Source organism: Jaculus jaculus, chromosome 14 (assembly GCF_020740685.1).
Source record: "Jaculus jaculus isolate mJacJac1 chromosome 14, mJacJac1.mat.Y.cur, whole genome shotgun sequence".
NCBI classification, from domain to species: Eukaryota; Metazoa; Chordata; class Mammalia; order Rodentia; family Dipodidae; genus Jaculus; species Jaculus jaculus.
Genome location: NC_059115.1, coordinates 63,031,571 through 63,159,966, shown reverse-complemented (window position 1 = coordinate 63,159,966; position 128,396 = coordinate 63,031,571). Strand labels below are relative to the sequence as shown.

General features: G+C 40.3%; 2 protein-coding genes and 1 pseudogene across 4 annotated transcripts; 1 reads left to right on the top strand and 2 right to left on the bottom strand.

Moving 5' to 3' along the window:
- Nucleotides 1-41,732: 41,732 nt before the first annotated feature.
- On the bottom strand, nt 41,733-75,816 carry Pggt1b (protein geranylgeranyltransferase type I subunit beta). Of its 2 annotated transcripts, XM_045133795.1 has the most exons (10): nt 75,677-75,771; nt 70,429-70,486; nt 69,850-69,968; nt 65,927-65,994; nt 61,556-61,707; nt 58,880-59,012; nt 57,173-57,218; nt 50,141-50,325; nt 48,877-48,985; nt 41,733-45,349 (listed from the first exon to the last, which is right to left on the bottom strand). In XM_045133795.1, exons 3-10 carry the CDS (start codon nt 69,929-69,931, stop codon nt 45,168-45,170), a joined length of 957 nt encoding a protein of 318 aa, XP_044989730.1. In that variant the 5' UTR covers nt 69,932-69,968; nt 70,429-70,486; nt 75,677-75,771; the 3' UTR covers nt 41,733-45,167. The 2 variants fall into 2 exon arrangements, with proteins under 2 accessions (XP_044989730.1, XP_004651625.2); XM_004651568.3 differs by lacking the exon at nt 70,429-70,486 and having other exon boundaries at nt 75,677-75,816.
- Nucleotides 75,817-77,013: 1,197 nt separating this feature from the next.
- On the top strand, nt 77,014-77,614 carry LOC123454662 (annotated as a pseudogene).
- Nucleotides 77,615-82,905: 5,291 nt separating this feature from the next.
- Nucleotides 82,906-115,527, bottom strand: Ccdc112 (coiled-coil domain containing 112). 2 transcript variants are annotated; one of them, XM_045133833.1, is made up of 10 exons: nt 115,266-115,524; nt 108,332-108,453; nt 95,625-95,746; nt 93,721-93,810; nt 91,563-91,638; nt 90,576-90,975; nt 87,031-87,441; nt 86,227-86,322; nt 84,033-84,151; nt 82,906-83,680 (listed from the first exon to the last, which is right to left on the bottom strand). In XM_045133833.1, the coding sequence occupies exons 1-10, from the start codon at nt 115,383-115,385 to the stop codon at nt 83,650-83,652; spliced, it is 1,587 nt and encodes a 528-aa protein (XP_044989768.1). In that variant the 5' UTR covers nt 115,386-115,524; the 3' UTR covers nt 82,906-83,649. The 2 variants fall into 2 exon arrangements, with proteins under 2 accessions (XP_044989768.1, XP_044989769.1); XM_045133834.1 differs by lacking the exon at nt 86,227-86,322 and having other exon boundaries at nt 115,266-115,527.
- Nucleotides 115,528-128,396: the final 12,869 nt, after the last annotated feature.

Here is a 128,396-nt window from a genome sequence, read left to right as displayed (position 1 = left end):
TTCTTTTGGGCCATTTTGTAACTTCTCCTCTCACACAGAAATCTGGAACTATACACATCACCCCTTTCCCCTCCTCCCTCTCACCTCCCCTAAAAGCCCCAGTAATTGCTTGGTAACTGTTCTGCCACAGTTCTGCTTCTTCAGGGTGTTACTCCCCATGAGCTGATAAGCCCCATATCCTGAAGCAAGAGTCTTGGGCTGGCTGTTCACAGCTGGCTCTCTCAGAGTGCCTGTTCTTTTGTTTCCATAAGGAAAAGCAGAATCCAAAGAAATCCGACTAGGGATGGATTCCTTTCCAATATTAACAATACTTGAGGGATTATCAGAAACAGATAGCGCCCTGAAAGTTTTTCATATCCAGCATGGATTGTCTCCACTTGATAAAAACCACTGTGTTAGAACTGAAAAGCTAATCTTAAGTCTGTATTACAAGCAGGAGAGAGGAAGAGAAAATAAAAGGACACTCAAACCAAGCGCTTTGTCTTCAAAAGCTTCCCCCGCAGCCCCCTCCAGTGCCTCAGCTTACATTGCCTTTGTGAGAACTGGGTCACATGTCCACTTCCAGCTGTAAGGAGGACTGGTGATAATTTTACTCAGGATATTAGCACTTCACACAAAGCCAAAGGCTCATCAGTGAGGAAGAAGAGACAGACACTGAGTAGGAAACCTTGGGTTTCAACTACACGTTGGGCCAAGTCCATTCAACTTTCTGAGTTGCACTTTTCTGTAAAAGGACTGATTCTGATCAAATGGTCTCTAACTTCTTCCTGCTATTGATGCCAAGATCTCTGATCCTAGGATCCCTCTGCCATCCGGCACACTGGCCACTGCTCCTTCCTGAAGAAGTATTACAGAGAACTGTCAGCTTGTCCCCTTGCTCCCACGAAGGTATCCCTCTGTGTTCTCTGGACTCCTTCAGAAGGTCATGAAAGAGGGAAGTTAGGTAAGGGTTTTAGAACCAAGTCCATGCCCACAAGTTAGAATGTAGGGTTAGTCTTAAGCACTCATTCTACTGCTTGGTGGCATTTCTTTCTGATCAGTGTGTGAAGAACACTGTTAAGCATTAAAGAATGATGACAGGCATACAAGACAAGATTAAAATCTTTGCTTTAAAGAAACACCTCTGGAGGCATCACCATGCCTGAACTAAAGCTCTATTACATAGCCATAGTAACAAAATCAGCTTGGTACTGGCATAAACACAGGAATATAGACCAATGGAACAGAATTGAGGATCTGGATATTATCCGTACATTAGGTCAAGTAAGTACAGCTACCTGAGCTCCTACAGAGGCCCTAATAATATAGACTGAAAAAAAAGACAGAATCCTCAACAAATGGTGCTAGACAAACTGGAAAATCATATGCAGGAAAATGAAACTAGACCCATATATCTTGCCATGCACAAAAATAAACCAGATGGATCAAAGACCTCAATGTAAGACCTGAAACTCTTCTACTACTGGAAGAAAAAAATAGGGGGAACTTTCCATGATTTAGAAGTGAAGAAGGACTTCCTGAGCAAAACCCCAGCAGCTAAGGAACTTAAACAACCATTCAACCATTGGGATCTCATGAAGCTGAAAAGTTTTTTCACAGGCAAGCATACTATAGGCAAGTTATACACTGACAGAGGCCTAATTTCTAGAGTCTACAAAGAACTCAAAAATCTAAACAATAAAAAAATCACACAACCCACTCACAACGTGGGGCAGAGGACTGGACAGGGAGTTCTCAGAGGAAGAAATACAAAGGGCAAACACACACTCAAGAAAATATTCAACAACCCTAACCACCAGGGACATGCAAATTAAAACAACCATTACATTCCACCTTACCCCAGTAAGGACAGTAAACATTTAAAAAATCCAAATGCAAACAAATGTTGGCAAGGATATTGGTGGGAATATAAGCTAGTACAACCACTGTGGAAAGCAATACAGAGACTCCTTAAAAGGTTAACTATAGAGTTACCAATAGACCCAGTTATTCCCTTACTGGGCATTTACCCTAAAAGCTCTATGCCTCAGTTCAGAGATATTTGCTTAACCATATTTATAGCTGCTCAATTCATAATAAATAGCTAAGAACTAGAATCACCCAGGTGCCCATCATTGGACGAATGGGTCACCAAGATATGGTATAGCTACATGATGGAATTCTACTCAGCAGTTAGCAAAAAAATGATGCAATGAAATTTGTAGAAAAACGGTCGACCTTGGAACAGATCATACTCAGCAAACTTACACAAGCACAGAAAGACAATTGGAGCATGGTCTCACACATTTGTGGCTCCTAATCTGGATCAGCCAGAAATGCTGACATCCCTAACAGGCATCCCCAGGCCTGGAGAATAGGGAGAATAGGGCTTGAGGGGAAGGAAAGGGAGGGGGATACAAAACTGAACCCAAATGTAACTGGTAACATAAAATCCTATATCCTGGAATACAGACTAAAAGGTTGGACCATCAACAGAACCTCAGAGGAAGCACCTGAGCTGAAGGATCCTGGAAAGGGTGAGATGAAACCTAATCTTAATTTGTCCTGTTTCCTTTTTTTTTTCTTTCTATTTTTTTCTCTCTCTCTTTTTCTTGTTTTCTTCTTTCTTTTCCTTTGTAGCTGGACTGTTATTACCAGTACCAGGATGTAGTTAACACCCATTAACACCCACAATGTGCTATTGATCAGAGAGACCTACAAGGTTTCCCAAAAGAAGACAGACTTCTGTCAGAGCACTTGATTACCCACCAGAGGATAATAGTAAGACCCTACAGCTTAAGACACCATATGCTGTCAGTAGAGAACATGGAGAGACCTGACTGTAATCTGGAAGAGAGTCAGTCCCCAGACACTTAGCCCATCTAGTGCTGGAAGGTGCTAGATGAGTTACTGGGGGAAAGTGGCCAACATCTGTCCAAGCAACTCGAGGTCTAAGCTACTCAGAAGCAAACAACCTGATGTGATGCTCACACAAGTGCAATAGTAGCACACAGCCATGGTGGGTAACCATCTGCTCTTGGACTGTCTAACAGATCTGCTCAGTGGAAAGGAACCCATATCTGGAACTGGGAAACAAGTCAGAATCAAATCTAGAAAATAAATTTTCTTTGCAATATCAAGCTCCCACTTACCTTGGTCTACAAGAGTGTTTACACCCATCAAATTTTCTCTAAACGAATAATGGTTATCCCATTTAACCTGTGATGACTTTACTCTCCGATGGAGAATCACTTCTCTTTTTCAGTCAGAAGTGGGACATGAGGAGAGAATCAGCCCATTGCACTTCACTAGGGCTCCAGCTAAAACCATAGAGTAATTGGGGAAATAAGCATGAGTGCTACTTTCTCGGTGAACCTGATATCAGCCTAAGGGTGAAGGAGATAGACATTGAGGACAATCAACACCTACCAAAGGAGATCCGGAGGCTCCTAAGAGCCCATCACTGAAGTAGACTTAGAACGAACCCAGCATGGCTCAGGGAATTTCATGGAAGAGGGGCAGGAAAGATTGTTAGAGCCACATGTTGGGACATTATGCCCAGAGACATTGCCTCTTCCCCATAACTGATGGCTACCCCCACAGTGCACGACCCACAATCCCCATGAGGATGATTGGCATCCCAATGAGGAGGGTCCCTTTGGCGGGGGGGGGGGGCAAGGATGAGGGAAAAGATGGAACCAACATGTGCTCTTTACATACTGAGTATGTCCATAACTAATAATAACAAAAATCTTTGCTGAAATACTGTGCAAGGACATATAGTCAGATTGTCAACAGGTACTACTCAAAGTTGTTTTATTTTTTCTACTAAATAAATCCATGTAAATTAGTATCAGACTTCACACTCTCAAAATTAATTTGCATTTCTCAAAAAATAATGAAATTAGCATGGCAGATAATACTTCTCAGGAAACTTCCCCCACCAAAGAGGAAAATACCTGATAGAGGGATTATGTAATATACAAATTTTTCACCATGAGAAGACAAGCAATGTTAGAGGGTCTTTTGCTGTGAAAATTTGTTGCTTTCCAATGTCTATCAAATGAAGAAAATTCTTGAAGTCATGTCCTACTAATTATTGAAACAAGGATAACTTACTATGGTTTCATTTCCATCTATGACATCCTATTCTTTTGTTTCCTTTAAAAAATTTTTTTATCTTACTTTTTTTTCTATTTATTTGCATTGGGTGGCAAGTGGCAGGGCCTCTTACCACTTCAAATAAATCCCAGATGCTTGTGCAGCTTTTTTATGTCCAGTTTATGTGGGTGGCTTAGGAATGGATCCCCAAGCTTGTAGACTTTGCAAGAAACTGCTTTAACCACTGAGCAATCTTTCCAGCCCCTGATTGTTTTTCTAACCACACCTGGTTTATGTAGTGCTGTGAATCAAACCCAGGGTTTTCATGCATGGTAGGCAAGCATTCTCCCAACTGAGCTAACCCCCAGACCCTAGAATTCTGATGGTAACCCATATCATATGTAATAGTTTTCACAAACAACACAACAAAATTCACATCTAAACTTTTTATTTTAAAGATGGGCACAAGGTATACAAATTAAAAATCTGGGGCTGGAGAGATGGCTTAGCAGTTAAGGTGTTTGCCTACAAAGCCAAAGGACCCTAGTTCAATTCCCCAGGATCCACGTTAGCCAGATGCACAAGGGAGCACACGCGTCTGGAGTTTGTTTGCAGTGGCTGGAGGCCCTGGTGTGCCCATTCTTTCTCTCCCCATCTCTCTCTGTCAAATAAATAAATTAAATTAATTTTTCTAAAGTACAAAATTTATTTAATTCTACCAAAATGTGTTTATAAGTGCTTATATCACCTATAAGCAAAGAAAATTTGAGATTTCCCCTTCTAATCTGTATGCCTTTAATTTGTATGTCTTGCCTGATGGCTCTGGTCAGAATCTGTAGAAGTAAGGCTGAGTGAATGCGGCACGGATGCAGATGCTTTCCTTACTCCAAAAGCTGAGTAAAGGGGCTGCGGAGATGGCTAGGCGGGTAATAATTCCTGCTGTTCAACTGTGAGCACCGAGTTCACTCCCCAGCTTATAGCAAAACACTAGGCGTGGCTATGCCTACCTGTAAACTCAGCACTCAGAGAGGGGGAGACAGGAAGGTCTCTGGAATTTGCTAGTTGCCTGAGAAATGGCAAGTTCCAAATTCAGTGAGAGACTCTTATCTTAGGACAAGGAAGTGTAAGAACAATATAGGAAGACGCCTGATGTTCTACCCCAGCTTCCACATGCACACACGCAGGGCACGCACATCCACACACGCATGTGGATATCACACACAAGTCCCCCCCACACACACATACACACACACCAAAAGAAAAGTTGAGTTTAAAAAGTTTTTTTTTTGTTTTTTTTTTTTCACCAGGCTTGGTGGTACATGCCTTTAATAATCCCATCACTTGGGAGGCAGTGTTCAAGGCCACCCTGATACTGCATAGTGAATTCCAGGTCAGCTTGGCTACCTTGGCTAGAGTGAAACCCTACCTCAAAAAAAAAAAAATAAAATAAAATAAAAAAGTTTTTTTTTCTTTCTCTATATGTAGAGAGGTTGCCAGTAAATTTCTTTTTAAAGTTCATCCTTTATTTTTACATATTGATGCTTAAGATACATTCTATTTATTTAAAATATTTTAACATATTTTTTTCTTTATTTCATTTTGAGAGAGAAAGAGGCAGATATACAGAGAGAATGGACACACCAGGGCCTCTAGCCACTGCAAATGAACTCCAGATACATGCACCACCTTGAGCATTCGGCTTATGTGGGTACTGGGTAATTAAATATGGGTCCTTATGCTTCACAGGCAAGTGCCCTAACCACCAAGCCATCTCTCCAGCCCTAAAAACTATTGTTATTTACTTATTGAGAGACATAGAGTAGGGGCGCACCAGGGGTTCCTACCACTGCAAATGAACTCCAGACACATGGACCACTTTGTGAATCTGGTTTTACATGGATACTGGGGAATCAAACCTGGGCCATCAGGTTTTACAAGCAAGTAACATTAACTATCAAGCAATCTTTCCAGCCCTCTATTCAGTTTTTCAAAAAAATAAATTCCATCAGAAATTTTTTTTTTTCTTAAAAGGTCAAGATGCTACAGGCACTCAGGAAGGAAGGAAGAGGAAGGAAGAGGATTGCTGTGAGTTCAAGGTCAATTGATACTACATAGTGAATTCCATGTCAGCTTGGGCTGGAGCAAGATCCCACCTTAAAAAAAAAAAAAAAAAAAAAAGGTTAAGATATTAACTATTTAGACTTGCAGCCAAACAATTTGTGCCATCACTCAACTCTGAAGTTACAGGAAGAAAGCTACTATAACACACCAGGTAAGCAAATCACTGTGTTCATGCTTAATAAATACACAAGAGAAGGTGTGGTGGTGAATCTTCACTTCAACTTGACTGGATTTAGAGTCACCTGTGAGATATATCAATGATGGGAAAATGTTTTCAGAGTAATTTTTTTTGAGCAGGGAAGACCCGCCCTGAATGAGGGTGGTACCATCTTTGATGGTCTATGTTGACCTAGAATCACCTGTGAGGGACTATGCCACTGAGGGTAGCCTCTGGCCATACCTATAAGGAATTAGGCTACTCTCAACTAGGCTAATTGAGGTAGGAAGGCACAGTTTAAAAGCGGGTGGCACTGTTCCATGTGCTGGGGTCTTGGGCTGTGGAAAAGGCGAGAGCTTCCTGAGCGTGAGTGTTCATCTCTCTCTGCTTCCTCCCTGTGGACTGGACATGACCAGCGTTGGCACAAGCGCCTGCCACTTCACTTTCCCCACCACGATGAGCCGACTGTGACCTATAAGCGGAAGCAAATTCTTTCTCCCTTAAACTGATTTTTGTCAGGTATTTTGTCCCAGAAATGAGAAGATAACTAATATACCATTCCATGGACCACCATCCTCAACTGAATAAAAAGGATAAGGTGAGCTGATGCTGGCACTTTTCTCTCTCTGCTTCCTGATGGCCGGGAGACTAGGTGCCTCACACTCCTGCGACCATGCCTCCCCCACAGCGATGAACTGTAGCCCCTCAAACCATGAGCCAAAACAAACTCTTCCTTCCTTAAGTTGTTTCTGTCAGGTATTTTGTCACAGCAATGAGAACATTACTAAAATAACTGCTGCTGCTGAGCATGGTGGTGCATGCCTTTAATCCCAGCACTTGGGAGGCAGAGGCAGGAGGATCGCCATGAGTTTGAGGCCACCCTGAGACTACATAGTGAATTCCAGGTCAGCCTGAGCTAGAGTGAGACCCTACCAAAAACAAAACAAAACAAAAAAAAAAACCTGCTGCCAAGAGTGGTGCTGTTAAGACAAACCTGACCATTTTCTGGAACTGGTCCTAGAGTTCTACAAGCAGAATTAATGAGACCACTTAATAGGTTGTAGTTTGAAAGACCAGAATGACAAAAGGTATATGGACAGTGGACAGTGGAAGCCCAGCTCTTGATGTTTTAGAGAGCAACAAGGACTCTACTGGGGACTGGGGTAGGAGTCATTCATATGAAAATATGGCAAAGAATCAGCCTATACCCTGTCTGTGTTCTGGAAATTTGAGTGAGGCTGAATTCAAAAGTAATGAATTAAGTTATCTGGTAAGAGAAACCTCAAGACAACATCCAATGGCACAGCTACTGCTCACTGCCTATCTCTACAGTGAAGGAGAGAAGAAAGCTGTGAGAATGTGCCATTTTAACCAGAAAAGGAATTGCAAACAAGGCAGATATAAGCATTTTGTAACTGGTTAAAATACTTGTGCTGGGCTGGAGAGATGGCTTAGCGGTTAAGCGCTTGCCTGTGAAGCCTAAGGACCTCGGTCCGAGGCTCGGTTCCCCAGGACCCACGTTAGCCAGATGCACAAGGGGGTGCACGCGTCTGGAGTTTGTTTGCAGAGGCTGGAAGCCCTGGCGCGCCCATTCTTTCTCTCTCTCCCTCTTGCTCTCAAATAAATAAGTAAACAAAAAAATACTAGTGCCATTATAAAAAACAAACAAACAACAACAAAAAAAAAAACAAAGAAAAAACCCTCACGGTCTTCACTGGACAATAGAAAAGGTGCCCTGGGGAAAAGGCACTGTGGTAGATTGAATGGATGTTCCCCGTTAGATTCAGGTGTTTAGTAAAGCTTGTATCTTAGATCTCCAGCCCCATGGCTGGAGCCAGCATCACTGTGGGCAGATCCTGGGGTCCAGCCCTCAGATGTTTCTGGGGGTGTATCTGAATCCCAGCCTAAGGTATGCAGAGTGCTGGAGCTCTGCCTGGGTTTCCTGGAGTGTGTTTGCTTATGGTGCTGGTGGTGGTCGTTCTCGCTGTGTGGACCTGTGAAAGGGGGACAGCTTCTTCCGCCCGTCATCATGGAACTTCCCCTGGATCCGTAAGCTGCAATAAATCTTGTTCCTCCCAGAAACTGTGCTTGGTTTGGAAGTTCATCACAGCAATGTTAAGCTAACTGTGAAAGGCTCTACCTTCTGAAAATACAGACTCACTTGAAAGAAGAGGACTTGAAGTATGAACGTCACTGTCTGGGTTCTCTCCTTGAAACAACACCTAGGGCTCCACCACTGTGGTGACTGAATGAAACATCCCCCATAGGCTCATGTGCTTTGATCATTTTGTTCCTCAGATGGTAGCAATTTGGGAAAGTTGTAGAGTTGTAGAGCCTTTTGGAGGTGAATCTTTGCTGAAAGAGTTATGTCACTGTGGGTGAGCCTTCAGGTTTTAATCTAGCCCACTGGGTGTTCACTATTAGCTCAGCCTGGTTGTTTCCTCCCAGCTGATGTGAAACTCTGGCTACCTGCTCAAGCCATGCTTCTCTTGAGGTAGGGTCTCACTCTGGCCCAGGCTGACCTGGAATTAACTATGTAGTGTCAGGGTTGCCTCAAACTCACAGCGATCCTCCTACCTCTCTCCCTCCCAAGTGCTGGGATTAAAGCCATGCTTTTTCCACCATGATGAAACTTCCCCACAATAAGTTAAACCAAAATAAACCCGTTCTGTCATAAGCTACTTCTGGTCAGGTAACAAGAGGGTAACTGCAACAGCCACCAAGTCCTACAGAGGCCATGGATGAAGTTTGGAAGGTGAAGCCTGAGCTGCAATTGAGACCCCAGGATACTGGAGATTCCAGCACTGTGGGATGCCCACACAGACAAAAAAAAAAAATGGAGGTGTGGCTACCCAAGGCCCTTGGAGCACAGATGATTCCACTAAGAGCCCCAGATGCTAGACATGGAGCTGTAGGATTTTATTTAATTATATAACGTATGTCCTAAATGGAAGAAAGTAATAACTGCTTGGAATGGAGATGTGTGGTGGTTTTCCAATAACAATTTACTAAAAATTCTTAGATTATTTTCTCTTGAAATAAAACAGCTTAGTCAATTACCAATATTCTCTTCTATGAACAGGAGATGTCCCATACCACACCACAGCAAATAGAGTGCTGGAAACCACAGTGGTTTTCTTTTCATGTTCCTTTTCCCTTGTGGTGTAAAGGACACTGTATCTTGTAACAGTTTCTTTTCTCCCGAAGTTTATCACACAACATCTTTGGCCCAAAGATGAGAGTAACTGCCTTGGGATCTTTCAGTAAGGACAAAGGATCAATCCTTTTCTTAGATTTTCCCCAAGGCAAAGCTGAAACTATATGCCCAAAGCCAAAATGCATTCTCAGTCTAGAGGAATGAAAAGTTATTCCCCTGGCAAGCAAGGCTTTACCTAGAAGAAGCCCAGATCAGCTAGTTCAGGCTATCCTGGGAGCCAGTGGCAGTGTGGCTCGTGATGTAGAGCGTATGGCTTCCAGTGCCTGGATCCCAGTATAACGGCATTCATAAGAAAATCTACTCACTGTGACTGACCACCTACAATGTGCCAGGCAGCATGCTGCCAGTGGAGATGTGGCAGTGAATAATATAAATAAATTCTTAAGACAGAAATGGCTTTTGAATACCACACCGTGCTTTAAAAGCTTCAATTTTGTATTGGGCTTTATGATGCTGAGGTAATAAGATCTTGGCAGGTAGGTCAAAACCTTTCTCTCCTTCAGGGTACGGAGTGAAATGATACACCATTTCCTTACTGGGAAGTGCGATATGCAGATAGTTTGTTGTCAGTAGATATGGTAGAGTGATACTGGATAACCAGTTGTCATTTAACTATGGTCCTGACTAGCTCCCTGCTCCTGTCTCACATTGGGGTAGAATTCTTTGGGTGATGACACCTTTTACAGGTATCCAGAGGTAGGAGAAAACAGCCTCTGATCAATACTGCTGCAGCATCATAAATAATTTAACCACATGCACCGTTTTTAGTTTCTTTGATCTGCTGCTCTCATCACGTTTGGTTGTGTTAGTACCACAGATGTTCGCTTCTGTACACTAGGGGTTTAATGCCTGCTCTTTCTGGCTAAATGCATATATTATGCTCACAAAACTGTCTGTGGGCTGGAGAGATGGCTTAGTGGTTAAGCGCTTGCCTGTGAAGCCTAAGGACCCCGGTTCAAGGCTCGATTCCCCAGGACCCATGTTAGCCAGATGCACAAGGGGGCGCACGCATCTGGAATTCATCTGCAGTGTGGCTAGAAGCCCTGGCGCACCCATTCTCTCTCTCTCTCTGCCTCGTTCTCTGTCGCTCTCAAATAAATAAATACAAATAAACCAAAAAAAAAAAAACTGTCTGGTAAGCACTTTTCTTAATATTCCTACCCATATATTAATACTATTCTCACTTTTGGTTAGAGAAGCTTCTCTTTTCATATGGTGGTGACCTCTGGTATGACTCAAAATGCACCATAGTGCTGAGAAGAAGTGACAGAGTGCGCTCAGCACTGAAACATCTCCATCCCACCTTTCAAAGCTCAGGGTCCATTGTGGAAGAGGTGGTAGGAAGAACTTAAGAGCCCAAGGAAGGATAAGACTCCTTACAATGCACTCTTCCAGCCACAAAATGGCCTGGATATCCATGATCTCACAGTGCCTGACACTATCTACACAAGACCCTCATGATAGGAGGAAAAGGTGATGACATCAAAATAAAAGAGAGACTGATTGAGAGGGGGAGTGGATATAATGGAGAGTGGAGTTGTGAAGGGGAAAGTGTAGGGGGAATTATCATGGTTTATTGTCTATAATTATGAAAGTTGTCAATCATAAAAAATTAAAAGTTTGCATCTGTGAAGGATGAAGAACCTTCTAGTAGTACTTCTACTATCTTTGGGGGCAAAAGTCCACCTTTGTCTCGGGCCACCTGCCACATAGTTAAGCATTAAGGTGTGTTTGCTTGTTTGTAATAATTCTGAAGTATGTTGGCTGGGCTGGAGAGATGGCTTAGCAGTTAAGCACTTGCCTGTGAGGCCTATGGACCCCGGTTCAAGGCTCAATTCCCCAGGACCCACGTTAGCCAGATACACAAAGGGGTGCACGTGTCTGGAGTTCATTTGCAGTGGCTGGAAGCCCTGGCGTGCCCATTCTCTCTCTATCTCTCTAACTGCCTCTTTCTCTGTCACTCTCAAGTAAATATAAAAATAAACAAAATTTTGAAGTATGTTGGCATTACTTTGAGAATGATAAGCCAGAAATAAAGGAAGTTGCTTATTGTCATGGAAAATAAAATAAATGGTTTAACTCTAGTATCCTTCTTTGTTCTTTATATATTTTACAAGATTGTTTTGTGGGTGTTGGCTAAGCGAAGCTAGGAAAAGGCTTACTTTATTGAACTTGAGATTTGGTTCTAATGTTGCTGTTAGTAGCCAGTGAGTGAGACAATGGAGAAATTCAGAGAATGCTGATTTGTAAAGGTTTTGTTAATGTCTGATTATTGAAAACGGAGTTCACTAGCTCTGGAAAAATGGTAAAACCTGACTATTATCCAATTTTCTTACCAATATATGTTTTAGATTTTCCTTCTTCTTGTGCCAGTGGTTCCCAGAAAAGGGCACAGTTTATCTTTCCACTAAATGGAAATTAAAAATATGAATAATGTTATTATAAGCTATTGATTTATTGATCAGACTGAGGAGTTGGTTGGGCTTAACCACTGTTGTTCCATTACAGAGGAGGGAAATACTTGGGGAAAATATTTACAAAGTGCCAAGACAGGGTTTCTATATAAATCATCTTATAAAAATAACATTAACTTTGAGGAGCAGGAAGGACAAGCATTTAGTTAAGACACACTGTCACCTGCTCCTAAAGCTGCACATGTCACTCACAGCAGGATGAAGAGATATGGTGTTTTTTAAAAACCACTATATTTTTTTCTGAATATAAAGGGCATGAAAGAGAAAGATGTTGAGATATATTTATTTATTAATTTTTTTCTGCTTTAAAAAAATGAGTACATTGATTCACTGTACACAGAATACTCTTCCTTTGAGTCTTCCCAGTCTTGATTCTTCTTTTCCCATGGTCTCCGCTTCGCCTGAACTTTGCACATCGTAAGGCCTTTTACATGGCCCTGCCTATCAGTGCCCACACTATCTGCACAGGGTTAGACTGCTGCAGTCCCAGGAGCCCTGAGCACCTCTCACAGGCACTGTGAGCCATGCACTATGCAAATGAAAGATGAATCCATCATTTGCTTGGCCTGCCTACTGTCAGAAGATAATCAGAAGTAGTAAGAAACAAAAGTATCCACAACAACCCAGCATAGCCTCGGGCTCTGATTCTAAAGTTATATCCCTTCATTTATTGTGACATACATAGTTTTGAATTTTATTGGGGGAAGCATTTTTTATTAAATTTTCCATTGTATACAGCCCTCCTAAGGTTTTTTCCCTACTATATTTCTGGAACACAGTAGCAATATTTATAAATATTTTCTTAGAGGAGCAATATGGCTACATTAATATAAATGAGAAGGATATTTTCTGCAAAGGCATCTATTTTAGAGTTGCATCAGCTTGTTGGGGGAGAGCTTTGTGTTTCATAAAGGCATTTCACAGTGTGTTGTTTCCTGTAAAAGGAAAATTGTTAATATTCATCTAATATGTAAAGATTTATAATATAAAATATTTTATTCTGTATAGTATGTATTATGTATTTAGTTAAAATATTTGTGTTTCATGTAATTCTAAAAAGAGTTTAAAGTTTTTTTTTCAATATACTGCTAGACACAAATTTAGTTCACCTGAAAAAAAAAAAACCTGTATATTTAACTGTTGCAGATTTTTATACTGTCAAATTCTTTGTCTTGTGACCATAAAACAAGACTATAAGGTGCATAAAAGGACACTCATTGAGAAAAATGTGGAAAAGCCCAAAAGTGTGAGGACAAGTTGCTTAGGATTTCAGCCATCATTTATAGAAGAGAAAGAAAGAAAAGACAAGAGAAAGAAACATTTATGTTTTTTGAGTTAGAATTCAGAAATGCAAGCAGGCAGGCTCCATGAAGATCTGTAAGCTACTGCACAGAGGAAGGGGTTTCTGTAGATCTAAGCACATCACTTCATTACAGGGATAACTATTCCGCCCACCTCTTAGCACCTCTGTAGTTGAGGGATGGTCTCTTGACCAGGTGAGTGATTGACAGACTCCTCCTAGGGTCAGAGCCAGAAGACTTTCTTCTGGTCAGGGAGAAGTGGCTCTTCCCTTTCTCTCTTTCTTTCCTTTTCTTTTTTTGTTTTTGTTTTTCAAGACTGGGTCTCACTCTAGTCCAGTCTAACCTGGAACTCACTCTGTAGTCTCAGGGTGGCCTTGAACTCATGGCGATCCACCAACCTCTGCCTCCCAAGTGCTGGGATTAAAGGCATGCACCACCATGCCTCTTCCCTTTCTAATGTTACCAGGGAAAGAGAAGGTGGCGTTAACTTTTCAGTGACCTCCAAGCCTAATCCCTACCTACCTATAGCATAACCATGAAAGTACTTCTCAAGTAACAAACTTAATTATTCATCAAACATTCTCACTATTTTAACAAAGAAATAAAATGATTACCAAATATAATGGACCCAACATCTATTAACTCCCAAACAAATATTTATTCAATGATTAAGTGATAGAACAATAAATGAATGAATGAATGAATATATCTACACTGGGAGATACTGGGGTCAAAAAGTTTTAGCTATAACTGAGTATAGTATAAGCAATTTTTAATTCAAATATTCTCTTCCTTTCTTTTTTTCCTTAAAATACATGCAAAGGTTTGATAATACTAAACATTTACTCCTTGAAAGAAAAGTCGAAGAATAATACATTGGAGGAAAAACTTCAGATTAACATAAAGGTGAGGAAAATTACTACTTCTATCTTTTAATCTTGAATATAAGGCTCTAAAATAACCACTTAAGCACTATGAAGTAAAATAATTTCCTTAACTAAATTGTAAACAAGTAAACATGACTATTTTCGTAATTGCACATCCTACCTTATTTATATTTTCCAAATGACTACTGAAACTGGGTAATAAAAACAGAATCACAGGTTGAGGAGGTGGCTCAGCAGTTAAAGGCACTTGCTACCAAAGCCTAACATCCCAGGATTGATTCCCCAGTGTCCATGTAAGGTCAGATGCACAAAGTAGCACGTGTCTGGAGTTACTTGCAATGGTAAGAGGACCTGGTGTGCCCATGCCTCCTCCCTCCTTCCCTCCCTCCCCCCGCCCTGTGTCTCTCCTTGCAAGTAAATGAAACATTAAAACACACACACACACACATACACAATAATGCATCTTTCTCTTCACCTGAAAACTAGCAACACACTTTCCATTTGAGAAGTTGCTTTTCCTGATGCATGGGTCCTCCATCTTTGTAACAGAACCCAGAGAAATATGACAGATTTTAAAAGAAAACGTTTATGATAGAGAAGAAAAAGAGGAAAAACAGAAAGGTCAAGTCAGTAACTTTTAGTTACTTACCTCCTGCCTTTTTCACTCAAGGGTAAATCAAACTTGTTTAAACCATGTTTTTTCCCCCCTGTTATGTACAAGTAAACCTAAACCCAAATGATATAGCCACACTGTAGCCATTGGCCTTTTAACAACTTATTAAACTTCCACTCTATCAATTACCTTCTCATTGCTGAGAGAAAATACCCAACCAAAAGCAGTTTAGGGAAGAAGAGGGTTTATTTTCACCTTACGATTTTGATGGGGAGTTTACCATGGCAGGGAAAGGAAACAGGAGTCACAGCATCACATCAGCCAAGAGGAATTAGAAAGATAAATGCTCAATACTCAGCTATCTTTCTCCTTTTCATAAAGTCTGGAAACCCAACCCATGGAATGCTGCCTCCCACAGTTAGAGCAGATTCTCCCACCACAGCTAATCTAACCTAGAAAACCTCTCATTTAAGTGACCAGAGATCTGTTTCCATGGTGGTTCTAAATCCTGTTAAGTGACAACCAGAGATGAACCATCACATTCACTTACTCATTTTGAAAAATGGAACAGTATATAGAACTCAAAGATAATTATTACAAAGATTGGGTTAATACAAGTAAAGAACTTAGAATTGTAACCAACACAGACTGAGGGTTCAGTGAATCCTCTCTGATATTGCTGTTCACTCCTGTCACCTATAAAGCAATGGTTGGAATGTAAAATGCAGAAGGTGTATATGGTGTTTTTTTTTTTTTTTTCAAGGTAGGGTCTCACTCTGGCCCAGGCTGACCTAGAATTCAATATGTAGTCTTGGGCTACCCTTGAATTCACAGCATGTGCCACCATGTCCAGCTAAGTGTGTGTGTGTGTGTGTGTGTGTGTGTGTGTGTGTGTGTGTAGTGGCTTGAATGTGAATGTATGTCTCCCATAGCTTCAGGTGTTTTTTTTTTTTTCTGGGGAGGGGCCAAGCCCAACAGACTGCCATTTTTATGTAAGAGTGAGAGATAGAATTGGTGCACCAGGGCCTTTAGCCACCGCAATTTAACTGCAGACACTTGCGCCCCTTGTCCACACGTCTAACTTAGGGTCCTTGCATCACTGTGCGTCTGGCTTATGTGGGGCCTGAAGAGTGAAACATGAGTCCTTAGGCTTCACAGGCAAATGCCTTAGCTGCTAAGCCATCTCTCCAGCCCTCTTCAGGTATTTTTGATTAATGTTAAGCTTCCTGCTTAAGCCTGCTGGAGATGTTGTTACTGGGGGTGGATCCTGGAGGCCAGCCCTAAGGTATGTTTGGGGGTGGGTATTGATTCCAGCTCAAATGTGTGGAGAGAACAGTTTGTGCTCTGGCTGTCAGTATTTGTAGCGCTGGCTGTTGGGGATTTCTCTCTGCTTGGATATGTGAAAAGGACCCAGCTTCTTCCCCCACCGATGGAACATCCCCTGGGTCTGTACACTGGAAATAAACCCCTTCCTTCCATAAACCATGTCTGGCTGGTTGTTAGTCCCAGGTATGAGGAGCAGGGCTGACTGCAATGGTGCATGAAGAGGAAAAGACACTGCAGTTGCTCTTCATCACCTTCTCAGAGCCACAGACCTGGAGGCAGAGCTGACCAGAACGCATGCTACTTCTCAACCAAGAATAAGGTACAGACTGCAAAGCAGTTTCACACACCTGAGTTCTTCTAATCCTTACCAGTGCTTCAAGTCGAGGAAATGTTTGAACTTACTTCAGTGGCAGGTCATCATAGCTCCAGGCTGGCTAGCTCAACTTTTACAGGAGTCCAAGTTCACTGTTCCAATAAAGGTCAGGTTCTCTTGGATCTGTTTCATGACTCTGGACACTGCAACATACTTATCCCTGGCTAACTGCCCTCTGAATGCGTTTCTAAATTTAAACTGTGTGGGAGGGCTCACAGGGAATATTGATGGTGTTTGGGTTCACCTGTCAGCACGTGTATGAGGGCTGTGCTTCGCTTTTCAAAATTCAGTTTCTTGATTTTTTTTTCCAGAAAATTGATTTTATATTTATTTAGGTTTTTAAAAAAGTTTTCATTGAAAATTCTCATACATGACCATAATGTCATTTGATATAATACTTTCCCATTACCCTTTTTGCCCCCCTCCTCACCTCAATGCCATAGTATCACTCGGGCCTGGAACTTTCCATGTGGACCACAGTAACTTCACTCGTGCCAAGATCCTCCTGACTCTAGCTCCCGAGACTGAGACTATGGGTATGCAACACCACGCCTGGCTGTTGTCTGTTTGTCTGTCTATGTTTCCAGTGTTGAGGATTGAACCAAGGGCCTCACACACGCTGGGCAATCACTCTACCACTTATCCAGCTATGTCCCCAACACCTTTCCTTTATTTCCTTCCTTCCTTTCCTTTTTCTCTCCTCCCTCCCTTGCTTCTTTTCCTTTCTTTCCCTCTTCCTTTCCTTTCCACCTTCTTTCTTCTTTCTTTTACTGTATTTTTGTTTTAAGACAGTGTCTCACGCTCTAACCAGGGCTAGCTTTGAACTTCGTTTTTTTCTTTTTTTTATGAACAACTTCCATGATTATAAAAAAAAAAAAATCCCATGGTAATACCCTCCCTCCCCCACACTTTCCCCTTTGAAACTCCACTCTCCATCATATCCCCTCCCCCTCTCAATCAGTCTCCTTTTTATTTGATGTCATGATCTTTTTCTCCTATTATGATGGTCTTGTGTAGGTAGTGTCAGGTACTGTGAGGTCATGGATATCCAGGCCATTTTGTGTTTGGGGAGAGCACGTCATAAGGAGTCCTACCCTTCCTTTGGCTCTTACATTCTTTCTGGCACCTCTTCAGCAACAGACCCTGAGCCTTGGAAGGTATGATAGAGATAAGGCAGTATTGAGCTTTTTTGTTTCAAGGTAGTATCTTGCTCTACTCCAGGCTGCCTGGAATTCATTGTGTAGTCTCAGGGTAGGCTCAAATTCACAGCAATTCTCCGATCTCTGCCTCCCGAGTGCTGGGATTAAAGGTGTGCACCACCACGCCGGCTTAGCTTTCAACTTTTGATCCTACTGCATCAGCCTCCTAAGTAGCTGGGAGCACAGGCAGGCATCATTAGGCCTGGCTAATGTCTAAACATTTTCCCCAGCTAGTTTATTTAAAATGCCTTATGATGCTTAGATCTTGATGGTAGTATGCTTCTCAGGTAAGTCCCACTTGGGTCCCCTAGACGTTTAGCATTTACTTTCTCATTGCTGGGACAAAATACTGCACCAGTTTATGGAATAAAAGGGTTTATTTCAGCCTATAGTTGCAGAGGGCAGAGCTGGTCATGGTGGGAAAATCATGGCAGGAGCAGGAAGCTGGGTCGAATTATCACGACAGCAGAGAGGAAGTAGAGAAAGCAGTGACTGCTGGTGTTCAGCTAGCTTTCTCCTCTTTTTACAGTCCAAGACTCCCAGCCCAGGGAGTGGCACCACCCTAATCTAGAAAATCCCTAATAGACATGCCAAGAGAATTGTTTCCATGGTGGTTCCAATTCCAGAATCCAGTCAGGTTGACAATCAGAGATTAACCATCACAATAGTCATTATGACAATAACTAATATGTACTGGCACTGTGGGTGGGGTACCATGTCAGCTCTTATTCAACTCATCCCATTTGATCTACAAAATTGTACAAGGCAGGCGCTGGGGTATCTACTGTTTCTAGATGGCCACTCCGAGGTTCCTGCAGACTTCACTAACCCAGAGCTACCAGCTGAAGCAGGGACAGGGCAGACACAGACCAGTCTTAGACAAGGCCTGCTTCCCTGTGCTGTAAACACTCCATTTCCTGCCATTGATCATCATGCCACACTACTCACCTGGGTATGGGTGTGCTTCTTTGCCCAGGTGCCACTGACGAAGGTCCATTTCACTCACTGTCACTCCGCCTTCCAGCCTCCCAGCGCTCACAGAGGGTTGTCCTCGACCAGTCAGCTCCACGGACTGCTCTATCTTCTGTGGGGGGGCTTGTTGCTCTGGTTGGTCCTTTCTCCGTTTCTTCAAGTCTTAGAGTGCCTCTGGCCAGGTGATTTGTTGCAATCAGGTTCACATTGCTGATAGAAATCACCTGACCAAGTGAAGCTTTTGGGGAAAAGAGGTTTATTTTGGCTTGCAGGCTCAAAGGGAAAGCTCCATGATGGCAGGGGAAAATGATGGCATGAGCAGAGGGTGGACATCACCCCTGACCAACATCAGGCGGACAACAGTAACAGGAGAGTGTGCCAAACACTGGCAAGGGGAAAACTGGCTATAATACCCATAAGCCCACCCCAACACTCCTCCAGGAGGCATTCATTTCCAAATCTCAGCTGGAAACCTACTATTCAGAACACCTAGGTTTATGGGGGTTACCTGAATCAAACCACCCTATTCCTCCCCTGGCCCCCATAAACTGATAACCATACATGATATAAAATGCAATGCATTCACCCAACTTTAAAATTCCCCATAGTTTTTATCAATTCCCATGATATTCATACACCCCCACAGTCCAAGGCCTTTTAACTGAGCCATAATACCAGAAAATTACCAAAAACCCATAATGGCACAGAACAAACATTCACACTGCAAAAGATGGCATTGGGCATACCAAAGAAACATTCAGCCAATAGAAGATTTAAAACAGGGCAAACACCAAACTCTGTAGCTCCAAATCCAACAACTCTAGCCAATGACAAGTCTCCAAGTCCAATAACTCTGACCAGCAACAACTCTCTGGAGTTCCAATTCTGTCCCTCCAGCTAGGCTACTCACAGTCCTGGAAAACTTCATCCCGGGCCGGCAGCTTTGCTAAGCAGCCACCTCATGGTCCTGGCATTTCCACTGCAATCCACGGTTCATCTTCATGGCTCCACTGGGTCTCCATACAGGCAATATGCTTCACACTGCCCATGGCCATTTCCAAAACACAAGACCACATTGCAAATTTAATGACCCTCTCTTTCCTGCATGTCTTATACTCCACAATACCAGGTAGGGTGCCAATTTGTTAATGGGGGGGGGGAGGGACACAAAGCAGACATTAAAGAACAGGACACATGTTGAGCACTCAGACCCTCTGAAAAGAGTCTACATTCTTTCTGTTGCTCCAGTGCAGGTCAACTGGCCCAATCTCACAGGTTGTAATCTCTCAATTGCCGCTGAACAGGCAGCAGCTCACCCAAAGATTTTTGTTTTCCCTGTACCATTCCTTTTACTCATACCAGTTCATTTCTACGCAAAGCAACCCTGCACAATTTTTCAGCACACAGGCATAACAGCAAGCTTTTCACCCAAATTGCCTCTAGCCCAGTCCAAGCAAAGGTCTTTCTCACCTTCATAAGCCAACCCTCACTCTCCATAGTTCTCACTGCATGCAGGTCTTTCAACTCTGACTAGAATAGTCCATCAGGTTGAGTCCTTAGAGCACTGCAAAACATATCTCAGGCCAATGTTTCAAATCCCTCCACATTCCTCTTGAAAGTCAGCTCCAAAAGGCCAAAGCCACATAGTCAGGTGTCTAGCAGCTATCTTACTCCTTGGTACCACTTTACTATTGCAGTCAGGTTCACATTGCTGGCAGAAATCACCGAACCAAGAGAAGCTTTTGGGGGGAAAAAAGGTGTATTTTGTCTTACAGGCTCGAGGGGGAAGCTCCATGATGGCAGGGAAAATGATGACATGAGCAGAGGCTGGACATCACCCCCTGGCCAACAGCAGGTGGACAACAGGGACAGAAAAGTGTGCCAAACACTGGCAAGGGGAAACTGGCTATAACACCCATAAGCCGACCTCCAACAATACTCTGCCTCCAGGGCGGTTAATTCCCAAATCTCCACCAGCTGGGAACCTAGCATTCAGAACACCTAGGTTTATTGGGGACACCTGAATCAAACCACCACATAGTCCAAGGTCGTACCTCCATGGGGATTTCTGAGGATTCCATTGCTGCTCATGATATCAATTGTATAAGACAGGTTTCCCCGATAGGTATGGTGATTCACGCCTTTAAGAACTTGGAAGGCTAAAGTAGTAAAATCGCTGTGAGTTCTAGGTCAGCCTGGACTAGGGTTTGAGACTCTGCCTCAAACAAAGCAACAAACAGAAAGGGATAAAGTTCTGTCATGTATACTGATAATGACTCCTTTTCTTGAGCTGGATGGGCTCTATCAATGTACCAACAGCTCTTAGAGAGATAAAGAGGTGAAGAGATGAGAGGAATTGACACAGGTTTTTTTTTTTTTTTTTTTTTTTTAAGAACTAAAAGGAAGTCATTTATGTTATCTTCTTCCCTCAAGCTCACAATAACATGAGAAAGCCGACAGATTCTAGTTGAGGAACATTCTACAAAATGCATGACCAGCATACTTTGAAACTGTCAAAGAAAGCCGGGTGTGGTGGTGCACGCCTTTAATCCCAACACTCAGGTGGCAGAGGTAGGAGGATCACTGAGAGTTCAAGGCCACTCTGAGACTACAGAGTGAATTCCAGGTCAGCCTGAGCTAGAGTGAGACCCTACCTCAAAAAACCAAAAACAACCAACCAACCAACCATCCCTGTCAAAGACATCAAGAACAAGAAGGGGCTGGAACAATGGCTCAGCTGTTAAAGGTGCTTGCTTGCAAAGCCTGATGGACTATGTTCCATTCCCCAGTACCCACATAAAGCCAGATGTACAAAGTGACACATGCCAGTGGCAAGAGGCCCTGGCGTACCATTCTCCCTCCTTTCTCTCTTTTCCTCTACTTTTTTTTTTAACTTTTATTAACATTTTCCATGATTATAAAATATATCCTATGGTAATTCCCTCCCTCCCCACCCCCACACTTTCCCATTTGAAATTCCATTCTCCATCATATTGCCTCCCCATTACAATCATTGTAATTACATATATACAATATCAACCTTTTAAGTATCCTCCTCCCTTCCTTTCTCCACCCTTTATGTCTCCTTTTCAACTTACTGGCCTCTGCTACTAAGTATTTTCATTCTCACACAGAAGCCCAGTCATCTGTAGCTAGGATCCACATATGAGTCCTCTCTCTACTTTCTACTCTTTCTCTCTCTTTCACCCTCTCTACTTGAAAAATATTAAATTAGGGGCTGGAGAGATGGCTTTGCAGTTAAGCGCTTGCCTGTGAAGCCTAAGGACCCCGGTTCGAGGCTCAGTTCCCCAGGTCCCACGTTAGCCAGATGCACAAGGGGGCGCATGCGTCTGGAGTTCGTTTGCAGAGGCTGGAGGCCCTGGCGCACCCATTCTCTCTCTCTCCCTCTATCTGTCTTTCTCTCTGTGTCTGTCGCTCTCAAATAAATAAATAAAAAATTATAAAAAAAGAAAAATATTAAATTAAAAGAACAAGGCAACAAGACCTGTATGACACTGGACCAATCAACATTTCATTATGGATGATGGAGGAGGGTATGAGGCCCCTGCCACTCCCTGAGAAGTTATTGGCAAGTCAGTGGTTGTTAGGTGAGTAGGAGACATTTTCTGCAATGCTGTAACCACTGAAGTTGAACTTGCCCATGTTCCTGCAGGTGATCCCAATTAAATTTCGTGAGTCACACAAATATACACGAGGGACTAGTTAGGAAGAAGGAGGGGCTCAGTGAAAGGAGCGCAGGGAGGGGGCACAAGAAAATGTCATGGAAGGACATTATGATCAAAAAGCATGCATTTATAAAAATTATCAATGCAAAAACAACAAGGCAAGTGTCAGAAACTGTCCTAGCCCAGAAGAGACATGACAACTAAATGTGACATTCTGGATGGGCATCTGGAACGGGAGTCACAAAGTAAAAGTTTAAGGAAATTCAAATAAGGATCATCATGAGGTACAAATACCAATCCATTGATTGTAGCAAATATTAATGTGAGATGTCAATAATGGAGACACTGGGTGCAGAGTATTCAGGGCTTGACTGTATGTGCAATTTTTCCATACAGCTAAATTTTTCCATAAAACTGTTCAGATGATTTATATTGATTGTCAACTTGACAGGACCTAGGCTCACCTGTGAGGATTATTGTAGATTAGGTTCGCCTTTTGGCGTATCTGTAAGGGACTATCTTGATTAGGTTAAATAAGGTGGGAAAGATCACCTTCACTGTGGCTGGCACCATGGATTGTGGTCCTAGAATGTATAAAAAGGAGAGGGCTGGCCAAGCACCTGCATTCATCAGAACCCACTTCTGCACTATGGCCCGAATGCAACCAGCTGCCTCAAGCTCTTGCTACTATGGTGCTTGCCTGCAAAGCCAAAGGACTTGGGTTCGATTCCCCAGGACCCATGTAAGCCAAATGCACAAGGTGGCAAATGCATCTGGAGTTCATTTGTAGTGGCTGGAGGCCCCTGGCATGCCCATTCTCTCTCTCAAAAGAACAATTTTTAAAAAAATACACTAAACTGGAACTGTAAGCCAAAACAAACTCTTCTTCCCCAAAACTACATTTTTAAGGGTATTTTTTCTCCCAGCAATGAGAAGGTAACTAACACAGGAAACTGGTACCAAGAGAGGAGCTGTTGCTGAGATAATTCTGCTCATGTGGTTTTTGGACCTTTACAATTGGTTTTCAGGAGTAATGCTGAAAAATTTAGAACTCTGAGCTATAAAAGCTCTTGAAACTGTAAGCAGAGCTTAATGGGATGTTGTGGCAGGAGCTCCAATGGTAAGAGTGTTGAAAGAAATACAGACAGCGGAGGCCCAGCTTGTGAGACTTCAGAGATCAAATACTCGCAGGAACAGGGCCAGCAGCAGTTCAGGTCAAACAAACTAGCTACGTTCTGCTTGTGTCCTGAGAACTTGAGTGGTGCCAAACTTAAATATAATGGACTAGTTTGTTTGGTGAAGGAAAGCCCAGACAAGGTAACAGTATAACATTCAGGCTGGGACTGAGAAGGTAGATGTAACTGTCAAGGAAATCAGCATCATTGAAGAGACACCTGTGATGCACTGGGAGACTTATGCCAAACTCATTTGAAGGGAGAAATGTGTTAAACTGAGAGTATTCCCTGATCAGGCACAACTGCCTGGAAAAATATTTCACCAAGGTCAGCCCAGAAAGCATGCAGACTTCTACTGCTGTGGTTTATGGGACCCAGGCTTCATCCCAAGCTGGCAGTAGAAATTGACAAAGTTGTCCACATAATGACATTGGAGGCACAGAAGATGCAAGATTGAGAGGGTCATTAAAGATACTAAGGCCAGGGCTGGAGAGATGGCTTAGCGGTTAAGCACTTGCCTGTGAAGCCTAAGGACCCTGGTTCGAGGCTCGGTTCCCCAGGTCCCACGTTAGCCAGATGCACAAGGGGGCGCATGCGTCTGGAGTTCGTTTGCAGTGGCTGGAAGCCCTGGCGCGCCCATTCTCTCTCTCTCCCTCTATCTGTCTTTCTCCCTGTGTCTGTCACTCTCAAATAAATAAATAAATAAATGAACAAAAAATATTTAAAAAATGTTTTAAAAAAAAAAAAGATACTAAGGCCAGGCAATGTGTGGCAGGGTGGAGTGCATACGAGAAGTGAACCATAAGGTGCAGTGGAGAGCCCAGGATGCTAGATACCTGAACCACAGGATGTCTGCCAAAGAAAGCCTCAGGCTCACAGTATAGCTACCCAAAGAGAGACACAGCTAAGGGAGGGAGCTGCCCAAGCCTGCCGGTGCTTAAATGATTCTGTCATGAGTCCCAGATCCAGGCATGATTCTGCAGAATTTGAATTTGTCCTGTAGGGTTTTAGGCTTGCCATTCTTCCCTTTTTGATTGGGAATGCTTATTTTGTGCCAATGCATATTGGGAGTATGCAATTCCTTTTTTTAAAAAAAATATTTGAAAGGCAGTGGCAGAGTGTGTGTGTTTGGGCATGCCAGGGCCTCCTACCACTGCAAATGAACTCCAGACACATGTGCCACTTTGTACATTTGGCTTTACATGGGTACTAAGGAATTAAACCCAGACCGTCAAGCTTTGTATGCAAGCACCTTTAACCACTGAGCCCTCTCTCCAGCCCCCACAACTTTTTTTTAAATGTTATAGTTTACCCAAATCTCAGAAGAGACTCTACACTTGCATTTTTAAATAGTATTGGAACTGTTAAAAGACTATGAGAACTTTTGAAGCTGGACTGAATGAATTTTGCATTATGAAAATGGTCATGAGCCTGTGTGGACAAGGAGCGGAAGGTTACACCTTCAATGTAATGTGATTGTCAAGTGACAAGGAGTGGACTTGTGATGGTGTATGCCAACTTGATAGGACTGAGAATCACCTGTGAGGGATTATCTAGGTTTAGCCTCTAAGCATGCTTGTGGAGGACTATCTTGATCAGGTTAACTGAGGTGGGAACTTAGTTTAACGGTGGGGTGGAAACATTCCACAGATTGTAGAAAAAGGAGCTAGCCAGTTACCAGCTTTCAGTGCAGATTGTGACCATCTGTCTCAAGCTCCTGCCACGCCTTCCCACCTTGAGGGACTGTCACTTGGGACTGTATGGCGAAATAACCCATCTTTCCTTAAGCTTATTTTTGTCAGGTACTTTGTCCCAGAATTGAGGAGGTCATAAATACACAATTCTACAGTAATTTGTTTGTAAGCATTGGCAGTGGGTAAAGAATGTACTGGGCGGGCTGGCTTTTTTTTTGTTTGTTTTTGTTTTTAAGAGGTAGGGTCTCATTCTAGCCCAGACTTACCTGAACTCACTGTGTACTCCCAAGGCTGGCCTCAACCTCCCAGCGATCCTCCTACCTCTGCCTCCCAAGTGTGGGATTCAAGGCATGCACTACCATGCCCGGTCTCTTTTCTTTTTCTAGTTATTTTTATTTATTTATTTGAGAATGGCAGAGAGAAAGAGGCAGAGAGGGAGAGCAAATGGGTGCACCAGGGACTCCAGCCACTGCAAATGAATTCCAGACACATGCACCCCTTTGTTTATTTGGCTAATGTGGGTCCTGGGGAGTTGAGCCTTGAACCGGGGTCCTTTGGCTTCACAGGCAAGCGCTTAACCGCTAAGCCATCTCTCTAGCCCCTTTTCTATTTAGAAACCTTAAACTGAACATGCCCTCCACTCCCCTGACCTCCAGGCACTTTGCAGACAAATGTACATTTTTTAAATCATTCCTGTTGATCCAGGTGGCAATGAATTTATGATTCCCGAGTTACACAGTAATGAGATCTGGCACAAGGAACAGCTGGTGAAGGTCATCAGTATGGGATGTTGTTGGGAGAAGAGCTGTTTGCCTCTCCCAGTTTCTTTGGAGGCTGGGCAGAGATACCAGCTTGGATTAATTCTGATTCCATCCAACAAATACTTATTAGCGCCTATTACATATTATTTAAGTCCTAGGACTTTTTTTTTTTTTTTTTTTTTTTTTTTTTTTTTTTTTTTTTTTGGTTTTTCGAGGTAGTCTCACTCTGGTCCAGGCTGACCTGGAATTAACTCTGTCATCTCAGGGTGGCCTTGAACTCATGGCAATCCTCCTACCTCTACCTCCCGAGTGCTGGGATTAAAGGCGTGCGCCACCACGCCCGACAGTCCTAGGGCTTTAAAAGAAAAAGGATTCAGTGTTTTGCTCAAATTGAGACCATGCTGTACTGTTGGGGAGAGACAAATGTATCGACAATTTCAGTACCAGAAGCAAAATGTCACGGCCAGTGTGTTGAGGGGCTGGGGAGGAAAGGCAGCTCACCAGAGAGGAGTGCGCTACCAGCTGCAGGGGAAAGTCTGAGCCTGAAGAACAGGACAATTCCAGTTGGGGGAACCGGCCTCCGTTCTGTAGGCGTTTGCTGTTAAGAGTCTCCCAGCCTGAAGGACTCTTCTGAAGAGCTACTTGGTACCAGTAGTAGGGCTCTCGAAACCCAATTTTCTTGGAAGGGCATAAATCTTAAACTCAGTGGCCCAGTTTCTGTGAGAACACAAAAGGGCTTGGATATGCCCAGGTAGCAAAATTACAGCCCAAGTAACTGGGCTTCCCCTCGTGGGTCTGAGAGATCAATGGCAAAGGGTGACCTGGGCAGGCTTTTCTGGGCTGAAAAATGGGTTGGCACTGTTAGTAGAATAGGTTCCGTCCTGAGTTTTCTGATTGTAGCCTTAGGACTGATTAACAAATGGAGGCTATGGAGACCAATGGGACTTTCTACTCTTTGATAGTAAGACCAAGGCATTTCCTTCCTTCCTCCCCTCCCCCAGGGAGACACTCTCTGAGCCCCTTTGCTCTTTGACAGATTTAGCAATACACTTTCTCTTCAGGCTTGTGGGCTTCATTTCAAGGAAAAGCTCGTATTGCCAATGGGAGAGATCTTTCTTACTTCAGTATTAGGTGGTCTTATCAGACAAAAAATTTTGAATGTGTAGGATCTAAATGAGTTATCTGTACCTTGTAAATTCTATCCTGCAGTTTGGAGTTATTTGTTGTTTTTCCATGTTATTTTCTGAGGAGAACAGCAAACTATCAGGTTCCCTTCACCCTAGGCTGGCCACCATTACCTCTTCTCCCAAAGATGTGCTTGCTACATTTCCTGAGCCTGAAGTTTCAGGTTTTGGGGACATTATGCTAGTAACTTTTAGTTATAAAAGAATTAATGTTTAATAATATTTCTCCTGAGTCCCTCTCACATGGCATAAAGACCTCCAGAAGCCAGGTGAAGATTTGAAAAGGGGTTTGTACATCACGAAAGCATGTGCAGTCAGTCTAGCAGGGGAGACAGCTACTCATATACTCTTGACCAAAGATTGGTCCTCCTCCATTTGGGGAGGGTTGTTCTCTTCAACAGAGCACACAGTGCCAAGAGGAACTGGAGAGACATACATGAGTGGTGAGGGAAGGGGACACCCACCTAACCAGCCAGATCAGCTAAATTAATCCTGGTGATGGAGTGGCAGTGATGTGTAGATCTAAGTTTACAATGTATGAATTACAATAATGTCTTTATATTTAAAATAATTAAATCTCAAATAGACTGTAATTTAACATTTGGTCTGAGGTTTAGGGAAGGATTTATGGGGCTGGAGAGATGGCTCAGGGGTTAAGGTACTTACGTGCAAAGCCTAAGGATCCAGGTTCAATTCCCCAATACTGACATAAAGCCACATGCATAAAGTTGTACATGTGTCTGGGATTTGTTTGCAGTGGCTACAGGCCCCGGCATGCCCATTCTCTCTCTCTCATATAAATAAATAAATAAATATAAAAATTAAAAAAGGATTTATGTTATCCTGAATGTTCTGAGTGGCTACTAATCACAGTGATAGTATCAGAATTATTTTTGAAATGATTTATAAATATATATATGGATGTTTTTAAGGGGAAATTTTTTGTAGAAATTTACAGTTAAGATTCACTGAATGACTTATTAAAGGAACATTTATTACATATTTGCCATGTAACCTCTTAGAAATTTAAAAATGTTACTGGAGAGAAGGCTTAGCCATTAAGGCCAAAAACCCAGGTTCAACCCCCCAGGACCCATGTAAGCCAGATGCACAAGGGGACACATGTATCTGGAGTTCATATGCAGTGGTTGAAAGCCCTGGCACACCCATTCTCTCTTCCTCTCAAATAAATAAAAATAAAATAAAAAATGCTGCATCAAAGATGCTAATATTAAGATCTTCCAATCTGCTTGAGAAAGGAGACAGTAAGCTGAGAATGACATACTAAGTACTGGAAGGGGCACTAGTGAGAAGGCACAACAGGGTGGAAGTATGACTTTAAAATGGAGTAGTCTCCTTTGGTCTCCAGCTTCAGGGCTCGGCAAAGTTATACTTTTTTAAAAAAATTATTTGAGAGCGACAGACACAGAGAGAAAGACAGATAGAGGGAGAGAGAGAGAGAATGGGCGCGCCAGGGCTTCCAGCCTCTGCAAACGAACTCCAGATGCGTGTGCCCCCTTGTGCATCTGGCTAACGTGGGACCTGGGAAACCGAGCCTCGAACCGGGGTCCTTAGGCTTCACAGGCAAGTGCTCAACCGCTAAGCCATCTCTCCAGCCCAGCAAAGTTATACTTTTGAGAGTTGGGAGCCAGGAGCTCAGATGGGCTCGTAAAGAGAATTAATGTCAGGCTGAGAACCACCTGTGCAAAGAAATGAGGGACCAAGACTAGAGGACAGCCCCTCTGGTGGTCTACTTCACTGAGTGGGCTGCAGAGAGGGAAAGACCAAAGGCGAGACCAGAAATCTAGATGGAGCTCACATCTCCATGATACATGGAAGAGAGGCAATCATTACCCTGCAGATGAAGCACTTCAGCTTTAATGTTCCTGCTTCTCGTCTGAGGGTCTTATGGAAGCACAGATGTTGACTGCAGAGGTCCAAGGTGGGGCCCACGAGTCAGCATTACTAAAATGCTTTAGGTGCTGCTGCATTAAGTATGGTCTGTTGACTTGTTTAAAAAATCACTGGCAATTTTTAGACATATGTCTATTTTGATCATATCCTCCTCCTCTTACCTTCACATCTCCTTCCCCTCCTACTGAATACCTTTTCTTCTGGGTGAAAACCTGGGTTTAATTAGGGTTGGCTGCATGAACATGGGTGGATAATTATTACCCAAAGTCAACTGTCAGTGGCTAAACCACTGAAGAAAATGTACCTCCTTCCCCCAGCAACTGTCAACTGCCAGTACCACCACATGGAGGAGTGAGGGCCTCATGAGCTCCTCTACCATCCATGACAGAATGTTGAGAGGCTCAATCTTGCACAAGTCATGACAGCCCATAGCCACTGGGAACTCATGAATCTAAGGGCCATGTCCTGTCCTGAAGACTGTATTGAACAGCATTCCATCCTCTGGCTCTCATATTCTTTTCACCTCCCTCTTCCACTGCAATGTTCCCTGGGCTTTGGGAGAGGTAGTAGAGATGCCTCATTTAGCTTTGTGTAGTGTCAGCACTTTGATAAGCTTCTAGTGTTCCCAGCAGTCACCACCCACTGCAAAAAGAAGCATATATGACCAAAGCTAAGAATAACACTAATCTATGGGAATTAACATAACTATTTCGAGGGCAATTTGATGAGCACAATATATTCATTTAGCCAAACAGTAGTAGCTTTTTTCCTAAGCCCTATGCCTTCCATAGCCCTAAGTTTTTGACTAAGGTTTCTAGTACCAGGCATGAATTTCTTCCTGTAGAGTGGGTTTCAAATCCAATTAGAAAATTGATGACTTTTCTTCCCCAGCAGCCTGCACAGCACCTTGCAGCATAATGAAGGCTAGCCAGCAGGGAGGAAGCTTCCAGCTCAGGGTCCAGGGAACATTACAAAGAAAGTGGTAGACTAAATATGAGTGCTGCTTTCATGGCTAGCAAGTGAACCTTCTCCAGGGAGATGGCAGCAGACAACGAGACTCAAAAATCATCAGAACAGAAAAGCAGACTGCTGAGAGCTCAACACTAAATGAGACTTCTAACACATCCTCCAAGGCTCAGGGAACACTGCAGAAGAGGGGGTAGAAAGAATATGCAACACATGGTGGGAAGGTATTCTGTAAGGCACTGTTCTCCCCACAGGAACTGACTGGTGAATTCATGACCCCACAGTGATCATGGATATATTCCACTGAGGTGGGCCCTCCATGTAATGGAAGCTAGGGAGAGGAAACATAAGATAACCTGATGGGGATATGACAAATTTGCAGTATGTTCATAAAGTTTTCTGTCAAAAGTTGAAACAGTTAAAATTTGCCTTTGAATCCTTCAGTTCCACTGGTTTGGGTAACCATCTCTTCTCCTAGGTCATCCAGTACTCATCTCTTGTATTATGTGTTAAAAGGGAAAAGATGAATGTTTTCGTCTTCTGCAGTTTAAATCTAGGTGTCCAAATTATCTAGAATCTGTTAGTAAGGAAAGCTTTGAAATAAAAAATTCCCCATTAAATCAGCTTTTATTGAAAGTCGTTTCCTTCCAGTTGGAAGACTGCTTGACTAGCAAGCATGCAGCCCTGGGTCCTATGCGCAGCACAACCTAGCTAGCACAGTACTGCACGCCTATAATCCCAGCACACAGGAGGCAGAGGCAGGAGGAGCAGAAGTTCAAGGCCATCCTCAGCTACATAGTTTGAGGCCAGAATGAGGTACATGAAGCTGTCTTTAAAAAAAGGTTTCCTCAGTTGGTACTTTTTGTCCTCTCTTCAAACAATAGTGAAATGGGAATCAGATGCAGCATTACCAAAAAAAAAAAAAGGAATATGAAGGACGACATTTTGAACACAGTGACACATCTTCATTGATACTCATCTCTCTACTATTCCTCTCACCCAAGTACATCACAGAACTTTGGGGGAAAGCACATTTCAGATTTGTATTACTTGGACAAGTAACAGTTAATGGAGAGCTTCCATCATACTGTTACATATTTATAAGTACAGAAGCATTATTGCCTCCCATAAATTCTATTAAGTATTAAATATTTAACAGCTGTAACCCAGTCTCCAAAGTCCTATGACTTACATGAAAACTCACTTGAATAAACTGAAGTGAGCTCTCTGAGCTTATTTATACTGTGAAGTGCATCGGTACTTTTTTTCTTTTTTCTTTTTTTTTTTTTGGTTTTTTGAGGTAGGGTCTCAATCTAGTCCAGACTAACCTGGAATTCACTATGGAGTCTCAGGTTGGCCTCAAACTCACGGCGATCCTCCTACCTCTGCCTCCCGAGTGCTGGGATTAAAGGCGTGTGCCATTGTGCCCGGCAGGCATTGGTACATTTCTGTTGACTAAGTGAGAGCTGTAGTAATTTGGACTGGGGCTTTGCCATACTATAGTGTTTTGTCTCCAAGTATGCTTAAAATAACAGCAGTGCTTCTAGAAATATTTGTCTACTTGCATCTAAATTTAGAAACCCTTACTTTTTATGCTCTCATCTATGAGGAATGTTGAGATAAAAATGTTTTCAACACACACTCGTAACTGTTTCCAATAAAGGTATCTTTCTTCTCTGGTGTTAGACATGGCCTGAAGTGGCTAAACTCAAAGCAGAAAGTCAACAGCTATCATCTATATCTATCTGTCTGTCTCTATCATCTTTGTTCTACTGATAATTTTCCTAAGAAAATTGTATTTTTCTTGAAACTAAACTTCCTTTGAAAGACAGTGCCCTAAACCACTAAGAGACAAAGTACATGTATTAGTGTGAAGATCTTAAGATCCCATACTCTCAATGTTTTAAAAAAAAAAATCCCTTGAGTTACCTATTACAGTCATTTCTAAACTTGGTTTTTCATCACAATGACACGTGAAAAACACAGCCTTCTCTGTCACAGACTTCCAAATACAAACAAAACTTTGAGGTAAGACTGTAGGATTAACATGTTTTATAGGTTTACTAAATTTTTAGAATAATGTGTGGCTATATTAAAATAAACAGTTCAGCTGGGCGTGGTGGCAAACATCTTTAATCCCAGCACTTGGGAGGCAGAGGTAGGAGGATTGCCGTGAGTTCAAGGTCAGCCTGCACTAGAGTGAGACCCTACCTCAAATAAATAAATAAATAAATAAATAAACAAACAGTTCAAAACTGTCTTAAGTATGACACAAATGCCTTCAAGGACCAGCTGGATACCAGAAGTGACACAGTCCATGTAAGTCCAGAGAAGTGGTATAAACTGGGAATAATGAAAACCTGTAGTCTGAAGTATTCAAATTAGCATTAAGTTCTGTAGTATTAAAGTTTTCAACCAAAGACCATAATGGTTGTCCCTTAACCTAGACCTCAGCAAGAGCACTACTGACTATGCCTGCTTCACCTGTCCCCCTTTCTTTCATTCCATTGCATTTTAAGAGAAGTTTTCATTGAATATGGAATTCTAGGTTGTTGATTCTGTACTATTAAGATACAGTTCCACTGTCCACGTGTTTCCATTGTTTCTGACAAAAACTCTGCTGTCACTTACCTTTGATCTATAGTAAGCTATTGTTTCCCATTGCTGCCTTGAGCTTTTTATTTCTTGTTTGACATCTGAGATATACATACATACATATATACATATACATATATATATATTTTTTTTCATCAAATTTGAGTCAGGGCTGGAGAGATTAGTAAGGTTAAGGCACTTGCCTACAAAGACAAAGAACCCAGGTTCAATTCCCCAGATGTACAAGGTGGTGCATGTATCTGGAGTTTGTATGCAGTAGCTGAAGGCTGTGGCGTACCCATGCTCCCTGTCTAAAATAAATAATAACAAAATAAATTTGGTACTTATTTTAGAATTTCAAATGTTCTTTCCTGAATGCTTTTCTACACTTTTGAAGCTCCAGTTACTTCTATATTAAGCTCTCTGAAGTCCGAAAGTCCACTGACGTCCTTTTCATTTCCAAAAATAACTTCCTCTTCATTGCATATTAAGTTTCTACTGCTGTCTTCCAGCTCACTAATCTGTCTGTAATGTCCAAGTTACCGTCATCTCTTATTTATTTAATTTCTTATTTAAAAGCTGACTTGAGTCGTTATTTTCCCACGTATATTTAACGTTTAATCCTTCTTTTAGCTTTTTTAAAACATCTAGAATGTAACACCTATCTATGACCTTGTCTTCTAATCCTGTCACTTATATAAATTTTTACTGCTATTTGCTATTGAATGATTTCTCTCAATTGTGGCATGTTTTTCTTCTTAGCATGCCTGATAATTTTTGTCATTCTGAGTTTTCACTTGTTGAGTCCTAGATGTTTTTGTAGTTCTGTAACCATTCATGAGCTTTGTTCTGGGAGTTACTTGGAAATAGTTTGATCTTTTGGGGTTGTAATTTTATAGTTAGGAGGAATTAAGCCAGCATTTGCTGAAGGGCTAGTCACTGACATCAAGTAGTCCCTTCAATGCTCTGCGAGTTTGGAAGTTTCCGAGGCACTATTTCTGGACCAGATAAGCTACAGGCAGTGTTTCTTTTCCCTGAAGAGTCTCCTTCACACCAATGCTGTCAAGAAAGTTCCCCCTTCAAAATGTCTGGATATATTCTGTATACATGTATTCTCTCCTCACAATTACAACCTATGAACTCTTGCCCGGTTGATCTAGACACTTTCTTCACCTGAGTTTGTTCTCTTTATGTACTGGTCTAGGAATCCTCAAGAAGCCAGCTAGGAGAACAGATCACCTTCTTTGTTTGCTTTTTCTTTTTTCTTTTTTTTTGGGGGGGGGCGTTGAGGTAGGGTTTCACTGTAGCTCAGGCTGACCTGGAATTCAATATGTAGTCTCCGAGTGGCCTCAAACTCACGGTGGTCCTCCTACCTCTGCCTCCTGAGTGCTGGGATTAAAGGCATGCACAACTATGCCTGGCTTAAAAAAGACAAAATATATATATATTTTTTTTTTCACTTCAATACTTACAGACAATAAATCATGATTTTCCTTCCCCTCTCCCACTTTCCCCTTCATAACTCTGCTCTCCATCATATTCCCTCCCTCCCTCCATTAGTCTCTCTTTTAATTTGATGTCATCATCTTTTTCTCCTATTATGAGGGTCTTGTAGGTATTGCAAGGCACTGTGAGGTCATGGATATCAAGGCCAATTTCTGTCTGGACAGTTGCACTGTAAGGAGTGGTATACTTCCTTTGGCTCTTACATTCTTCCTGCTTCTTCTGCAATGTATCCTGAGCCTTGGAGGGTGTGAGATGTTTCAGTGCTGGACATTCCTCCTTCCCTTCTTCTTAGCAGTATGTTGTTGTTTGGGTCATTCCAGTGGTCCTTGCCATCTGAAAAAGCAAAGCTTCTCTAACCAGAAGTGATAGTAGCATTAACATATGAACATTAAATATAGTGATTTCAGGGGAATTTGGTGAGCATAATACATGCATTTATTCAGATAAGAGCAGGCTTTATACCCCTCAGGCTCATGACCTCCCCTGCCACAGGCTTTTGATTAGGTTTTCAGTACCAAGCATGTATTCCCTCCCACAGAGTGGGCCTTCAGTCCAATTAGAAAGCAGTTGGTTTCCCCCAAAGCAGACATACCACTACTGTACTCATTTGGTCATTTGGCCTGTCTGGCTAAACTTGAGGTTTCCAGTGTCCACTGTTTTCACCGCTGATGACTTTTTGTCTCCCACAAGGCTATATACAGTACAGCTTTTCCAGCTTTCTGTTGGCTGGTCTACAGGGAGGTTTTCTGTTCAGCACCAGTTTGATTTCTCAGTGACTCTGTTGCTCAGGCATGTGAAGTCTTCAGCAACAGGGTCTTACCATCTGTTTCTCAAGGGAAACCAAGGGCCTTGGCAATAGCTTGTAATGTTTTGGAGGCAACAGGGACCTCTCTGGTCAACAACTAACTACCTTTCTTGTTTTTGATCTCATGTGGATCACTCTCCATTGCCCAATACTCAATGTCTTCAGAACTATGCTCCATGTATTTCATCCAGGTTTTAGTTTTGTCAGGAAGAACATAAATTCAGTTGCTGCTGCTCTGTATCTGAACATATAAAATAATATGTCTAATAGTTATCCAACTTTCATAATTATCTCAAAGTGTCCCTAATGTTAGTTTAGATTAAAACCCAAATTTCACATGCTACATTTGACTGCCGTTCTGTACACTCTTTTAATTTAGAACAGACTATATCCTTCTCCATTTTCTGTATGTCAAAACCTTGCTGAAGAGCTGGGCATGGTGGCACACATCGTTAATTCTAGCACTGAGGAGGCAGAGAATCTCTATGAGTTTGAGGGCAGCCTGAGACTACATAGTGAATTCCAGGTCAGCCTGGGTTACAGTGAGACTCTACCTAAAAAAGAGAAAAAGAGAGAAAAGAAGAACCTTGGTGAAGACTGGTGTGCAGGATGTCTCCCTTTCTGGATACAGCTGGCTGCTCCCTTGTGGTGGTGCTGTGCTTGTTCCCATTTCACTTGTTAGGTCTCACGTTAAACCTGGCACACTGACTACATTCAGTCCCAACACTTAGCAAAGATACTTCACAGATGCTATTTTGTCTGTTTTCGGCACCTTCTAGAGATGCTAGTATCAGTGGATTCCAATGGCAACTGGAGGCTTCCACTTTCTAGTTCTCTATCAGTGCTTCTCTTACTGGGATACCAATGACTGTTAGATGGAATATATTAGTTTTATTGTTTGTTTTCACAGAGAAAAAAGGGGGGGGGGGACAGAATGGGTACAACAGGGCCTCCAGCCACTGCAAATGAACTCTAGACACCTGCACTTCCTTGTGCATCTGGCTAACATGGGTCCTGGGGAATCGAACCTGGGTCCTTTGGCTTTGCAGGCAAATACCTTAATCGCTAAGCCATCCCTCCAGCCCTATATCAGCTTTTTTAAAAAGTTTTTTTTTTCCCCCCCAGGGAAGGTTCTCACTCTAGGCCAGGCTGACCTGGAATTCACTCTGTAGTCCTAAACTGACCTCAACTCACAGCAATCCTCCTACCTCTGCCTCCCAAGTGCTGGAATTAAAGGCATGCACCACCATGCCTGGCTCTGTAAGCCTTTTTTGAAGAAAACTTTTCCTCTGAAGATGCAGTTGGTTCACAGAAGGCAATACATGCTATTGTGGAGAAATGGATTCTCAAAAATGTCTTTCTATTTGAACACTGTCCTGTACAAACTAAATGCCACCTGAAGGTGAGTCTAGCTTAGCAGCTACCGGCCTGCACTTCTGGTGATCGTACCTGCTCTGAGCCTTGAGTCTAGCCTCCAGCACCTGCAGGAACCTAAAGGCTATCCCACTCCACGCAGTTCTAATGTTGTAGTTCTTTATAGTTCTCAAATATGCTTTCATACACTAACTCACTCAGTCAACACATCGTATTTGCTGTGAATACTAGTTTTTTGTAGTACAATTACTGGTGGAGTCAAGTATTAACCAGCAAGGACATGCAATTAGGATTTACTTGTAGTCACCTTTTCTCTTGAAAGCCACCTCAAATAAACCATAAATAAATAGTGAAGTGACAGCATAAACACTCTACACCTCACCTTCTTACTGAGGATACAACTGAACAGAACAGCTAGAGTTGTTACTGAATTTAAACCTTCAAAGAACAGCTTTTTACATGTCTACTACTCCTTGCCCACTATAAGTCTTTTCTTTCTATCTGCTTTAATGCTTGACACCTTGAGCCTGTTATGACATCCTAAAAATACAGACAATGGTATCATCTCATTATACCTACATCTGTTGATTTCATAGGGACACTGACTTTGAAAATTGTATAGCTACTAGTTTTTGCTGTGTGCATGTGTGCTGGCTAGAGGTTGACTTCTGATGTCATACTCTATTGCTTTCCATCTTATTCTTTGAGACAGGTTTCTGCCTGAACCTTAGAGCTCAGCAATTCAGCTAAACTAGCTAGCCATTGTGCCTGTCTTCCTGTCTCAGCTGCCTCAGCATTAGGATCACAGGTACCACAAGCATTATACATGTTCTGAGGGTCTTAGCTCAGGTCCTCATGCTTGCACAAGCAAGCACTTTATTCACTGAGCCATCTCTCCAGCCCTTGAAAAGCTTTCTTTTCTTTTCGTTGTCTTTTTTTTTTTTTCCTGCTTTTACATTTTCTACTCCACCAGAGGCAGTAATTTCACTTCGAAAGGTTTAGAACATTCAAACAAATATGCAGAGTAAGAAAATATGCGACATTTGCATGTGTAGCAAAAAAGCACAGATTCTGTCACAAGAGGAGTTTTACATTTTCTTAAGCTCTAATTAATATAAAACTCAGCAGTAGAGTTCAGCAAACAAAGAAATTAAGATAAAGTTAAGTCCCTGCCACAGATGATGAGGATCCAACTGGGTCCAGTTCTGAGAAGTGTGGAAGGGATGAAAGATGGGCCAGAGAGGTTTACATTAGTAGTGGTCTACACAGCCATGAAACAAACTAAGTACGTAAGGGCAGTTGGCCTGCTAGTACTGCCTTTAGATCCAGGAAGGACAAACCTCTGCACTCTAGAGGACTAGAGTTCTTACAGCCCTATCAAATTTCCCTGGCTTGTTTATGTAGCATTAAATGAGACAGAAATTAGCTTTTAGCTTAAGCCACAGTTAATCTGTTTCACTTCTGTCTTACTGGTGAATTTTACATGCTTTTCTTACTCCTCACATACTTTGAGGGTGGTGGTGCTGGGGATTAAATCTGGGGTCTGGTGCATGCTAAGCACATGTTCTCTACCTCTGAATTACATCTCTAGTCACCATACACTTTGAAAACTGTATTTTGAGGGCTGGATAGATGGTTCAGTGGTTAAGGCACTTGCCTAAAAACTACATTTTGAAATACCGACCCACAGATGCTGCAAACACACTTCACCACCCTCTCCTATGAAAACATCATATTAACTGCAATACATTATCAATTACTGTGCAAAATTCCACAAATACCCTCAACAGTAATTAACTCATTTACAGCTTTATAAAGGAAAGAGGCAAGAGGATGGGAGATAAACACCTTAGTCAAAGAAATGTAGCATGAAAAAAACAAATGTGTCCGATTTACTAATGATGTAAATATCCAATTGTGAGTAACTATGTATTGGGGCTGAAGATAAAGATGCTTAAGCTTAAGATGAGGAACTAAGCCCCAGTTTTCCAATGCCACATTTGAGCTACAAAAGCATATATACTATACTGTCACCTCCTGTGATTATATTTAAAACGTGTGTCAGAGTAGACGCTCTATTAGCTAAACTTCCTGAGAAAGCAGTTTGGCAAAAGTCATTATCATTTGAAATGTTGAAACTGTATCCCAGGAATTCTGCTATTTATAACTATTGCTTAAAGAAATAAATGGGCAATGATACACAGACTAACAACTGAAGGCATTTATAACCTATCACTGGATAGAGAAGCAACACTGCAGATTAGAGTGATGAATTTGTGCATTCTTTAAAAGTATAAATATGCTGAGCATGGTGATACACATCTTTAATCCCAGCATTTGGGAGTCAGAGGTAGGAGGATCACCATGAATTCGAGGCCACCCTGAGACTGCAGAGTGAATTCCAGGTCAGCCTGTGCTAGAGGGAGACCCTACCTCACCCTCCTCCAGAAGTATAAAATATCTGATTATTTAAGCATAGAACATCCCAATAACACTTAAGTTTTTCACTGATTTCAAATGCTTTTATTATATTCTAATACACCATTAAAGACTATTTCTAAAATTTCTGTCTCATTGGACTATTTGTGTGTCAATATCAAACTTAGTTTAAGACATCACTTGTGTTCAACTTTACTTTTCACACTTATAGGGTAGTACACTACATAAATGTGTCATAGTCAGTGTTTTTCTCATCAGCTTACAAAAATATTGCTATGCGATCCCTGAAACGTGCCCCTGACTATATGTTTTGAAAGCTTTGGTCAAAGAGGTTTTAGAGTATATGTTAAAGTCTAGTAGGGCTTCTTTTCCAGTTTTTTTAACTTTAAAAAAATTGTTATTTACTTGAGACAGAGACAGAAAGAATGGGTGCAACAGGGCCTCTAGCCACTGGAAATGAAATCCAGGTATCTGTGTCACTTGTGCATCTGGCTTTGTAGGCAAACGCCTTATCTGCTAAGCCATCCCGCCAGCCCCCTTTTCCAGTTTTTATAGTTATTCTAATATTCACTCCGTCAATGGAAAACAAACACAATTGTTAGAGTAGCATTAAATGTACAAGTTAACCTGAGGAGAAGGCTGTTTTGATGTTGGTCTTCCAATTAACAGTAAGCATTTTCATTCAAGTCTATTGTATCTTCTAAGAGTTTTATTCTTTTTGAAAAATGGAATCTTCTCATATAGGATTTGGGTATGTCTTAGTAAGTTTCTATATAAAATTTTCTGGTTTTGCAGCCACAAAAGGGGGTTTCCCAAGGCACATCTTCTAGATTGTTTAGGTGTGTGTGTGTGTGTGTGTGTGTATATATATATAAAGTCTTTTTTTACTAAATATCTTTATTGAACTATAGTTACACATACAGAACAGTGCACAAAAACATGAGTGTACAGCTGATAGATATTCATAAAATGAATGCACCTGTGTAGTCAGCACCAAGATCATGAAAGAGCACTATCTATCAGCACCACGGAGCCCCCTGTATTATCTCCTACAGCCAAAGAAGCCAGATAAAAACAATGCACACAATACAGTCCCACTTACATAAAGCTCAAAACCAGGCAAACCTAATGGATGATGAATTAGGTCACGGCACTGACTTTTGGGAAGGGAGGTAGTGACTGAAAAGGAGTGGTTTCAGACAGCACACATGCACCCTGCTTGACCTGAACCTCAGCTAGGTGGAATCAGGATACACTATGTCTGGCGCAGGCTAATGATAGCCATACATTTACTATATCAATTGCTACTCAACTAAGTTCTTTCAAGTCTAGCTTTTCAACAAATTCCTTTGGATTTTTCAGGTATCTAATTACATCTACAAATAGATTTACTTTTTCCTAATTCACATCTTTGTTTGGTCTAACTTCCTTGGCTAAAACTTCCAGCACTGTGTTAAGGAGTAGAGGAGACAGTAAGAGCATGCTTTATTCTGATTTTAGCTGGTCAGGTTCTTTGGTTTTCATGTCAAGATGCTTGGCTTTGGGGCAGAGGTACAATGTTAATGAATTATTCATTAGTTTCTAATTGCTTAACATAAGCATTTAAAAAAGGTGTTTAATTCTATCAAATGAATATTAAGATTGGCTAATATTGAATTATCTTTGCATTCTAAAAATAGGCTTATTGGAGCCATGAACCATTAAGTACTAATTCACTATTCCTAACAAATCGCTGAATCTTTTGTTGTGATATTTATAGCTGTGACTGACCTATGCTTTTTGGTATAGTCTCTGTCAGGATTTTGAACCAATGTTGTTACATTTATTTGCAAAATTAATTTGGATTTTTTTTCCTTTTTGTGGCAATTTAAGGCTCAAGATTCTAGTCTCTGACATTGTTTAAGCAATAATGAAAGTATTTATCTTAAAAATTTGGTAAGAGATTTTGTATTTGTATCTTCTGTGGTAATTAAGTCTGTCTTGATCATATCCAATTTTGGCAATTTACATTTTTATTTAACAAGTTTACATTTGACTATATAAAACTTCTCAATTAAAAAGCATTCTTGTTTATGGCAATTTTGTCCTTGTCACTTTTAAGTTTTCCTGTTTGTGCTTCCTCCTTTTTTCTGAACTAGGTTAGCTGGTGGCTTGTACCACTGGGCTTCCCTATCATGCAACCTTTCAGAGTCAGCTTTTGGGTTTCTTGGCTCCACTGCTTTGGTTTTCTGCTTTTACCTTTTACTTTTAGCTTTACTAATTCTGTCCTCTGCTTTCTCCTGGGCTGCTCCTTACTACAAATCTGCTGTCAGACTTGCTTTGTGCCTTGAAGTATAAGGTTTCCTGCTGTCTTGCAGTCGTGTCCCTCAGGTTTGTTTTCTGTCTGGGAGTGGGTGGCATGGGGAGCAGGGTATGGATCTGCTTATCTCCTTCTTGGGAACTGACTGCAACCTTGCTCAGGTTTTTGTTTTGTTTTGTTTTCTTTAAGTGAAATAGGTTTTTAGGAAGAAAGAGGCTGCACAGACTTTTTCACTTTCCCATGACTGAAATGATTATGTGTACCCATTCTCAGGCACCTGTATCTACTGGCCTTCTTTCCTAACCACTGTTTTGGCTGTCTCTTTCTGTGCTTCTTTCTGGCAGTTCCTCCATAGTGCTAGGCTCTGTCCCATTAATTTCAAAAGGTGTAGTAACAGGTTGGGCTGTCCAAGCACACCCATCACGCCTTCTGTTCTTTGAACACTTACCTGCATCTTGATGTACTCTGTTCAGTTCTTCCCTGCTTCAGCATCTACTTTCAAATAGGCCCTTTGCAGTGAGAAACTGTGGATGTCAAAGTTCTGCACTTTGTAGGCTTCAGAAACCAGATGCTTTCCTTCTATTTCTTTCAAACAGATGCTCACACTATGTGGGTCATGACTATTATCATTTATTACATTTGGAGGGTCTTGGGGTACCTTGTATTTTTACTGCTTCAGACAGTGTCTGTGGCCATTCTCATACTCTCTCTTCTTAAGGAAAGTTCACATACAACACAGCTGCTCTCACCTTCTGTGAAGACCTCCATTGCAAAAGAAACTTTAAAAGTCATTTCAAAATGATATGACAGAAATGTTAAATAGAAACTTATGTATTCTAGGCACTATGTTAAGTGCTTTACACATATTGTCTCAGTTATTCCCAAATCAATCCCATGAGTTAAATTTTCTTGTTTTCCTAATTCTACCAAGGGGAAAACTAGGGTCCAAAACCATGCTGCTAAGCTAGAATGTTTCAGATTTAAATCCAAATCAATGTACTTCAGATGGCCTCATTACAGTCTACCAAATATTATCAGGCCCAACACTTTCCAAATTATGATTACTGACAGCAACATTTCTACCTGAATTTTGATTACTTATAAGTATTTAAAAACTAATAAAAACAAAATGTATATCAAATCTAGAGCCGGGTGTAGTGGCACACGCCTTTAATCCCAGCACTCGGGAGGCAGAGGTAGGAGGATCGCTGTGAGTTCAAGGCCACCCTGAGACTACATAGTGAATTCCAGGTCAGCCTGAGCTACAGTGAGACCCTACCTCAAAAAACAAAACAAACAAACAAAATCTAAAAATCACTGTAGATGATAAATATGTTAAATTTTTAATACTATTCTATAAAAATACTGCAAGAAAAAAATATTGCAAGAGTAGAAGAGGACAGATTTGGAGTAAAGAATGGTGGTGAGAACAGAACTTCCTATTTCTCCTCTCACTGTACCAGTGCTGAAGAACAGATTACATGTGAATTACTGCTTATAATTTACTTTATTAATAAATACTTTTCTTGACTAGAACTATTTAGAAAAAGATAGGAATAGTATTTCATAATGGCCCAATATTTTTTTGGCCAATGTTTCTCTGAAACATGAACATTCACTGGTCTATAGAGTCTCACAAGAAACCTTGCTTCTTACAGTGTGCAACTACAACCGCACACTCATTAATATTCCTTTGCCATTTGATTATTGATGGAGTTGGAAAATAGAAATACTTTTATTTAACATTCACTTTCTAATCTTTATTTATGAATACAGATACTACTCTTCCTACCTTCTAACAACTAATAAAAATTCCTGAAAAATAACTGTAGGCTTTTTATATATTCCTAGAGCTATTTCATATATGCCATTTCAACTCTTAATATCTAATTCAGTTTGAGATAGGAATGTTGTAATTTGCTAGGATTTAAATAGAAGAAACTGAAATCCCTCAAAGAAGGATAAAACTTGGTGGTAAGTTTACATTTTTCCTACCACTAGAAGACTTATTTCTAACTAGTTCTTCTTCTTTTCATTTTTTTTGGATGATATTTTGCTCAGTGCCAGGGATTAAACCCTGAGAAACCCCAGGGCCTTCTGCATACTAGACATTGACCTACATGCGCAGCACTATTTTATTTTATTTTAAAAAGGGTTGGCTCTGCAACTCAGATTTAAAACTAAGCGAGCCAATAATAAATAAATAAATAGAAGCCTTATTTTAGGACGTTTCCCTCCAATTTAGGAAAAATAAAATTCAAATACCTAACCAGTAATCTTAAAAGCTTATAATGATCTTTGTCAAACTAGTAATTAAATTTTATAACTACCAAAGCTAACTTAGGCCCAACTGTAGAATTTTCCCTCTCCATTGCAGTACTAGATTCTTAACTTTGACTGCCACTATGATATATGAATTTATTAAGAACTTGGTTACTACCAAATTTTACCCCATCTTTTATGGTTAGCTAGTTCATAAAACTAAGACAACAAAACAAAGATATAAGCTTAGTTTTTACCCTCAAATAATCACACCCCCCTTAGTTGAAAATATAAAATGTAAATGACCACTACTGAACTGACTTCAGTGGTTCTGTTTTTGTATGTTATTTTTTCCTCCCAAAGTAGGGTCTCACTCCAGCCTAGGCTGACCTAGCACTCACTGTAGTCTCAGGCTGGCCTCAAACTCACAGAAATCCTACTTCTGCCTCTAGAGTGGCAGGATTAAGGGCATGTGCCACTATACACAGTCATATTTAAATTTTTACTGAACTTTAAAGAATAAGAAAACAATTACAGGTTGAGCATCCCTTGTCCAAAATTCTTGGGACCAGAATTGGTACAGATTTTGGAGTGCTTGCACATACATAGAACTTGTGGACCCAAGTCTAAACACAAAGTGAGGTTATGCTTCACACACACTGCAAATAAATAGATGAAAGTAATTTTATACAATAACTGTCATGTGCCTGTGGATTGCCTGTCATTTACATGTGAGGTCAGGTGTGGGATGTACCACATGTCATGTTGGCACTCATAAAGTTTACATTCTGGAACATTTCAGATTTTGGATTTGTAGATGCTCAACCTGGAAGTTTAAAAATAAAATAGCTAACATTTGTAATGGCTGTAACATGCTAAAAAAAAAAAAATCCAAATAGCTAAAACTGTTATAAAATATTAAGCATAATTGACACTATCACAAATTTCAGAAAAATAAAAAACACTCAATGTCTTTCTTTCCTAAGAAAATTGTTTTTTCCTTTGTCTCCCCAAAAGGGCAGCCAATGATTTGAGATAAAAAACAAACAAAACAAAACAAAACTATAACTGGTATTTACCCCAGGATTATCTAAATAAAGACTAATACTGCACAAAACTTTCTCATTCATAATTACAGTTAAATTGCATTTCTCCCAGTTACATATAGTCTCCTTTAAACAATCTTCCTTTAGAAAACTATAGTATTAGTGAAGCCTATTTATTCTCATTATGAAGTTATTAATTTCATTTATATAGGTTACATAAGTCTAGTTGGCACACCTTACTTAAGAATAAGACAAAATAAGCCATTAAAAAAATTATGGGACCAAAAATTAATCCCGGATACTTAATTCATTAAAGCAATTTTTTTTACCATCAGCAAAATTTCTAAATGCTCACTAAGTGCTCACCTGAAGATTATCAAGGCTATATGAATGTAAACTTGTTTTGAAAACTTTTTGTCCTTTTTATAAGACACCACTTGTACTGAAAAGTTTTAAAAAAGATAACCTACATACATAACAGTTAATTTGCCTCAAAGAACTTCTAGAAACACGATATAAACATTTAAGAACCACAACAGAGTCACTGTTATAGTTCAAACTTCAACAAAAATTTTCTTGAAACCTAGTACAAAGGTTACTGGCTCAAGACTGTATCCCAAAGTGTTAGCAGCAGAACAAGCTTGGATTGTGAGACTATCCCTTAAAAAAAGAGCACACGTGGTTATACATGGCTTTTAACCTTGAGCTACAGGTATGCTACAAATCCCCTACCCCAGTCTGTCAAGTGGAGATATGCACATTCTCTGGGCACTGCTTAGAGTCCTTGGTTTTCCAGCTCTGATGGAGATCTCGAAGGCGTTCAGAAGTCCTTGTGCTTACATTCAGAGCAGGATGAACTTTACAAATTCCACTTTCCTCCATTAGTGACAGGCCACAGATCCCAAAGTACGCATGCAAAGCATCTGAAAAGAAGGAATTTAAACAAGCATATATTCATTTTTACTTATACGATATAAAATATCTCAGGTACCTATCTACAAACACTAAATTTCTTAAGGAAAATGCTTGTTTTTGAAATATTTAATATCTCTTGTCTCAAACAGCATTAAAAAGATGATCAAAATCTTTTGTTTAATATAAATGCAGAAACACGTGGCTTTAACTTTACCTTATAAAACATAACTTTTTTTTCTTTTTCAAAAAAGTACTTTAGGGGTGTTGATGATTGAATCCAGGCTTTCTGGATGCTAGGCAAATGCTCTACCACTCAGCTATAACCACAGCTCCAGAAAAAGTTATCACCGAATGAAAACTCTGAGACTGTGGGCCCTCCTAGCCCCAAGTTTTGTTTCTGAGTTCCTGAATCAGATACCAACACTGTTAAGTGAGAAGAGCAAAATTAATCCATACTGTACACCAAATTTACTTTTCACATTTAGCATAATGTCTAAAAATATCTGCCCTCACAATAAGCACACTTTGTATTTGGTTTTAACAATTCCTCTGTCCTGGCCTCACTACAGTGTCCATCTTCCAGGGAGTAGCAACCCTCTTCTATTAAAGTGGTCACTAAAATCACATGGCTCCTGCCTGCCCAAGAGCCTTATATAGACTTTTGGTGAGCTCTGAATTCTGCAGTTATGGGAACACAACAAAAAACAGTTTATGGCCATCAAGATTTTTTTCTATTTTTGAACCACCCAGAATTTATGACCTCAAAAGTTATTAAAAGTTCAAAATACTTTAGCAAGTCAAATCTTGTCAAGAGTTAAATGGTTCCCTTTCCTGTTCAAACATTTTTGACCTCCCTCCCCTGAACCCATTATGTTATTCCTTGTAGGTATTTGAAAATTACAAAGTGAACAAAGCCACATTAACTTGCTATTTAGAAACTAGGACCTTTTCCAGGGAAAATGGAACAAAAAGAAGTATACTAAAAATCGAAAGTAATATAAGATAGAACCTTGTACAAAATTTAACATCTTTCCAGATGAAATTATTTATTCCCTCAATTATTTTTTGTAAAAAAAGTCAAGGAAACCAGGGCTTATTTCCAACCTCTAATCATTTTAAATCCCTACCATCACCTCATTTTATCTGTAAACAAAGCATCACTCTTTAAAAGTTCCTTCCATAAATGCATATAAAAATCTTTGTGCTAATTTTGCTACTACTTTTACTAGAACCAAGTTAATAAGCCAACTTAAAAAAAATCTTATTAAAATGATTTCTCTATGGGCTGGAGAGATGGCTTAGCGGTTAAGCGCTTGCCTGTGAAGTCTAAGGACCCCAGTTCGAGGCTCGGTTCCCCAGGTCCCACGTTAGCCAGATGCACAAGGGAGCGCATGCGTCTGGAGTTAGTTTGCAGAGGCTGGAAGCCCTGGCGCGCCCATTCTCTCTCTCTCCCTCTATCTGTCTTTCTCTCTTTGTCTGTCGCTCTCAAATAAATAAATTTAAAAAAAAAAATGAAAAAAATAAAATAAAATGATTTCCCTACTATATCTGTAAACAGGCCTTGCCTGTTATTATTTACTATTATTACTGTAACAGGCTTACTATGTTCTCTAATATATATGCTCCAGAGGCACTGTAATGTGTCTATAAAAAAATATTATACACAGGGGCTGGGAAGATGGCCCAGCAATTAAGGTGCTTACCTGCAAAGCCTAAAGACCCAGGTTCTATTCCCTAGTACCCACGTAAAGCTACAGAGACAGATGGCAAATGCGTTTGGAATTTGTTTGCAGTGAGGTCTTGGCATGCTCATTCTCTCTCTCTCTCTCTGCCTCATTCTTTCTCTTGCTCAAATCGATCAGTCAATACAGAAAATATATGCAAATATCTACAAAGATCAAAGTTATAATATGATCTTTCTAGAAAGCATGGTATGGGGCAGTACATACCTGTAATTCCAGTATTTGGAAGGTGAAGGCAGGAGGATCAGGTGTTCAAGGTTATCTCCAGCTACACAATGAGCTTGAGGGTGATCATGGCTACAAGAAACCCTGAATCAAAATCTGAAAACAAAACAAAACAAAACAACAAAAAAAAAAAAACCCACAACCAAGCAACCAAAACTATAGAAAATTAAAAACACATAGTATTGAAAATACCGGAACATCTTATTTATGACTTTAAAAGCTTTCAACATGTTTTCTTTTTAAAATTTAATATTTTTTTGTATTGGAATTTTGATGGAGACTGCACTGAATCTATCCATTACTTTTGTTTATAGGCATTTTCACAATGTTAATTTGGCCAGTTCACATTGAGAGGTCCTTTCATCTTCTAGTGAGTTCTTCAATTTCATTGTTTTAAAACTTTCACTATAGAAGCCTTTCACTTTCTTGGTTAAATTTATTCTTTTTGTTGTTGCTTGGTTTCTGTGGCTATCATGAAGAGACTGTTTTTGTGATTTCGTTCTCAGCTTGTTATTGGTATATTGGAAAACTACTGATTTTAGCATGTTGGTTATGCATCCTGCTAGTTGACTAAAAACAGCTCTAATAGTTTTCTGGTGGTACGTTGTGGGATCTTACGTAACAGATCATACTGCCTGCAAACCAGAAAATTTTGACTTTATTTGTATCCCTTTTCTCTCTTTCTCTGTCTTGTTTTGTAATGAGTAAGCTTCAGGGCTTTTATCATGAAGGGATAGTGGATAGTGTCTAAGTCCTTTTCTTCATCTATGAAGATGATCATGTGATTTTCTGGCCTTGAGTATTTATGTGCTATACTGCATGTATTGGTATGTGTATGTAGACCTATTCTTTCATCCCCGGAATGAAGCCCACTTGGTAATGGGGAATATTTTTTTTTTTTTTTTTTTGATACAGAATCTCATGATCCCAGGCTGGTCTCAACCTCATTACGTAGCTGAGGATAACTCTGAACTTCTGATTTTCATACCTCCACCTCCTGAATGCTGGGATTACAAGCACTGTGTCACCATGGCGGTGCTGGGGATCAAGCCTTGGGCTTTGTGCATGGTATGCAAGTATTCTAACAGCTGAGTTATAACTCCAGTCCTTGAATGATCTTTTTAATATGACACTACATTCAGTTTTGCAATTTTTTTAATTTAATGACTTCTGAAGAATTTTGTTCCTTTCTGGACAGATATTATTTTATCTTACTTGGCTCAAGTCACAGATAATAATCCTGATGATTTTTGATGAGCCAATGATTATTTTGATAGGACCCATTCACAGCATCTGCCTTGCTATCACAAGTGAAATAAAACATCACCAACTATTTGGGAAAAACTACATGCTTTGCAGATTCACCTTGACAATACAGCACTTCCCTGATACTACCCAGTACCCTGAATCTGTCTCAAATGTAAGCAATCTTTAAAAAAAGAAAAGAAAAAAAAATTACCTAAGATAGCTCTACAAAATGGCAACATTTTGTATAATATAACATTGCTAATAAAGGTGTTTCAAGATCTATCTACATGAGAAGAAAAAGAAATGGCAACAATAATTACCTGGATGACTGTCTGGCCATTTGGCAAATCCCCCTACAAGACGATCTTGAGTTGATAAGATGTAATTTCTATTTTTCTCAAAGTTAGTGTATTGAAAAATATTCAGAAGCTGCAATAAGATGATAGAAATCAACAGACAGAAACTTTTTGTCCTTTGGCTCACATTTCAGGTATGTATCATTAAGAAAGGTTTTTTCCTTGCTCAGGCTTTCAGAGCAAATCTCTGAAGACTTAGGCACTTAAAACTAGTCAGCTATATTATCTGATTTTCCTCGTCAAATTTATTTTCCATTGTTTGGCCCATTATTTTCTCCTTCTAAACAAGGTCAAACTAAGTTTTTTGCATATTAGTTAAGATTCAAAACACAATTTTCAAAGCCAGACATGGTGGCGCACGCCTTTAATCCCAGCACTCGGGAGGCAGAGGTAGGAGGATCGCCATGAGTTCAAGGCCACTCTGAGACTACATAGTGAATTCCAGGTCAGCCAGGACTAGTGTGAGACCCTACCTCAAAAAACAAAAAACAAAACAAAACAAAAAAACCAAACCAACAAACAAAAACCACAATTTTCCAATCTATTTAACATATCATTTAGGATAGTGCTATCTTACCTAAGTCTTACTTTAACTTTTATGATATCAACTGGTAGTAAACAGACAAGGAGGCTAATGCCTTCATTTTAAGCTATTCTCTTCATGGATTTCAGGTGAAAAAAAAACCAAAAACTAGATAGTCCAGAATATATATGCACTAGGCTGTAGTTCTTAAAAGGTGAAAAGATGTCTTCTAGGTAAAGAAAATATGCATTTATTGGTTCAGTGACTTCCTGAATTTGTACATGAAAAAGCAATAAACATGGGGGGGGGGAGTGTGTATGTTGAGTCAAGTTTTGGAAGGTTCAGATAAAACATGCAAACAGAAAATCTTAAATGGGTTTTCAGTAAATGATCTATAGTTATCTTTAAAAAATAATAACTACCCATAAAACATTTACTGGTATAGCTTCCAGACAGATACTGTTGTACATGGGCTACTAGTTTCATTAACATGATTTCTGTACTTACACACAGAAAAAGCAGTGCTATATAAGTTGTAAGGAAGTATAAAATTCAAGTTCTAAGTCACTTGAGTTTTGTAAGAATGGAAATTTTCAACTAGTACAATAGAAAACTAAGTAACCTGAATTTAACAATACAAAACTAAACGTATCACAGTTCATATTAACATGGATTATAGTGTCTCATTTTTATTATTTTTCTTACCTTTAGAGTTGCTCCTACCCAGAAAGAGTAACAGGTGTCTACAGGCTTATTGGGCCTTCCATGATAACCATTTTGCTGCCTCATTATGCACCACCTCTTTATCCTGTCCAGTTCCTTCTCAGAAAAAACTTCTTCAAGTTTACCCATCAGACACAGTGATGCAATACCACAAAAAGTAGATCCTCCTGTTAATCAAAACCACATAATACTGTAAAAACTTGTTAGATGTCTATGAATGCAGCAGAAAATGATTGCAGGGAAAAAGTTGCTACATAATTTTACAAAACAGTGAAATTAAAATTTGAGTAACTGTGAAATGTTCAACAATGAAGTCTTTCATGCTAGTATGATAAAAAATAATATAATTTAGTTGGGCGTGGTGACGCATACCTTTAATCCCAGCACTCGGGAGGCAGAGGTAGGAGGATCGCAGAGAGTTCGAGGCCACCCTGAGAATACATAGTGAATTCCAGGTCAGCCTGAGCTAGAGTGAGACGCTACCTTAGAAAACCAAAAAAAATAAAAAAATAATAATAATATAATTTAAAATTATAAGAAACATGCTCACAAAACAATACAACTTTGGGTGCTGGGGAGATAGCTTAGCAGTTAAGGTGCTTGCTTGCAAAGGCTAATGCTGGGTTCAACTCCCCAATACCCACATAAGCCAGATGCACAAAGTGGCATATACATCTGGAGTTCGACTGCAGTGGCTAGAGGCCCTGAAGTGCCCATTCTCATTCTCACAGTCTCTCTCTCTGATTGCAAATAAATAAATTAAAAAATACAACTTTGAATAAGATTAAGGAATTTGTTCAAAATTACATGATTTTGTTTTTTTCGAGGTAGGGTCTCACTCTATCCCAGGTTGACTTGGCACTCACTATGTACTCCCAGGCTGGCCTCAAACTCACAGCAATCCTCCTACTTCTGCCACCCAAGTACTGGAATTAATGGTGCGCACTACCATGCCCAGCCAAAATTACATAATAGCAAATTTGGAACTAACATCTAGACTTAGTACTTAAGTCCTCAACCACAACTTAATCATTTGGGTCTGATTTTAAAATACAATAATAGTATAAATTTTTCTATTGTTCAAAAACAAGTAGACGTTTCCCCCCTTATTGCTATTCCCTATAAAGTGTAGGAAAACAAGTATTTACCCAGTACTAGGTATTATAACCCAGGGTGATCTAAAACACATAGGAAGAAGTGCATAGGCTACTTGCAAATTAAATTTATTCTTCCAGTAAGTTTTGATCACCAAGTTTTACAAACCTCTTAGCATTTGTATATACCAAGTTATCTGAAAGAATCCTTGTCCTCTGGGGCTGGAGAGATGGCTTAGCAGTTAAGGTGTTTGCCTGTGAAGCCTAAGGACTCCAGATCCCATGTTAGCCAGTCACACAAAGGTGAGACAAGCACAAGGTTGCACATGCCCACTAGGAAGCGCAAGCGTCTGGAGTTCAATTGCAGTGGTTAAGATCCTGGCATGACAATTGTCTGTCCCTCCCCTCCTACCTCTCTCTCAAGTAAAAAAATAAAAAAATGAAGAATTCTTGTCCTTTGAAATATGTAATTTAAGCTAGTCAGCAATTACATGACTAGAGATAAAGTAGAAAATTAAATACATAGGTACTTAAGTATATCATTCTGTACTTAAATATCACATGAAAAAGATAAAGTAAAATAAATTCAAAGCAACAGAATTTTTAGGGGAAAGTAAGACCAGTGGATCTAACATTTCTCTTTGGAATTAAATGGTGAAATTTTAAAATAATGAAATTAAATTAATTTATCTGAACTTGCTATTATAAAATCTTGAGAGAAAAAGTAATTTTATTCTTAGCCAAGTTAGAAAGCCCAATTATTCCAGGCACACTAACAAGGTATACCTGGAGACTTCCTGGAGAAAGTGAAGCATAAATCTAGTGATCATGGCCTAGAAGATCATCACTTGCTTCTTTTTCTAAGTATAGACTAGGCAAACAACGGGGGAAAGCCACTGAATTAGAAAGAGGAGGAAAAATGGCCAGGCATGGTTCCACACACCTTTAATCCCAGCACTTGGAAGGCAGAGGCAGGAGGACCTCTGTGAGTTTGAGGCCACTCTGAGAACACATAGTGAATTCCAGGTCAGCCTGGGCTAGAGTGAGACTCTACTTCAAAAAACAACCACAACAACAAAAAATAGAAAGAGGAGGGAGGAAAAATAAAAAAAGACAATACATCAAGTATTTGGATTATAGAGTTAAGAAAAACATGCAAAAACTAGATTGTCATAAACTGGAGCAGACACATTTCATTTTCAGTTTTCCAGACAAGGGATAAAAAGTGGAATACAGAGTGGTCACTCATCAAATATTAACTAAGGAGTAGAGGGTAGGTGGACATGTGCAGACAAGACAGGAATATCACATAATCATGTGGCCAACTAGCAGAGAAGAGACAGGATAAAAAGAGATAAGTAGAAATAGCATGTGTCAGGGAGAAAGGCTGCTTGGGGCTGGGTGTGGAAAAGACTCATCTCAGCTTTACAAGAAGGTAACACTAGAACATGTGTAGGTAAAGCTAAAAGGAAAGTAAAACAAGAAGCAGATGAAAAGGAAGCGTTTTGGGTAAAGGAAAAAGAAAAGTGACAAGGTTGAGGTTAAAAGACACAAGTAAATGTCAGAGTCTATCTTCTCTCTCTACAAGCCAGAGTGCAGAGGAACAACCAAGGGACCTGAACACACAGGCTTTGAGTGAGAACACTCCTTGACCTGAGACTACTAAGCAAGTGACAACTTCCCTAGGCAAAAGGACACTAATCATTTTAGAAGTTTCACAGTGTCAACTTGTATTTCCTTTTTGTTGCAAATGTATTCCTCCTGCTCAGATGCATGATCAATAAAGTAATTAAGTATCCCTAAAATTAGAGACTGGACTCACCTAGATATAAATTCCTTAAATAATAAAGTGCTTAGGATGGATGCCAGTAAAAGCCTCCAAAATTCACAAAGGGAAGGTTTCAGAGGAGCTTATTTGGGGTGAGTGGGATTTCAAGGTAGGGTCTCACTCTAGCCCAGGGTGACCTGAAATTCACTATGCAGTCACAGGGTGGCCTTGAACTCAGAGCGATCCTACCTCTGCCTCCCAAGTGTTGGGATTAAAGGTGTATGCCACCACACACAGCTTCAGAGGAGCTTTTAAACAACAGATATATATACACAAGCCAGCTACTAGCCATCAATATTTTGATATTACAAGGTTAAAATTCCCCATGCAGAATACAATTCTCCATCCCCACAAAGAAGCATGTGGTCTATAAAGAGGCAGGACTGACTGTCTATAACCATAAAAAGAACCCTAAAACATCTCTTTCTCACCACTACCATATCCAATCAATAAACAGCTTCTTCCTTCTCTCTTCCTAAAAATTCCCTGTACAGACTAATCAAGGAGGCACACTTGAGTAACCTAACCACTTTATTGACTGACCGTGCAATAAAGCTCTTTTTTCTTTGTTTTCAAAACTCAGTTCCATAGTGTTGGTTTTGGGGAAGTGAGTCTTGTTTGGTATCTATTACTAGCTACATCCAAATTTCTGGAGCTCAGGCATACACAGGTGTTATGGTATCATAATTATAGTATGGTTTCAAAAGAAAATTTGAGAGTCTTCTGTACACAGGTTCCTTGATCACTTCTTAAAAATTTCTACTCTAGAAGTCAGCCTGGGCTACAGTGAGATCCTACCAAAAAAAAAAAAAAAAAAAAAAAAACAAGGACTTCCAGTTAAGATAGCAGAATAGCAGAGAAGGAACCCCTGCCAAAAGGAGTCTAGGGGAGAAAAAGCCAAAAAACCAAAAAAAAAACAAAAAAAAAAACAAACAACAATCCCAGCAAAATACACTCTTCTACTAAAAAGTGAGGAGTATAAAGAATTACAAACTGTAGCAGAGAAGTAAGGGAGATCCAGAGCATCTAGAGCCCACACAAGCAGGCAGCAGCAGCTCCAGCAGCGGCACCAGCAGGTCTGTGGGGTCACAGCGGCCAGGCTCAGCTTGAGCCACAGGAAAAGCCAGGTGTGGTGATTTTCCACTCAAACAGGAGCTTCTCGCAAACTCAAAAAGAACGTGAAGATAGGGGCTGGTGAGATGGCTTAGCAGTTAAGAACTTGCCTGTGAAGCCTAAGGACCTCGGTTCAAGACTCAATTCCCTAGGACCCATGTTAGCCAGATGCACAAGGGGGCACACGCGTCTGGAATTTGTTTGCAGTGGCTGGGAGCCCTGGCGCACCCATTCTCTCTCTTGCTCCTACCTCTTTCTCTCTCTCTGTCACTCTCAAATAAATAAAATTTTTTTAAAAAAAACGTGAAAATAGGACCACAAGGACCAACGGAGGACCAGATCACAAGGCAGAGGATCACATGAACCAGTGGGAGAACTAGACACACCATCCACAGCCTTCCCTTCCCCCACCACCAGTGCAAGCTCCAGCAAACACCAGAGACCTAGGGAAGGGAGATTATGCCACCCAGCACCAGCGTCCAGGGCAGCGATCCAGTGACCCAGCCAGCCCATTTGAACCCACAGTGCACCTGAGGGACCCAAGCAGAAGCGCAACACACCTGAGGCCAAAATCATCCCAAAAGGTAACTGGGATTACACCAGGTCAGTACCCACCAACTGCAATACCTCTATCACATCTTCCAAGGCTCAGGGCCCATTGCAGAAGAGGTGGTGGAAAGAATGTAAGAGTCAAAGGAAGGGCAGGATTCCTTACAACGTGCTCCTCCAGACACAAAATGGCCTGGATATCCATGACCTCACAGTGCCTGACCCTACCTACACAAGACCATCATAAAAGAAGGAAAAGATCATGACATCAAAATAAAAGAGAGACTGATTGAGGAGGAGAGGATATAATGGAGTGGAGTTTCAAACGGGAAAGTGGAGGAAGGGAGGGTATTACCATGGCATATTGTTTATAATCATGGAAGTTGTTAATAAAATAAATAAATTAAGTTAAATTAAAAAAAAAATCTGTTGATAAGGAAAACTCTTACAGAAATTAAGTGAGGAGACACGATCACATTGCTGCTGATTGATGTCAGAGCCAAAGTCCTATTCTAATCATGTGAGAAGGAAGGAGACAATGAAAGAACACATAAAAATTACTGTAAGCTCCAGAGGCTACCAAAACAATACAGGCCATTACCTTTGGTCGACTACTAGAAATAGATGACAAGTCTCTGCTGTTGAAGGCACTAGCACTTTAGGTTCAGGACACAAGAGACAATAAGGTGGAACTGAAGTGGAAGCCTAGCTTTCATAATATATAAAGATGCTATACAGACTCCTAAGGCAGAAAAGTCATCAACAGTCTTATCCAAGCTGTGGACCCTGGGTGCTAAATACTGACCTCATAGCCAAGATGTGCCCACTTGTACAAAAGTGGCATTACTGTTATAGGTGTAACCCATCAACCACTTTCTAGTTGGCTATGGGACCCACTCTACAGGAGGTAATTAATTCAGGCCTATTACTATAAACCTGGTAAAAAGCCCATGGCTGGGGAGGTCATAGCTAGGCCCTTGGGGTGAACCTACTATTACTGTTTTGCTCAAAGAATATGTCAAACCTGACTTCTAAATACTTATGTTTATAGCCATAGTTTAGGGGTATTCTCAGCCTTGGTCCAAGAAACTTCTTTTCACAATGGGCAATGGTTAATACAGACTCATACCTGGTCAGAGTGCTGAGAAAGTAACTGCTGAATGCTCAGCTCTACCTAGAACATCTAAATCACCTGCTCAAAATATTAGGAAACATTGCTGAAGAGGTATTAGAAAGAATTTAAGATCTGGAGGATGAGAAGTGCTATGAAACACTGTCTTCTGATGCAGCACAGCCATTACACTCATAACTGACAGCAGCTATGGTTATCTGCGTAAGCTGTGCACAAGACTGGCCCCTTGGCATACCATCATGGGTGGTAGGAACTCCTAAGGCTCTAGTGCTCTGATGAGCGACTTGCAGCTAATGGTTACTAAAGGGGGTACATAATTTTCTTCAGTGGTGCCACTGATGAGCTGCCTATGCTCCAGTAAATAATCCCTAACCCATGCTCATGCAAGTAATCCTAATTAAACTCAAGGGGCCACAATGAAGTTGGAAATTATAAGTGGTTCTTCCGGATTAGGAAGGGGATACAAGTGTAATGGGAGGGAGGTGAATATGATAAAAATACATTATGTACACATATGAAATTGCCAAAAGATACATAAAAATACTTTTATAAACCCTGCTGTGATGAAGAAACTGAAGTTTGCTCAGAAAGTCTTCATGACCTGTGCTTTCTCTTTAAAAAGGGAAGATAAGCTTGATTACTTCTGAATGACAACTTTCAACTTGAGACTACTGGTGTACTGACAAACTTAATGCCTCTACCTCCTTTTCTGCTTTTGCCAAAAGTGAAGGGAAATATGTAAGAAAAAACTATGCTCATGTTTTTACTGAACATACACGTTAAATTGCAAAATGGCTTGTGATTATCACTAAGGATACTTATACTATGGAAGGGAAATAAAACTTGTCAAATATTTATCTTGTATCTTTTACTGCCTTTTAGGGTCAGGTCTTCAAACAATAACCTAATAAACAATTCTAAGACATTTCTACACAGCTACCACTTGGAGAAATTATTAGAAAATACTCTATGAACATTCTGGTTGGAATATGTTTTTTGTTTTGTTTTTCAAGGTAGGGTCTCACTCTAGCTTAGCCTGACCTGGAATTCAGTATGTGGTCTCAGGGTGGCCTTGAAGTTACATTGATCTACCTACCTCTGACTCTTGAGTGCTGGGATTAAAAGTGTACACCACCATGCCTGGCTTGAAACACTCTTTTAATGGTTAATAACCAAGTAGGTAGGTGCAACAACGTAAAAGACAAAAAAGTAGAGTGGCAAAGAAAATCATTTTATATTAAGGGTTGAAACAATTTGAGAAGTCTTCCAAGCCTATGTAATCATTTATGACATCTTACCATGAGATTCAAGTCCAGCTCCCTGTGCCAGCCCATTGTCATAGGACTGAAAAAGAAAAACATTTTAGTTTAATAGAGAAAAAGTAACTGTAACAAATAAGTTGCCACTGAGTTAACTTTTTGGTCTCCTTTATTTCTCCTTTCTGCCTTCTCTAATACTCACTTTTCTCCACAGAAGAAGAACCAGGCATTTTAAAGTCAGCAACCTTATCTTTTTCATCAAAGCAAATCAGTAAACGTACACACTAAAGGCACACCCTGAGAACAAAGGGTAGAGACAGCACCTACATATTCAGCTCCTATCTAATAAAAACTCCAACCCTTATACTTCTCGCAGACCCAAGTGAATACAAGTTGAACAAAAATGCAAATATTTTACAGTCATAACTTTATAGACATAAATTTGTTTCAAGACACTTTTGGCTTACTAAGGATAACATGACTGCCTAAATTTCAATTACCTCACATATTCTCCAAAACCAAAGCAGAGCAAGAACAGACCTTTGCAAAGACATACTCAAGCTTCAGATTACATGCCTACAGAAAAATTAACAGCAGACGCCAGTCAGCCTACAGAAAAATTAACACCAGACCCCAGTCAGCCTTCTTTGACACAAAGATGCAGAAAGTAATGGTGCTTTGTAAGGAACTGAGGGAGAAAGAGGTACTGCTATGCTTGAACTTGATCTAAAAATCACTGCCTAAGAGAAAGTCCACTCGAAGATTGAAAATACAGGACTGCTTTATGCAGTGCTAGTATGTATTAATTCCAGTTATCAAGGTATAAGTAATAAAAAAAGATAGTTAAATCTTAGTAATAATAGTATACTAACTGTGAATGATTGCCTAAAGCATAATGTCCAAAAATTACTATATACATAACAAATGAGCATCATGATCAATAACCAATTAGGTCACCTTTCTCAGACCTTTCAGTTACTGTTAAACATAAATAGAACAAACAAAATGAAAACATCTCATTGCATGAAAATCAGCCCTATCACCAAGAAACAGCCAAAAAAAAAAAAAAACCCCAAAACAAAACAAAACAAGAAAAAAACCAGAAGAAAATACCAATTTAATTTCTCTAAGAACCTGAAGAAATTTGCACTTTGAAATGTTAAATACTAACTAAAGGTAGAATTAGCAGTGTTAAAAGTTCTATCTGTAAAGCTAAGACATTCACATTTGGGAAGTAGTAATGTGGAAAAGAGCACTTCTAGTTCTCCAGTTTAACATGAGATGAAGCAGACTCTGCCTAAGACTAAACTTTTCTTACCACTGGCAATAAAACCGGTAAACTATATGTAACAATAATATTTCTATTGTTATTGTCCTTAAAATAAGCTTTAGATTAAAAAACACAAGTATTAAATTTTAATGGCTAAAGAATTTGCTCTTTAATATTACTTCTAGCCAGACATGGTTGTACACACCTTTCATCCCAGCACTCAGGAGGCAGAGGCAGGAGAAACATGAGTTGAGGACAGTCTGAGACTACATAGTGAATTCCAAGGCTAGACTGAGACCCTACCTCAAAAAAACCCAAAATGTATTTTATATTATTTCTCTATGTGTTATGGTATACAATCCACCAATAAAGCAACCGTATTTCCAAATCTGGTGGAAAAGATGAGGCACACATTACACTGTAGCCCTCATATGCCAGCAATAATAAACTAGCTCATTTTAACCAACATAACTCACCATACTCCTTCTAATATAGCTGATAGCTTTTTTCATATCCATGCCTGACCAGTTGTTGAGCATATAGCAAATGCACGAAGCACAATACACAAATCTCATGTCATTTTCACTGCCTTCAGGTACTGCACAAAAACTGAAAATAACAAAGACATAGTTTTGTATTAATACTGGATTATTACGTTCCCAAGGGGGTCATGAACACCTGTTTTTACTCCCAGAAACATCTGTCACTAGTTTTAAAACTATATTCTACTTATACCACATATGAGGATTAATAACTTGAATAATATAAAGTGATATCTAAATTATCACTCAACTTCCATTTAGCTTTCTGGATAATATTTCATACTAACATGTTATCCTTAACATATACTACTAACCACAGGAAATTAGTTATTTCCAACAAGGAAAGTTATGATACAATAGTTTAAGAATTAATGGCAGCAATAACAAAGTAGCAAGTCAAGCCTTGAACCTATTCTTAGATAGTGAGAAACTCCTACGCCCATGTGAAATTTCTTCTAAGTGTATATATAACTACTAATTACTTATACTGTTTTGTTACATATTTAATTGGTTTTCAAGATGTAATACTGTGTTCTTTTTTTCTTGCTTGTATTATATATAGTGAGTATGTGTGATCTATACCCACATGTACATATGTGCATGCACACATGTGCAGAGGCCACAGGAAGATGTCCGGTATCTTCCTCTACTGCTGTTCTGCCTTATTCTCTGCAATTCTTGCTGAACCTGCAGCTCCCTGTTTTTCAGTTAAACTAGGTGACCAAAACAGGGAGTCCCAGTGACCCAGCCTTTGCCCTCTTCAGCACCACTGCTACAGGCAGGCAATGCCATGCCTAGCTTTTCAGGTGGGTGCTGGAGGTCGAACTTAGGTCCTCATGCTTGTACAGCAAGTGCTCCTCCCCACTGAGTCATCTCTCTAGCTCCTATTTTGTCTTTACAAACAAAGATAAAGTAGCAGCAATCAAGGCAATACTGAGAGATTAGTCACTTGTGAAGGCTGAGGTAAATAGATAGTTTTTGTAATACTTCCACATGTGAGTTTATTCTTTATGCCTACATTAATATCATAAACAGAGTACTGTTTTGAAAACACTGACAGGAAAACAGACATTAGTATATGGAGAAAAGATCACAACAGCAAGACACATTTTAAAGTCTTTTCTTGCCGGGCGTGGTGGCGCACGCCTTAAGCATGAGGACTTCTTTGACTGGAGATCACCAGGTTCAACTCCCAAGGAACCACATAAAAAACTGGGTGTGCTTATGTATATTTGTAGCCCCAGTCTGTATCCCTAGTCTGTATCCCAGCACTCGGGAGGCAGAGGTAGGAGGATCGCCATGAGTTCGAGGCCACCCTGAGATGACAAGAGTTAATTCCAGGTCAGCCTGAACCAGAGTGAGACCCTACCCCGAAAAACAAAACAAACAAACAAAAAAAACATTCAATTTAAAGTCTTTTCTTTAGATAGTGTCACTACTGCTTTACCGTCTTGACAGATTGACAACTGTTTCTAACTAAACTTGCACTATTCTTTGGACATTAACAACAAACCACCAAACAGTATTTTATATGAACAGAAAGGATAAAACTGGGGCTGGAGAGATGGCTTAGCGGTTAAGTGCTTGCCTGTGAAGCCTAAGGACCCTGGTTCGAGGCTCGGTTCCCCAGGTCCCACGTTAGCCAGATGCACAAGGGGGCGCACACATCTGGAGTTCGTTTGCAGAGGCTGGAAGCCCTGGCGTGCCCATTCTCTCTCTCTCCCTCTATCTGTCTTTCTCTGTGTGTCTGTCACTCTCAAATAAATAAATAAATTATAAAAAAAATATTTAAAGAAAGGATAAAACTGCCTGTATACTTTGAACTTAATATTCGATTTTCATTCCTTTCTTCCCAATTATTAAGGACTAAAAGTTCGAACTAAATGAATGCTTACTTCAAAATATCTTTCTCTCCATCTAGAAGGTAAGTTAAAAATAAAGAGAGCCGAGCATGCTAGTGCATACCTTTAATCCTAGCCCTCAGGAACCAAGGTAGGAGGGTTGCCCCGGTTTGAGGGCACCCTGAAACTAATTCCAGGTCAGCCTGAGATAGAGTGAGATCCTACCTCAAAGAGAAAGGGGGGAGGGGGGCTGGAGAGATGGCTCTGAGATTAAGGTACTTGCCTGCAAAGTCTAAGGACCCAGTTCGATTCCCAGTACCCATGTAAAGCCAGATGCACAAAGTGGTGCACATATCTGGAGTTCATTTGCAGTGGCAAGAGGCCCTGGCACGCCCATTCTCTGTCTGTCTCTCTTCTCTATCTTTCTGCTTGCAAATAAATAAATAAAAATAAAAATAAAGAAAAAGGAGTTCTGTCATTGTAAAATTATTTTATTTTCATTCATACCAAAACCAAGCATTACTTTTTTTGATTAAACACAACTATATACAAAGTCAACTTTACTTTCTTTCCCCTCCCTCTCTCCTTTTCATTACTGAGAATCAAACCCAGGGCCTTGTGCATGCAGGAGAGGACTACTCTTGAGCGACATTCCCATCCCCACGTGGTTCTAATCAAGAACATATGATCCTCTAAAAACCTAGTATAGCATTATATCCAGTTTTAATTTAAATAATAAAGTAACAATGAATGAATGAATGAGTCATACCTTCCGTCTTCTAGCTGAAGAGCTCTCAAGCCTGCTAAGCAAGCTTCTTTATTTACTCGGCTTAGGTCATCTCCAAGGATAACTAAACATGAAAGGCCAGTGTAGGTCATCGCTATGTGTCCACTATCATAAGGATGAGCTGTCCCAGGACTCTAAATTAAAAATTAATATATTAATGAACTAAAATATTAAAATTTAAAATGTTTCATGAACTAGTTTGGCATGAGGTTTTAGCAAATAGTAAATGTTACACCAATTTGTACAGATTGCCAATTGAGAAAAACAATTCTGTTTTTTAAAAGTATTTATTTGATAGAGACAGACAGGTTGAGAGAGAATGAGTGTGCCTGGGCCTCCAGCCACTGAATACCAACTCCACATGCATGCACCACCTTGTGCTTCTGTGGGTACTGGGGAATCACACCTGTGTTTTTAGGCTTTGCAGGCAAGTGCCCTAACTGCTGAGCCATCTCTCCAGCCCCTAAATTCTATTTTTATATATACCTTAGTATAAGTATGACTGCATACATTGCAAGCTACATAATTTTACCTTACATACCTCCAATTTTTCAAAATTGATACTGAACAAACTTTTATTTGAGCTTCCTAGTCAATCCTATCACTTACAAATTAAGACTTAGAAAGTTAGAAAAGCATTTAATATTTTACAGACACACACAAAAAGATTTATAAAATAAATATTTAGGTCTAGGAAGACAGCTCTGCAGTTAAAGATGCTTGCAAAGCCTGCTGCCCAGGTTTAATTCCTGTGCCACTCATGTACAGCTGGACGGGCACTCATTTGTACCAGCAACAGTCTCTGGCATTCCCACACATACCGACATACAAATAAATTTTTAAAAAAGCAAGATTTGTACTGGGAATTCAGCTAAGTTTGGTTAGTATGCCTTAAGTTGTAGATTCAATTCCCAGCACTGTGGACAAAAAAAAAAAAAAAAAAAAAAAAAACTACTGGAAAGGGTAGCTGCAAGTATAGTTGGACTGTCTCTCTTCATTCATTCATTCATCATTCATTTGAGAGAGAGAGAGAGGTGAGCACACCAGGGCCTCTCGATGCTGAGGCTACACTCTAAGTAGTTGTGTCACTTTGCATCTAGCTTTCCGAGGTACTAGGGAACTGAACATGGGCAAGCAAGTGCTTTTAACTGTTGAGCTATATCCCCAGCCCTAAGCCTGTGTTTCAAGGGAACAAGTATAAGCACAATGGTGGTACCAGAACTTCTCCTTTGGCAACTGCATGGGGCATATGCATCTGCACGAACATGGGTAAATACTGCACACACATATACCAATTATACACACATACACAAATAATTTCATTTAAATGTAACATTTCATATTCTCCTAACTGATTTCTCAATTTAAGAAACTTCTGACAAAATAGAGTATATTTTTTAATTCATCATCTCATAGGTTTTCCTGTTTCAGTTCAGGTACCTCAATACCTGTATCAACACTATAAAAACAAATAGGAATTAACACATTAAAAAAACAAATAGAAATTGGAATCACAATGTCCAAGGGTCTAAGAAAATTAGCAACTTAATCACATACTGGCCTTCTATGTTTCTTCATAGCCTATTTCCATGACATTTAATACATGTTAAATTTGAACCTACATCCTCTCATCCATTCTTAGATACCACTGATTTATAGTCTCACAAAAATAACCAATCAGCTTTTAACTTGGTATGTTTCATTCTAAGTCCATCCTTAGAACTCAAGCTCATTTCATATTTATCATGGGCTTCTTGGAACTCCTATAGCACATTTCAATTTCTGGTATGAACGGTAGGGAATCCAAACAAACCAAATGTGAACCATAACATTTAAAGGCAGAAGAGAGACCTGATGATACAAGTGCAACACAGAGACTATTCAAGTGATCATAAAGGAGATATGGTAAATAGATTTAAACAGGGATTTCTGCAGCAGAGTAGAAGCTTGGGAAGGTATAGATGGAGAGAAGGCAGAAGAAAATGAAAATGAAATCGGGAAGGAAAATTCTGGGGCTATAAAGTAAAGACAGTGTTAACAACACAATGCATAGGATTTATGATACAAAGTGAAAAAAGAGGATTGGGAGGATCCATCAGTGTCTATAGCCAGTTAAGGCCCTAAGTGTCAATCAAGTAAGTCCAGATTCACAGGTAAAATTTGGTGGCTTCTGAGGAAAAATATCAGTGAGGCTGCTTTATTTATATACTGAGATGAATAATCTTGTGTCTCTTCACTTTTTTGGCTCATCTCTTTTCTAGACTCTATGCTTCCAACCTCAATGACAATTCCTTGCAGGCCTGTGAGGTTCCACTTGGAGTCTTGATTTTCTACTACTAAGGAAGTCAGATGAAGGCAGCAAATGGAGTGAGACTATCAAGAACAAGGTCCAGGTGAAATCAAGGGCCAAGAATGGGTTTCATGAGAAACTGTAAGCCAAGGGCAAAAGTTTAGTTAAATGTAATTTTACTTCTTGTTACTTTTAAAGTTTTCATAGGGAGTCAGGTACAGTGATACATTCATGCAGTGCCAACCATATGGGAACTGAAGGCCAACAGTATGGTGACACCCTATCTCAAATAATAATGAAAAAAATAACACACACACAGTGTTTTTCTTTTAAAGGTAATATTATTAAGGCAGTTTGTTATATATGTCTCTGTGACCTTGTACTATACTACAGTTATCATTACTTATGTCATGATACTTCAGACATCCTATTCACTACAAACTGGAAAGACTCTACACAGGATTGGCTTAAAGTTGGAAAGCATCACATATATGAAAAACTGTGTTTTATGAGTCTACCGTTTTTACATTGCCTACTAAGAAAAAGCACACATTATTAGAAACATCTTGATAAATTGATTGGCCCTAACTCGAAGTTTGTGTCTAGCTTAAGGCAGAGGAATAAAGTGCAAACATTCTCTCTCAAATCATGTCATCTCCACAATCACTGAAGGAGAATATGGGAAAACGAGGACCTTTTTATTCACAATCATATACTGGCTTGGAACCTTCTACAAGAGGCTGAATCCAACCCATGAAGGACAAAGTTTCCATTTGCAAGGCTTCTTTTTTCTTTTCTTTCCTGTTTCCCCCCTTTTAAAACAGGGTCATGTTCTTTAACCCAGATTGGCCTGGAAGTCACTGGCCTTAAATCCATGGCAACTCTCTTGCCTCAGGCTTCTGAGGGCTTCGGACTATAGGTGTGAGCTACTATATGTCTAGCTTGTGAGTTGTTTTTTTAGGAGCTAGGGATATGCTCAGTAGTAGATCATTTGCCTAGCATGCTTGAGGCCCTGAGTTTGATCTCCAGCACCAAAAAGAAAGGGAAAAATAAATAAATCAAGCTTTCCTTCACTTTCTTTTTTTAATATTTTATTTATTTATTTGATAGAGAAAGAGGGGGAGAGAGAGAGAGAAAGAAAGAGATGCAGAGAGGGCCTCTAGCCACTACAAATGAGCTCCAGATGTGTGCACCTCTGGTGCATCCTGGGGAATCAAACCTGGGTCCTTTGGCTTTGAGGCAAATACCTTAACCTCTAAGCCATCTCTCCAACCCTCCTTCACTTTCTATTATAGAAAAATACTGATAGCCGGGCTTGGTGACGCACGCCTTTAATCCCAGCACTCGGGAGGCAGAGGTAAGAGGAGGATCACTGTGAGTTCGAGGACACCCTGAGACACCATAGTGAATTCCAGATCAGCCTGGGCTAGAGTGAGACCCTACCTCAAAAAAAGAAAAAAAGATAAACACTGCTGATTTTGTGTTTAAATGTAACGTCTACAAAACTTGTACTGAGTTTGACTCTTTGAAGAAAAAAGAGCTCTTCACCTTGCTAGGCCATGTGATTCTGGCATGAGCTGGTTGAACAGCCCTGTCCAAAATACCAAGGAAGTTCTGCCTAGTGCCACATACATCATTAAACAGATCATTCCCTGAGTCTTCTGTCACTGCCTGGAGAATAGCTGCTAAGAAATGAGAGCTTAACATAAAGTCTTATAACATACAGAGGCTGCTGACTTCTGGGAGGACAAGCATCTGAGCACATTGAGTGCCAATTTCTGTTTTCCCAGGAAATCAATAAGAACTTTTACACATACACATAGGAAATAATAAGAGACATTAAGGTTTTGTAAGAAGAGAAAAATTTGCATATATAAGTAACATAAACTTCCAACAAGGAGGCTAGAAGTTTCCTTCAGGGCATTTCAGTTTAGAGTCCATATTACCAGATAGCATTTAGCATAGTAAAACCTGAAACCTTGGTTCTTTTTGAGTAATATCGTCATCTTCTTCCTTACTGAAATCTCCCTACTTTTTTCTACATTTTGGCTCACAGAACTAACCTTGGATGGATTGAATGGAATACCCAGGTATGAAGAGCCTCGAAAACCGCATCGACTTAGATTTGATCCTAGAAAACAAAATATGTGCTTAATTAAATTGTACTTTATTTTTTTTATTAACTTTGAGGCAGAAGCAGTTTAGTTATATAGTCTTTCAGAAATAAGTATTTGAGTACCAAAGCTGTTAGTGTCTCTTTTTTTTTTAAGGTAGGGTCTCACTCTAGCCCAGGCTTATCTAGAACTCGCTCTGCAGTCCCAGGCTGGCCTTCTGCCTCTGCCTACAAAGTGTTGGAATCACAAGTATAGCCCAAAGTTTCTTGTACTTTTGAACTAGAACAGTAATATACTGGAAGTGGACAATAAGGGTTAAAGGACATATTTAAATTGTACTTGAGCATGGTTACCAAGGCTACTGATTATAACTATTTAAAATCTGTCCATTATATAGTGCTGAAAGTGAAACAGAAAAGTAACAGCTTTTCTTTCAAAAGTTCAAGAATGTCTTCTCTTCTCTTTTTTTTTTATAAAGGAGTACACACTGTCATCATGAAAAAGACATGTGAATTTCACAAGCCAGTCACAATATAAGGAAAACAATGCAATAACTCTTGCCCTTACTGAAATACTTGTGAACACTGAAGCTGAATTTAAAAATTGTTTATGGGGCTAGAGAGATGACCTAGCAGTTAAGACGCTTGTCTATGAAGACTATGAAGCCCCAAGTTCGATTCCCCAGTACCCACATAAACCATACGCATAAGTACCACATATGTCTGGAGTTCATTTGCAGTGGCTACAGGCCCTGGCATACCTATTCTATCTGCTTCCCTGTCTCTCTCTCCCTCAACTAACTAAATAAATATATTAAGATCTTAGTATTTCCTATGGCAAGTTAAATAACATTAAACCCAGGACCCAAGAACTATTTATTCATTAAACTGATTCATCAGCCATACACTGAAGTAGCTATCTTTTAAAAAAAATGATTTTCATTCAGTAAGAGATAACACTATTACTACTCTTAACTTCATTAGACTTGTCTTTCTGGTTCCTGGCAAGAATTGTCTGTTATTGTCATTTCCTTTATAACCCTAGAAAGCTTACCTTTCCATCATATACAGGTAAAAGCATAACTCATTCTAAGTCAGTAACTACATGTATATTCCAGGTACAATTTAAACATTTTTGGAGGTTAATAAATAGCACCATCTAGTGTTTCTCAGCAGCAGCAGCACAAAGTTCTTGCATGATCTACCCATCAGAATCAACTGTAGAACTTGATAAAATTGAAGTTATTAAGAAAAATAAAAAGCCAGGCGTGGTGGCACACACCTTTAATCCCAGCACTCAGGAGGCAGAGGTAGGAGGATCACCATGAGTTCAAGGCCACCCTGAGATGACAGAGTTAATTCTAGGTCAGCCTGGACCAGAGTGAGACCCTACCTCAAAAAAACCAAAAGTTACTCACATTTTGCAAATTACCAGGACTTTGACCTACCTTCAGTCATAGTTTCTTAGAATTTATACCTTGCCAAAGAACCTTCCCACAGGTTTGGCAAAGTACTCTTGGCAAGAAATTTAATAAATGCTACTCACCAACATGTTAGAATCTTTAATTACTAATCAAATTATCATGCTTCCCAGCTGATAGAAAGTAATGAGCTACTTATCTGTATTAGGTAAGAGAATGAAAGTGCCTAATAAAACTTATAAAATATGCATATTTAGTTGACCATGTAACTTATGAATTCTAGAAATTTATTGTTTTAATTTTTCATTGACAATTTTAATACATGCATATAATATACTTAGATCATAATCCCCTCCCATTATCTTCTGTGGTGATTTGAATATAAAATGCTCCTGACAGCCTTGTGTGTGTATATAATTAACCCTCATACTTTATCCCTAGCTGGTGCCACTGTTTAAGAAGTTTGTGGACCTTTAAAGTGTGGAACTTGCTGGAGGAGGTGTATTGCTGGGGTGGGCCTTAAGGGGTTATAGCCCAAGCCTACTTCTGCACTCAGTTCACTCCTCCCTCCGTGCTGCTGTGGAGATATGACATCCAGCTGTCTGCTCCTGCCATACTCTCCCCACCATGATGAAGCTTTCCCTCCAAACTGTAAGATGGAGAGGGGCTAGGTCACGGATGAGCCTAATAATGGTACCAAACTGACTGTATTTGCTGAATACAAAACTAATTAATAAAAAAATAAACAAGTAAAAGAAAAAACAAAGACATTAACAAACAATACAAACTCAGGAGCAGTTCACCCTTATTTCAAAAAGCATTTTCATCATGTCAGAGCTACAAATACCAAACAGTAAGTTCACAGAAGGATGCAGAGATCTTACAGAGATGCACAAGTTAAGACTTTTAAGAAGCTATAGATTGCACTTGCAGCTACAGATAATAGATGAGCCTGCATATATAAAACAACAGGAAAGGTCCAAATAGAGAGAGCTAAGTCAGTAATAATGCTAACAACAAATGTCTCTTATTATTACTAGTAGTACAAAGCAATGGCCACCAGAATGTACTGAACATTGACCACTCCAGTCACTTTTTAGAAGATTTTGCATGTTATACTATTTAGTTCTCAAAATCTCTAAGAACTAGTTGCTATAGCTTTATTTTTTACATAAGGAAACTGAAAATCTAAGCAGTTCATTAATTTGTCAAGTCAAACTAATCATATAATCATACTAGTATTGGAAGTGTTAAACTTTTCACCAGGCTCAAATCTGCTGCAGAGAATTTGAACTTCAGCTAGTCTTAGGTGATGAATGGTATATATGATTTCCACAAGAAAATCCACTGGATAAAATTTAAGTAGCATTTTATAAGAAATTATAATACATGGCTGTGTTATTTGAATACAAACTACATTGTAATCTTAGTAATGCAGCAATCCTCTCGCTGTTTGTAAAGAACTTATATTTCTTTTAGTAATATTTTATTTTACAACGCTCTGAAAAACTGTATAGGTCTCTACCATACTATATCTTGATTAATTTTATTTTTAAATATGGAACTGTTAAGAGTTTTCTGTCCCCTGTGAATCATTTAACTTGAAATCTAAGAATGCCATAACCTTTCTAGAAGTGTTTCTAATTGATTAGCAATTATAAGTAATTCAATTAAATGAGCTCATTTTTATTCTTAAAAAAATAATAAATCCTTTCCTTCCATAAGTTCCTTTTGGTCAAGTGCTTTTCCCAGCAATGAAAAGGTAACTACTATAGTTTCTGTTAAAAACTGTTAAGTTTCAAGAAGTTTAAAAATGACTGAAGATAAGCCAGGCGTGGTGGCACACACTTTTAATCCCAGCACTCGGGAGGCAGAGGTAGGAGGATTGCTGAGAGTTTAAGGTCACCCTGAGACTACATAGTGAATTCCAGGTTTGCCTGAGCTAGAGTAAGACCCTAACTTGGAAAACCAAGAGAAAAAAAAAAAAAAAAGACTGAAAAGTTCTAAGAAACCATTAAAAAATATTAATTAAACGTGAGCAGGAGAAAGATGATCAACAGACTGAAGTTAAATTTCTTTATGTTAAAGAATTTTTCATTGAAGAGAGAAACAATGACTGAGAATGAAAAATAGTGACTGTTATAAGATTAGTCATAGATAAATATCAATATAAATAATTAATAAACAGTCATCAATGCAGGAGTATACAACATAATGTAGTACTTCAATGAAAACATAACTCCTAATGACTATGAGTTGTGTACTCAAGAGATGAGTGATCATACTTGTTAAGTGTTGTATCTGGGCAGAATGGGGAAACTGAACTATAATGAAAACACAGACATATCAATATCTTAATAGTCTGAATAAACACTGAGACTTGCTTCTGTAACACATGTTATGCCAAGAACTGTTAGTCATACTGAAAATAAAATGTTAAAAACTCACTCACTGTCTTCTGTGGGCAGGACCTGCAAGGAGTAAATCCACTCAATTATATCATCTTTGTTCACAACATCTAAGGAGTCCAACATATCCAGCCCGGAAAGTGCAAAAAACGCAATTGTCAGCCTAGAAGACAAAAATGTAAAAACACTTTTAACTGTCAAACTACTGAACTGTTTCTGTCTCAGACAAAGTAAAAATCCATTCCACTTTTAGAATAATTTAAACAACATTCCCACCTTGCCATAGCTAAAACACATACAACACACATTTAAATTTTTCTTAATACATCGAGTTTGATTTCCAGAACCCACATAAAAAGACCTTGTGATCCCAGCTTGGGGAGATGGAGACAGGCAGATCCCTGGGGCTCACTGGCCAGCCAGTCTAGTATAATTGGCAAGCTCCAAGTTAGAGACCCTGCATTAAAAATAGGTGAACAACACTTGGAAGAATGACACTCCACCGAGGTTGTCCTCTGGCCACCACATGGACGCACACCAACATACACATAAACACACACACACACACACACACACACACACACACACACAGAGGAGTACACTGAGGGACCAAAAAAACCAACCTTACTCAACTGAAGGGTAGACGAATCCACTGAAGCTGGTACATAAGCAACTTGAAGGCTAAAAGTGGATTTAAAAGAAAGAATTCCCTGTACCTTATCAATACAAATAAGCCAAGAAGGATGGGAAGTACATAAAAATCACTATTACTAATTGGTCAAGAACAATTGTGCTTACAGGTTGTTTACTTCCTAGCGAATCTTAAAGTCAATTTATTTTCACTCAAGGTCTACTTACAAATAATGTAACTCTTTGCAAAAAAATTAATAAATTTTAGGATTCAAGATAAAATGCATTTTGATTCCATTTTTCCAGAGCATATTCTTTGATGAAATAAAAAAATTACAAAATAATGACCACCCTCTCAAGACTATACACTAAATCTGAAGTCTAGCCCCGTGCTTTCATATAAATACCAACATCCTACCATTTGCTTTTATGATGAAAAGCATTCTGAATGTACAGTGTTACTTCATTTCTAGAGTCTAGTAATTATTATGTGTAACAGTGATAAATACTTCAAATTATTCTAAACCTTTTTGTCATTATTGTTTTTGAAGAGGGTCTCACTCCAGCCCAGGCTGACTTGAGAACTCAGTGATACTCTTACCTCAGCTTCCTGAGGGCTGGGATTAAAGGTGCACCCCATCATACCAGGCTTTAACTGTTATAAACTCTCACGGCAGAGACACCTGATATATGTTATAATGTGTTCAAGAAGGTTCCAGGGGAAAAAAAACAAGCCCTGATGACCTAAGGCAGCTATGGTATATAATACTTTAACCGTGCTTCTGCATATTCAATGGTATCACCAGCTTTAGGAAAAATACAAAAATAGTCATTGTTTTTTATAATGGCATAATCCTCTCTGTAATTCCTGGTGGAAAAGACTGACATACATAAGACAGATCAGTAGGTAATTTAATTCCAACTTAAGGAGATATTGATATAAATAATGATATTCATGAAACTTACACTGTTGAGAGACTATGACCATGTACTGGACATTGAACTAGGGAACTGTTCATATATGATCACAATTTAATTCTAACAACCCACTGACATCTAGCTTATTAAGGGCAGTGGGAAGCACTGTTGCAGAGCAATTCAGCACTCAATCTGTAACCAAATGAGCTGCATTGAAATTCTGCTTTGGACAATTTCTAGACATGTGACCCTGAGCAGGATATTTAACCTTTTCTAACTAAGTCTTATCTTTCAATAATGAAGTAAATATGACATAATTTACTTGCTTACAACAAGCACTACTATTTGTGTCTGCTTTGATTTGCAAGGACAGGAATAACAATGACCTTAAGCTTTAATTACACTACAGGTCTTTTCTCCAGATACTTGGTTACCCATGTTTCCCCTGCTTCCAAAGGAATATTTGTTCTTTGAAACAATGTGTGTGTGTGTGTTTTGAGGTAGCTCAGGCTGACCTAGATTTCATAGTCTCAGGGTGGCCTCAAACTCTCGGCAATCCTCCTACCACTGCCTCCCAAGTGCTGGGATTAAAGATGGGCAACACCATGCTCAGCTCAACAATATGCTTTCAACACTGGAAAAATCTCAGTAGTGCAGCAGCCAAATGTGAAAATCACTGTCCTCAGCAATAACTATGCCTCAAGAAAGTTGACTTTGTTCATGGTATGCACTCAAAAATTCAATGAATTAAGTAACAAAGATGTGGGTACACTTAACCTTGGAGTGTTCTAAGAACTGGTTTATAGTTTTATGTTTTTCAATACAACTAGTTTTTCTGTTCTCATGCCCTTGCATTCTTCTCTATGTACACTATGTTGCAATCTTTCGAATGCCTATCATTCTAACACTAATGTGTTCTTCCCTTCTTTCTATTGTATCAGAGTCTAGCAGTGGAGGTTTTAGAGAGACTGTGGGAGGCTTGTTTTGTTTTGTTTTTTGTTTTTCTAGGTAGGGTTTTCTAGCGCAGGATGACCTAGAATTCACTATGTAGTCTCAGGGTGGCCTCGAACTCAAGGTGATCCTCCCAAGTACTGGGATTAAAGGCGGTGCTGTGGAGACTCTTAATAACTGCCAAATGTGCTTATAAAGGTACACATTCCTGCAGCCTCCCAAAATCCACACCATGAGTTTAAAAGTCTATAGCAAGAGCAGTATCCCAGGTGGTTTAGTGCATGCTAAAATTTGTGACTGCCCAACAGGAGAAATAACTGTGCCAAGAGATTATTACAACTCTAAAGTAAAAATGACTTGTCTTAGATTTTATAAGATGCAGATTCTGATTGTGAAGGTCTAGGTGCCACATTTATAACAAGCTCCCAGGCAATGCTAAGACCTCCTGACCACAGTTCCAGTGGGTACATACAATGATGGTGACATTCCCTGGGTGACATTCACTATGAAAGTGTCCAATTAACTCAACTTGAAGTGAAATGGATTCAGAGAAGGCTTCTTAGTAACCTCAGAAATAAATATTATTAAGGCTGGAGAGATGGCTTAGTGGCTAAATGCTTGCCTGTGAAGCCTAAGGACCCTGGTTCGAGGCTTGGTTCCCCAGGACCCACGTTAGCCAGATGCACAAGGGGGCGTGCACATCCGGAGTTCGCTTGCAGTGGCTGGAGGCCCTGGCGCAATCCATTCTCTCTCTCTTTATCTGCCTCTTTTTCTGTTGCTCTCAAATAAATAAATAATTAAAAATAAACAAAAAAATTTTTAAAAGAAATATTATTAGAGGATGTTTCAGTACTCTGTTGCAAATAGTATACTGTAAGTGAACAATAAGGAATGAAAGTGGATAAGTGGCTGTGAGGTAAAGAACCTTAATTAGTTCTCTAACTTTGGTTCAAAATAGAAGAGAAGTGTAGTAGAAATCAAGTATACGGATGAAACATGGGCCAGATCATAGAAGCCATTGTATCCTGTCAAGAACTTCAAATATGTGTGATGGCAAGTCACCAGACAGTGGATATTCATGGTTAACTCACACATATCAATGTTTCCAAACTGTTAAACACTACCGTGACCTGACAGTACACTACACATTCATGCCATATCAGTTTAACTAAACTCATTTAACACACTGCTCAAAATTGTTTTAATTCCTTTTTTAATATAAAAAATCCCAGATGACTCAATACACAATATTCTTATTTTTATGAAGTCCATATCACTTGAAAAGTAAAAATCATTTCTAATTGTCAGACTATAAAAAAATGGGAACACGGAATTAATTCTGCCAAAGCAGGACAGAAGATATCAGGTACCTCCTAAGTATCCAATTCAACATGAGACCAAGAATTGGGGTATTTTGCCCAATGTGGTGAAATAACTGTAACCTCGGCATTTAGGATAGAGAAACAAAAGAACTGTGAGTTTGAGGTCACACAGTGAGACCTTGTGAATGAATGAATATATAGCTATTTTTTGTCTATCCTTAAAAAGAACACAGCACCTACAGCAACTTAGGGTCAATCATGAATCAAACATATCACAAAAAGATAATGCAAAATAAAACCCTACAAAATCTGATATAGCTATGTTTTAATGTGGTTTATTAGTGAGCCACAAGAAATCTAAAAATTAATTTTTTAAATTTTATACAAGTGAAACCCTGTAGACATAGGTGACTATAACATCTCAACCAATAAACCGAGGTTGGTGTACATCCTATGGTTACACTGAAGTTTTTGAATGAATCATCCAGTAAGTCGGATAGTTTTTACTGTTAAGACTGTGAGTAGACATGATGTGTTGCTAACACGCACCAGTCTAAACTGTTCTGCATAAGGCAGGATTTTACAGGTCAAATATTTGGCATTTTGAAGATGCAACCATAGATCTTTCAATGACAGCTTATTCAAGTGTGTAATTAACACAATTCAATGAAAGGACAGATGACTTCATAAAATCATATGCAATTAGTCCCCCTAAAATATTAATTGCCATTTTTTTTAAACATCCCACCATGATATCCACATCCATGGTTTAAGATTTGGATCTCCCCCTTGTCCACTGTAAGGGGTGGAACCTAGGGCCCTCAGCACTGAACCACATTCCCTACCCCTGGAAATCTTCCTTTAAAGTTTAAGTATAGGCTCTGCATACCAATTACCAGGAGCTATGAATGGAAGAAAGAGTATAAATAACATTTCACTTTTTCTTTTTACATAATCTGTTCATGCTTCAGGGCTCAGCTCACATTATTCAATAAATATTTCTTTAATTTGTTTTTATATGCTAGACACCAACCGGTTATTATTCAAGGTCTTTATGCAGTGGTGTCTTCCAGGACTTGGTGAGATGCTGCAAAACATTGAAATACTGGCCAGTTACTAAATATGGGGACTGAGCACTTAAAATGTGGTAGGTATTCCAACAGAGAAATTGAATTTTATATCGGATTTAATTCAAATTGAGGCAAATGTGACTAGTGGCTACCAAACCGGACACGGCAGACCCACTGTGGCAAATAATAACAAGTTATTAAATAAGCCAAGAAGTATGTCAGGTGGTGATGAAGGAAGGCCTCAAAAGAAATCTGGATTAGGTACACGTGCCTGCCGTCCACTCCCACGAGCCCTATTCTAACACACAGCCTACTGAAAACTCTTGCCTTTCAGCGCCTATCACGGTAAATGCCACCTCTGGACTGCGGTGTTGCAGAAGCGACCTGCGAAACTCTCCAAGCCGAGCCAGCCGTGCAGTGTTCAAATGACACCGGAGAGAAGCTCGAGAGTTCGGAGGGCGTGGGGCGACCACAGCGCAAAAACGCAACGTCCCGTGCTAGCCGGGCCGGGAGCCGTCTTTGAAAGCACGGCACTGCGGAGCGCACGGCACCCCGGAGGGTGGCTGGCTGGCTGGCTGGCTGGCTGGCTGGGTGGGCCCGCCGCGACGGTGAGTCACACGCCCGGCCAGGCCGCGGCCCGCAGCGCCGGCCGACACGGAGGAGCCTCGAGGGGCCCCCGCGGGATGCGCCACCGTGCGAGGCGCGTGGCTCCCTCGGGCTGGGAGTTCGAGACTGCAGAGGGAAGGCAGGCAGGGGCGACGAGCGACGGACGCTGGGCGTTGTGCCCTTTCCTGCTCGTCAGCACGGAAGCCCGGTGAGCACAGGCTGTGCGGGGAAGGCTGAAGACGCGCACGGCGCGGAGAGGGGACTGGCTGGGCAAAGGCGGCTAGGGGAGACGCGAGACGCTCCCGCCGCCCGCCCAGGCTCCGGGGGACGAGCGGGCGGCTCCATGCAGGCCCCGCGGCGCCGACCCGAGTTACCTGCTGGTCTCCAGCGACGAGTAGCGCTCGGGCAGGACCTGGAGGCAGCGCTGGAAGAACCGCACGTGCCGGTCCCGCAGGAAATCCAGCCGCTCGCCCTCGCCGCTCCCCGCCGGCCGCTCGTCCTCCGCGGCCGCCATGTTGCTCCCGGAAGCGACTCCCGCCGCGACCCGGAAGTACTTGGCGAAGGCCACGCTGGAACGCTTCCCCTGCGCACGCGCGCGGCCCGGGCGTGCGTGACGCTAACCGCGCTGACCGTGGGAACTGTGCACGGTCAACCGGAAAAAAAAAAAAATCTCATTATAGTACCTTCCCCTCTCCCTGTTTATACCCCAGACGATGCACGACCCGATCTCCTACCCCAAGTCGTAAAAGGTTGGAAGATGCTTCACAAGTCTTAATAAGTTGAGTCCATAAATCCCTTCATGAGAACTTCTGTGCTTGTCCCACGTTTGGTAGTAATGAAGTAACAAGGTGCATGGGAGGGTGGTAACAAAGTAGAAAGATGTATGTGCGTGAAAATTTTACAGTGAATACAGTGAAACATATTTCTTTGTATGCTAACAAAAAATAAGGGATCTAACGGTGGTAAAGCTGACACTGGGAATGAATCACTATAAATTTGCAAAGACACATTTTGAGAGGATCACAATTTTAAGCTAAAGGATAGGGAAACTAAACCTACAGATTAAAACTGTAGAGATAAGTTCTAAATAATTAACACTACAAAAGTGCAGAAATGTTTCTGATGTTTATAATATTATGAACCACTTAATGTACAGATGATCCTCAATTTATGATGATTTCAGTAGACAACATGAATTTTCATCTTTCTCCATGCTAGTGATATGCAGTAGGATACTCTCTCTAGATGGTGGGCTTGGGGCCTGAAGTCAGCCAGGACCCCTTACATGTGACTATAGTTTTGCCAACCTATGTTTGGTAGGTGTTAATTTTACTAAATGCTTCTTTAAATATTTTTAACTCAACTATGGGGTTTGAGAAGACATGACTCCATTCCTAGGTGTAGGAGCCTCTGCATACATACAATATACACGTCTTACAGACATAGCTTACAAGTTCATGTGTGTGATGATGCTTGCATCATTTTCTTTTAAAAATTCATGTTGTTGGAATCATTTTGGAACAACAAGGAAAGCTCAACCTATTATCCATTACTTGAACACACACAAAAAAAAGAAATAATAGACTTCTAGTTATTTTTAAAGTGCAATTTAAGGAGTTTGATTTGCCATTTTTGCAGCATATTCTCATCCTTCCAAGCATGTATGCAAGTTGTGATACTGAGCCTATCCCAGGAAGCCAAACCCTTTAACATGTACACCGTGAGAATGAGTTGGACTAATTGTACTATATTAGAATTGTTTGCAGATATTGCTCCTAAGACTGAAAGAAATTCTCATGCATTGTGTACAGGGCAGAAAAGACATTGGATACACAACTGAGAAACTCCATTTTAACAGATATCTTTTCCTCGGAACTAAGAAATTTTATAATTTAAAGTTCAGACTTTTCAAATCAGAATGGGACACGTGAAAAAGGTATCTGTTGAGAAATCCGATGATGAAAATTTCTGAGATATAAGCATGATCAGATGGGTTTGCTAAGCACGGTAAATGCAGGCCAATGCAAATGGTTACCAATTCTTTATCACAACAGTTTGAACCCATTTGGATAGGAAATATGGTGTTTGATCAATTAATTAAAGAAATAGATGTGGCAAAGATACGTGAAAATGTGTAAGTGAATGGTGAAAAACCTACCAAATTGTGAGTTAATGCAGAATGTAAAGAGTTGAAAGGGGGTAATTGGAGAGTGGTTCCAAAAGATGGCTTTGGTGATGGTCTAGATTTCCCTCAGGGTGCAGATAGGGTATTTAAAAATGTAGGTAAAACTTTATTAATAACTGAGACTTAAAATATTGGACCTTTGGGCTGAAGAAATGGCTTAGCGCTTAAGACACTTACCTGTAAAGCCAAAGAACTCAGGTTTGAGTCCCCAGGACCCATGTAAAGCCAGATGCACAAGGTGGCACATGAGTCTGGAGTTTGTTTGCAGTGGCTAGAGGCCCATTCTCTCCCCACCCCCTTCCTCTTTCTCACAGATAAATACATAAGTAAGTAAGTAAAATATTGGGCTTTTTTCAAATTCCAGAGCTGAGAGATGATTTCTAAAGATTTTCAAAGGTTTTTAAGTTATAGTGAATAGTTCAGAGACTGTTACTGAGAAAGCAGATATACCAGACTGGGACCTATAAATTCACGATATATTCTGAATATTGGTACTTGTAACTAACAATATCAAATGTGCAGGAGACAATCGACAGTTGTTCGAAGGCTCTCAAAGAGGAGCCCTCGAATACCAAAGCACTGTACTGAGGAGCTCAAGGATGGTAAGGATTAGAAGAGTAAGATGAAGCATTGGCTGATCTCAAGAAGCTGAGGTAACAGCCCCAGAAAACAAAGTGCCAAAAAATACAGTGTGGAATTGCTAAAAGCCAAACAATCAAAGCACAGAATGAGGAACAGGAGGCACTGCATGCAAACATGTCTGCCTAGCAAGAATTAAACTTTACCTAAAGGTAATTAATTAGACAATGTAAGAGTCTACATATAATTCCTAATGTATTTCCTTTAATGCTTCATTATTTTATAGTTTAAAATACTGATATAGCTTCCTGCTTAGTAAAGTTATAAAATGGTAATATATTTAAACAGTGCTGTTCTCATTTTCTCAAAAAATCTGTATATTGTTAGCTTCTTTCAGTCCTTAACTGATCTATAGTAGGTGTAGGTGCTCTATACTTACTGATAACATATCTCCCAGGTTTTTGGGTTTTTTTTTAAATTTTTTTTGGTTTATTTTTATTTATTTATTTAAAAGTGACAGAGAGAGAAAGAGGCAAATAGAGAGAGAGAGAGAATGGGTGCGCCAGGGCTTCCAGCCTCTGCAAACGAACTCCAGACGCATGCGCCCCCTTGTGCTTCTGGCTAACGTGGGTCCTGGGGAATCGAGCCTCAAACCGGAGTCCTTAGGCTTCACAGGCAAGTGCTTAACCACTAAGCCATCTCTCCAGCCCGGCTTTTGTTTTTCTTTTAAGCAAGCCAATCAGTAAAATGTTTAGGCTTTGTGGATCATACAGTCTGCCACAGATACTCAGGCCTGCAGTTGTAACTCAATGATAACTCAAAATAGCCATAGACAATGTCTAACCAAGAGTCATGGCTGTTTCAATAAAACTTGATTCACAAGATGAGTTTTAAGTTGCCTTGTTCATACACTATTCTCCAAGAATCTATGAGACAGTCACAGGGAGGAAGATGAATCTAAGGATCAGGTCCAAACTAAGTTTTTAAAAGTCAACTGAGTTAACAGAAATTAGGGTATACTTTTAATTTTTAGTTTTCATAGAAAAATAATTCTTTAAGGAACCATGAGAGAAGGGGAAGTTTTGAGAAAGGAGGGGAGAACAGTAGAATATATCTACATGAAAAGTGGAAAGGAGGCTAGTGAGGTGGAAGACCCTAAGAGGAAGGCAGGGAGCAAGCAGATAGAGAAGAGGGGGAACAGGGTAAAGACAAATTATGGAGCTGGGCATGGTGATGCGCGCCTTTAATCCCAGCACTCAGGGGGCAGAGGTAGGAGGACCACAGGCCACCCTCAGATTACATAGTGAATTCCAGGTCAGCCTGGACTAGAGTGAGACCCTACCTCGAAAAACCAAAAAGAAAAAAAAAGAGAAAGATAAATTATGTTTGAAAATGCCATAATGAAACCTAACACTTTGTATGGTAAGTAAAAATAGAAAATTACAAAAAATGCATTTGCTTAAAAAAAGTGATCTGAGGGCTGATGTTACAATTTTTCAATAAACCAAGGCAACTTAAAACAAACAATATATCTTAAGCAAAGCAAAACCAACCAACCAAAAACAGTGCCATAAACAAATAGCTTGTAGGTCAGAGCTTTCTTTGGTATACTGCTAACAGTTTTTCCCCTCAGATACACCCACTCTAGTTTTCATTAGTACTACAAGATGTCTTATCTCCTTCCTCTCTTTTTCCTCTTCCTTTCTGAATGCACACACACACCTTCAACAAATGAATGTAATCAAAATGGAGTTGTATCATACTCATTAAATTTGCTGGAATCAACTACTAACACTCCACATATGGATAGAAAATTCTTATCAACATAGTCCTTAAATTAGGGAAGACAAATATTTCCTGATTCTCTTCTCAAGGAACAATTTGATCCAAAACTGGAAGAAGAAAAAAAATACTATGTAGAATTTGTTTGGAGACATACCACCTAGGTAAGGAAATATTGTGACCATGTATGATGTCTGGCTTGTTCATGAGAGAATATAATCCCATGTAAAATGTCACTCTATAGTATTAGCTAAGAAGCATCAATTGCTCAAGTCTTTGAGGTATATGACATACCAAACTGATAAAAAAATATTATTTTAGCTATTAAATGGTGTTTGGATTATATAAAAACAAAGGAAACATGCAATGTAATAATAAATGACTATGACATACTAGCATGCATTTTATACCTATTTTAAAATACGTATGAATATTTTTTTAAAAAACATATTGGACTTACAGGTGGTTTGTAACATTTCATCTGTGTTTATTTTTTAACTTCTTATGGTAGCTTTTGTACCAGTATAAGAAATGTTTGACATCATTTTTCTATATCTAACTAAAAATATTGTTTATCTTAAATCTTTTAATAAGTGCCATGTTCAAAAAGTCCTCATTTATTCCACATTCAGTTAGACTGATATTTTTCAGAGAAATTTTTACACTTATTTGCATTATTTGTGATGTGCGTGCATGTGTATGCATGTTCACATGTATGTGGGCATATGCATATGTAAGTGTGTGTAGAGGCCAGAAATTCAACACCCCTAACCATTAGAGAAATGCAAATTAAAACAACTATGAGATTCCACCTTACCCCAGTAAGGATAGCAAACATTTAAAAAAATCAAATAAAAACAAATGTTGGTGAGTATGTAGAGAAATAGGAACACTCATTCACTGTTGGTGGGAATGTAAGCTGGCACAGTCACTATGGAAATGAATATGGAGACTCCTGAAAAGGATGAATATAGAGTTACCAAAACAGACCCTGTAATTGTCTTACTGGACATTTACCCTAAAAGCTCCACATTTCAGTTCAGAGACATTTGCTCAACTATGTTTTATTAGCTGCTGAATTCATAATAGCTAAGAACTGGATTCAACCCAGGTGCCCATTATTGGATGAATGGGTAACCAAGATGTGGTATATCTACATGATGGAATTCTACTCAGCAGTAAGAAAAAAAAAATGATACAATGAAATTTGTAGAAAAATGGTTGAACTTGGAACAGATCATTCTAAGTGAACTCACACAAGCACAGAAAGACAATAATCGCATGGTCTCATTAACCAATGGCATCTTGAGGCTGGGACAATAGGGAAAGCAGGGCTTGGGGGAAGGAGAAGGCTGTGTGTGAGGGGGGGACACACAAAACAGAGCCCAAATTGAACTGGTAACATAGAATCCTATATCCCGGAAGTGAGACTAAAAGGTGGAAACTTAAAGAGGACCTTAGGGGAAGCACCTGAGGTGAAGGGCCCTGCAGAGGGTGAGACAAAGCCTAACCTTAAATTTCTCCTTCTCTTTTTCCTTTTCCCTTGGCACTGGCCTGTAATTCCCTGTACCAGGATGTGGTTTACATCCACAGTGAGCTGTTGATCAGAGAGACCTACTTGATCTTCCAAAACGAACAAGACAGACTTCTGTCAGAGCACTTGATTACCCACCAGAGGTTAATGGTAAGACCTCACTACTGAAGACACCATATACTTTTGACATGGACCATGGGGAGAACTGGTTGGAATTCAGAAGAGAGCTAGTCCCCAGAAAATTAGCCCATCTAGTGCTAGAAGGTGCTACATGAGCTACTGGGGGAAAGTGGCCAACATTTGTCAGAGCAACTCAAAGCCTAAATGACTCAAAAGCAAACAACCTGGCAGGGTACTCACAGAAGTGCAATACTGGCGCACAGCCTTGGTGGGTAACCAGCTGCTCTTGGATTGGCTAACAGATCTGCTCAGTGGAAAGGAAACCATATCTGGAACTGGGAAACAAGTCACAATCATATCCAGATAACAATTCTGCTTTCCACTGTCATGCTCCTACTAATCTTGGGCTATAAGAGGGTCTATGCCCTTTAAATTCTCTCTAAATTAATAATGGTCATCCCATTTAACTAGTGCTGACTCCACTCTCTGTTGGAGAATCTGCTTCTCTTTCTCAGATGGGAGTGGGACCTGAAGAGAGAAACAATCCAGCACATTCCACCCCAGCCCCAGCTGAAACCACAGAGGAATTGGGGAAATAAGCAAGAGTGCTGTTTTCTTGGTGAATTCGATATCAGCATGAGGGTGATGGAGAGAGACAATGAGGACACTCAACACCTACCAACATGCACCCAACATGGCTCAGGGAATTTTGTGGAAGAGAGGGCAGAAAGATTGTTAGAGTCACAAGTTGGGACATTTGGCACAGAGACATTGCCTCTTCCCCATGACTGCTAGCCCACAATGCACACCTATAATCCCCATGGGGTTGACCTGCATCCCTAGCAAGGAAGGCCACTTCAGAAAAGGGGCAGGGATTAGGGAAAGGATGGTACCAACATGTGTTGTTTACATAACTAAATATGCCCATATCTAATCAAAATAAATTATAGATAGATAGATAGATATAGATATCTATATATCTCCACTTGAAAAAATGGGCATTTCCAAATAAGGATCATTTTGGTAAATTTTCTCATTTACATAAGTATAGAATCAGAATTTACTTCCAAAAACTTAGGCCCTACATACTTTAAATATTAACTGTTACATAAGGAAAGATTTACAGAGTACTCATCCTAGCAATTTTTTGAGTCATTTAGCCTATAGGGATTAATTATAATTAAAGATATTTTAAGATCAAATTTTGAGAAATAAATTTCCTATATTTTTATGTACATGGTACCTTCCATATAAGATGAGAACCAATTAACGTTAGGACCCAAGATTTTATATGAAAAGCTGAATTAGTTTGTGTTTTCATGTGTAAAAAAACCTTTCACTTTTCATGTCAAATGTTTGTCAAGAAATTCATCAAGAAAAAAATGTACTCTAAATCTAGCCTGTTTCAGAACGAAGAATTTTCCCATTTTGAAATAAATTGAAGCAGACAAGAAAAGTCCACCAGCCAGTAAGAAGTAAAAGACACAAAGATTTTATAAATCTGTGATGCATAGAAAGGCTGAGAGGAAATTTAGAACAGCTGAAGGCAACCAAAAAGATGTAACATAATTAATACAGTATATGAGGTGAAAGGTATTTCTAAAATATTCTCTATATAAAACAAAGCATGCTTTAAACAGATAAAAATATTTATTGCACAAAAATTCAATAACAACAACTACCAGTTTGTTAAACTTAGAAAAAGTACTACGATATCACATAACACTTTAAAAAACACAACTCACTTTTTTTTTTTACTCAAGCTTATGTCCAAGTTATAAAAAGTTACAAAATTTTGGCTTAAAAAAGTCTGATTGTCTTAAGTTATCTTGGTATGCTTTGACAAAAACAAAATGTCTTTGAAATGTTTAGAGTATTTAAATGGAGTAATGTTTTAACATATACTTATTTAAATACCTTTTATACCAATACTATGCAACACAGACCTTAAACACCCTCTTAGTATAAACGAGAAATCCAGACAATGCCACAGACACTTCAGACCTCTTGATCCACATACAGCACATTGACCAACCTGACTAAGCTAGTGCTATTTACAGAACACGGGTAATCACTCTCTCCAGCTAGAACAGTGCTCTGAACATGCTCATCAAATGAACAGCTTTTCCACTGTCTCATATTCTTCCCTACATTCCTTGTCTCCAGCTTGGAATAGCCCTAAAGAGAAAAAGAGAAAAGCAATTATGAATATGTAGGAAAATTAAAACAATCTATCTGATTAAACAACTTTAAAAATATTCAAATTTCCCTTATCTGCTATTGTAAACCACAAATGGAAATGGCATAAAATGTGTCTGGGCTTGGTGGTGCACACCTTTAGTCCCAGCATTTGGGAGGCAGAAGTGACAGCGTCATTGTGAGTTTGAGACCAGCCCGGGAAACAGAGTGAGTTCTAGGTCAGCTTGGACTACAGTAATAACCAACCTCAAAAAAACAAACAAACAAAAGTGGCATAAGATATTGAACATACAGTTATCAACTTTCTATAAATGAATCACCTTCTTTTTACCTGTGTGGGATATGAAGAAGTGGCCCAGAGCCTGTTGGTCCTATCTTTTTGGTTCGTTCTTCCCAACCTTTGGTAGGTTTATAAAGCCTAGTGGGATCTCTACTAACATTATTTTCAACCTATAATCAGGAATAAAACAGTGCCAGTTAATTTACATAATAAGTGAATAAAAGTCCTTAGTAACAGAAAGCAGTTTAAAAAGTTTTAAAAATATACTTGACATCAGCAAAATATTAACTGCATCTTTTTTACAACAAATTCCTAGTTGTACTTAAATAGCTAAAAAATACCAATGATATTAAACTATTCATAAACTACTAAGCAATTTTCTTCTGGCTTTACTGAGAAATGTAATGTAAGGGTAACAATGATATAGCCAATAAAAACCCAAGGATAAACAACAGTGGTGAGGCATTTACCTATTCTATGAGGACACCATTTTCATTGTTGTTTTTGAGGCAGGGTCTCACTCTAGCCCAGGATGACCTGGTACTCACTCTGTAGTCCCAGACTGGCCTCAAACTCACAGTGATCCTCCTACCTCTGTCCCTCGAGTGTTGAGATTAAACACATGCACCATCACATCTAGCCGAGGACACCATCTTTTAAATTATTTTATTAATTTATTTTGAGAGAGAGAATGGGCACAGCAGGACTTCAGGCCACTGCAAATGAACTCCAGATAAATGGGCCACCTTGTGCATCGCAGGTATGCACCGAGGATCTCCAGCCCTGAGACAACCATCTTTAATTTTGAGTATTATCAATAAGATGCTCACAGCTACCACAGAAACAAAACAGGCTCTGAAGTAATAGTAAGAAGAAAGAAAAGGAATTCAGGGTGAAAGAAAAGACTGCACATAAAAATGATAGGGGTTGGGCTGGAGAGATGGCTTAGCGGTTAAGCGCTTGCCTGTGAAGCCTAAGGACCCTGGTTCAAGGCTCAATTTCCCAGGACCCACGTTAGCCAGATGCACAAGGGGGCGCACGCGTCTGGAGTTCATTTACAGTGGCTAGAAGCCCTGGCACGCCCACTCTCTCCTCTCTCTCTCTGTCTCTCTCTCTCTCCCTCTTTCTGTCTGTCACTCTCAAATAAATAAATAAAAACAAAAAAAATAAAAAAAAAATGATAGGGGTTGAAGAGATGGCTTGGTGGTTGAAAGTGCTTGCCTGCAAAGTCAAAGGACCCAGTTCACTTCCCCAGTACCCATATAAAGCCAGATGCACAAGGTGGTGCATGTGTCTGGAGTTCGTTTGTAGTGGCTAAAGGCCCTAATGTGGCCATTTCTCTTTCTTTCTCTGAAATAAAAAAAAATATATATTTTTAAGGATAGGACTAGAAAGATGGCTTTGCAGTTAAGAAGACTTGATTGCAAAGCCTGTAGGCCCAGGTTCAATTCCCTCGTACCCACATAAAGCCAGATGCACAAAGTAGCACATGCATCTGGAATTTATTTGCAGTGGCCAGAGGCCCTGGTGTGTCTATATACATACACACTATAAAACTTTAAAAAAAAACCTAAAAAACATAAATTCAAATAAAAGTATGAAATTTAAAGTAAATATAATAATGAGATATAAGGAAAATATATTTTATGCCAATCTCCTTAAATTCCAGGAATTTGGATAATTAGTAGCAGGGAGATAGGCATAGAGTTAGGTCAAAGTGAGAAATTCAGACATGCCACCACACAGTAACATCACACACGGAACATTTCAGAAAGACAGAAGAAAGGATTTTGGGTGTCTCTGCAATTCAGAAAAGATAAATATTTGAGGAAATGCTATGTGTAATCTGATTCAAACATCACACAACATATGCATGCAGTCAATGAATATCACATGGCACCCCATTAATGTGTATACTTTTTATTTTTCTAAATAGCAGTTGAGAAAATAAATTTTAAAAATAAGGATAAATTAAAGCAGGACCTGGGGCTGGAGAGATTCCTTAGTGGTTAAGGCACTTGCCTGCAAAGCTTAAGGACCTAGGTTTGTCTCCCCAGAAACCACATATGCCAGGAAAAAGTGGCTAGAGGCCCTGGCATGCCCATTCATTCTCTCTCTCAAATAAATAAACACATAAATATTTTAAAAAGTGGGCATGGTGGCACATGCCTAGTAAGTTCAAAATTAGCTTGTGCTACACAGCAAAATGTCGTCTCAACAACAAACCAGCCACAGCACAGTGCACCTTTTCTTTGAATTTTGCGAGTCGTCTTTGCTTCTCTGCCTTTTCCTCTTCTTTTGCCTGTCTGTCTAGAATTTTCAATTCAAGTTTATGCAAATCCTAAGAAAACAGACAACAGAAATGATTTAAGAAAACAGATGAGATACTGAAGTGTTGATAGTTTCCCCGCAAACCACACTGCTGGCGCTCTTCCCAAGCCCCTAGCTACGCTGTCCCTGCTAAGGGACAAGCTTTTCCTTCCCTTCCCCTTCTTCAAGTCTCACTCGAGCACCATCATCTCTTCATTTTATTTATTACTCATGTCCAAGGAAAGAGTGAGAGAGACAGAGAGCGGGGGTGAGAGAATGGGCACACCAGGGCTTCTAGCCACTGCAAATAAACTCCAAAGGCATGCGCCACTTTGTGCATCTGGTTTTATGTGGGTACTGGGGAATTGAACCAAGGTCATTAGGTTTTCTAGGTCAGCGCCTTAAATTCTGAGCCATATTTCCAGCCCACATCACCTTCTCTTGAACACACAGCTCTGGTAAGAATCCCTCCCTTTATATCTACCTCCTAAAGTACCCTGTCCACCTCAATCACTACCCTATTTATGGCTCTATACTGAAATCTCCTTCTTACACACACCTTTCTCACTGGATAGGACTTATCAGAAGTCAGAGCATAAAGCTTTCTTACTTTGGCATTGTGATGCCATGCACAGGCCTCATGTATACAATAAACTCAATGATTTCTGTTGAAATGAATCTGAGAAGTAGTATCTTCAGAAATAATACTTAAAATCACTTAGAAAATCCATTTACTCACTCTTTCTTGAAACCTGGAAATTTCATTAGCAGCCGTCTTCCTTTTTTCTGCCCTTTCTGCCTTTTCCTTGATCTCCTTTTCAAGCCTCAGAAATTCTTCCTGTTCTCTCTTCTGTTGCGTGTAGCTTTCCAGGAGTAATTTAAGCTTAGACTGGCGCTGGCGTTCTTTCTGCTGCCTTTTCTCCTTCGCTTCCTCTTCTTTTAACTGGGATGCAAATTTCATTGACATTTCTATACTTTTCTGTTTTTTCCAAGCTTCAACTGCCAATTTCTGTTTCTTTCTTTGTTCCTCTTTTTGCTTTTGATTATCTGGTTTGTTATGAAAAAGCATAGATGTATGGTCTGCCTTTTCTTTCAACTTGAAAATTTCCTCCTTCTTTTGCTGCTTTTTAGTTTTCCAATTCTGAATGGACTAAAATTATTAAAAATATATTTTAAATAGCTTGCAGTATTTAAAATACAACTTAAAGGCTGGGGAGATGGCCCAGCAATTAAAGGTACTTGCTTCCAAAGCCAACCAGCCCAGGTTTGAATCCCCAGTACCCACATAATTTGTCACATGCAGTGGCAAGAGACCCTACCATATATGCACACATGCACATGGCATGTGCTCTCTCAAATAAATATTAAAATAAAACAGCTTCATTTCCGTCTTTCTAAAAAGATCATGATTGGTAGGGTATGGATGCCTAGGATTTTGGGTTTCATTTTGAACCAATACTTTTTTAAAAAAACTTACATTTAAACAAGTTACTGCATCTTCTAAAACTCTTCATGCGTATGCTCCTCCAGCTTTGTTGGCAGGGGTAACCTCGCTCTCCTGCCATTCACTCCATTTCTACATTAGCTTCTGGGGCTTAGACTACTTCCAAGTGATTCTTCTTGTGTCCGGTATCAGAGGAGGAAGTAAAAAAACTTATAGTGGGTCTGGAGAGATGGCTTAGCAGTTAAGCGCTTGCCTGTGAAGCCTAAGGACTCTGGTTCGAGGCTCGATTCCCCAGGACCCACGTTAGCCAGATGCACAAGGGGGTGCACCCATTCTCTCTGTCTTTCTCTCTCTCTCTCTGCCTCTTTCTCTCTGTGTCTGTTGCTCTCAAATAAATAAATAAATAAATAAAAATAAACAACAAAAAAAACTTAATAGTGCAGAGCATGAGCCTTGAGGCCAGATTATGATTATTTGAAACCAAATTTTGATTTTGTCATTAGGTATCACCTGTTCTCTTCTTGCTCATCTATAAAGTGGCAGAGAGTAAATTTTACACAGGTTTGTTATAAAAGTTAAATGAGTTAGTGCCTGGTACACAGTGTTTTATAACTGTGCAAAAAATAAAGAATAGAGCTATATATAAGGATATGTGAAGATAATTTAAAATTCTAGCAACCTTCTCTATGCCACATAGAATGCATCTCTGCATTACTTTTTCTCCCATCAGTAAACTATTTCTCCAACTTTATTTACAGTGTATCACTCATTCACTCAATACAACCAGTGGAATGGATATTATATACAAAGCAATACAATAGAATTCATACATAATTAAACCATTCCAAATGTCATATAGATAATGTTACTGCAAGTGCCAGTCCTCAAAAATATTAGGAATTCATGCCAGAATGTGCATCAATGTGCTTCTTTCTTCAGTGAACACTAAATGGTGTTTACTGGGTGGCTGATTTTCAAGCAACTTTATCTCACTGTAAAGGAATACTGGTTTGCCAGCCAGTATCAGTCCATGGACCAACTTTGAGCAGCATAGCATTAGGTGGGCTATGACATGGGCATGCATAGCACATCACGGGAAATACAAAGGACATGTTACTGAAAGCCTGAGGGAGACCACTCATGCTTAGACGGGCAAGAAGGTAGCATCTGATTGGGATAGAGTTTGAAAAGCAGGCAACGGAGGAGGAAAGCAAGAGCAGAGGTATACCCCATGGGAAGAAGAGTTAGAAAGGTCACAGCATGTCTGAAAACAACACATTACCATCATTTACGCAAAAGACAGGCTATAGTAAAGGAACTGGGAAAGAGAAATGGCAAATTCCCTGTTCAACATCTTGAGCTCAGTAGATACAAACTGAACTCTAGTATCTTTCCCACAGTTCCCTATCTTCCTTGAATATGTCCTCCTTCAGTACATGGCACCTCCCCTTTCATACCATTCCACCAGCCTGACAGCCAATCAATTCTCAAACATCAGGAAACAGACTAGTTAGAAGTAATAGTAAACCTGGAACTGGGGTGGTTTATAAGGAACACTATCCCTTTTTCTAGAAAGAGGGGCCCCAAATGCTTGCTCATAGCAAATAACACAGAGAAGTTTGTAAAGCACAGACTGTAGAATCTATCCCTGAGTTCTGCTTAGGTCTGAGGCTCAGTATGTGATAACTGATATCTTGGTAACTTCTTACACATTTCCAAGTGGTGATAATTTTGTTGGCATAGGTAACCCTTTAAACATTACATATTTTCAGTATTGTTGAAGAAAAGCCACATGATTCTTAATGGCTTGTGACTAAGTCTTTAAAAATGACATATTTGAAAATATTTCTTAAGACTCACCAAATCAATCTCCCAATTTCAGCTTATTTCAGATCGGATTTAAAAAAAAAAAGCCACAACTACTTTCTCTACAACTTTAACTATGCATGGATATTTTCTTTAACACTCCTTAGGTATATCATCCGTCAAACAGACAAGTGCTTCTTGTTAAACCAAGCATGTAAAGTCCATCATAATCTAACAAAAGCAAAACAAACAAAAAATATACACAACAAAACACCTCAAAATTTTAGCTAATCCCTTCTACCTAAACCATGGTTCTCCAAGGGAAATTTGGTAATGTCTCGAAACATTTTTGCTGATCACAGTGAAGGAGTGTTGCAGCGTGCAGTGCCTGGAGGCCACGGGAGATGTTCACCACGTGTCATGCACAGGACAACCCACTACAACAGCGACATTCAGTATGAAATGGCAACAAGGCCAGCGTTGAGAGACATCCTGACCTAATCAATGCCAGGCTAACATTTTTGCAAAAATGGACCTTTTGGGATATTTGCAATATTGAGAGTTAACTTTTTTCTCTCGGATAGCTAGGTAGCTAAAACTTGAATTTCTTAAAGCAATGAGGCTAAAGTTCAAAAATATCAAAGAAACTTTTAATAGTCCAAAGTGGTGTTTTTTTTTCCCCTACTGCCTCTTGATTTCCTAGAGAAAATAGGAGCTTTGCTGGTAAAGTCTTGAGTGGCTCCAAATTACCAGTTCTAGAAAGCTGACACGGGAGGTTTTGCTCCGAGTCGGGATTGTTACGGTCCATTGTATAATTTCTTATGGTAGCAATATATGACCTTTAGGAAATCTAATTGTAGTTCTACTATTTGGGTAAAATTACATAACTTTTCAGTGCCTCAGTTTCTTCTTGGAATGGGTGACTGAACTTTATGAAACTGTTGCAAAGTTAAGAGCACTGTTAACAAGTTTAACCTAGTGCCTGGAACACAGACACATACGATAAACAATCAATACATGATGATTATTATTACCTCTTTTTTCCTTTCTTCTAGGGCCAGAAACTTCTGATACCATTGTTCATGTTGGCGAACTTCATCCTGGGTTCTTCCTGGGAGGTGCTGCAGTACTTCTCCCAGAAATGCGGGCTTCCCTTTATATTTGTTTCTCACCTTCACAAAGTTCTGGTGATCAAAATCGTCCCACCCACCCTGTCGCCCTCCTGTTTGCTGAAGGAACTTTTCAAAGTCTACCACTTCTTCTGGAAGGGCGCTCCACGTCACTTTATCTATGGGAACCTGGCTAACTTTGCTTGAGATTGCCTTGAATGCTTTCTCTGTTTCTGAATTACCCAGAGCCCATGTGTCGATTTTTCTTGATATGGTACTCAACTCATTACTAGTTGTTTTCTCTTCTTTTATAAGCTCTTCATATCTAAAATTAATAAAAATGAAGTTTAAATAAGAATATACTAACCAATTCCCATTAGCCCTTCTCTTTCCCGTAAATTTGCCCCTGACTCCTCACGTCATCTCTTTCATTTCTAACATCTATAAATCTAAATCTTATTTTTTTATTACTTATTTATTTGAGAGTGACAGAGAGAGAGAGAGAGAGAGAGAGAATGGGCGCGCCAGGGCCTCCAGCCACTGCAAACGAAGTCCAGATGCATGCACCACCTTATGCATCTGGCTTACATGGGTCCTGGGGAATTGAGCCTTGATCCAGGGTCCTTAGGCTTCACAGGCAAGCACTTAACCACTAAGCCATCTCTCCAGCCCCTATAAATCTAAATTTTAAAAGGTATTTGTCTCCTCAAAAAAATCCAATCTTTCAAATTCTTCCTTGCAATTTTCTAGTTTCCAAATATGAATGAAAATTCACTTCAAACATTAAAACCCATCTAAACTCAAGAAAACAATATTATTTGCTTCTGTATAAAACTCTTAGTATACTTATTGCAACATGTGCTACTGGAAAATAAAGGTAAGACTTTATATTAAAATGAGTTTAAAACATACATCAGCCTCTGCTCTTCTTTAAAAGTGTTAATTGCATTTTCAATTTCTTCCATCATTTCTCTGAGCTTTTCAACAACTGTAAAGAAAAACCCATGCTAAAATTATTTTGCATCAAATTTCAGAATAGCTGAGTTAAAAAATTAAGGAAAAAAACATGGAAAGTGTTTTCCTAATCGAAAAACATTTCTCAGACTAAGGAATTAAGAAAATTGTGCTCAAAAGTAAAATTTTATGATTTCATTTTTTCTGATTACAGATTTTTCCTATGCACCCATATCATTGTATTATTTTATTTACAAATTCATATTATACATACTATTATTTGACTTAAATTCTTTTTTTAAAAGTACATTAAAAAATATTGTGGTTAATTTTTCATATGTTTTACATATCTCACTTTTTCTATGGATACATGTGGTATTGTACTGTTCACAATGATCCTAATTCATTTAATGAATTCTACTGATGAATCATCTTCATATACACACAATGACATAGTAAAAATCCTTGCATTTAGCTGGGCATGGTGGCACACGTCTTTAATCCCAGCACTCGGAAGGCAGAGGTAGGAGGATCACCGTTAGCTGAGTTCAAGGCCACCCTGAGACTCCATAGTGAATTCCAGGTCAGCCTGGGATAGAGTGAGACCCTACCTTGAAAAAAAAAAAAAAATCCTTGCATTTATATTTTAGTGTACTCAAGTAAATATTTTAGGAAATAGCTAATACAACTTGAAATGGTAAGAATAGTATATTGACTGTACAGCTTTCTACAATATTGTTCTGGTAGAGGTTCTATCAACTTATAGTTCTCACAATGTCCCTTCTATGTACTTTAAACCAATTCCAAAATGAGGCAGTAGTTGTTATCAATTTGACCTTTTTGTGATCATTAATAAGCTTAAGCATTTTTTTAAATATTTTTTATTCATTTATTTGAGAGAGTGAGGCAGATAGAGAGAATGGGTATGCCAGGGCCTCTAGCCACTGCAAATGACCTCCAGATGCATGCACCACCTTGTGCATCTGGCTTATGTGGGTACTGGGGAATTGAACCTGGGTCCTTTGGCTTAGCAGGCAAGAGCCTTAATGGTTAAGCCATCTCTCCAGCCCAGCTTAAGCATTTTTTATGTGTTTTGTATTTCTTTTGATATATTGTGTACCCTACAACCTTTGCCCATTTTTCTGTTAAGATTGTTTATTTGGTTACTCTAATTTATAGGCATTCTCCCCATAAATTATGGACATTCAAATTTTAATTATGTATAGTCAATCCTTTTCTAATTTGCTTTTCAACATCATTTAGGGGTTTACATTTTTTTGAGTAGTCAGCTAGGTTCACTTTTTTCTTCCGTTGTCTGATCTTACATTATAAAGTTGTTGCAGGTTCTCGCCTAGGATTTTATGGCTTTGTTTAACTTCCTGAGTACTGATCATAAGGTTCCTATGTGCAGCCACAGCGCATGCGTGCTCCATGTACTGGCTACGTGTTCCCTGCGCTGCCTCCCCTGACCCCGAGTCCCGGGAGCAGGCCCTGGGATCACTCGCCACTGCACAGCTGAAGACACAAGAGCTCAGAAAGATCAAGCAGTTTGTCTAAAATCTTACACCAAACCAAAGATCAAAGTTTTGACCCATGACCCGGCTGAGTCCTCACATCCTGACCACTGGACTTGTGCTCTGAACCTTCAGGAATGAATGTTCGTGTAAGCAAGGATGTGGAGATAGCTTTTTGTTCTTTTCCCCCCAAAACTAACATTTGTCCCAGTACAATGCAACCTTTCTTTATGTAACTTGAAATTTGAAAGGTAATTTTTTTTTTTGAAAAGTACTGATTTAGCAGTCAAGAAATCAGTCTCATGTGTCCTTAAGTAGTGGAAACTTTCCATACCACAGATTTTTTATTTTATGATTAATATCTATTCTGCCTGCCTTATGGTTTTTAAGAATTTGATGACAGGTTAAAGGTTTTTTTTTTTTAAAAGAAGCCTTTACATAAATACCACGTATTACACTTCCCCAATATACCTTATTAATTCTTTAATTAATACGGTAATGTCCAGCCTCACTAATGCCCAATAGAAAATAAAACATAATTCTTAGAAAATTTCTAACAGTAAACCACAGCATAAAAGAATCTAATATTGATATTTACTTACAATCAGGTGTAGGGTTCACATCTTGCAACTGATGCTGAAGTTTCTTTACATTGTTATGTATTTTGGCCAACTGTTGTTGGATCTTTGCTCCTATAAGGCAGAAGTGCATACTTTAAAATAATTCCTTGGGTGCTGGAGAGATGGCTTAGCAGTTAAGTGCTTTCCTATGAAGCCTGAGGACCCCGGTTGGAGGCTCGATTTCCCAGGACCCACAGTAGCCAGATGCACAAGGGGGCGCACACGTCTAGAGTTTGTTTGCAGTGGCTGGAGACCCTGGTGCACCCATTCTCTCTTTCTATCTGCCTCTTTCTCTGTCTGTCACTCTCAAATAAATAAAATAAACAAAAAAATTAAAAAAAAAAAGAATTCCCTGACCATGTGGTCACCATTAGAATTCCACACACAAGACTGATCACAAACACTTAATAAAATACAGTCAAAAATAATTAAACAACAAAAGCTGGTCATTTATATCAAAATATTTTCACTTTTCCCCAACATTTGAAGAGACCTTTGGTTGGATTTTACTATAAACCCATGAAAAGAAAACGTCCCTTTTTTCTCTCTCTAGAGATTAAGTCATTGAACACTGTCTTAAATACATGATTAGTAACTGAAGCTTAACATGTTTTTTTCTTTAAGAACATTTTTCTTAATTAGTTTGTTATAATTAAACAAGCTAAAAGCAAAAGTAAAGTTGCCTTTAAAAAGGGAAAATCAGGGCTGGAGAGATGGCTTAGCGGTTAAGCGCTTGCCTGTGAAGCCTAAGGACCCGGGTTCGAGGCTCAGTTCCCCAGGTCCCACATTAGCCAGATGCACAAGGGGGCGCACACGTCTGGAGTTCATTTGCAGAGGCTGGAAGCCCTGGCGCGCCCATTCCCTCTCTCTCCCTCTATCTGTCTTTCTCTGTGTGTCTGTCGCTCTCAAATAAATAAATAAATAAATAATTTTTTTTAAAAAAGGGAAAATCAGGGCTGGAGAGATGGCTTAGCAGTTAAGGCACTTGCCTACAAAGCCTAAGGACTCATGTTCAAATCTCCAGGTCCCAAGTAGCCAGACGCACAGTGACACACATGCACCCCAAGAAGCACACATGCCTGGAGTTCCTTCGCAACAGGTCGAATGTCCTGGCAAACCCATTCTCTCTCTCTCTGCCTTTTTCTCAAAAATTAAATAATAATAATAATAAAAGGGGAAATCAGCTGGGTGTGCTGATACACATCTGTAATCCCAGCATTCAAGACATGGAGATGAAAGATCATCTTCTCAGTGTCTGTGAATGGACCACAGAAATTAACAATTATTAAGTCAACACTGTCTGGATTTCACTATGAATCAAAGAAAAGAGAAAATTTATATGTAGTATTTCTTTTAGGTCCTGTTGTCATTCCAACAGAAGACCAAGTCTTGCCAAATGACTGACATATTATATTCTGAAGAAAAATATGTACTAGCAATTTCTCTTAGTTGGTGATAAGGCAGTACCATAAACAGTGTGATAAGTTATGGCATGATGATCTCATGCCATGCAACTACGACGTATAGGTTCTGAAGCTGTCGCTGTTTCCTGAGTCCACAGCCCAGTCAACAATTCCAGAGTCAAGAGCTATGACCAGACAGCAGAGACCAAACTGGTTTTATCTTAGGAAATAGTAAAAAGCTTTGCTGATTTATCAGGAAAAATCAAAACTCTTATTAAAATGTAAGAGACAGACTTAGAAAATAATCCAGAATAACTAACCAGTGACCTGAAAGAATAATTGCATGTCTCCAAGACATAAACTTACCCCAGCTAAAATATCTTGACAGAAAATACAACACAGTCAAAGCACATGCAGAAGACAGGGCAGAACTGCAACCTTAGAGCATTCTGCAGTCTTTAACTCTCCACAAACTCAACTTACTTTCTGTTTTTCTGCTGTTTATCAATTTATTTTCCAATTCTTCCAGCAGACTATGCTCAACTCTCAAGTCACTTTTTTGGTTGTAGAAATGATTGTGTTTATCTTTTTCTAGGACAATAACCCTTTGGGAAAAGAAACAAATGGTATCAATGTAATTTAAATACATTTTTGTTTAAAATATGAAAACACTCATAATACTCTATAACTAGATCAATTTATTTAAAGAGTAAAAATACAACTACTTAGACTAGTAAGATTAAAGGAACAAATATTAGTTAAAATAGAGATCAACAGCAAATCCAACAATGATTAACTATAATTTGAACTGTTGTTTAGATTATAAAATGTTATTTCATGAAAATATGCAAGCCTTTGGCTACAGAATTCTAATTGTTAGTTTGAGCCCTTGAGTACAAAAAAAAAACCTTACTACCATGGAGGTTTTTTTTTTTTTTTTAATCAAGGAGTTGGACAAATAACTCAATTTTCTCAATGCTTGTTTTCTTTTTCCCACAAGGTCAATGTGAGAAATATGAATATTCTGTCCTGGATCTAATGAGTAGTGGATTATCTCTGGCCATGGACTTAATTTTACACAATCCAGGTGCCACCCCTGAGTACAGTTTCCCAGTGCTTCCCATATTAGAAAAACAGAGAGGAAAAATTCAATATTGACAAAGACAGTGGGGGAAATGGATGAGACTGTCTCCGGCCCAAAAGGCTGCAGGTAGTGTATTGTAGTAGTAAACACGTTTAAGAAGTTTTCCTTACTTGTGAGAAGAGGCTAGAGGTAGAACTGAGAAGTTGAAAATGATGTCGTTCTGTATGGCTACTCGACTAAAGTTTTTTTGTTGTTTCGAGGTAGGGTCCCACTCTGGCCCAGGCTGACCTGGAGTTTACTATGGAGTCTCAGGGTGGCCTCGAACTCACAGCGATCCTCCCACCTCTGCCTCCCGAGTGCTGGGATTAAAGGCATGTGCCACAACTCCTGGCTTTTTTTATTTTTTGTTTTTCGAGGTAGGGTTTCACTGTAGCCCAGGCTGAACTGGAATTCACTTTGTGGTCAGGGTGGCCTGGAACTCACAGTGATCACCCTACCTCTGCCTCCAGAGTGCTGGGATTAAAGGCGTGCGCCACCACGCCCAGCCAGGATAGGTTTTTTTTTTTTTTTTTTTTTTTTAATTTTTATTAACATTTTCCATGATTATAAAATATATCCCATGGTAATTCCCTCCCTCCCCACCCCCACACTTTCCCGTTTGAAATTCCATTCTCAATCATATTACCTCCCCATTACAATCATTGTAATTACATATATACAATATCAACCTATTAAGTATCCTCTTCCCTTCCTTTCTCCACCCTTTATGTCTCCTTTTCAACTTACTGGCCTCTGCTACTAAGTATTTTCATTCTCACACAGAAGCCCAGTCATCTGTAGCTAGGATCCCCATATGAGGGAGAACATGTGGCGCTTGGCTTTCTGGGCCTGGGTTATCTTACTTAGTATAATACTTTCCAGGTCCATCCATTTTTCTGCAAATTTCATAACTTTATTTTTCTTTACCGCTGAGTAGAACTCCATTGTATAAATGTACCACATCTTCATTATCCACTCATCTGATGAGGGACATCTAGGCTGGTTCCATTTCCCAGCTATTATAAATTGAGCAGCAATAAACATGGTTGAGCATGTACTTCTAAGGAAATGAGATGAGTCCTTTGGATATATGCCTAGGAGTGCTATAGCTGGGTCATATGGTAGATCAATCTCTAGCTGCTTTAGGAACCTCCACACTGTTTTCCACAATGGCTGGACCAGATTGCATTCCCACCAGCAGTGCAGAAGGGTTCCTTTTTTTCCACATCCCCGCCAACATTTATGATCATTTGTTTTCATGATGGTGGCCAATCTGACAGGAGTGAGATGGAATCTCAATGTAGTTTTAATCTGCATTTCCCTGATGACTAGTGACGTAGAACATTTTTTTAGGTGCTTATATGCCATTCGTATTTCTTCCTTTGAGAACTCTCTATTTAGCTCCTTAGCCCATTTTTTGATTGGCCTGTTTGATTCCTTATTAGTTAACTTTTTGAGTTCTTTGTATATCCTAGATATTAATCCTTTATCAGATATATAGCTGGCGAAGATTTTTTCCCATTCTGTAGGTTGCCTCTTTGCTTTTTTCACTGTGTTCTTTGCGGTGCAAAATCTTTGTAATTTCATTAGGTCCCAGTGGTTAATCTGTGGTTTTATTGCCTGAGCAATTGGGGTTGTATTTAGAAAGTCTTTGCCAAGACCAATATGTTGGAGGGTTTCCCCTACTTTTTCCTCTAGCAGTTTCAAAGTTTCCGGTCTGATGTTAAGGTCTTTAATCCATTTGGACTTAATTCTTGTGCATGGCGAGAGAGAAGAATCTATTTTCATCCTTCTGCAGATATTTATCCAGTTTTCAAAACACCATTTGCTGAAGAGGCTGTCTCTTCTCCATTGAGTATTTTTGGCATTTTTATCGAATATCAGGTGGCTATAGCTACTTGGGCTTACATCTGGGTCCTCTATTCTGTTCCACTGATCTACATGTCTGTTTTTGTGCCAGTACCATGCTGTTTTTGTTACTATGGCTCTGTAGTATAGGTTAAAATCAGGTATGGTGATACCACCAGCCTCTTTTTTGTTGCTCAGTATTATTTTAGATATTCGAGGTTTTTTATGATTCCAAATGAATTTTTGGATTGTTTTTTCTATTTCCATGAAGAAAGCCTTTGGAATTTTGATAGGGATTGCATTAAATGTGTAGATTGCTTTAGGTAAGATTGCCATTTTCACGATATTGATTCTTCCAAGCCAGGAACAAGGGATGTTTCTCCACTTTCTAGTGTCTTCTGCAATTTCTCGCTTGAGTGTCTTAAAGTTCTCATTGTATAGATTCTTTACTTCCTTAGTTAGGTTTATTCCAAGGTATTTTATTTTTTTTGATGCAATTGTGAATGGGAGTGATTCTCTGATTTCATCCTCTGTGTGTTTGTTGTTAGCATATACGAAGGCTACTGATTTCTGTGTATTTATTTTGTATCCTGCTACATTGCTGTAGGTTTTGATTAGCTCTAACAGCTTGCTAGTAGAGTCTTTAGGGTCCTTTATGTATAGAATCATGTCATCTGCAAATAGTGATAACTTGATTTCTTCCTTTCCAATTTGTATCCCTTTTATGTGTGTCTCTTGCCTTATTGCTATGGCTAAGACTTCCAAAACTATATTAAATAGAAGTGGAGACAGTGGACACCCTTGTCTTGTTCCTGATTTTAGTGGAAAAGCTTCCAGTTTTTCCCCATTTAGTAATATGTTGGCTGTAGGCTTGTCATAAATAGCCTTTATTATATTGAGATATGTTCCTTCTATTCCCAGTCTCTGTAGGACTTTTATCATGAAGGGATGTTGGATTTTGTCAAATGCTTTCTCTGCATCTAATGAGATGATCATGTGGTTTTTGTCCTTCAACCCATTTATGTAATGTATTACATTTATAGATTTGCGTATGTTGAACCATCCCTGCATCTCTGGGATAAAGCCTACTTGGTCAGGGTGAATGATCTTTTTGATATACTCTTGTATTCTGTTTGCCAATATTTTGTTGAGAATTTTTGCATCTATGTTCATGAGGGAGATTGGTCTGTAATTTTCTTTTTTTGTTCTATCTTTGCCTGGTTTTGGTATCAGGGTGATGCTGGCCTCATAGAAGGAGTTTGGTAGGATTCCTTCTTTTTCTATTTCCTGGAAAAGCTTAAGAAGCAATGGTGTTAGCTCTTCCTTAAAAGTCTGGTAAAATTCAGCAGTGAATCCATCCGGGCCTGGGCTTTTTTTAGTTGGGAGATTATTGATAACTGCTCGGATCTCCATGTTTGTTATAGGTCTATTTAAGTGATTAATCTCATTTTGATTTAATTTAGGTAGGTCATATAGATCAAGGAAATCATCCATTTCTTTCAGATTTTCATACTTTGTGGAGTATATGCTTTTATAGTATGTCCCTATAATTTTTTGAATTTCTCTGGAATCTGTTGTGATGTTACCTTGTTCATCTCTGATTTTATTAATTTGTGTCTCTTCTCTCTTTCTTTTGGTCAGATTTGCTAAGGGTTTATCAATCTTGTTTATCCTTTCAAAGAACCAACTCTTTGTTTCATTAATTCTTTGGATTGTTCTTTTTGTTTCTATTTCATTAATTTCTGCCCTAATCTTTATTATTTCTTCCCGTCTACTACTTTTTGGTTTGCCTTGTTCTTCTTTTTCCAAGGCTTTAAGGCGAAGCATTAGGTCGTTTACTTGCGACCTTTCTAATTTCTTAATATAGGCACTTAAGGCTATAAATTTACCTCTTAGAACTGCCTTCATTGTGTCCCAGAGATTTTGGTATGTTGTGTTCTCATTATCATTTGACTCTATAAATTTTTTGATTTCCTTTTTGATTTCTTCATTGACCCACTCATCATTTAGTAGTGTATTGTTTAGCTTCCATGATTTTGTGTATGCTCTGTAGCCTTTCTTGCTACTGATTTGTAGTTTAATTCCATTGTGGTCAGATAGAATGCAAGGAATTATTTCAATTTTCCTGAATTTGTTAAGATTTGCTTTGTGTCCTAATATATGGTCTATTTTAGAGAATGTTCCATGTGCTGCTGAAAAGAATGTATATTCTGCAGCCTTTGGATGAAATGTCCTGTATATATCTGTTAGGTCCATATCTTCTATGACCTCATTTAGTCCAGATGCCTCTCTGTTTATTCTTTCCCTGGATGACCTGTCAATTGATGAGAGTGGGGTGTTAAAGTCACCCACCACCACCGTGTTTGGTGTTATCTGTGACCTTAGTTCTAATAGTGTTTGTTTGACGAATTTGGGAGCCCCCATGTTAGGTGCATATATGTTTAGGATTGTAATGTCCTCCTGTTGTAGTGTGCCCTTAATCAATATAAAGTGACCTTCCTTATCTTTTTTGACTAACTTCGGACTAAAGTCCACCCTGTCTGATATTAGGATAGCAACCCCTGCTTGTTTTCTAGGCCCATTTGCTTGAAACACCGTCTTCCAACCTTTCACCCTAAGATAATGTCTATCCTTTGTAGAAAGGTGAGTTTCTTGAAGACAACAAATTGTAGGATCCTGCTTTTTAACCCAGTCTGCAAATCTATGTCTTTTCGTTGGGGCATTGAGACCGTTGATATTAAGAGATATTATTGAAAGGTGTGTATTTATGTTTGCCATTTGTGTGTGTGTGTGTGTGTTACTTGTTCTACCTGTGCTCTCTTCTGTTAACTGGTATTTGAGTATGGCTGGTTTTTTCTAGGTTCCTTATATGTGTGCTTTTCCTTTTGTTCAGCATGGAGGATTCTATCAAGTATTTTCTGTAGAGCTGGTTTTGTCTTCAGATATTCCTTTAACCTGCTTTTGTCATGGAATGTCTTTATTTCTCCATCTATTTGGATGGATAACTTTGCAGGATAAAGTAACCTTGGTTGACAGTTGTTATCTTTCAGAACTTGGAATATATCACTCCAGGCCCTTCTGGCTTTAAAAGTTTGTGTTGAATAATCTGCTGTAATCCTGATGGGCTTGCTTTTGTAGGTAACTTGATTTTTCTCTCTAACTGCTTTCAATATTTTTTCTTTGGTTTGTGTGTTTGGAAGTTTGAGTATAATGTGGCGAGGAGAGTTTCTTTCTGGGTTTTGTCTGGCTGGGGTTCTAAAGGCTTCCTGTATCTGTATTGGCACCTCTTTCCCAATTTGGGGAAAATTTTCCTCTATGATTTTGTTGAAGATGCCTACTATGCCTCTGGAGTGGAATTCTTCTCCTTCTACTATGCCCTGAATTCTTATATTGGATCTTTTCATAGTGTCCCGAATATCTTGAAATTCCCACTCATACTTTTCTATAAGTTTGTCTTTCTCTTTGTTGGACTGCATTAGGTCTGCCACCTGATCTTCTAGCTTAGATATTCTGTCTTCTCCCTCATCCATCCTACTGGTGAGATTTTCTACAGAGTTTTTTATTTCATTAACTGTGTTCTTCATTGCTAGTAATTCTGACTGGTTTTTCTTTATTATTTCTATTTCTCTATTTATGTCTTGTATTGCCTTCTTTATTTCATTAAATTGGTGTCCTGCCTCTTCTTTGATTCCTTTGATTTCCTCTTTGATTTCCTCTTTGATTTCTTCTTTGATTGTTTTCATGTGTTCTTTGACCTCTTTGAACATATTTATAATTATTCTTTTGAACTCTTTCTCAGGCATTTCCTCTAACTCTTTCTCACTGGAGGACATTTCTGATGCATTAATACTTTTAGGTGGATTTATATCGTCTTGCTTTTTAGTGTTTCTTGTGTTATAATGTATATATTTTTGCATCTTGGATTAAGTTAATGCTTGGATTTTCTAGCTAGCTGTGTATTCTTAGCTGTATCAATTGATTTGGTGTAATATATTTTCAGGGTAGGACCTTAAGGTATTAGGTGTGGCTCTTAAGACTCTCAGAGTATCTACAAAGATGTTCTTAGGGGTTGAGTTTCCCTGCTATAGGAGTATTCAAGCAGGCTGAGTGGAATAATATACTGGTAGATTCTAAAATTTAGCTAAACACTGTACCCATTCCATCAAAAACAGCCCCGAGTATGTATGCAAGAGTAGTTATTATAATGACCAGATCCTCTATCAACAAAGAGGTTTAGATTTCTGGTCTGTTGAGGTATCCAAGTCAGCTTGTGACCAAGTGAGACCCTTCCCTGGTGCAATCCCAGTTACCTTGGGTGATTGTGGTCTCAGTCAAGTTGCTGCCTGGGTCGTCGGGCTGCTGTTCTGATTTCTGGAGCTGGGCACTTGCTTTTCCTAGGGGGCAAACTGAGATGCTGCCGCCGCCTCTGCAGCTGTTGTATGCGCCACCCCCGGAGCCCCCACCGCTGCTGAAGCTGCCGTTGCCATGTCCCCGAAGCCGCTGCTGCGGGATCTGTCACCGCTGCCGCTCCTGGGTCCGCTGCTGCTGGGGCCACTGGTACCGGTGCTGGAGCCGCTGAAGTTGCTGCCAAATTCTGCTCCTGCTTGGGTCCCGCCGTCAGCCCAAGTTGGCGTGGCCGGGTCCCGGGCCGCTGCTGTGTTAGCTGGAGCTGGGTTCAGGCGGCAGGGGAGGGGAGGGAGCCGCGCTGTTCTGGTTGTATCGTTTCTCCACGTGTGCTTTTACTTCGCGGTCTGCTCCTCCCTCCGTTGCTCGCTGCCGCTCTCCCCTCACGTTTCCCGAGTTGCGGAGAGCGCGGTGTGAGGGGAAAATCCCGCACCTGGCTTGTCCTGCGGCTCGAGCCGAGAGACCGGCGGTTTTTCTGCCGCTCCGCGGTTGCGGCGGGTAGCTGAGCCGCCCCGGAGCCGCTGTTCCCGGCTGTGCAGGCTCTGGATGCTCTGGAACTCTTCTACTTCTCCGCTGCCGCCTCAACTTCCTATACACCTCACTTTTTAGTAAAAGTGTGTATTTTGCTGAGTTTTTTTTTTTTTTTTGTTTTGGTCTTCCCCCCCCCAGGCTGTTTTGGCGTGGTACCTACGCCGCCATCTTAACCGGAAGTCCCAGGATAGGTTTTGACAGTAACTTATGTTTTTGCTATTCCTACGCTAGAATTCTTAACTTATAAACATTTAAGACATACTAGTAGATACAAACTGCCAATCATAGGAGATGTCCAATCTCACTTTTAACAGGAGAAATGCAAACTGTACCACAATAACCTTGTATACCAATCAAGCCTACAACACACACACATGCACGCGTGCACATACGAACATCTAAACTATTATTCTACTGACAAGCCTGTGGGGAAACAGGTCCTGTCATACATTGTTGGTGGGACTATAAATTGCTTTTAGGGGGCTAGTCAGCAATATTTATTACATTTCCAAGTTCCTACACATTTCACCCAGAATTTTCTTCCAGAAATTTATCCTACAGATTCACTCATACATATACAGAAACAGAGACACGTGATACTGAAAGACTTAAACCAACTCAAATGTCCATCCTCATCGGATGGGTCAAATAAATCACGTGCAGCGTATACTGAAATATAGTGCAGCACATGCAGTGCTCCTGACACTGCCTGGAGACCTCAAAAATGATGCTCTTTGTAGCACTTTGTGTATAAAAATGCCAGATATGCCCAAAAGGAGAGAATAATAAACACTCTCATATGATGTGCCTGAAGTAGAAGGTTAACAATTTCACTTTCTCTTTCATCTGTCCTCTCTTTTACCCTCTGATTAAGTGTGCTTTTATTTTCTTTTTCTTTTTTTCTTTCTTTTTTTTTTTTTTTTTTTTTGGTTTTATGAGGTAGGGTCTCACTTTAGCCCAGGATAACCTGGAATTCACTCTCTATTCTCAGGGTGGCCTCGAACTCATGGTGATCCTCCTACCTCTGCCTCCCGAGTGCTGGGATTAAAGGGGTGCACCACCACACCCAGCAAGTGTGCTTTTCTTAAGAAACTTATTTACTTATGTGTTTGCTTGTTTAGTTGTCATATAAAGATTTAGGTGTCATTCATTCGGGCATTTTCAAACCATATTTGTTTTAATATTCATTTATTCAAATATTATTTACTTACTTATTTTGAGAGAGAGAGGCAAATAAAGAGAGAGACAAAAAATAAAGTGGGCACACCAGGGCCTCTAACCACTGAAAATGAACTCCAGATGCATGTGCCACCTTGCGCATCTGGCTTATGTGGGTATCAGGGAACCAAAACTGGGCCCATAGGCTTTGCAGACAAGTGCCTTAATTGCAAAACCATCTCTCCAGTCCCCACATTTGCTTCTCATCCCCTTTTCTCCCCACTCTCCCTCTCCCCCCATTTCTCCTCCACCCAACAACCTCCCTGGGTTGACATGCCACATGCATCTTTTCACCCTCCCTCCTCCCTCTTCCTGTATCTCTATCATTCTGTATTTATAGGTTTTACCCTAATTGATATACACACATATACATAATATACACATACATACATACATACATACAAATACACAGGTAGCTATGACAAGCGAGGATCTGCACACCAGGGAGAACATGAGGTTGTGACCTTTCTCAGCCTGAATCCTTTCACTTAAAGTAATGCTTTTCAGGTCCATCCATTTTCCTGAAATCTTCCTAATTTCATTTTTCTATACTACTGAACAGAATAGTATTGCATATATACACCACGTTTTCATCATACATTCATCAGTCAGTGGACATCTTGGCTGATTCCAATTCTTAACTATTGTAAATAGAGTGTAATAAACATTGATGTACAAGAGCTCTGTAGCAGTGTGTGGAGTCCTAGGGGCATATGATCAGGAGTGAGATATTGGGTAGTATGGGAATTCTAGTTCTAAGTTTTTGAGATTCCTCCACACTAATTTAATTTACTAGTTTGCACTCCCACCAACAGTGAATAAGAGATCCTCTTTCCTTGCAACTTCACTAGCATTTGTCCATTTTCTTGACGATAGTCATTCTGACTGGGTTAAGACAGTATCTGACAGTGTTGGTTTTTTTCATTATTATTATTTTATTTTTGAGAGACAGACAAAGAGAGAGAGAGAGAGAGAGAATGGGAGTGCCAGGGCCTTTCAGCCACTGTGAACAAGCTCCGAACACGTACACCCCTTATGTGCATGTGCGACATTGCACGTTTGTGTCACTGTGTCTGCTATGTGGGACCTGGAGATTCAAACACGCGTTCTTAAGCTTTGCAGGCAAGCGACTTAACTGATAAGCCATCTCTCCAGCTCTGAGAATGGTTTTTGATTTTCCCTGATGGCTAGGGATGCTGGACATTTCAAAAAGTATTTATAGGCCATTTGTATTTCTTCTGTTGTGAAATGTCTTAATTCTGTTAGCCTATTTGATGATTGGAGTTTACTTTTAGGAATTTAATTTTTGTAATTCTTTGTAAATTCTGATTAGTAGCCTTGTTTGAGGTATAGCTGGCCATAGTTTTCCTCCTATCTGTGGGCTGTCTGCTTTGCTGATGGTTTCTTTTGCTGTACAGAAACGTTTTAATTTCTGGTAGTCCCATCTGTAAATTTCTGGGGCTATTTCTTGTGCTGCTGGAGTCCAGTTCACAGAGCCATTGCCATGCCTGTATCTTCTATCTTGGAGCATGCTCCCTAGTTTTGTCTCTGGCAACTTCAGTGCTTCAGGTTTGAGATTAAGGCCTTCGATCCACTTTGGACTGATACTTGTGTAGGGTAAAAGACACAGGAGTGATTTCATTTGTCTTCATGTGGACATCCAATTTTGTCAGCACAATTTGTTGAATAGGCTGTGTTTTTTCCCGTGAATGTTTTTGGCTTGTTTGTTAAAAAGATCAAGTGGCCAATGCAGTGTGGATTTATTCACTGTTCCTCTACTCTACTCCACTGTGTATATGTCTGTTTCAGTGCCAGTACCTCCTGCCCTTGTGGCTACTGCTCTGTAGTATATTTTGAGATCACATATTGTAATGCCACCTGCTGTGTTTTTTTCTTCTTGGGATCTCCTTCGGCTATTTGTGTCTTTTGTGCTTCCATATAAACTCTTGGTTCATTTTTTTTCCCCCTAGTTCAGTGAGGAACATCATTGGAATTTTGATGGTGATTGCGCGGAATTTACAGATTACTCTTGATAATGTAGCCATTTTCACAATATTAATTCTGCCAACTCAGGAGTATGGAAAGTCATTTCATCATCTAGAATCCTCTTTGATTTCTCATTTTAGTATCTTGCAATTTTCATTATAGAGGTCTTTAATGTTTATTCCTAGGCATTTAAAATTTTGGAGCTACTGTGATGAGATGTTCTTGATTTCTTTCTTTGTGAGTTAGTTACAGATACAAATGAAAGCTACTGGTTTGTATCCTGCAACTCCACTGAAAGTATTTATTAGCTCTAGGAGTTTTCTAGATTGTTGTACTTAGCCTCACATTGCTGGGATGAACCTCCAGAGCAGACACAGTTATGGGAGGAAGGGAATTTATTTGAAGACTAAGATCCAGGGGAAGTTCAATCATGGCAGAGGAAGCTCCCCCGCCCCCCACAGGTCTGCACAGAGAAATTCCACCAGCAGCACTACACAGCAAGCACACTCTGGAAGCCTCAGGCAGAGCTCAAGCACTCTGCATTCCTTTAGAATGGAATTCCAGATCTGTCCCCAGTCCCCACACCTTAGGGCTTGACCCTAGGGATCCACCCACAGTGACACCAAGTTACAAGCTAGAATAAAACTCCTGAGTCTATTGGGAGACAGCCATTCAAACTACCACATTCCACCCCTGGCCTCCACACATTCATAACCATCTCACATTGTATATTGTATTTCACCTAACTTCAAAGGTCCCCATAGGTTTTGGTTTGTTTTAACCAACTTAAAACTATTCCAAAGTCCCAAATCTCATCTGAGATTTAACACTGTCTCTTAACTGTGAGTCTTATAAAATCAACACAAGTTACATACTTTCAACATATAAAGGCACGGAATAAACATTTCCAACTGCTATAAGGCATAATAGGGACAGATTGGACCAATGCAATCTCAATATCACTGTGACAGTTGAGGTGTTGTCAACTTGGTCTGTTTAGTAATCCATAGAAATCCCTTTTGGGTGGATCCTTGAGGTTGCTTCCAGGAAGGATCAACTAAAGGAGGAAGTCCTTCCCCCAGAGTGAGCCCTTCCATCAAAGGTGGACTTCATATAAGGAAGCTCTGGGGGAAAAGAGCCCTTCCTTCCTTTCAGTCTTCCAGAGAGGACTGAAGACCAGCATCAACTGATGACCCATGTGGATCGAAACCCAGAGGCTCCTCAGGAAGCCTCCAAGCCTTCCGGGCCATCTGCAGTGCGGAATCGGGACTGCTGAAGCATCTGGCCACATGGACTGAGCAGCTATGGGGTTCCTTGATTCTCGGGCCCACAACTGCTACTGGACTACTGTAAACTAATCCAAGAAATTCCCGTTTTAAAACAATTCATTCTAGCATTTCTGTTCCTCTGGAGAACCCTGACTAATACAACCATCAAGCAAACATCAAATGCCTGCAGCTCAAGTCCAAATACCCGTGCCCAGCAGTCTCTGGATGTTCCAGTCCTGCCCTCCAGCTGGGCTGAGTAGCCATGGAAAACTTCCATCCCGGCAAACAATGCTCCTTAGTGCTGGGATTAAAGGCGTGAGCCACCACACCCAGTTGTGATCTTTCAATGTTTATGAAATTAGGAATCCTAACATCTGGTATGTAAATGCTTATAATTGTTGTATCTTCTTAGGAATTGTTCCTTTGATTAATATGTAGTATCCCTTTAAGTCTTTTCTAATTAATTTTGAAGCAATTTAAACATATGATGCTCCCATATAAAGCACTTTCATATACATATTAAATACCAAATTACTACTCACTCAAAAATATATTTACCTAAAGTTTGTGGAATGAAAACATAATTGTTATACAAAGTCATGAAAATAAATTTTAAAAATCTGAAACAACAGCACCATAATTAATTTTATATTAAATAGCCTATTGTAATTTTTTCCACTTCACATCTCCCTCCTTTGTCATTATGTGTGATAGGCTAGTGACTATCCTTTTCTAACAATGTAGGACTGGGTAGAGATACTGTTCATTATAAAATGAGTATCAACACTACTTGAAGATAATCTTTTACTTACTGATTTTTTAACTTTTCTGCTGTGCATATAAATTCTGCTTTCTTAGTCCGACTGACTTTCTGCTTCCAGTTTTGTAGCTGAAGAGAACGAATTCCCCCAGAAGTACTAAAGCAGCCATCATTCTGCATAAAGAAAAAAAATTATCATCAATAATAAAAGTGACAGGAGGTGGGGCTGGAGAGATGGCTTAGCGGTTGAGCGCTTGCCTGTGAAGCCTAAGGACCCCGGTTCGAGGCTCAGTTCCCCAGGTCCCACGTTAGCCAGATGCACAAGGGGGCGCACGCGTCTGGAGTTCGTTTGCAGAGGCTGGAAGCCCTGGCGCGCCCATTCTCTCTCTCCCTCTGTCTTTCTCTCTGTGTCTGTCGCTCTCAAATAAATAAATAAAAAATTTAAAAAAAAAAGTGACAGGGGATGAATGTGGCATTTTTTTTTCCAGAGAGATAAAACATGAATAAAGAAGTTTCCTGGGTCAATCTAACTTTTAGAAAGCATGTGTTGTGGAAAAAGGAATTTCTATCTAAAAGTGCTAAGCTAAGTAAGAAATATTTAACAATCCAACTTATTGATCAATCATTACCTATGGGTGGAACGGTATGACAACAGGCGTAGAAGGGAAGATGATCTACACTTATGTGGCCCCTACTTAAAGTCTACAGAGGGAAAACAGATTTAAAGACATAGAAATAAACAATAAAAATGAATAAAAAACAAAAGAAGTAAACAATGAAAAAAAAAGCTTACCCATTCTAAGTGCTGTGGGTGCTAAGACAGGGAAATGAGGCATGTGTTAGAACAGCCCCAAAGGATCTACCGGAGAGAAATGGACACAGTCGTCCCAGAACCACTCGTGAAGGTTCTCTAGGTCAAGGGATTAGTGGTTCAGGATCTGGAGGGACTTTGGATAGTTCAAGTAAGAAAAGACAATTCTGGCATGAGATGGTAAAGGTGGATGGGATGACAGAAGATATGTAGGTTAAGTGTCAGATGCGTAACACGTTTTAGTGAATTTTACTGAAGAGTTTTGAGCAGGGGCATGTGATGTGTAGTGATTTGAATGTAAAATGTCCCCCATGGCCTTATGCGCTTATGATTAAGCCTAATACTTAATCCCCAGATGATGGAGGAGTCTTTGGGGGGTGCAGTCTTGCTAGGGGAGGTGTGTCACTGGGGACAAGTGTTGGGTCACCACCCAACCCTGCTTGCCGTACTTAGCTCACTCTCTACTTCCTTCCTGCCGCTGTGGACATGTGATGCCTGGCTCTCTGCTCCTGCCACACTTTCCCTCAATGATGAAACTTTCCCTTGAATCTGGAAGCCAGAAATAAACCTTTCCTTCTATAAGCTACTTTTGATTGGGTATTTTGCCCCAGCAATGAGAAAGTTAACTGTTACACCACAATGTCCAGCTTAAACTGTGGGTCACAACCTCATATGAGGGTGCATAACAATGTAGAGGACGTGAAAACTTTGGCAACAGTAAAAGGTTTCTGAACATGCAATAACCAAAAATTAAAGAAACCTTTACATCTAAAGAATCTGAGGGGTTTCTGGCAGTGCTTGCCTGTGTTACAGTATGTGACTTCTCTGCAGCCTTGGTTCCGAGCACACAAGATATGAACTTTGTATCGTGCGTGGTGTCACAGCTCACAACGCCAACAAATGCTGCCAGAAACCCCTTGGTTAAGATCCAAGACTATCATGCTGTGAACTGTAAAGCTTTCACTACATGAAGTTTTCTGCTTCTATAGAAACATAATTGTTTTATTACTAAAAAAAAAGTATTTTTAAGTATCTTCCTATTGTCATTTCTCAGAATGTTAAGTGTAAAATGAGTATATCTTTGATGGCATTTCATTAGATTTATTTATTTATTGGACAGAGAAAGAGGGAAAGAGCAAGAGAGAAAATGGGCATGCCAGGGCCTTCAGCCACTGCAAACTAACTCCAGATGCATGTGCCACCTTGTGCATCTGGCTAATGTGGGTCCTGGTCGAACCTAGGTCCTTTGGCTTTGCAGGCAAACACCTTAACAGCTAAGCCATTAAGCCATCCCTCCACCCCAGATTTAAGTTTTAGTATGGCTGTTTGAGTTGTTGACTTGAGTTTTATAAAAAAGAAATCAATAAATGAATTCTGGCTTAAGATTAGGATGGAACTTCCAACAAATTTTAAATGACCCTAAACTTCTGCTATTTTGGACTTTGCGTTTATGCAAAGTGGCATCCTCAGCACTAATGATTATAGCATCAAGACAAATGCTTAAAACACTAAAGACGGGCTGGAGAGATGGCTGAGCGGTTAAGCGCTTGCCTGTGAAGCCTAAGGACCTCGGTTCAAGGCTCGATTCCCCAGGACCCACGTTAGCCAGATGCACACGGGGGCACATGCATCTGGAGTTCGTTTGCAGTGGCTGGAGGCCCTGGCGTGCCTGCCCTTTCTCTCCCTCTCCCTCTCCCTCTCTCTCACTCTGCCTCTTTCTCTGTCTATCACTTTCAAATAAATAAATAGACATAAAAACTAAAAAAAAAACTGAAGATGCTCTACATCCTGAAGTACAAGCATTTAGCCAAGATTTAATTCTTTATGTAAAAACAAACAAGTACATCTGCCTTATTAGTATGCAAATTTGCTCTCAGCTTTAACAAATGGTAAAACTGTCTTAATTAAAGAAACTGCCTTAAAATAAATTTCCTTATGGCTTATCATCAGCAAATGTTTGATATCCATACTTATTTTAGATATCTGTGTACAGAGATTCATGTAAAAATTTCTCAGGTAGAACTGGTGAGATGGCTTAGTGGTTAAGGTGCTTGCCTGCAAAACCTAAGTTAGGACCCAGGTTTGATTCCCCAGTACCCAATGTAAAGCCAGATGCACAAACTGGTGCATACATCTGGAATTCTTTGTAGCCACTAGAGGCCCTGGTGTATCCATATTCGGTCTCCCACCCTCTCTCTCCTTGCAAACAAATAAATAAAACTTTTTAAAAATTCTCATTTTCTCAGGTAGATAGGGGTCAGTGAGTGGAAAAGGCTTAAAAAGCCTTGCCATAGTAAATTTGCTTTTTCAAGAAAATGTATCCAGCTGGGGATATTGAGACTAAATTGGTGGACTGTGTGGTGATAAGCCCGACTGGAAGCGGGAAGATCAATGCACCTGACGCGCAGCAATACAGGTAAGAAGGGCGAATGCCCAAGACCACCTGAGTCACAACAACTACAGGATGGCAAATAGAACTGGAATGCTAGCTATGGTCAAGAGGAATGGTTTAAAAAACCAGAAAATAAAGAGGAACTGCTGAAAACCAGGATATGAGAGATGAGGAGAAAAGGAAATGCTTGCAATGCTCTAAAATTCTGAGAGCAAACACAGAGGAATGAATTTAGGAAGTACTTTAAAGTGGAGAATTTGCATACCATAAAAATGTTATTTTGTTAAAACTGCAATTTGGGCCTCCAGAGATGGTTTAGTGCTGAAGGCGCTTGCCTGCAAAGCCTAAGAAGACAGGTTCAATTCTCCAGGTCCCATGTAAGCCAGATGCACAAGGTGGCACATGCATCTGGAGTTGTTTTCAGTGGCTAGCCATGGTATGCCCATTCTCTCCCTCTCTCTTTCCCTCTCTCTGTTTCTAATAAATAAATTTAAATTTTTTTTTAAGTTTTTAAAATTTGAAGCCAGGCATGGTGGCATATGCCTTTAATCCCAGCACCAGGGAGGCAGAGGTAGAAGGATCGCCAGGAGTCTGAGGCCACCCTGAGACAACATAGTGAATTCCAGATCAGCCTGGGCTAGAGTGAGACCCTAACTTGAAAAACAAAATAAAAAAAAATTAATTTGGTGGGTTTTAGTGTATTTACAAAGCTTCATTTGGCATGATGCTGTCAAGATTCATTCTCACTGCACCATGAGGCACTGTATGGGTTTTTACCTTCTGTCTATCCAATCAGTCATCAGCTGACAGTTATCCACACTGTCTGTCCATTGTGACTTACGCTACTACAAACACTTCCATAGGTTTTAGGGTGAATGTATTTTCAATTCTCTTGGGTATATATATACATCTAACAATAGAATTTTTGGGTTAAAAGGTAACTATTTTTATTTTCTCATTTTAAAAGCTGGGTTGCCTTTTTATTGAGTGGGGAGCATTCTGGATGTAAGGCAGACATTTATCCCATTTCCTGGATGGCGCATTGAGTCACACGCGGTCTTAACCTCTGAGGCGCCGACAGGCTATTCTGCCCCATGGCTGCACTTTACATGGCCGCTAGCACTAGTTATTGGCTCTTGTTTTTATTACAGCCATCTTAGTGGGGAGAAAGCGGTACCTCAAAGTGCTTTCTTCTTTAGGGTGCTGGGGATCAAACTTAGGCATGCGAGGCAAGCACTCCAGCAGTGACCGCCGGCACCGTCCTTCTCAGAACGGGTTTGATTAGCCCATTATGTTGCACTTCTTCTGTACCGAGCAGTCACTTCTTTTAAGAAAAGTCTACTCAATTTCTTTCCCATCTATCTTTTAGCAGAAATAACTTTTTTTTGTCTAATTAATTTACCAGCAAGAGCATAACAACAGCTGGCCATCTAAACATCTAAACATCGGCCCAGGCCCAGTTCTCTGCCATCTCATGGACTTCTAAAGTCAGAACCACAGCCATCCTGAAGCAAGGAAGCGACCACCAACAGACATCTGTAATGGCTTTACCCTCGTACGCTCACTACCAGCGACATCGTGAATGCGGCAAGCAGGGCTGGGTTTTCCAATTTGAGCTTCCTGATTAATCCGTTGGCTAGTCTGCATTGTTTCAGCACCTCAATGAAAACCTCACAGAGCTTAACACCTTCTGGTTCTGGCACATTCCAAGAGCTCTTTTTTTTTTTAAATCACATGGACACTTTCAAACTAGTCTTGCTAAGTGATGCCAGGCTTTGAGGGCTAGCTACGTCCTCTACCGAAGCTCCGAGGGGCGGCATGAGTGGAGCTCACAGCCACACCAGCCGCAGTGGTTGCTGGACCCTCAGATTAGCTGCCAGGGTGCAGCAGCAGGTCAGCTAAAACGCTCCGCTGCTGCTGGCGGCTGAACAGTATCCAGGTTTCTTTTTTGTTTGTTTGTGTTTTTGTTTTTCGAGGTAGGGTCTCACTCTAGCCCAGGCTGACCTGGCATTCACTATGTAGTCTCAGGGTGGCCTCGAACTCATGGTGATCCTCCTACCTCCACCTCCCAAGTGCTGGGATTATAGGCGTGCGCCACCACGCCCGGCTATTCTAACATTTTTATTTATTTATTTATTTGGTTTTTTGAGGTAGGGTCTCTCTCTAACCCAGGCTGACCTGGAAATCACTATGGAGTGTCAGGGTGGCCTTGAACTCACAGCAATCCTCCTACCTCTGCCTCCCGAGTGCTGGGATTAAAGGCGTGCGCCACCACGCCCGGCTATTCTAACATTTTTAAAATAGCCTCAACACACTTGGAAATTCTACTTCATTACTGCAGTGATCCTCAGTTATGAGGCTCCGCTTTCCTTACTAGAGCGGCAATACGTATACACTTAAAGCAGGGTTTCTCACGCTCCTTATTACTGAGGTTTAAGAGTAGATATTTCTTTGCAGTCCTGGGGAGTGTCCTCTGGTCTTTATTACTGTTAGCAGTACCTTAATACTCTTCCCCCGTCGTGACAAGTAAACCTGTCTTCAGAAGTTGCTAAAGCAGGAAAACAGTTTCATAGATTGATTGAGTCAACCTCGGTACAGGGAAACACCACCTTTGAAGATCTCTGTGGCGGTGGCATGCTAAATGTGTGCACCCTAACAGTATTAGCAGCTTGTAAAAAGGGAAATCAGGACGTAAAACATGGCTGTAACAATTCACAAATAATAATAAGATTGAACTGTATACAGTAAGCTGGCAAGTTTTCATGGAGGAAACCAGCTGATCCGGCTAAACCACTGGAATCAGATACTTTTTAATGACTGCATTTATTTTTGAGAAAGGCTCTTGCTGTGGAGCCCAGACTGGCCTCCCCATAGTCCTCCTTCCTATGCCTCCCAAATGCTAAGACCACACCCATTTTAAAGTATACACTTTTACATTCATCTGTATTGTTAAATGTTTCATATTTTCTCGTAACATACTTGGACCAGAATCAGAATAAGCAGAATTGGAAAGGACACGTGAGAAGACCTTGCTATAGGCAGAATTTCCTAGACTACACACCTTAGAGAAGGAAAAAGATGGAGCCGGTGCTCAGCTTGTCACAGCTTTCCTTGGCGTTTGGACTGACCCACACATATTTAGTGCCCTACTATGTGCTAGGCTCAGTGCTGGACGCACAACACGCACAGTGCTTGCTGATGGTAACAAAATGGTGAGTAAAGTGTCCCAGAATTCCTGTCCTCGCGGGGCTCACATGTTCAAGGCGGTAGAAAGAAAGAAAGAAACCAAAAATAAGCCATGAACAAAACATACCATGTGGTGACCGCTGCAGGGAAAAATAACAGAAGAGCCGGTTGTAGTGGCTGAAGGGAATTTTGTTCAGAGATAAGGACTGAGTCGACAGCATCCTAACAAAAGATTTCCAATCCACCCTGCTGGGGAATGGGGTCCTACACCCAAGCTACAGATTAGAAGGCTCCCAGCGCCCAAGCAGTGAGAGGAGCCGGGGTCTGCAAGCCAGCTGCGCCTGGGCCCCCGCGTCGAGGCTCGGTCTGCACCGCCCCCGGATCGGGGCTCGCTCTGCACGCCTCCCCCAAGTCTGCACCGCCCCCGGTCGGGGCTCGGTCTGCACGGGCCCCCGGTCGGGGCTCGGTCTGCACGGGCCCCCGGTCGGGGCTCGGTCTGCACGGGCCCCCGGTCTGGGCTCGGTCTGCACGGGCCCCCGACGCCAGGCCGAGGACCCCGGGGCGGCCGAGCGCTCCCGCCGCGCCGGCCTCGCGTACCTGTTGCGGCGCCGCCGCCGCCGCTCCCACGCCGGTCCCCGCGGCCGCGCGCGCCCCCGCCACCGCCCCGGCCACAGCCGTGGCCGCCGCCGCCACCACCACCGTCGTCAGGGCCGCCATGTTCCCGCTGGGCCGCTGCGGAGAGCCGGGCCCGGGTTCGTTCCCACCTTCCCAGACGACCGTTTTCGAAACCTCCCCACCCCACCCCCGGAGCCACCGCCCAGCGCAAGGAGAAGCCACGGGATGCCCAGCCCGCAGGGATGCAGGGGCGGGGCTTCGGGGGCGGGGCTTAAGAGGGCGGGGGCGGGGCCTCGGCGGGAGGAGCCCGGATGGGGCGGGGCCTCGGAGGGGAGGGTCTGCTGGGAGCAGGGATGCGCTTGGCAAGGTGTGCTCTTCCCTGTTTACAATAGGCAGGAGCTTTGGGGTGGGGGCTGGGGGGCTTGCTGGTTTCTGCTCTGTTCGCCCATTCCCAAATTGCGGGTGGAAATTCATTGTCATAAATTTTATTCGTGTTATACTCAACATTAAGTATTTTTCACATGATGCCATTGTTTTCTACTTCTGTAAGTACTGGTGGCACGGGGTAAATGATACAGCATTGCCAAGGAATTCTAGCAACACATGGGGTTTTATATTTCCAAAAGAAAATTTTTAGAAAAAGGAAAAAAAAAAAAAAGACTGTCTTGCAGAAGCAGACATCCAAGCCAGAGTGCCTGTAAACTGCGTCCTTGGGAGAGGGATTCCACGTGATGCTGTGTTAGGACGTTGAGGAGTGGATAAAATGGCTCCTCCAGTCAAGGCAGCATGTGACAACAGAACTGGCGTTTGGAGGCACTTCTTACTCTTCCTTTAAATAAGTCCCCCCATTCACTTTAATAAGCACTGTATGCCAGGTGGGCCCTGAGGACTTTTTGTTGCATTCTGTATACAGGGATCTTTTTCTCATACCTTCTAGGAAGGAACTGAAACAAGCACATTAGGTATTTACTGAGCAATTACTTTGCAGCAGCAGGCCCTCTTGACGGTAATACGGATGGAGTCCAGGGAACAGGCAGAAGGTTTCAGCTTTGATAGGGACACAGATTCTTCTTGATGGGACACAGTGAGGGCAAGAGAGGCCAGCTCACATGGGTTACCTCCACATTTGGCTTCTTCCAGATCTACAGAAAGTGAGGTGGATATGTTATGAACGTGAATCTCTGTTCGCACAAAATAGGATCTGATGCTACCATCTGAATTCCCGTGGCTGTTGGTGCAGAGTTTGAATTGCATGGACTCTGTAGGAGACATCACTGAACAACTGCCCAGATTCCTGCTGTGTTAAAGGTTTTGAGGGATTTATTAGGATGGAAAAATATGTTTTTCTAAACCCATGAAATGGATGATCAGAAATCCAGAGCAGCCTCTGTGACCTGCAAACAAGGTGATGACCCCACTGCTAAGCCCTCTCAGTGTTTTGAACCAGAATTGTATAGTTTCATTTTTTTAAATATTTTGAACTGATGCTAACTCCACACAAATTTATCTTTCCCTAGTTTTTAAAATTTGCATTCTCTTTTTATATGAAAATCTTGGTTACTTATCAACCTATTTACCTTTCCTTTTTCTTTTAAAAGAAGCATGTACTATCAAATCACAATTTTATTACCATTAATAATAAACTTACTGAATGACATGAAAGATCTCTCTGCCATTATGATATTTTTCCCCCCTTAGGATGTATTCTGCCCAAGATGTCTTTTCACTATGGTGTTTAGAAGCTTTCTGACATCAGCTTTTTCTTTCTTTGACTATGAAAACAATCTGATTCTATCAATTTGATTTCAGTTGTTTTGGTTGTTGATGTTCAGTGACAGTGTGGTCATTTAATTCAACTGTCCCCCATGAACTCCTGTGCTCTGGATGATTGAGCCCCGGCTGATGGTAATTTTGGATGCAGAGCCCTGCTGCAGGAGATGTGTCATTAGTGGCAGGTTTAGGGGTGTTATAGCCAGCCCCCTTTCTAGAGTTGGCTCCCTCTGTTGCTATTGTCCACTTTTGTTTTGCAAGGAGGTGATAAACAGCCTCTGCTCATGCCATGTTTTCCTCTGCCATCATGAAACTTCCTCTTGGAGATTGTAAGCCAAAGTTTAATAAAAAAGGACCAAAAAATAAAACTTTCCTTTCATCAGCTTCTTTGGTCAGGTGCTTTGTCCAAGCAATGACAAAGTAAATACAACAGAAAAACTGGTACCAGAAGAGTGAGATCATTGCTAATAGAAACCTGACTGTGTGGCTTTTGGCCTTTTGGAGCTGATTTATGGGTAGAATGTAGGAAGATATCTAAACTTTGGATTGTGTGTAAGCAGAGTTTGATAGGCCATTCTGGTCAGAATTCGAAAAAAAAAAAAAAAAAACTAATTTCGAAAATAACTGTGAACTGAGTAGGCTTGGCTTATGAGGGGAAGAAAGGATTTGTCCAGACTGGGTTAGAAGCAGTATGTGTGAGAGGCTTGCTGTGTTCTGCCTTTGTCAAGAGAACTTGAGCAGGACTGAGTTTAGAAGAAACGGACTGGTGTAAGTGGGAAAATATGGCACTGAAAGAAATGAAGGTTTGGGGCTTCAATTGTTTGAGGGATTGCCGCCATTGAGATTGGGCCAGGTATTCTGCATTGGGACAACAGAAAGAATGTTGACTCTTTTGAAACTAAGGGACAAGAATGCTGAAAGAGGTTTCCTGTTCTTCAAAGTTGGCTTTCTTCCCCTCTCAATTAACTAATTTAGTAGCCTACCTGTAACTATGGGAATATAATAAATTAAGGAAATAGGGGCTCATTGAATTTGCAATGCTGCTTTTTGGAAATGGCCAGTAGACATGGTAAGGTAGGCCTGTTGGAGTCCCAGTAGAGCCGTGAGGATGAACTGTAGGTTGCAATGGAGACCCCAGGAGATATCAGGACAATGGGACAGCTGCCAAGGAGAGATACTCGCTCAGGATGGTGATTTTCCCAGGCTGTAAGCAGCCTAGTTGGAAGGGTGGAGTTGAAACCCCAGAAACATTATCATTGGTACAGATGTCAGACTTGGAGCTATAGGATTTGATGTTTGCTGTTGTGGTTTGATTCAGGTGTCCCCCATAAACTTAGGTGTTCTGAATGCTAGGTTCCCAGCTGATGGAGATTTGGGAATTAATGCCTCCTGGAGGGCGTGTACTGTTGGGGGCAGACTTATGGGTGTTATAGCCAGTTTCCCCATGCCAGTGCTTGGCACATTCTCCTGTTGCTATTGTCCACCTTATGTTGGTCAGGGGCTGATGTCCACCCTCTATTCATGCCATCATTTTTCCCGGCCATCATGAAGCTTCCCCTCGAGCCTGTAAGCCAAAATAAACCTCTTTTTCCCAGGAGCTGCTTTTGGTTGGGTGATTTCTACCAGCAATGCAAACCTGACTGCAACATTTGCCCTATCTGTTTTATATCTTGCATTGCAATCTTTCCTTGCAATGGCTTTTTTTTTTTTTGCAGTGTGAATGTTTACTCTGTGTCAGCGTGTTTTTGTTTTATAGACTCACAGTTAAGAGATCTTGACTATGGGGATATTTGAACAGTGTTGGGATTGCTAAGAACTATGGGGTCTTTTAAGGTTAAACTAAATGCATATAATTTCACATGATAGATATTCTTGACTTGATGGGGGAAGGGGTGGAATATGATGGTTTGGATCCAATATCCTCCATAAACTCATGTGTTCTGAATGCTTGGTACCCAGCCGATGGTAATTTAGGAGGTAGACCCTTGCTGGAGGAGGCATGGTGTTGGTGCAAGCTTAGAAGTGTTACAGCCGGTCCCGCCTTGCCGGAGCTTGGCTCACGTCCCTGGTGCTGTTTGCACTGCTGCGGCAAGGAGGTGTTGTCCAACCTCTGCTCCTGCCGTGCTTTCCCTGTCCTCATGGGGCTTCCCCTTGAGACTATGAGCCAAAACAAAACCTTTCCTCCCATCAGCTGCTTTGGTCAGGTGTTTTGTGCCAGCAATGAGAAGTCAACTGCACAGTTAGTTTTTTTTTTCTTTTTTTTTTTAATTAAAATTATCTATTTATTTATTTGAGAGCGACAGACACAGAGAGAAAGACAGATCGAGGGAGAGAGAGAGAGAATGGGCACGCCAGGGCTTCCAGCCACTGCGAACAAACTCCAGACGCGTGTGCCCCCTTGTGCATCTGGCTAACGTGGGACCTGGGGAACTGGGCCTCCAGCCGGGGTCCTTAAGCTTCACAGGCAAGCGCTTAACCACTAAGCCATCTCTCCAGCCCCACAGTTAGGTTTATACTTCTTATTTTCTTTTTAATTTATTTTAAGGATGTATAAAATGTGCATGACCTATGTTAAAGTCAGTATTATAGGGCATATTGGAAATCTTGCTCCCAATTACATATTCTCCATACCACTTCAATCGATCCTCTTTGAGTAACCATTTTTGATAATCTGGCTTGTTCATCTATGTTTCTTTTTGGGGGAAAAAAAAAAAGCATGAGTGCTTATTGCTGTTTCCTTTTTCTTATAAAATGTAGCATGTTGCATTAATTTCCTAGGGCTGTTATAACAAAGTATGATAAACTGGGTGGCTTAAATCAATAGATATTTATTTTTCTCATTGTTCAAGAGACCAGAGGTACAAAATCAAGGTGTCTGCACCTTTGGTTTCTTGGTGCTGAGAGGGAAAATCTGATCTATGCCTCTTATCCTTTTCTTTTAAACTTTTTCTTACTGGCAACTTACATAATTATAGACAATTAACATGATAATTCCCTTCCCTCCCCCACTTTGCCCTTCACAAATCCACTGTCTATCATATACTCTCTACCTCCAATTAGTCTCTTTAATTTTGATGTCATCAGCTTTTCCTCCTATTATGAGGGTTTTTATGAAGGTAGTTCTGGGCACTGTAAGGCCATGGACATTGAGGCCAATTTCTGCCTAAACTGTTGCATTGTAAGCAGTCCTACATAACAAAAGAGACTATGGGGAACATGTCACATTCAAATTACCAGATTGTTTCTCTTTTTTTTTCTCTCCACCTCTACTTCCCAAATGCTGGGATTATAGACATGCCCCAAATGCCTGGCCTAGGTTGGTCTTTCCCGTGGTTTTACTTTTCCCTGCATACTCCGTTTTCATAAGAATTTTATTTATTTATTTACAAGCAGGGAGAGAGAATGGCTGTGTCAGGGACTCCAGCCACTGCAAATAAACTTCAGATGTATGCACCATTGTGCATGTGGCTTTACATGGGTATTGGGGAACTGAACTTAGGTCATAAGGCTTTGCAGGCAAGCACCTTAACCACTGAGCAATCTCTCCATCCCCATAAGAACCTTAGAACCATTAGTTGACTCTAGGAAAATAACTTGGCATTTTTATTGGAATAACATTAAATTTATTTATTATGCTTGAGCTAATTTTAGTATGTGCAAGGTAGTATTGCCCTGTTTATGAACAAGTTATCCCCTTGCATTTATTTAAATCTATTTTTGAATTTTTAGAAATAAACATCTTTAGGAATGGAAAGGTGGCTTAACAGTTAAGGTGCTTGCCTGTGAAGCCTAAGGACTCATGTTTGACTCTCCAGGTCCCATGTAAGCCATACATGCAATGTTGTACATGTGCATAAGAGGGTGCACTAATTCTCTTCCTCTCTCAATCTCTCTCATTAAAAAAGAAAGAAAGAAAGAAAAAAGAATAAAAAGTCCAGTCTATTGGGCTTGCCTCAAAAAAAAAATCTTTATCATTATTCAAAAAATATTTTTTATTGCAACCTTGAAATGAGAATTCCCTTCATTTAAATCTTCTGGCTTGTTATCTTCCTTTGACTATATGAAGGCATGTTTTTCTGTTCATCCATTTTTGTACTGATGCTTTAATAAATTCTCTTAATTCTCGTATTACTTTTAGAATAATTCTCTTATTTATCTGCACATGGAGATTATCTTTTGCTATTGAATACGCCATGTTACATTTTAAACAGAAAGAAGGCTGTCATACATTGCTCTGCAAGCAGACAGATCATGAAAAACCCAGATTTGGGTAGAGGAGTTAGGTAATTTCAAAGCTGTTCTCAGAAGGCAAAATAACTAATATAGAAGGAAAGTGAGTTAGGGAGGGGAGCCAAGCTGATTGAGCATGTTGTGGCCAACTGGGGTTCACTTTAAGTAGAACTCCAGTTGTCCCACTATGTGGTGGGGAGACATAGAGATGATCCTACCAAATCCTGAGCCTCACCAGTTGAGGGTTGCTGTGAGGCATTTGGCACCAGCTTTTTCAGAGTGCCAAAGGCCCTGTTAGGGCACAAAGCAGAGGGAGAGGCCTGGCCATAGATGGAGGCCCTAGATGGCGGTGCCAGTGTGGATGGATGAGCTCAGTCACAGGACACCTTCACTGTCTGCTATGAAGGAACAGAGAACAGCAGCGTGGTAGTTAATTTCCCTCCTTAAACAGCTTGCCTAAGTCCTCCCCAATGTCCTCCATTGCTACATCCCTAACTACGCCTAAGTCACATGGCCCCTTTGCTGCAAGATATTCTGAAAACGGACTCTATCTGTGTGGTTTGAATGAATGGGTTGGTGCCACACTTCCTGCCATGGCAGCCTGTCTGTCTATTCAACCATCCCTATGCCCCTGGTCTGGTCTTTACATGCAAGCCAACTTTTCCTCTGAGTGTGGTTACTTTTCACTATTATTTGAAAACAATGGTTTATTTTATAGCCAATTTTACTGTACAAGAATACTTTTCCTAACCATCCTCATGTGGGCTTTTGCATTATTGATTTGTCATCATTTCCTGCTACATGTTTTTCTTCATGTATCTCTTGCCATACTTTTCTTTAGTGCACATAATTTATAATTTTGATCTTTGTTGTACAAGCTATCTTCTTTTCCTTAAGATTTTTATTTATTTGAGAGGGAGAGAAAGAGGAAGAGAGACAGAGAGAGATAGAGAGTGTACCAGGGTCTCTAGCCACTGCAAAAGAACTCTACACACATGTACATCTGGCATATGTGGATACTGGGGAATTGAACCTGGGTCCTTAGGCTTCATGGACAAGCACGCTAACTGCTAAGCCATCTCTCTAGCCCAATGCTATCTTCTTCTAAAGTGCCCTCCTTATTTATGAGGATTTTAATCCTGAACCCAATCTTATATAAAAATCATTACCTAGTGATTCATTTTATTACCTTTTTTTCTGGTGTGCACCCATGACTTCATTTCAACAATTTGAATTCACTTTCCTTAGGTGTGGCTCTTCTGTATAGCATAGATATGCATGTCAAGTAATAGCCTCATATTTCTGGCTTTCATTGTCAATTTTTTTTTAAAAAAAGAGTAACTATTTATTGTTAACAATTCTTAACTTGATGTTAGTTCATCAAAAGCAACACATGTGGCTTAGTAGTAGAGTGCTGGCCTAGCCTTCATGAGACCCTGTGTGGTAGTTTGAATATATGTCCCCAATAGACTTAGGTATAAGGTGCTTGCCTGTGAAGCCTAAGGACCCAGGTTTGATTCCCCAGTACCCATTTAAGACAAATGCACAAGGTGGCGCATGTAGCTGGAATTCATTTGCAGTGGCTAGAGGCCCTGGTACACCTGTTCTCTCATTCTGTATCTGTCTTTCTCTCTTTCAAACTTAAGTAACAAATAAATTAAAACAAATTTGTAACTGGGTTTCTTGCTGCCTGGTCAGAGGTGCCACTGGGGGTGGATCTGAATTCTAGCCCAAAGGTGTGCAGAGAGGTGTGAGGGTCCCTGTTCACTATTGGTTTTGCACTTGCTGCTTTTTGGTTTTGCTGCTGGTGGTTTTTCCTCTCTGCTTGGATTTATGAACGGGAACCAGATTTTTCTGCCATTGACAGACTTTGCCCTGGATATGTAAGCTTGAAATAAATTCCTTCCTCCTATAAATGCTGTCTAGTTGGATGTTCATCCCAGCAACGTGGAACTAGCTGCAACAAAAATTTGGTACCAGAAGACTGGGGTGTTGCTGTGTGATGAATATGACCCTGTGGATTTTGGTATTTGGGAACTTGTGTGCTGGAGGAAGAATATGTATAGACTTTCTACTTTGGACTTCAGAAGCCATAGAGAGCAGTAAGCCACATTTTATTAGCTACTTTGGTGAGAGTTTGAAATTGCTAAGTGCAGAGAAAATTGGGCCAGCTTTGGAACTTTCAAGGGGAAGGAAAGACAGCAGAGAACTTTGTAGGAACTTGGCTACTGGCATAAAGGCTGGCTTTGTCCTTCTTTTCAAGTCCACAGAGTCAGGTCAAGGTTGAATTTGAAATTAATAGATGTGCTTAGCAGAAGATATAGAGCTGAAAGATATAAGATTTAAAGTTGAAAAATTCAAGAAAGTTTGAAATAACTGTCACAGAAACAAGTATTAGATTACTGAAGCTGCTATTGTCAAGCAGATCACCATCATTAATAACGGCCTTCTACTTGCATTGAAACAACGGAAAGGTGGCGAAGGTATTTCCACCAAGGAAAGATTGAATGAATAGTGTTGCAGTCCGGTTTGTATTGCTGGTAGAAATCACCCAACCAAGAGCAGCTTCTGGGAAAAAGAGGTTTATTTTGGCTTACAGGCTCAAGGGGAAGCTTCACGATGGCAGGGAAAAACGATGGCATGAGCAGAGGGTGGACATCACCCCCTAGCCAACATAAGATGGACCACAGCAACAGAAGGGTGTGCCAAACACTGGCAAGGGGAAACTGGCTTTAATACCCATAAGCCCGCCCCCAACAATACACTCCCTCCAGGAGGCATTAATTCCCAAATCTCCATCAGCTGGGAACCTAGCATTCAGAACACTTAAGTTTATGGGGGACACCTGAATCAAACCACCACATTCCGCCCCTGGCCCCCATAAACTAATATCCATGCATGATGTATTCAGTCTGACTTTAAAAGTCCCCATAGTTTTTTATCAATCTCAATGATGTTCATACATCCCCATAGTCCAAGATCTTTTAACTGAGCCATAATACCAAAAAATAACCTCAAAAAACCCATAATGGCACAGAATAAATATTCACAATGCAATAGATGGCATTGGGCATAGCAAAGAAACATTCAACCAATACAAGATTTAAACAACCAGGGCAAATATCAAACTCTGTAGCTTCAAGTCCAGCAACTCTAACTAGTGACAAATCTTCAAGTCTGATAATTCTAACCAGCAACGAGTCTCTGGCATTCCAATTCCGCCCCTCCAGCTAGGCTACTCACAGTCCTGGAAAACTTCATCGGGGCCGGCAGCTCCTTGGCAGCCATCTCATGGTCCCGGCATCTCCACTGGGTCTCCACTGCAAGCCACGGTTCATCTTCATGGCCCCAAGGGGTCTCTATGCAGGCAATCAGCAAACCTGCTTCACACTGCCCATGGCCATTTCCAAAACACAAGACCGTGTTGCAAACTCAATGACCCTCTTTCCAGCATTTCTTATACTCCACGATACCAGGTAGGGTACCAACTTGTTAATCCAGGGGGGAATAAAGTAGACTTTGAAGAACAGGACACTCCTTGAGCACTCAGGCCCCTTCAAAAGAGTCGACATTCTTCTTGTTGCCCCAGCGCAGGTCAGCTAGCCCAGTCTCAAAGGTTGTAATCTCTCAGTTGCAGCTGAACGGGCAAGAGTTCACCCAAAGATTTTTCTTTCTGTGCCATATCCCTCTGCTCATACCAGTTCATTTCTATGCAAAGCAACCCTGCACAACTTCTCAGGACATGGGCACAAGAGCAAGTTTTTCACACAAACTGCTAGCCCAGTCCAGGCACAGCTCTTTCTCACCCTCATAAGCCAAACCTCACAGTCCATAGTTCTTACTGCATTCAGGTCTTGCAGCTCAGACCAGAATAGTCCATTAAGCTGTACTTACAGCACTGCAAGGCATCTCTTAGGCCAAGGTTTCAAATCCTCCCACATTCCTCTTGAAAATCAGCTCCAAAAGGCCAAAGCCACACAGTCAGGTGTCTAGCAGCAACCCCACTCCTGGTACCACTTTACTGTTGCAGTCCGGTTCGCATTGCTGGTAGAAATCACCCAACCAAGAGCAGCTTCCAGGAAAAGAGGTATATTTTGGCTTACAGGCTCAAGGGGAAGCTTCACAATGGCAGGGAAAAACGATGGCATGAGCAGAGGGTGGATATCACCCCCTGGCCAACATAAGATGGACCACAGCAACAGAAGGGTGTGCCAAACACTGGCATGGGGAAACTGGCTTTAATACCCATAAGCCCGCCCCCAACAATATGCTCCTTCCAGGAGGCATTAATTCCCAAATCTCCATCAGCTGGGAACCTAGCATTCAGAACACTTAAGTTTATGGGGGACACCTGAATCAAACCACCACAAATAGGAATCCAAAGCTCTTTTGAAAGGAGATGACTGATGAGAAAAATTCTAATGGCTGAAGGTCAAGATTTACTTCCTGCTTGGATTAACATGGCTGTGTCTCTGAACACCTGGTATTAGCTTTGGAAACATGAAAAATGCAGGGAAGTGAGTCATGACTTACACATAGTTCTAGGAGCCACTGCTGAGATGCAGCATATGAAACAGGGTGGTATCCTTGTGTGACCAGTGATGCTATTGTCTGAAGTTGAATAGGAGCCTCTGCTGAAGTATGGTGTGGGAAACAGGATATTTCTGTATTAAAGGCTGAAAGGGGGCTGGAGAGATGGCTTAGCGGTTAAGCGCTTGCCTGTGAAGCTGAAGGACCCCAGTTCGAGGCTCGGTTCCCCAGGTCCCACGTTAGCCAGATGCACAAGGGGGCACACGCGTCTGGAGTTCCTTTGCAGAGGCTGGAAGCCCTGGTGCGCCTGTTCTCTCTCTCTCCCTCTATCTGTCTTTCTCTCTGTGTCTGTCACTCTCAAATAAAAAAAAAAAAAAAAAAAAGGCTGAAAGGGCCAGGGTATGGAGCTGAAGGTGGACTGTGGTTTGCAATGGAGACCCCAAAGATGTTTTAGATATACAAGTTCTGCACAATGGCTATTATGGACCACTGTTGGCTCAGAATGGAAGATTTCTCTGGCTACTCAGCCCAGCTGGAAAGATGGAAATTAAAAATCCAGAGACTGTGGACATTGGTTATAGATTTTGGGCTTGAACTGTAGATGTTTGATGTTTCCCTTAGTTACTGATTTTGCATTGGTCCAGCCCTAACAAGTCACTGGATGTGAATTCAAGCCCAAAGATATGCAGAGAGGTTTGAGCTGAGGGCAGGGTGGGGTGACCATGGTTGCTATCAGTTTTGTGCTTGCTAGTTTTTGGTTTTGCTGGCTGGTTATAGTTCTTCTCTTTGCTTGGATTTATGAATGGGAGCCAGCTTTTTCTGCCATTGATGGAACTAACCCCCTGGATCTATAAGCTTGAAATAAATTCATTCTTTCCACAAACACTGTCTGGTTGGATGCTCATCGCTGCAATGTGGAACTGATTACAACACGCTGGGTCGAATCCCCAACACCATGTATTCTTTTGTGTTTGGTTTAGTGCCTGCCATTAGTTCCTCAAACCTACCTTATCCTGAAGTATCCAAAAGCAATGTGAAGAGTTCAGAAAGGACAGTGGGCCTGGAGACTGAAAGAAGAACTTATCTCTTTTCTCCACTGTAGGATACTAATTCTGAGTTAGGAATAAAGAAAACTTTTATTTTATTTTATTTTTAAGGCAAGGTCTCATTCTAGCCCAGGCTGACCTGGGATTCACTATGTAATCTCAGGGTGGCCTTAAACTGACAGCTATCCTCCTACCTCTGTCTCCCGAGTGCTGGGATTCAAGTAGTGTGACACCATGCCCAGCCAAAAGAAAAATTTTAAGTTAGATGTGGTAACTTTTAATATATTTTATTTATTTATTCATTTATTTATTTATTTTCAATCATAGAGACAGAGAGAATGGGTGCACCAGGGCCTCTAGCTGCTGCAAACGGATTCCAGCTACATGCACCACTTTGTGCTTCTGGCTTTACATGGGTACTAGGTAATTGAACCTAACCTGCATTGTTAGGCTTTACAGGCAAGTACCTTGACCACTGAGAAAACTCTCTCTTACCCCCATGATAGATGTTGTTTAGCATCCATCCATCCGCTTATATGTACGGAGAGAGGAATGGAGAGAGAGTAAGAGTGGGCATACAAGGTCCTCTTGTCATTGCAAATAAACTCTAGACTCATGGAGCTACTTTGTACATCTGGCTTCATAGAGTTCCAGGAGTCAAACCTGGGCCAACATGTTTTGCAAGAAAGTGCTTTTAACTGCTGAGCTGTTTCACCAGCCCTGTACATGATAATTTTGATATGGGTAACACTAAATTTTAAACACCTTTTCAGGTGGCAATTAATACCCAAAGCAACCAGAAAATTATGGGTTCCATCTAAGATACCTAGAAGCAGGGAAGAATTTCCACTATTTAAGCTTACAAACCAATCTATTGAAGAAATAAAAAGGTAAATTTCCAATTATAGTCAAATAACTTTTGTCAAATGAATCTTTTATGTGGCAATGTTAACTAGTGCTTTTTAAATGCTTTACAAGAGTATAACTATTGCAAATTTGACAGATGGTGAAACAGTTATGATCCATCCCAAAATATGCTGACAAAATCGAATGTGAAAAAGTTATATACATTATTTTTAAAAATATTTTTATTTATTAGTTATTTGCAAGCAGAGAGACAGAATGAATATGAGTTTACCAGGAGCTTTTGCCACAGCAAACAAACTCCAGACACATGCACCATTCTGTCTTCATGTAGGTACTGAGGAATTGAACCTGGGCCAGGATGCTTTGAAAGTAAGCACCTTTAACCACTGAGCCATCTCCCCAGCCCTATGTGCAGCATTATTATTATTATTATTATTATTATTATTATTATTATTATTTTGGTGTTTCAAGATAGGGTCTCACTCTAGCTCACGCTGACCTGGAATTCACTATGTAGTCTCAGGGTGGCCTCAAACTCACAACGATCGTTCTACCTCTGCCTCCCGAATGCTGGGATCAAAGGCATGCGCCACCATGCTCGGCTCCTATGTGCAATCTTAAATAAAGATTAATTATCATCAACATATTTGTATTCCTTCTCCAAATATAA

Excerpts from the sequence above, each read along its gene's own strand:
- Pggt1b (XM_004651568.3), bottom strand. The coding sequence starts at position 75,816 with ATGGCGGCCGCGGAGGACGAGCGGCCGGCGGGGAGCGGCGAGGGCGAG. Across the intron at positions 65,995-69,849 it reads GGTCCTGCCCACAGAAGACA|GATCAAATCTAAGTCGATGC; the intron begins GTGAGTGAGTTT and ends TTTGTTTTCTAG. Across the intron at positions 48,986-50,140 it reads GGGTAGGAGCAACTCTAAAG|CTTCTGAATATTTTTCAATA; the intron begins GTAAGAAAAATA and ends ATCTTATTGCAG.
- Ccdc112 (XM_045133833.1), bottom strand. The coding sequence starts at position 115,385 with ATGGCGGCCCTGACGACGGTGGTGGTGGCGGCGGCGGCCACGGCTGTG. Across the intron at positions 87,442-90,575 it reads TAGAAGAAAGGAAAAAAGAG|TCCATTCAGAATTGGAAAAC; the intron begins GTAATAATAATC and ends TAATAATTTTAG. Across the intron at positions 83,681-84,032 it reads CTTCTTCATATCCCACACAG|GGCTATTCCAAGCTGGAGAC; the intron begins GTAAAAAGAAGG and ends TTTTCTCTTTAG.